General features: G+C 44.2%; 4 protein-coding genes and 1 pseudogene across 8 annotated transcripts; 2 read left to right on the top strand and 3 right to left on the bottom strand.

Annotated features, from left to right (window-relative positions):
• Positions 1-2,241: 2,241 nt before the first annotated feature.
• On the bottom strand, positions 2,242-14,566 carry LOC111159060 (zinc finger and BTB domain containing 47). Its single transcript, XM_022521439.1, has 6 exons — positions 14,518-14,566; positions 9,336-10,904; positions 7,598-7,745; positions 6,345-6,460; positions 5,580-5,724; positions 2,242-5,316 (listed from the first exon to the last, which is right to left on the bottom strand). Exons 1-6 carry the CDS (start codon positions 14,518-14,520, stop codon positions 4,955-4,957), a joined length of 2,343 nt encoding a protein of 780 aa, XP_022377147.1. The 5' UTR covers positions 14,521-14,566; the 3' UTR covers positions 2,242-4,954.
• Positions 14,567-21,016: 6,450 nt separating this feature from the next.
• Positions 21,017-79,058, bottom strand: LOC111158998 (natural killer cell triggering receptor). Of its 5 annotated transcripts, XM_022521353.1 has the most exons (14): positions 52,763-52,807; positions 52,428-52,455; positions 50,919-51,006; positions 41,697-41,726; positions 41,028-41,173; positions 39,599-39,821; positions 38,995-39,150; positions 33,188-33,275; positions 32,379-32,524; positions 28,217-31,099; positions 25,853-25,948; positions 25,174-25,230; positions 24,575-24,679; positions 21,017-22,866 (listed from the first exon to the last, which is right to left on the bottom strand). In XM_022521353.1, the coding sequence occupies exons 3-14, from the start codon at positions 50,960-50,962 to the stop codon at positions 22,779-22,781; spliced, it is 4,062 nt and encodes a 1,353-aa protein (XP_022377061.1). In that variant the 5' UTR covers positions 50,963-51,006; positions 52,428-52,455; positions 52,763-52,807; the 3' UTR covers positions 21,017-22,778. The 5 variants fall into 5 exon arrangements, with proteins under 5 accessions (XP_022377061.1, XP_022377062.1, XP_022377063.1 ...); XM_022521354.1 differs by lacking the exons at positions 52,428-52,455; positions 52,763-52,807 and adding an exon at positions 44,919-44,946 and having other exon boundaries at positions 50,919-50,964; XM_022521355.1 differs by lacking the exons at positions 50,919-51,006; positions 52,428-52,455 and having other exon boundaries at positions 52,763-52,778.
• Positions 79,059-84,865: 5,807 nt separating this feature from the next.
• LOC111159021 lies at positions 84,866-86,111 on the top strand (annotated as a pseudogene).
• A 6,342-nt stretch (positions 86,112-92,453) lies between these two features.
• Positions 92,454-96,014, bottom strand: LOC111159095 (SS18 like 2). The gene is made up of 3 exons (XM_022521494.1): positions 95,843-96,014; positions 95,496-95,572; positions 92,454-93,032 (listed from the first exon to the last, which is right to left on the bottom strand). Exons 1-3 carry the CDS (start codon positions 95,909-95,911, stop codon positions 92,945-92,947), a joined length of 234 nt encoding a protein of 77 aa, XP_022377202.1. The 5' UTR covers positions 95,912-96,014; the 3' UTR covers positions 92,454-92,944.
• Positions 96,015-99,893: 3,879 nt separating this feature from the next.
• On the top strand, positions 99,894-128,000 carry LOC111159139 (SEC22 homolog C, vesicle trafficking protein). The gene is made up of 7 exons (XM_022521565.1): positions 99,894-99,977; positions 112,354-112,562; positions 114,981-115,144; positions 117,028-117,207; positions 119,525-119,643; positions 121,230-121,295; positions 123,192-128,000. Exons 2-7 carry the CDS (start codon positions 112,381-112,383, stop codon positions 123,390-123,392), a joined length of 912 nt encoding a protein of 303 aa, XP_022377273.1. The 5' UTR covers positions 99,894-99,977; positions 112,354-112,380; the 3' UTR covers positions 123,393-128,000.
• The last annotated feature ends 9,446 nt before the right edge of the window (positions 128,001-137,446 follow it).

Here is a 137,446-nt window from a genome sequence, read left to right as displayed (position 1 = left end):
TGGGAATGTGTTGGGAGTGTTGAAGAAAGAAATCAATAAATGATACCTAACACTGAATCCATCAGGAAGTAGGAGTGAAGGCGTGATTTCATTGGCATGAAAGTCGACACGAAAAATACCAATTGAATTGGAACTAATTACCTACTTAGAGTGGGAAAAGAGGGTATACAGGCCACTGCAACTTCTATTTAAGAGAAAAAAGGCCTTCCAGAAATATTTGACTTTTTCAACTATGTCTAAGAAAAATTTTAATTGTAAAAAATCAGTATTTTCCCAGGGATTCTACACAACACAGTGCTGTGTGGCATTGGGCCACACATGGCTCACAGCATGTACTGGTCTTACCCTTCGCCCAGGAGCCACTGATGCTATGGAAGAGGGACATCACCTAGAGAAGAATCCGTTATGGAACCTGCCCAGCGACTTGGCCTTGCCAGGCTGGGAGCTTCCTATAGGAGGCAGTATACTCCAGACCTGTGTCCAGAGCGCTGGCATGTGCCGTGGTTTCTCTTAGAATGCCTGGAGCCAGAACCAGGATTCGGGGTGGGGGAGGGGCTCTTTGTGGCCACCCCATGACTTTGGACCACCTTTTCCTGATTGTGAGCACTACCTGCCCAAAGTAGAAGACATGCTCGCCTTCCCCACCTTTCCTGGGACTCAGGTGTAAATACAGGGCCCGTTCTCCAGGACATGAGGTTTTAACAAGCTGTTTGGTCCCAGAGAGCAAAACCGGGGGAGAACGAGTGTTCCAGGGACACCAGCCATGGTGCCCACCACCACCCTGTGGCCTTTTCCTCCCAGCCCAGTGAGACTCGTGCCTGAGCAGCATTGGAGTAGGAAGTTGGGAACGTTATTAGAATGATTGGGGTGGGATGGGGTGGGACTGAAGGAAGAGACTGTGCAGAGAAGCGTCGTGCAAGCAGATGGTGGCAAGACGGGTGGAAAGCAGAAACACAGAAGCAGAATCCCGAGACTCTGGGAGCAGCCAGGCCCTCAGGTTTACCCACAAGCCTTGTTTTCAGGGTGACTGAAACTTAGTGAGCCCATTCCTTTTGGCCAAAGAAGTAGGGCTGTGTGGAAAGGCTCCCAGATTCTGGGACCTGCTCTTTGGACCCCTCTCCTCGGAGGGGTGGTGTACAAGAACAGGAAACCTGTCCTGGGACAGGACCAGCTCCCCCACACCCATCTCCAGCCTCACGGGATGGGGGGCACCGGCATCTTGTCTCTGGCTCAGGAATCTACCCAGCCCCTCCTGCTCAGACACCACGTGCATCTTGTGCCAAGGGTCACAAAGCCAGGGGTCTCATTCAGCACACAGTCCTGGGGACCTAGAGTTCCACCTGGCACAGAGCCAGGATCCATGGATCACCTGCATAAGGAATTAATTCTTAGAGGTCCCCAGAGAGGACCGTCTGCTCCCTCCTTGGAGGCCACTAGCTGCCTTCCATCTGAGCTTTTGTCTCCCTGGTGCTCACGTCAGCATCTCTGATAGCAGGGGCTTCAAACTGCCCTTGCCGGCCAACTGCTGAGCTCAGGAGCAGGAGTGGCCTGGGCTGTCCTGGAGCTCCCTGTGGGCTCTGGCCTCCTGCGGGGCTGCCTTCAGGGACCTCAGCGTCAGCAACCCCAGAATCTCTCTCCTCCTAGAATCCCCTTCTGCATCCAGCTTAGGACCAAACATCGGCTTGGGGGCACATCTCTGTTCTTGCCTCAGCTCCTGACTCTCGGTGTTCCTAAAGCCCAGGCCTATGGCAAGCCTGCAGGTGCTCTAGGTCTTTCCAGCCAGAGGAGAGGGTAGGCAATATGTAAAGAAGAGGCCGGGCCAAGGGACAGTTGTACTGACTTTATTCCCCTTCACTCTCGTCCTCACCCTCCTGCTATCCCCCCATGCCCTTGGGGCCCAGACATCAAGCATCCACACACCTGGCACAGCCATTCTGCCACCACGGACCCCCCGCCGAGGGGTGCTGTGGCCGTACATGGCAAGGTCAGAGACTGCGCTCTAGCCCCAGTTTGAGGCCCCGCCTCATCTCTCTGCTCACCCCCAGCTGGCCCAAGACCAGGGAGCCCATGGGGAGCTGAGGAGGGAGCAGACCCAGGTTCCCGACCGGAGTTCTGGCCAAATGGGCTGGAAAGTCCATCTGGACTGAGGGGTTTCCCACCCCCCAGCATATCTCCAGCGGGAGGTGATGGTCCCGACCCCACTTCCCCGCCACCAGCCCCGGAAAGTGGGTATGCGGCCCCGGTCCCCTTAATCCCACATCTAGGTGCTCGTTTATTTGTTTTAAAAATAAAAAGGAAATGTAAAAGCTGGTAAAACGAGAACCCCTGCCCACACTGGCACTGATGAGGTTCCATTATTGCTTCAGACCCTTGTGATCTGGCTGGAAAGGAGCTCCCACCCACACTGGCCCAAGGGGAAAAGAGCATTTAGCACCAGGGACCAGGGCTCCTGTCACCGCTGGGACAGGGGCTCCCAGGAGAGGGTTTGGCTGTGCCCACCCACAGCTACAATGACCATTGTGACCAGAGCCCAGCCTGCCGCCTGGACCCCTGCCCTCAGAGGAGAGGTGTATTAGAACAGGGAAGCCAAGTCATGGGACAGGGTTTCCATACCAGGTCTCCTCCTCTGCCCCATACCCATCTCCAGCCTCTGCTTATCAAAGTGTGGCCTCATGGGGCCCCGGCCTGGCCAGAGCCCCTCAGGCTCCCTCACTAAGTCTGCAGTGGGGCTAGCTGGTGATAAGGCCACCAGTCCCCATGGGAGACCCTGGTGTCAGTGACTGGTGTTGGGGAACCCACAGGGGTCCTGACCTACAGCAAATCGGGGGAGATCAACTTTCTTGGGGCAAATGTGAGCCAGTTCTGAAGAGCTGCCAGGCCCTGGGACCAGAGGTTAGAAATAGCAAGGAAAGGGAGGAAACGGAGAGGGTGGGGGGACCCTGAGGACGTCATGGAAGCCCAGAGATCAAGGGGTGCAGAAGAGGGAGCTATAGTACAGCGGGAGTCTAGAACCCCCAGCCTTGGGGTAAGGGAGCTGCAGAACTGGGAGCCAGACAGGGAGGCACGCTTCCTCTCTCAGTGAGGGGCCCATCTTCTCTCTCCGAAGGACAGCAGGGCTGTTCTGAGGGTACATCTGGAGGCTCTGACTTGTAATACTCCTGCTGCAGCCCCAAATGCAACTAGGCCAGGGCACTGCCCCCCTGTGCATCCGGAGAACAATCTGGGGGTGTGTAGCTTGGATTATAAATCCTCAAATCACTTGGGCTTCTTGGACCTGCCCACATCTGTACAGAATAAAGTGCTTCGTTTATTGATGATTAAAATGTCCCCAGCCCCCACCCAGCGCCATGGGCCTCACAAGGAGGTCAGAGGGGTTCCGACCCCCTCAGCCCTTGGGCTGATGGGGCCCAGTCCCCCACCCCCAACCCCGCCCCCTGCCACTGTCCTCCTTGGGCTTAGGCCTCTTCCCACTCCAGCCATGCTTGGGAAGGTGGTGGTGTGAGGGTAGTCGTGGGGGTTTAAGGTGCAGAGTATAACAAACAAAACTGTATAAACACAAAAGGAAAGAGCTTAACTAGGAAACATGTAGCTTATGGAACCTTCCTCCCCATTTGTGAGGCAAGAATGAAGACATTAAATGACAACAAAAAAGGATGTCCTATTAGTGCTGGCCTCATGGGGGCAAGCATTGGGCACGGGCTGGGGCTCCCCCAAAACCCTGACCCCCCACCCTGGGGCCTGAATGTGTAGGTGCCTCTCATCACCAGGGCTACAGGCGCCCTGCCCATGGTGCAGAGGCCCTGCACAGGACAGGGAGGCCGCACACCGGCCTGGAGTGGGTTGTGGCCAGGCCCAGGAAGAAGATGAGGCCTCTGCCTTCAGAGCAGGGATGAGACAGACACAAACATCTCCTCTGGCGTGGGAGAGACAACCAGGGCAGCTCGTGAGGACCCGGGTGCGCTATGAACAGCTGCCCTGCCCCCTGCCCCACTGATAGCACCTTGAAACCTTCAAACATGGCCTCCTTCTCAGGGCCTGCCCTTGGGGTTCACCCAGTTGCAGGGACTCTTGGACTGCAGTCCCCGGCATCTGGAGCTGCGGGAGCCAGCCCGTCTGCCCACCTGGGGCCGAGCCCCCAGCCCCCCATGGCCCAGCAGCTTCTGGGGATATGTCCTCTCCTGGATTCAGTGACCTCGAGGCATCTGGTACAGCTCAGGGATCCCTGTGCCTGCCAGCAGGGTGGTGAGTGAGAGAGCAAACGCCTGGGGTCCAGCCCCTGCCTGCCCCACTGCACACGGTGCAAAGTTGGGTCTGCAGCCTTCACAGTTCGCCACTCCGCCCACAACACACTCGTGGGTATCCACACTCAAGCCCTGCCTCAGTGTCCACAGCCCTCAGACGGGATCCACTACTCCTTCCAGGGAGGCTGACACCCCAACTTTTCCCCACAGCCTCCAGGATGAGGGAGCAAGTTAGGGGGCACAAGGGAAGCTGAGATGAGCCACTGAAGCTGACCTGGGCTTGCCTGGCCAACGCCCTCCAGCTCAGGCCTCAGGTGAGTGACCTGTCACACCTGCTCCCAGGCTCTCCCTCCCTGCTGTACCTGCAGGCCTCCAGCAACCCCCTCACCTGGAGGGTGTGCTGCAAATAGGTTGCTCTTTTCTTTTTCCTTCACTTCCAAAAAAAAAAAAAAAAAAGAAAAAGAAAGAAAAGGCAAAGGCTTCAAGGAGTCACTGAAAGGGGGGGCACTTGGAGTGAGGATCCCCCCCACCCCGCACAGGGGGCCACCAGCCTGCACACCCCCATGGTCAGGGGCCTCAAGCGGCACAGGTCCAGCCACGTCTGGAGATGGGGGTGGCCGGTGTCGCTGTCCGATCCCAGGCAGGAGGGGCGGGCCGGGGTCCCTCCCAGAGGCGGCCCCGGGGCTCCAGACCCCGCGTGTGCGCTCCCGCAGTCAGTTGTTGGCGCTCATCCTCCCGCCGGGAGTGGCAGTGGTAGAGAAGAGTGGAGGTGGGGGCGGGAGGTGGGGCGGGGGAGGCAGGGTCTGGGGCAGCCCCGGGAGCAGGGGCAGCGTGTGCGCGGGAGGCTGGGTCGGGGCCAGGCCGGGGCCGGAAGGGGGGCCGTCGCCGGCCAGGGGGTGACTGACGCGGAAGCATTTCTCCTTGTGCGCCTTGAGCATGTTGGAGAATCGGAAGCGCTGGCCGCAGACGTCGCAGGGGTACGGCTTCTCGCCAGTGTGTGTGCGCCGGTGCCGCTTCATGTTGGGGCGGCTGGTGAAGCTCTTGCCACAGATCTCACAGATGTACGGCTTCTCCCCTGGACGTTGACACGGGCAGAGGGGCGTCACCGAGAAGTCGGCGCACCCCGGCACCCGCGGGGCCTCCCTGCCCAGGGAGAGGTGCAGAGGATGGCGCTGAGCCCCCGAGAAGGGTGAAGGGAGGACCGGAGTGGAGAAGGGGCGCGGCTGGGGCCATCGCAGGCAGGCATCCTGGGGCAGCGCGGGGGGGGGGGGGGGGGGGGGGGGCCCCCCCTGCAGCCTTGCACGCTGCCCCCACCCCGCCGTTGGGAGGTGCGCGTACCTGTGTGGGTCTTCATGTGCTCATCGAAGTACTGCTTCATGTTGAAGTCCTTGCCGCACCACTGGCACATGAACTGCTTGTGGCCGATGTGGATGCTCATGTGGGAGCGCAGCTGGTACTTGTACTGGAAGCGCTCGTTGCAGTTCTGCGGGTGGGGGGAGGGTGAGGCCCAGGCGCAAGGTTGAGAGCAGCAAGGTGGGGAGCAGCTGCGGGGACTTAGGGGCCCAGGGTGGACACACACCGAGAGGGGCTCCTGGGGCAGGGGCGCAGGGGCAGAGAAGGGGTTAAGGGCGGCCAGGGCCCAGGCCCGGAGGGAAGGCAGGAAGTGGGAAAAGGCCACAGAATGGAGGGAGTCGTCCTAGATAAGGCCAAGGCCCCCCATCCTTGCTCCTTGTCGGAACACCGTACCCCCCCCCCCCCCCCCCCCCCCCCCCCTACCCTGCAGCCTGCTGCTCTGCCTGAGATGTGCCTCTCTGGACCTCTCCAGACAGTCTGTCCCCTGCCTGGTGGCAGACCATGGGCAGGGCTCACCTTGACTGTGTGGGGGTTGGGTCAGGGAGGGGCGGCTGAGGGTGGGAGGGGGGCAAGTGGGCAGCGGTGGGGTCAGAACGCTGTGGGAGGTGGGGGCCACAGACACCCGGGGGCCACCCCTCTTTCTGAATCCTGGACTCCACTGCCCCCAACTCCCTGGTTGTGAAACAGCTGCTGCTCCTGACCCCTGCGGGTCCAGGGTAGCCCTTGGGGCAGGCAGAGAAAGGGACTCACCTCGCACCGGAAGGGTTTCTCCCCAGAGTGCTGCAGTGAGTGCACTTTGAGAGACATGCTTCGTTTGAAGGACTTCCCACAGGTCTCGCAGGTGAAGGGCATGTCCTTGGTGTGGGCTGTGGGGCAGGCCATTATGTCTCAGAGCGACCTCCACGGCCGCTCCTAGGGGATCCCTGCCTGGCCACCTCCCTTACTGGGCCTCCTGGGAGGCCCCTCTGCTTCATGGTCTGCCTCAGAGCCTTGGTCTAGCACCTGGGGCTGACTTTGGGGCAAGGACCCCAAGCAGTACTGGCTTCGGCTCAGACCCTGGCCCCGCCACTGGCTCTCTGCACTGCCTCTGTGCGCCTCAGAGTGTCCTTCTACGGAGAGAGGCCAGGAGTGGTACTGAACCTCAAAGGTGGGCTTTACAGGGGATGACACTGGGTAGTCCAGAGGGAATGGCTGTGTTCCCCCCCAAACCACGGACAGATGAAGACAAACAAACTCTTCAAGGAAGTGACTGGGTCCAGAGAGTTCCCCTTACAGCTCAGAGGCTGGGGAAGCTGAGCCCAGGAAGACCACCAGTCCTGGGCTATGCAACATGCTCCTGGCCTGGACCTCCACCCCAGGGTCCCAGCTCCCAGGAGGCTAGAGAAAGGGGTAAGACCTGGCCCGGGGCCACACCTCTCTTGAGCCCCAGACCCGAAGCTGGCAAAGAAAGGAGGGCCACTCGAACACCAGACTGCCAGTCAGGCCCTCCTAGAGGGGAGGGACAGCCATCCCAAGACAGAGGAGGAGCTCAGCACACATTTGTGGGGGCCTCCTCATTCAGAGGAGCCTGAAGGCCTATAAGGGCCATAAAGTGAGAAAAAAATGAGAGGTACAGTTGTCATCAAACTGAGACAGGGCCTGTGTCAGCCCATATGGCATTCAGTGTAATTTAGGAAAAGGTATTTCTTTCCCTGGTGGCCAAAACCCCATGCTAAGATGCATAGTCTGGTTAGCAGTGTGCCATCTGGATTCTGGGCACCCCCTTCCATCTTGTCCAGGAACGCTTGCTCAGTGTCCAACTTGCCCAACCGTACATGGTAGCCCCGACCTCTGAGCCTATCCAGGTCACACCTGCCACTGCAACAAATTTTCCCAGGCTTCCCAGTTGAGAGGGGCCTCCTCACACCTTCACGCTGCCCTGGGATGAGAAGTCCTTCCCAGCACAACCAGCAGCTGGCCCAGCTCTGACCCCAGACCCCATTCCCTCCTGGGGCCAGACTTACCAACCATGTGCTTGCGCACATGGGCCATGGTGTAGAACTTCTTCTCGCAGATCTCACATGAGAACTTCTTCTCTGCATAGCCATGCACGATCTTGTTGTGCTCGTGGAGAGACCAGAGCTTTTTAAAAGCTTTGCCACACGTCACACACTGCAAAGGGAGAGGATGTTAGGCCCTGGGTCCTTCGTCAGGACTGTGTGCCCGGGGACAATCTGCCCTTCTCTGGACCTCAGTTTCTGCACGTGGACTGTGCTGGAGGGAGAGCCCTCGATGTCCAGCAGCCCGCCAAATCTGACATTCTGGGAGTTGGGGATAGTAACTCCCTAAAAAGATGCCCACCTACCCTGAGCTGCGGCTTGGGGCCCTTCCTTACCCTTGAATTGGACTCGGGTCAGGGACCCCCTATACAGGAAGCCCTGACTCCGTGCTCATTTCAACAAGGCACCTGTCTACCGAGGGGAAACACATAACTGGCCGAAGGGCCACGGTGTGTGAGGAGGTTGGATACAGTGCATGGAGAAGCCCTTCTCAGATCACACGTCTGGCCTCTTCCCTGCCAGGACCTATGCCCCAACACCCTGGAGATCCCGAAGGAGAGAGGTGCCAAAGTGCTGGCTGGGGTGGGAAGCTGCAGGGGTCCCGGGTCCCATGAGGAAATGGGATGGTAGTGGGAACCCCAGGGGCCATGCTCCCCTCCTCCTCTTGTCCTCCCCATCCCCACAGGAGACACTTCCAGAGGGTTGGAGCAGGTCAGAACTGGGGCAGAACTGGACTCGGGTCAAGGTGCCCAGGTCAGAAGAGGTACATGCAGCTTTCCCCTCCGAAAGGAAGGTTCGGGTGTGTGCAGTGGAGAGACAAAGGGCAGCCCAGCGGGCAGGCAAGTGGGAACAGGTGCAGGAGGGTGGGGCAGGAGACCAGGTAACCCTCCAGGTAACACTTTCTCCACAGGGCACTGCAATTAGCAATTAGCTCAAGCAATTAGCACTCGCCTACCTGCTGCCCCCACAACCCCCTCGTGGCCAGAAGGGATAAAAAGCAGCCTGGCAGGCCCTGTGCTGCCTGCACCCTGGGAGGCAGAGCTGGCACACACTCAGGCCGACGAGGCCTGGCAGCCAGCCCAGCCCCCCTGCTTGGCCCCGGCAGCCCCTGCTTTTCCCAAATTTCTCATCCAATCCCTCTTCCCAAGCCCAGGCCAGCTGGCATCTCCAAAGAGCTGACAGCAGGGGCTTTCTCCTCGGGGCCACCCCCTTGCTCTATTCAGCCTCTGTGCAAGTGGAAATGGCGCCCCCTCCGGGCAAACCCTGCCCCTCCTTGTCTGGGCTTCTGTGCGGAGCCCTGCCTGAGAAACTATGCGTGGTGGCCCTGATGGCCTTCCAGCAGCCTTAGTATTTACTAAAACACAGGCTCACCCCTCCTCAGAGCTGGCTATCTATCAGCCTCAAGTACTCAGACAACTCCCTCCTCTCATCCTCCCCTCTGCCCCTCTGGCCAAGAGTACTGTTTGTTCCTGTCCCATCTGCACATGTCTCCATGTGCCAAAGCCCAGGTCTAGCTGCCTCCTCCAGGAAGCCCTCCTTGGTGTTCTCCTCTGAGTGCTCACCACCCTGGGCCCGGGTTGGCCCCATGGGCCAGGGGTAAGTGTGTCTGGGCACGGCAGGTAGCAGGACCCTGGGGGGCCAGCCTTCGGCCCTCCAGCCCAGCCCTGCCCCACCCGCCCTAGGAGGAGCCCCCCAGGCCCACCTGGATGTTGCGCTCACAGTCTGTCTGCCGGTGCAGTAGCAGCTCGCTCTCCAGCAGGAAGCGCTTGCCACACTGGTCACAGATCTGCATGCGGCTGTGGGTCACGTTCATGTGCTTCTCCAGGTACCAGCGGTTGTTGAAGACTCGAGGGCACTTCTGACACGGGTGGTGCTGCTTCTCTTCCAGCTTCACCTTGGCCCCCAGCCCGTCAGTGGCCTGTGGCCCTCGGGCCGCTGCAGGGGCTCCCCCTGGAGCAGGCTTGGGCCTCTTCCCACCCCGAGGCCTGGCCTCCTCAGGCTCAGGGGGGCCTCGGCGTCGGGCGTTCTCTCGAGACCTCGTGGCCATGCGGCTGTGGGGAGGGGGCTCTGCCCTGCTGCCCCGCCGCCCCGCTGGCCCCTGCCTGCTCCCCGCCTCCCCCCCTTCTTCCTCCTCTTCCTCCTCCTCTGAGCTCTCTTGATCCTGCTCACTGTGCCCTTCCTCTTCCTCCTCCTCTTCCTCCTCTGGCTCACTGTGCCCTTCCTCCTCCTCTTCTTCCTCCTCTCCCTGACTGCCACCCTCCTCTTCCTCCTCTTCCTCTTCCTCCCCTCCACTGCCGCCACCCTCCTCTTCCTCCTCCTCTTCCTCCTCCTCCTCCTCCTCTTCCTCCTCCTCGTCCTCTGAGTGTCTCTGCAGCCCGTCCTCCCGGCCCAGCACCATGGTGGCCGGGCCTGTGGTGGAGCCTGGCTTGCCCTCAGGCCCCGTAGACACGTGCAGAGTCTGGTTGTTGAGGTTCACCTCCACGATGATCTGGGACTGCTCCCGGCGGCTGTAGGTGCCGGAACCCCCAAGCTCTTCCTCCAGCCCCTCCCCACCCTCCAGCTTGCAGAGGCTGCCCGGGGGCCCACTGGCCTCCTCGGCACCACCCTCCTTCTCCTCCTTGAAGAAGGGCTGAGCAGGCCCGATGGCGGCCGGCACTGGGCCCCCCGCAGTCCCGGCCCCGTCCTCGACACGCACGGAGTAGGGGTCAGGGCCCTCACGGGCATAGATCTTGGGCAGGCCCGGGGCGTCTGCCTCCTGCTTGATGTCGCAGTAGTAGGGGGGTGCGGCCGGGGTGCAGCCCCCGGTGGCCGGCGGGGCCAGGGCCACGGCGCTGGGGCCCGGGGGGCCCAGGGAGCGGGCGTCCAGCAGCTCCTGGCAGGACGCGGCGATGTCGGCCATCTGCAGCAACGAGGCGGCGCTGAGCACCTCGTGCACGTTGGCCGCGTTGACCAGCAGCTTGGACGTGTAGATGAAGTTGAGGATCTGCTGTAGGCCACCGGGGGCCAGCGCCTCCAGGGACAGCTCCACGCGCTGCAGCTGCTTGTTCTGGGTGAAGAGCGAGTGGAAGAACTGGCTGTAGGCAGCCAGCACGCCCTTGTGTGCTGGGAAGACGCTGCGCTGGGGGACCAGCACCAGGTCCACGTCGCAGAGGTCAGGCTGGAAGAGGCGCTGCTCGTTCAGGCGGCCCATCAAGCAGGCAAAGTGCAGGGCCACGTCCTCCACCAGCGAGAACTCGGCCGCCGGTGAGTCTGTCGTCTTCTCAACCAGCAACTGCGAGGGGCGGAGGGGGGGAGCAGAGGGCACAGGTCAGGTCAAGGCCAGCAACCCGGGCAGCGCCCACTGTGCAGGAGGCAGCCTGCCTGACACTCCAGTCTCCGTGTTCTAGAAAAGGACCCGAAGCTCTGGCCAGGACGCGGGGAGCCAGGGCTCGGGCCCAAGCCAGCTGCCCCTCAGAACTCAGATTCCAATCACGACCGGCAGCTCCTGAGTGAGTTGGTTAACTTTTCTGGGCGTCCAGCTCTTCCCTGTGAGACAGGAAGTCCTCCTGGGCAGGGAAGGGAAAGAGAAGGGAAGAGGAAGGAACAGGGACGAGGGTCACTGGCATCCCAGAGTGCATGGGACTTAGGGGCTTTCCATGCTAACACTGGGCCAGTCCGGGCAAACTGGGGCAAGGGGTCCACCCCAGAAGCAAGCATTCCTTCAGCAGTTCCTGAGCTCTGCGGATTCTCTCCCTCGCACGCACAAATAAAGCCACGCCTGCCCGACCCCAGGTCCCTCCAGAATGAAAGGCTCACTGGCTCACTGCTTGGCCTCTGGCTGCTACTGTGCCCCAGGGATAGTACCTAGGAACCCCTCACCTCACCGGCAGTGGGCCTTAAGGCCTGGGCCTAAGTCTTTGCAGGGATAGAAATTCTTGGGAAGAAATCCAGGCCCAGACCTTGGTCTTCCTGCCCTGCTGGAGGAGGCCGGTGGGATCTAGGCAGCCCTTCCTTACTGGGCCAGGCTGCTGCCCAGGGCCTCAGGCCTGGCTGCCGGCATTTCCCCCTCACACAGGGGTTCTGTGGAGGTAGAAGGACACTGCTGTGTTTTCTGTCCACCAGGCTTAGAGACAGGAGGCCCCCAAGGCCTGCCCTAGACCCTCTTCCCTCTAGGACCCCAGAGCCCAGGTCAGGTGTGGTCCAGGCACAGAGGCTCAGAGATGGCCCCATCTTGGAAGCTGCGCTACCTGGGGACTTTGGAGCCCCAGAGAGGCCCTCAAAGTCTGATGGGTCAGATTATCAGGCTCCTGAGCCACAACCAGCCCCTGTGAATTGTCCAGAATAAGGGCTGGATTAATCATTCCTGGATACTCCACAGCAGCTTTCCCAAAAGATGGCCAGCACTGAGAAGCAGGCTGCCCACTCCCTTGCCCGGGTCCAGGGCAGTTTTTCAGTTACCATCTATGGATCACTTGCCTGGGTGGACTAAGCCTGCATGGTCCAGTTTCTGGCCATCCTTAGGCCCTGTCGAGCTGGGTCAGAGCCTCCTATATGTGAGGAGTACCTTGCCTCACTGCCACAGAGCCATCAGGTTTTCTCCCCCAAGCACCTTCCCTGCAAGCCCATCCATCCACAGCCCACCCCAACCCTCCATGCTAGTCCTTCCACTGGTGGGGCAGCAGTGGTGGGCCCAGACTGGGCTGGGAGGGGGGAGGTGATATCTGGGTTCACCTTCTCAGTCGCCTGAATGAGAATCAGCCTGGGGTCTCAGGATGAACCTCAAAGAACCTCAGGGGCAACCTGCTTCCAGATCTGTTCCTGGCCCCCCACCCCACCACTGCACACCCAGCCACGCCCAGCAGCACTCACCCGATGCTCTCCAATCCCCGTCTGGCCACTCTTGACCATGGACGCTACCTCCCTTGAGTTCTCCTACGCCTCCTTCCCCTCGGCCAAAAAGCCACCCATCTGCCCCCTCTGTCTCAGGACTGCCGGCCTGTCCAGGCCGGACCAATCTAATGGGGACATGGTGCCAAGTCCCTCCCACCTCCCTCCTCTGACTCATTATGATTCATCTTCTGGGACCAAACTCTATTGCACAGATGGGGAAACCGAGGCTCAGAACAGATGGGGAGGGTCGCACAGTGCGCAGTGGCAGAGCTCTTAGACTCCCAGCTCTGCTTAAGGCCAGCCCTTCCCTGCTGGGCAGGACTGGACACCCCTCCCCATGGATGGATTTCTTGGCATTTGATGCCTGAAAAAGCAGGAAGAGGCATCTGGGGAACCTCTGACTCAGAGGACCAGCTGTGCTTGCCGGGACCCCGCCATTACCCCCACCACCTGCAGGTCCATGAGAGGGCAGCGTGCAACCTGGGCTGTGACGGGGCCCCTAAGGGCCACCAGGGGCCAGACAGGGGCAGAAGTGGCTTGGATAAAGGCCCGTTCAAGCCAGGTCTGTTGAGGGGAGCACATCCTAGGCCACAGGGCCCCCAGCCCTCTCTGGTCTCCCATCAAAGAATGCCCCCCAGTGCCTACCTGGCACTGGGGAAAAAAAAAAAAGGCAGTGCCTGACATTTCTGTGCGCAGATCTGGTGCCAGGGCCCCCTGATCTCAGCAGGGAAGGAGGGGTTAGCTCAGATAATAATGGGTGCCCCAAAGACTCTGTTCCCATGCCAGAAAGCCCCAAGCCAGTGCCACTCTGCACCCTGGAGGGGCCCAAGAGTCTCCACCAGGCACCCTGACTGGACTTCCTTGATGGCACACCCATGCTGCTGGGAGTCCATAACCCATCAACTACCTCAGCAGGGCTCATCGTCCCCCCGCAACCCCGCCTGGCAGCTCCCATACAAGGCCCACCAGCTGCACTGCCCCCCCATCCCAGCCAGATGGGCCAGTTCCCTGAAACTGCACACATGCCTCCCTATCATGGGGGCCAGCTGCAGCCATACACCCCACCCTCAAGTCCAGCCCAGGAGGACCTGAGATGCTAGACCAGGGGAGTGGTTTGGGCTCCCACTGCCAGGGGGTGTCAAGCCCTCAAACTCTATTTGCAAGCGACATTGGGGGCGGGGGTGGGGTGGGGAGAGGCCAGGTGCCAGGGACTCCTGCCTTGACTGCTCCCCAGGGCCAGAGCCTTCTGCTTCGAAGGGGTACCCTGTCTCTGTGCCATGAAGCCCCACAGGCTCCCTAGCCTGCCCCAGTGCCTCCCTGGAGGCACTGGGATGAAACCTGGGCAGACATCTGCACCACCTCCCAAACGCCCACGCCAATCCTTACTGCCCGGCAGCCCGGTGTGGGGAGGGGGGCACCCACACTGAGCAAGGGGGCATAGGTTCATGACTCCCAGGCGCCTCCTTTTGGAGAGGGGGTGTCTGTGCCAGCCTCTTCTGCACTCATGGCCCCACTCCTTTCCCAGGACACAGGCCCAGAGAGGGCAGAGGACTGCCCCAAGGTCACACAGTAGTTTGGACAGGAGCTGAGGACGTCCCGCCCCAACACACCCCGCTTGGCCCAGTCGCCCCAAATCCCCAGGCAGGGCGGCTCCAGCGCCCACGTGGCCCAAGGCCCAGGCGGGAATCCGACCTCCCCCCTCCCCCCCCCATCACCCAGTCCGAGGGCGGCGCCGTCCTAGGCTCAGAGAAGCGCCCCCCTCCGCGGGTGCAGAGTAAGACCTCAGCCCCTCGCGCCCGGGCCCCCACCCCAGGAATTTAACCCCCTCCCCGCAGAGGGCCGCGCCACAGAGCCGCATTCCTGGCCCGCGGGGACCCGAGAGAAGGGGCCGGGGAGACGCGACGAGGGAGAAGATCCCTCCAACTCCTCCACCTGGAGCCGGCGGGCCGTGCGCTCGGGAGGGCAGAGCGGGCAGGTGGGCGGATAAGCGGGGGGACAGGCAGGGCCTTGCGTACCATGGTGCCGTGGCGCTGGGGGCTCACAGGGCCCCGCGGGATCGCGCTGCCCCCGGCGGCCAGGCCGGGGCCGCTCCATGAAGCGCCGCGCTGGGGGCCGCCCCCGCGCAGGGCCCCGCGACCATGGCCCCCGGGGGCGCGGCCGGGCGGGCGGAGGCGCAGGGCCGCGGCGAGTCCAGCAACCGAGCAGCTGCGGCCCCAGAGCCTCGGGCGCGGCGGGCGGGGGGCGCGGGGCGCCGATTGGAGCCCGCGCGTCAGCTGGGGCCGCCGTCTGGACGCTTAAAGGGCCAGGCCGCCCTGCGTGCCGGCGGGGGGCGCGGACACGCGTGGTGTGCGCGGTTCCACCGCAGCCTGCTCTGCCTCGGGCCGCCGGGGCCCCCAGCCAGGTCTTACTGCTCCCATCCCAACCGATGGGCCCCGGCTTCACTCTCCTGCGCCGAGCCCCCTTTCTGCCGGGAAGTTCGTCCCAGAGTCTAATCTCGATGCCTTCCAGCTGCACCACAGAGGCGGGGTCGGAGTAGGAGGCGGCCCTGAAATCGGGAAGCTGGGCGCGCCCACTCCCCAACTAGCTGCCGAAAGCCTTCCACCTGCTCCCTTGAGCGACCCCAAGCTGAGAGACCGAACCCCCGTACCCTAGCCTCGCTCACCACCCCCACCCTCTGGCCTGGGCCGCTTTGACCTGAGGGTGAGTCTGGGATCTCCAGCTAGCCCGGCCCCCCACCCCTAGCCCAGGACAGCCCAGGGCTCATTTTGCTCTCTGCTGGTTGACCTATACCTACCTGGTGGCCTCCTCTGGCTGCTCGCGCCCTCGCTAGGGCGGGAGATACAAGAACTCAGACTACAGCAGCAGCAAGCAAGCCCTGAAGGTGGCGGGCCCAGGCAAGATGAGCGGAGTGAAGGCCAGAGGCCGGGGCCCCACTGCACCCCTCCCCCATGTGACCCGACCACTGCTGAGTAGCCTCCCCGCTCAGCCTCTGCTGGGGAGATGCTGCCCGGCCGGCGGAATGCTGCTCTGGCATGGACACCAGTGGGGGCAGGGGGCAAGCTGTGCTGGCAGGAGGCTGCAAAGGAACGCTGCCAGCCTGAGCAGGCGGCAGGGTGGGGACCACAGGGCGCTGGCCTGGCAGGGCCTAGGTGGTAGCTGAGCCACCAGGGTGGAGAGGGAGCCTCTGTGGGCCTCTCGTGTGGCCCATGTTATCATTGCAATGCCCTCCTGTGCCCCCCACCCCGCCCCAAACTGGCAGCTGCCCTATCTCTGGTCACTCTGATAGTGCCTTCACCCCGATGGTCCCCGCACCCTTCTGGGCACATGGGCCCGTGTGCTTACACAGCAGCCCCTGCCTGGCTGGAGCAGGGGCCCCTGGGGATGCCATCTTCCTCCTGAGTGGGCAGGGACTCTAGGGCCTGCTCAGAGTCACTTGGTTCTGGGTGCCAGGGGAGGAAATGGAACAGAGGTGAAGATCCCAGGCAGGCGCCATCAGAAAGTCTGATGGTCTGCCCTGTAACATGGCAAGGGCCTCCTGACTCCAGGGCCAGGGAGAAGACATCTCAGGGGCACGGATGGGGGTGACCAAAAGAGTGCCAAGATGAAGGGGAAGAACACACAGAGCTAGATAGAGCATGGGGAGAGCCCCTGGGGGTAAGGGCGTGGGAGGAGAGTGGGGGCACAGCCGGGGACATGCCCCCACCAGGAGCCACTGCAGACATCCCTCACTTCTGTGGCCATGGTAAGTGCACAGACAGCCAGTCCAGCTCCCGGAGGCCTCAGGCTGAACCCAGGCCAGAGTGGCCTGCATGCCTGACCAAACTTGTCACCCCCAGTGCTGCTTTCTGCCTCGTCCTCTGTTCTAGCCGCAGTGAGCTGGGAGGTGACAGGGGAAGGATTGTGTACCCATTACTTGTACACAGTGAGGCCCAGAGCAGGACAAATCACGTAGCTGGGCACCAGTGTCAGGAGCTGGGGAAAGGAGAGTTTGGGAGAGAGTGGCCTACCCCGAGGGCTAGAAGGAGCCTGGCTGTGTGGACTGCTCTGGACACTCCTGGGCCCACTTCCAGCCAAGGCTTGGCAAGGGGGCGTGGCCAGCGTTACGTAACCAAGGTAGGGCTGCTGGCCTCTTTGGGATTGGCCTTGCTGCGGCAGTCAAGCCAAGGAGGGGCTGGAGGTTGGGGTGAGAAGAGCGGGAACAGGGGTCTATCTCCCTGAAGACCACAGCTGTTCCCCTCTTGCTTCTCTGGTCTCTAGCCCATCTACTAGGGGAGCCCCAAGGGCAGAGGCAGTTCTGGGAGAGGCTGCTGGCACTTGGGTCCCATGAACCAGGCAGGAAGGGGCTGTTTGAAAAGCCCAGTATGGTGGGCTCAAATGGGGCCACTCAGAGTTGAGGACTGACAGTTAACATTAACTAGAGCAGAGGGAGAAAAGGGGTACTCCAGGCAGAGAACGGCACCTGCAAAGGCCAGGAGAGCGGAGACAGGATACCATCTGCAGGCAGCTAGAGGCGATTTGATATGGTAGAGTCAAGGTTCTTGTCGGGTGGGAGTGAGTGGCTGGATAGGGATGGCAAAATTGCTCTTGGCTTTGGAGAGGGCCTTGCCCTGGGCACTTCACTTCAATGTTGGTCAAGGCAGGCTTTCTGGACTGGGTTATTGGGAAGGAGGATCCCAGGTCAGAATCGCAGGCCCCAAAGGTAATCCAGTTTGTGGAGACAGGTGCGGAGCTGGTGATCCTTTGGACACTTGGGGCTGGGTGCTGGCAAGGTCAGCAAAGCCATGCCCCTGCCTTGAGAGGTCAGCCCATGGGTGTCCTCATAACTTCCCGAAGCATCTAGCCTGGTTTCTGTCCCATGTCGAGGAGAAACAGACCCAAACTGTGCTAGGGCAGTTCCCAGGCTTGCCTGGGGACACCAGACTCTCCCCTACTGAGCCTAGAAAGAATAAACAGCCCAGGGTGGGATGGGTGGGTGAGTGTGTGTGTGTGTGTACACGCATGTGTGCCGAGGACTCATCCTCCTCAGGCGGGCAGGAGGCTGTATAGCTGCTGTAGCTGCGATAGGACAGTAGAGTGGACAGTGTCCGGGAACAGAAGGGGACAACACAGCATTAAGTCAGTGGGATGGTAGGGTTCGAGCTACCGGCTAGGGGCTTACTCAGGTCCCTTCAGGGTTGGAGAGCATGGAGCTCTGGGTGTGGAGCTGGGGGTGTTGCTCCTGTGTTCTGCCACCACTGAGCACCACACTAATAGGCTACAGCTGCTGGGGGGGTGGGGGCCTAATTCAAACCAGCAGGTTGCCCAGTTCCCTCCTGCTGTGTAAACATCATGCCTTGGCATTCACATTCGAGGCCTCCCCAGAAGCTTCTAGGATCCTCTCCCACCCTTTTGGTTCAAGGGACCCTAGGCGTTTCAGTAGTGATTGAGCCTGGCCCTCCACATGAAACCTGTGGGCTCCTACCCTCCTCCTAGAGGCAATCCCAGGGGCCAGCGTCCCTGGACCTTTGATGTATCCTTGGTTCTGAGCATTTAATTCTCACTACTTCTAAGGAGGAGGCTTGGTATCCCAGATTTTCATTTGAGGAGCTGAATTATAAAGGTCAAGCAAGTTATCTAGTTACTCAATTAGGAATTGAGAGTAGAACTTGAACCCAGGCAGTGTGGGCCTGGCTCAAATCCCTTAAGGACTGTACTGTAGAATAGTTGCCAGAGAGGTCTTAATTCAAAATAAAATCAAATTAGGCCAGAGGCACTGAGATTAGTGGGGTCCTTCTCAGCCCCCTTCTCTGGGAACCTGGCCTGCTGGTAGAGATGCTGGTTGCAGGAGGACCTGGGTAACCCCCTGTAGGCCAGCTCCTCACCAGACAAGCCTGGTAAGGGACGGGCACCACCGATTTCCACGTCCAGCTGCGCCAGTTGTGCACACGCTCCTTCAGGGCTTGTGGGCTTGTGAGCCAAGCAATGGGCAGTCCAAGTCCTCTTCGTACACAGAGCTGTCAGAGGCTCAGGGTCAGGACTCCAGAGGCGGAATGTAGGTGTCTCTGCTGTAGCCCCGGGGTCACTCCTTTTTTACTGATTTCCTTGGGGCTCTAGGCCAGTTGAGGAGACCCAACAGTGTTCAGGCTAGCCTGTAGAGCTATGAATGGTGGGCCCAGGGTCTCCACGAGGCAGAAGTACTTGGCCTCAAGACTGGCACAGCTCATGGTGGCCGGGTGATTTACAGGGGGAGGGGAAAGGGGCAAGGAAGCACTGCCTCTACCAAAACCTCTAAACAGACCAGTAGAGCCTTCTGCCTCCTTTGTGTCCTGGCAGTGTGCCCACCCCCCCCCACCCCCAACCCCTACCCCGCACCCAAAGACTTCTTCCGGCCCAGGATTCCTCTCAGCTTGCGTTCCAACTCATTCTCTCACAAGTCTCTCCTGGGACTTCTTTCTAGAAACCCTCTCTCTTGAGTCCTGGCTCTTATCGAGTGAGGTAGGCCTGTGAGGCGTGGCTTCCAAGCCTCACCTGGCCAGCTAATTTGCATCACTAGCTCAGCAAGTTTCTCTGCACCAACTACAGCTTCCCTTCCCTCCCCAACAGTGATGCCAAGCCAGTGTTCAGGGTCACTTGTGATAGGGGCATATTTCTTGAATTCTCTTACCTCTTATTTAATGCCCAGCTACTTCAGAACAGCCAGACCAAAGTCCTTGACACATTTCCCTCCAGCACCGCCCAGCTGATCAAAGCGATCATTATCAGAACGATAACATGAACAGAATCAGAGTGTGAACAGAATGCCGGAGCTCACTAAAAAGGAACCTCACTTGGGGACTCCCCTACAGCAAAAAAACTGAAATTTTCTTTAAATTTTAGTGCATCTAGATTTGACTATTGTCAGGGATTCTGACTTGGGCGTCTACCGTTAATTCTGAAAATTGAATCTCTGCAAGTCTGTGACAGGTTATGTTGTATTCACTAAGAAAATACATATTCCTCTGAGTTCTGAGGAGAAAAAAGTTAATTGTACTTGCCCTGCAAATTCTCCTGTGGACACTAAAAATATCACCATGAATGCTTTCTCAAGGAGTGAGTGCCGTGTGCCCAGCGAACCGCTGTCAGGGAGGGAAGGCGGAGGCTGTCCGGGGTGCGGACAGCTAAGTGTGCTATCCTGAGGCAGCAGCTCCCAGATGAGATGGGACCCGTCCCTCCTCAGCAAAGGCATCTGTAGGCAGGTCACCTCAGCTGAATGACCACAAAGCCGGGGGGAAATGTGGAGTTTGCAGGGGAAGCGAGACCAAGCACCATCAACGCTTCTCTGGGTACTGAACATCCCCATCTCTGCCTGAGGTTCTCTCCAGCTCCACCTCATGCCCCACCAAGAACACTCAGCCATAGGATGGAAATGAGCTGCAGAGATGAAGTCTCTCTACTGGCTGGGTCAGCAAAGAGACCCCACGGTTCCTTTTCCACTTAGAGAGATCTGAAGTCTGGATGAGTAAAAGAGAGATGAAAAAGGCACAGATTTAGACTAAGTATATATTTTAATTTCTACAAGGTCCCCCTGTCAAGTTTTAGGAACATTTAAATGAAGTGTATACAAATTAGACATTGCCGATATGTACAAAAGTGTTTTCTACAGGTTTTGAACAATACCAGCTATATCATGTTTCATTTGCAGTAAACAAGACATTACAAAAACAGTCCAATAATACATTTTCTATTAAGAAGCACAATACACAACATAATTAAATTTTATTAAAAAATAACTTAAAATACAGAACAATCCCCTCTAGGCAGAAAAGCTATTTTTGTAGTTCATTCAGTAAACACACAATTGAATGCGGCAGCTGAGGGCTGTTCTTTTCCATGAAGGAAACAATTGAGGCTTCTAGGGCCCACCTTTTTGGGATGAAACTTCCCCACAGTGGGCAGTTATTGTCTGGGTTAGGTGGGGTTCTAGAACAGCCTGCCCCCACCCGCACCCCCGCTTCCACCCCCATCTCAGGACCCTGCACCTATGCAGCCACTCCTGTGATTATGCTGTGTTCTATGGCAGAGCTGACATGAAAATAGGGAGACCTGATGAGTGGGTTTGATCTAATCACATGAACCTTAAAAAAGATGAGGAAGCCAGAGGAATGGGAAGTATAATGGGCCACTGAGGGTTTGAAGATGGAGGGGAACGGTCAAGAAGAGTGCGAGCAGCCTTCAGGAGATGAGGGAGAAGCCTCTGGCTGACAACCAACAAGAAACCAAATGAACTTGGGAGTAGATTCTTCCCAAGTCTCCATAAAGGAATGCTGCCCTGCTGACGCTTGATCTCAGCCTCGTGAGAGAGACCCTGAGCAGAGAATCCAGCCATACTGTGCCAGACTCACAAGCTACAGAACTGTGAGCTAAGAAATGGGTGTTGTTCTAAGCTGCTAAGCATGGGGTAATTTGTTACATGGCAAGAGAAAACCAGTATTGTCCAAGGGTAACTTTTCTTAACCTAGTTAGATTTGGCAATTTCTGTTTGAGTTCTGAATGTAGTTTTTTTTTTTTTTCCCCACGGAGTATTACAGGCAACTTTTGGAAAACCCTTCACATGAATCACGTATTGTTCTGCATTCACTAGGAAGTAGGTCTAGTTGACTTGGGTCCTTTTTTCCTAATGTATTCTTGTCTATCAACCTGGCGAACAGCTGACCATTTAACCCTGTTTATGAACCTTTTATGGGTGATGGTTTTAAAATATCCAAGGTCACCCCTCCACCCATCAAGGGCTGTCAGATCCCTCCAACTGAGGGCTCTTTCCCACTTCTCAAGTACCCCAAGCAAGGCCTGGGTAGGGTGTGCAGAATTCCACATCAAACATCCAGTATGAATTTCTTCTGCATAACTGGCTTAAACTGGCACTAAGGTGATTAAGTACACTTGGGGGAAAAACTCAAAAGATTAAACACACACACACACACACACACACACACACAACCAGTTTTTACAGGTCAAATCACTGTTGGAGGAACCACCCAAAGCTGAAAAGGTTGTCGTCTGTGCAGTCCTGTACCCCTCTTCCCCTGTTGTCCCGGACTTACTCATGTCTTGCGAGCATCACTGAGTCAGAGTGGGTCACAGTAGAAAGAGGAAAAACATGCTGGTGCTTAGAACAGTTCAGCTGCTGTTGGGGCAGATCCCTCTTACTTAAAAGACTTAAAAGCCCCCCAAAATGTCTCCAGGATGGTGGCAATGAGGTTCTGGTGGTACTTAGAAGTCTACTCGTCAATCTGCTCTTCCAGAGGCACGCGTGCCAGTTGTGTGCAACAGCCCCGAGGGGCCACACGACACCATGTGCCAATCCTGCCTGCTCCAGGGGACCCTAGGCCACACCGGAGCTTAAGAGAGACCCTCCAGATATTTAAAGTGAATACAGCTCAGAAGAAGGAACCATGCCTGGTTACCAGCGAATTAAAAAAAAAAAAAAAAAAAAAATCACTTCTCTCTCCTCTGAGATTCTAACGTGACGTATACTTGAAGAGGCACCAAAAGGTACCGAGCACCAAAACAGGAACTGGAACAGAATTGTTCTTTACAATCTAAACTTCTGAGAGTATGTATTACAAAGCACATAAAACGTTAGGGCCTTAGACACAGTCCAGGTATTTGTAGTTAAGGCTGATTTATTCTTCCTAACCTCACCCACCAGGCAGGAGTAGTACAGACAGACGGTGGGCTGTACGATGACCACGTTCCTGATCCTCTGAGAACAACCAAGGAAGAAAGGAAGGAATTAAGAACTCCAGAGCCACTGCCTCAGACTCCTGGCTACCATCAGTAACAATTCTGGGTGGTTTGTTTTTAAGAGCACATATGTATAAGACGGTGTAAGTGGTATATAAATATTTGGCCACCTTTAACAGTTCTTCACAGTTCTGTGCTTGGCAGCATATAGGCTAAAACCTGAAAAACGGGCAAAAAGAATCTGTATTCTAAGGAATACGTGAGATGGAAAGAAACAATCTAAAATAATATTGCAAATTATACTTAAATTTCATGACTTCTTGATTCAAGAAAATGAAATTCATTTCCATAGTTGGCTACTGTAAAATGTGGCATAAAAATATTTTTAGGAGACATATCTGTATTTTAAATTCTGTGCACATGTAAATGGACAATAGCAATTAAGAAGTGCCTATTTTTGAAACTTATCTCTAATATTGAAATAGAACAACAGACTGCCATTAAGTTTCTTAAACTTTTAAGTTACCAGATATTTACAAACAAGATGTAATTTGTATCAAAAAAGGGGACATTTTCAACTATATGTGCTGCTTTCACTGGGGCTCCGGTGATGAGAGTAACTTCGGTCACTTTCACTGTCAGAGCCATAAGATCTACAACTCCTGTATAACAAAAGAAATATACAGACACCTTTTAACTTCAACCCTTTGAATTCCTCTTGAAGCTTCTTTTTTGATACAAGTGGCTTGAAAGCAATACTGATGGGGCATAGCACAGCGGGTGGATGAGTGCGGTCCTGCCAGCAACAACAGTGCAGACTTTTCAAAAGACGTTTTAAATGAGAGATGGCAGTAATACCAAGGTTAAGATGAAACATCGCATCTTGGAAAATTACTTAAAATCCACTCGTGCAAATGAGAATAATTTTCCATGTTACCCAAAATGAGTATCGATATTTAATTAGAAAGAGGAAGCGAGGGATAAAAAAAGGTACAAGAAGAGATTCATTAAAAATATGGAAACCGGGACGCCTGGGTGGCTCAGTTGGTTGAGCAGCTGCCTTCGGCTCGGGTCATGATCCCAGCGTCCTGGGATCGAGTCCCACATCGGGCTCCTTGCTCAGCAGGGAGCCTGCTTCTTCCTCAGCCTCTGCCTGCCTCTGCCTGCCACTCTGTCTGCCTGTGCTCGCTCTCTATCCCTCTCTCTCTCTGACAAATAAATAAATAAAATCTTTAAAAAAAAAAAATATGGAAACCAAAATAAGGACCCCAATGAGGGTGAAGGTGGGGCAGGCATGGACAGGACCACTGGGACGGTGCATCTGGAGGACCTGGCAACTGTCACAGTTATTTTGAAAAATATTAAAGGAGGTCACTTTACTAGATGCTAGAGACATATACGGTAGACGAAACAAAGTATAGTTTCCTGGGGCTCAAGGACCGCACAGAATAGAGGACAAGACAAACAGGCCACACCGTGGGGAGGCGGGGGTGATATAACTCAGGGTTATCAGTCAGGACGGCCCCTGGGGCAGTGGGTTGCAGCTTAGACCTTTAGGGTAGGTAGGTGGGAAACTGGCCATCTCAAGAGGCGTGTGTATCTCCAGGCAGAAGGAGAGGTTCTAGCACATTAAAGGAGGGAAGACAGAAAAACCCCAGCTGGAGCTGGTAGGTAGAGAGGCCTTACATGTGATGCTGAAGAGCCTGAACCTGCCCCTCTGGGCAGTAGGGAGCCCTTCAAGAGTTTCAAAATGGGAGATGTCTACATCACACTGACATTAGACAAGGATCACTGACTATAGTTGCAATGGATGGGGGAAATGTAAGACCAAAAGTGACCAGGAAAGGGACATTACAAAAAGTCACCATAAAGACTATGGCAGTACCAGCCCAAATAGTTCTATAAAATGTAGTATCTATAAATATCTGTAATTTATATAAATACATTTTTACTAAAACTGATGCTATACACCTCAACCCTGCTGTTGAAGCCAATGATGACATTTTAGTATACTTTTTTTTTTAAGTTTAAAAAACTAATAAATTGGTTTAGCTCTTTTTAGCAACTGGCCCTATTTAAGGGAATGGGACATGGTCTATGCAGCCTTCTCTCTTTACTCCTTCCAAAAAAACTGTGTGTCCAAGGGAATATAAATATTACAAAATCCATTTTAGATTCAAATATTAACAATAACCAACAAACTTGACCAGCAACCCTTAATACAAAAGCCACTTTCTGTGGGTTGCTAAAATTCAAGAGAAAGAAAGATTTCTGACCTCAGACGATTATGCTCTCTTCTACGAGCTGTTCGTCACCTCCCACACCAAGTACCCACAGTACCGTGCAGCGCCCTGAAGGAGGAAGACCCACCTGGATCGCCTGTTGTAACTTCTGCCTCGGTGGTAACTGTCACTCCTCTGGCTCCGGCTCCGACTCCGACTCCTGCTATAGTAGCTATCGTAAGTGTAGGACCTGCTTCAACAGCAACAACACACACTTAAGTTCCCCATTCAAATACTCACAGGCTTCCATTTATTTTTATGATCTCCTCAGTGTTCTCTGAGAACATGGGCACATCTGCACAGCAAGTACTGGAGACATTTAACAAGTGCCCCAGTGAGGCTTACCACATGCAAAAGAAAAATGTTCATTTCTTTTCTGCATTGAAAAATATCATAAAGTTAACACACTGACTTAGTCTGACTGAATCTGGTGGATCTTCTTAGGCCATTATATTCAATCAATACCTGCCATTACAACTGGACATTGATTGTCACTTTGACACTAGAGTACAATGGGCCAACAGCCATCAAAAAAAGCCTCATGTAGATAGAGATGATTTCATGAGACAAATACTTGTGTTTCAATTTTTCAACAGACTACAACACTTTTTAAAAGGGAATGACAGGTTTTATGAAATTCGGCTTTTCAATTCTGCCCCCATAGGTGGTTCCCCACCCCGTCTGTACCTGGACCGACTGTGGGGGTCATACGAGCTGCTCCTGGATCTGCTCCTGCTGGATGTCCTGATAGGAATCACATGAGGGACCATCATTTTGGGGGTCAGGACATGTTACATCAAAAATCGAGACACTTATTTGCCATCAAGGAAAAAAACAATGAAATCCAGTAGCTGTATTTATTTCATTTATCAAAAGTATGTTGGATTTTTTAAAAGCATGTTGGATTTCATTCTGATTAACTTTGATTCTTCTATGAGATGCTCATAACCAAAGTCACTGGGGAGGCTCTAACTGGACGGGCAGGGGAAGTCTGCACAGGTTCTGTGGCCCCCTATTAGCAAATCAGTCCTCCTATCCCAATCCCTAACCCAAGCTAAGAGGTGACTACAGATGTGAACGGAGATCAAGGAAGATATACTGGAGTAGGGTGGGGGGAGAAAATGGGCAGGGCCTTTTTAAAAAAGATTTCTGCTGCTTCTCTTTCCTCACTCTGATAAGATCACATCCTGAGGACAGCCAGTGAGACTCTGACAGTTCCTAGAAAGAAACAACTAGATGAGACAATAGGCCTGTCTGGTATTTAGCAATGACAGGATCCTTCTCAACAGCTCTCCCACTTGGCCAGTGCAGGCCTTGAAAAGCAGACAGGATGCAGAACACGGTAGGGTGGGGTTCCCACACTCACCTGTGACTTTTGTAACTGCGGTAGGAACTGCTCCGGCTTCTTGTGCGGCCTCTGCTGTACCATCCTCTGCTGCGACTTCTGGAATAGCTTCTTGATCTACAGTTAAAAGTGAAAAAACAGAATTAACTCACCATGCTGTTCAAATGAATCCTAGTAGGACTAGAAGGGGAGAACACAACAAAAGGAAAGGTCATTCACAAACTCTTCTCAGAGGGTTTGAAAGTGACAACTAATGATGGTTTAAGTCAAAGAGAATCAAATAAACCAGAAAAGGCTAGTAAAGGTATATTCATTGGAGTCCTATTTGTTAAGACCAGAAGAAGAAATAATCCAAAGCTCCATTAAATATAGAATGGGGGAGGGGAGAAGCACAGATATGCAGTAAAATATTCTCAAATAGCAAAATGAATGAAGTACAGCTACATACATCAACAGAGACATCTCTTGGAACATAATGTTCAGTGAAAAATGCATAGTTAGAACATGTATGTAGGTATGTATATCTGTAAAGATTCTGTTGGAAGGCATGCAAAAACACTATACAAATAGAAATATTTGTGGCAAAACTAAACAAAACTACAACAAAAATTTACAATACTGTTTAATTCTAGGAGAGAAGAGAAAGTAGAGTGGCAATGGGTAGGGACATAATCAGGATGTTAAAGCTCTATTTTTTAAAATCTAGATGACATTTTAAATTATTTATACCTAATCATTTAATTTTTTTCAACCTATTTAATATTTAATAAAACAAGGAACTTAAGTTAAAGTACAATTCTGCCCTTCTGCATTCCCTTGGCTCCCCACCCTTCTCCGACTTTCCACCTGTTGTTTAGGACAGAACCAAATCCCTATGTCTAGGCTACTTATGAAACGTCTTCATAGGTTTTATTTTATTCACTATGTACTTATGTTTTAGAAGACATGATCTACTTCCAGTTTATCTATAAGAGAATGAACAAATTATGTTCTCAGAGTCTAGTCAGTTACTCGGTAGTTCTAGAGCAGATTCTGTGAGGTAACGAAAGATGAGTAGAAAATGGTCCCAGACTGAAGTGAATTCACAGCCTAGTAGGGGAGGCAAGGTTAGCTGCTGGTCTACTACCCATTCATGGCATAACTTAAAGCAAACTCCTCAGGCTTTCTAACCCTGTCTTCATTTATCAAGCAAAATGCCACCTACCCCAAAGGTAGCAGCAGGAAGCTAAATGAGAGTGGCCAGCAGTTCAGAACTGTCAAAAGCACGAACAGAAGGCAGATGTTAAGCAGACGGGGGGCTAGAGTCGCTCAACAGTGCCTGCATCTAGGAATATGAACCTAGAGAGAACAGGCCAGGATTCCCCAGTTCTCTGGGCCGGCTGGGAGTCAGGGTAGAAGGATGGAGAAGAGCCCGCAACATAAGCACAGAATGGTCTGAGAGGGACGAGGAGAGCTAGGAGCAGATTCCAGAAGGACCAAAAGGACTGAAAACAAGCCCTGGCACTCATATGAAGTACCTGCCCTTTTAGGAAGAGGCAGGGGAGGGAAGGTGCAGCAGACAGACTACAAGCAGCTAAAGAGTAAATGGGACACAGTTACTACAGATGGCAAGTGCTGGTTCCTATTTTTAAAGAAATCTGGGTGAGAAAGGGAAGATGAATAGGAAGGGGAAATTTCAAAGATACTTAACTGTACTTTAGGCTCAAGTGATGAAAAGCAAGCACAGTATACTAAGGGATATGAGCAATTAAGAGATAGGTAAAACCATGAAATATTCACAAGGAAAAAAAGATCACTTATTAACATATCACATCACTCATTTTTTTAGTTTGTAAAAATTCTCATTCTCTGCACAATCCAGTCTATGCTGATGACAAAAGTTAGACCCAACTTTGAACCAAAATAAATCAATATAAAGATGATGGTTTATACCATGCTCCTCCCCGCTAACCCCTGAATAAAGATTAAACAGATACAAGTCTTGGGCAGGTTAACTTGGCCTCTGTGGCCCCCAGCTTCCATTTGTGTAAAATGGAGGGTTATATTAATGATCTCTCAATCCTACATAATTCTGTAAATTCAGGATTTCCTTCTAAGGCATCACCGAAAGGGGGGAAAGCAGTGTCACACCATTAGAGAGACTTGCCACCTATCATGGAAATTCATGTCTATTGCCAGAGAGCTTTAATTAACAAGCAATAGTTTTTGACACTGAACCCAAATTTCTTCACCTAAAACCCCCACTTCCTATGTCCTCAATTGGCTCTCTCAGTCACACAGCACAAGACTTCCCCTTACTCCCTTCCAGAAATTTGTCTCTAATTCTGATGTTTTTCCAAGTTAAACAGTAACAGACTCTTGGGGGGAGGGGACTACATTGCTCACCGATAGGATGACGTGGAACTTCGCGATCGACTTCTTGAGTGACTATAGGAGACAGACCTTGTTCTGTGTCTTGATTTGGTTTCCGATTTACTTCGAGATCTGCTCGGACTCCTGGACTGGCTATCCCCATCCCGACTAGGTGTCTGCTCCTCACTTGAACTCTCCTGATTCCTTGGCCTCCGGTTTAAGCGTGCCGTCTTTCTTACCTCATCAAAGAGAGACCCAGGCCGAACTTTATTTTTGCTTTTAATTTCTATCCTCAAACCTTGCGGCTTCATCTCGGGGGCCGCAGTCAGCGCCTTCACCTCCACGGCGCTGGATGTGGGGGTCACCGGTGCCGGCAGGTTCCCCACCCCTTGCAGGGGCTTCCACTTGTTATCCAGGACACCAAGCTGGCTCTTCTCAGCCCCCTCTCTCTTCACAGTGCTTTCGACAGCACAGGCCAGGCTAGCAGGGCTGCTGTCCCGTTTCCCCACGTCCCCCATCGTTTTGCTTTCCGACGTGCTGCTTTCCTGTTTTACCTCCTCTGTCTCAGGAGGCTCCGTGTGCACATCCTGTTTTAGAACAATGTTTACGTCTGGGGCAGCCAGCCTTGAATGTCCCAGAGGGGATGCCTCCTTGGCTGGGGAGCTCCTGTCAGGAGTGCAGATGTCCATGTTGTCATCTGTCTGCAGGATATCCTCCAGAACGCCCGGGACATCTTCTGCAACATGCTGAATGCTGGAGGGAGAAGCAGCAAGCTCCTCAGGACTGAAAGCCGCAGGAGAAGCGCTAAGTTTACCATCCTCTTTAGGAGGCTGATCGGTATCTGACGAAGTCAAGACTGGATTACATTTACCTGAGAGGCTGCCCTCTTCACAGGACTTCTCAGGGTGTGGAGTATTTTCTTTCATGGTTTCACTATTTTCAGAAACTTGTTTTTTCTCTTTTGGCTCCTGAGTAACTTGTTTTTCACTCATCTCCTCCTCCTCCTCCTCACCAAATTCTAGTGGAGGCTGCCAGTGAAACGCCTGTTTTCGTTTTGGAGCCTTGTGCTTTTTGTCTTTTTTCCCTTTTAATTTCTCCTTTGCTTTTTTGGTCTGTTCCCTTTTAAGATTTTCTTTTGACCCGTGTTTCTGCTTCTGTGCCTTTCTTCTAGTGTTTTCTGAATTGGAATAGGACCCATCAGAATCAGAGGTTGAAGACCGCTGCTTACTTGACTTCCAAGCACCATTACCATCAGGCAGCGAAGTACCTGCTGAAGATTTCATCAGGGGTTTGGCTTTGCTGTGAATTTCACCAAACTCTGACTCAGAATCTGATGTAGCTTCACCTTCTTCCTTATCAGAAGATGGCCGGGAAATACTCTGACTGTTTTTAGTTACATCTCGTTCAGAGTTTGACTCAGAGTCCCATTTACTCCCAGCATAATTCTTCCTTTTGGGCTTACTGACATTTCTCAGGTGATCAGAAAGATTGTCCTTCGAGGCCCTTTTCTTTGAACGAGGGCATTCCTGTTCAGGCTTGGATTTCTCTTTATTTCTGTTTTTCTCTTGCTTACTGTGCATTTCCATTTGGACCCGCCTCTCTTTTTCCTGGGCTGACTGTTTAACCTGAACACTTGACCGTTCACTGTCTGAAGAATAATCTAAAGACGACCGGCTTTCGCTGTACTTTCTCTGACTCGAACACTTGTCCCTGCTTTTCACATATTTATTGCGAAGTCTCTTCTCAGAGCTGCTGCTGTGCCTCTTATTTGAAGTGTTCTTTTTTTTCCCACTGGATCTGAATTTTCTCTTGGCTCGTCTTCCTTCATCACTGCTAACAGAAGAGTATGACGAAGATCTACTACACTGTGAACGATCACTGTATTTATTTCGTGAATGAGATCTAGATGAGGCAGACCTAGATCTTGAACGTGAACTAGCTAGACTTCGTGACCTTGTGTATGATCTGGAATAAGATCTACTCCTAGAAGATCTGCTCCTTGACCTTGGTGAGCTTTCCGAACTTCTATCACTGTATTTTGAATAAGCACTCCGATCACTTTCTGAATTTTTTTCTCTTTTATGGTAGGATGATGAACTTCCAGTCTCTTTGATATTTGCTAAACTGTAAGTGCTCTGGAGGGGCAGCAAATGGGTTGTTTTAGCTTTCATTTCCTGAATTCGCTCATAAGAGGGCTTCCAGGGCTTCTGTCCAGGCTTCCACCTTGAAGGAGGGGGACTGTCACTCAATGGTATTACAGGAATATTTTCCGCCACCACTGGTTGTACTACAACGTTTTCATTTTGTGGCACTGTTGCTCGTAAAGGTTCCGTTTTAACTGGTTTATTTTCACTTATCTGAGAGGTTGTTCGTCTTGGTGATTTTGATGCTGTCCTTTGGTGCCCTGACTTGGAAGTAGATCTGGACTTTGATCTACTTCGAGAATGTGATGAGGATTTTGACGGAGTCCTTGATCTTGAGCTTCCTCTAGAATAAGACTGTGAGTGAGATTTAGATCTGTAGGAGTCTCTGCTGGAATGGGTTGAAGAGCTCTGGTCATCTTTATCAGATTTAGACCAGTCCCTTTTTGATGAGTGATGAGATGATAACGAGGAAGAACGAGATCTCCTTTCTCTATCACAAGAGGATTTCATTCGTCGGGTGGAAGACTTTGAGGATTCTATGTCTGACGGTACAATAATCCTTCTCTTCTTAGTCTGCTTGTGTCTTCTGCAATGTTTCTGCTTTTTAGCTTTCTTTTTATGTTTAACCTTTTTCTCTTTCCTGCGTTTTTTATGGTGACTGTCAGAGTGTCTTGCTGTACTAAGGTCTGAATAATATCCATTATAGGACCATGATCTGGATCTCTGGGACAAGCTTCTCTCATCCCATCGGCTTGAACAGGGGTCACTTAATCTATGGAAAAGGATACAATATGCATGCAATTATTTTAAGCATGTTTTCTATGCCTTAAGTTTAAAACACATTTGTTGTCAATACAAATGCTTGACAAAAGCCTAGTTAAGAACAAAGTACTGACTCCATCAACACTTTAAGCACATGTAGAAGGACATATCAAAGGGTGATAGGCCTCATCTGAACCTCTTAATTTCAGAGATACATACTTGCAACTACTGACAGATTCACTTATAAAAGGATTTTTTGATTAAGCAAAAGACTTCAAATTTGACAGAAAAACGGTTTTGAACCAAACCGAACCAATTCATCACGAGAGCACTACTGACATACTGAGTTCCTTGGCTAGGATGTTCATGACATCTGGACATCCCTGCCTCCTGGAACAATTTCTGAGGGAGGGTCAAATCAAGTTCCCAAACAATTTGTTGAGTCCCTGCAGATACAGGACAGCTGACTGAATTCTAAAGAGGAAGCCTCTTAAGAAGCTAGCATGGCTATTATTTTATTTCAGCCTCACAGAGGTAATCAAGACTTTCTCTTAAGGTTTTAGTGAAATTACTTCCTATAGAAATTGAGGGAATAGTTCATGAAAATAGATGCAGGCTTTACAATCTTAGTGGTAATGGGTTAATGTCAGGGCTCAAAATTAAGAGTTCTCTATACCACTGTGTCTAAACCACTCTCACAGAGCAGACACATTCCCTCTTCCGACATCTAACCATTCCCCTGGACACCCACAAAGAGAAGGCTACTACCAGGAACAATTACAGAGGGTCCTACTGGTGTATTTTTCACTAACTATTCTGGAGCCAGCCCCATTTCTACAACAGATATTCCGCTGAGGGGCGTTACTAAGTGTTAAGAGAAGGGTACACTTCTGAATAACCAACAGTCTGTGGGGTCAGAAGTTAATGCACATGCTAGGTACAATTTTCCTACCTGCCAATTCATTCATCAGTGTCTAAGAGACCTGGCTAGGAAAAGAATCTGCTATATGATTTTTAAGCCCTGATTATTTCTAAAATTGTACAAGATTATCTTTGAGAGATTCAGTGGTTTTATAGTTTTGTGAGGGAAGACCAAATTTTGATTTAAAAGCACCCTGAAGCCAATGAGCCCTCTTACTTAATAGCTCTTTTCCTGCCAAGTATTCCCAAATGGGAATTCTCTTTGGTCACAGTTGAACTTTTAATGAAAAGTCCAGAAGTCAGTCTCTGGCCTCTTAACACTTAAAATATAGCAGACACAGGATTGTGCTCATACTCAAAGCTCTTACTTATCTCCTTTACTCCATTTTTCTCCACTAGGTGGTCTGTATGCTCTTAATCTCTGCATTTCTTCTTTCCAGTGAGGAGGAGTTTCACTGCTATCATCATCGTCTGATTCAGAACATGATCTTGACCTTGGAGGAGTGTGATAGCGCTTCAAAAACAAAGACAGGAATAACTGTTTTTAAAATACTGCTCAATTATAGTCTGCTACAGGGGAGAGTTAGGTATAAGACCCAATCCCAGATGCCATTCAAAAGCAATAATGATTAAAGTACAAAAGGACGATATGAAGTTCTATCAAACATAAGACACTAAAAGACATGGGATTGGGGCGCCTGGGTGGCTCAGTTGGTTGAGCGTCTGCCTCTGGCTTAGGTCATGATCTCTAGGTCCTGGGATCGAGCTCCATGTCAGGCTCCCAGCTCAGCTGGAGTCTGTTTCTCCTTCTCCCTCTGCCCCTCTCCCTGATTGTGCTCTCTCTCTCAAATGAATAAATAAAATCTTAAAAAAAAGGGGGGTGCAAAAAAAAGAGAAAGAAATGGGATTTTTTTTCCTTTGAAGTCCTAAGGGTTACATTCATTAGCCTAGACTATTCAACATACTAAGATTTCTCAACACACTATTTCACATGTCATTTCATACTTAAAATGCACAATAAACTTTAATCTAATAGCAATACCCTCATATACCTATGGAGAATACAACTAGCTCCTTCAACAGATCTTGGACTATATCTAAAATTAAAGCTAGGATTCTGCCAATACTGCTTGCTTAGATACTAATTTGAAAAAAAGAAAAGTCTTAACACACATACAATTGTGCCCCTTCCTTTAATCTTCCGTCCAGATTTTGATACAGATGGTTTCTGATCACTAACAATGGGTGTAACATCAGGAATCTTCCTGGAAAAGAAGATTGAAAAGTAAAACTAAGCAAATGCTAAGCAGTTTTCTCAATATTTAAATGCAGAATTTATGCTCCTATAATATAGTCATTTCATTTAGATCCAACACTTCTGTAGAATGAGGCACTCTAAGTAACCTGATTTTCTAGGCACTCTTTAAATGCCAAACCTTAAAAAAAAAAAAAAAAAAGTAACCCAACTGGGTAGAAATGTAGGTACGAACTGTGCATCTTTTTAAGCATAGTACTACTTTTAAACAAAATCCCTTTTTATCAGTCTCTAAGTGATGTTCTAATGGAATCCTAAGGTATTTCTGACTCTGATACTTAATTGTTTTAAAAACTTTATTATTATTTTATTTTATTTTATATAAACATATATTTTTATCCCCAGGGGTACAGGTCTGTGAATCGCCAGGTTTACACACTTCACAGCACTCACCATAGCACATACCCTCCCCAATGTCCATAACCCCACCCCCCCTCTCCCAACCCCCCTCCCCCCATCAACCCTCAGTTTGTTTTGTGAGATTAAGAGTCACTTATGGTTTGTCTCCCTCCCAATCCCATCTTGTTTTTATTTTATGTTTTTAACAATTTATTTGTCTCCCCTAACTCTACAATAAGCTGCCCCTCCTTCAGGGCTCTGAATCTGCTGCCATACGGTAATTCTAAGACTATAGACTTGGTGGCAGGTACCGTTCCCCACAAGTGAGAAGTCTTCATACCTCAAGTTTTTCCCTGTTACTAGCATGATGGATAGCTCTTACTGAGTACTTACTACGTGGCAGACACTATGTTAGTAAGCATTTTAAATGTAATTGAGTCAAACATGTATAACATAATACTGGCCATTTTAGCTAATTTAAGTGTATAGTTCAGTGTATTAATTAATTACACTGATGTTGTGCAACCATACTACTATCTTTCTTAAACTTTTTCACTAACCCAGACCCAACCCCCCCCCCCCCTTAAAAATACCTCGCCATCCCCCCAAACTCCCTCAGCCTCTGGTAATCTCTCATTTATGGCCAAGTAACATTCCATTGTATGTACACAACACATTTTGTTTATCCAACCATCTGCTGGTGACTGGGATCACTTTCTTTTTGCTACTGTGAATATACTGCAATGAGCACTGACATACAAGTATCTGTTTGATTTTCTATTTTCAATTCTTTTGAATACATACCTAGCCATGGAATTGCTTGGTTACATGGTTAAATCTATGTTTAACTTTTTGAGGAACAACCAAACTATTTTCCACAACGTCTGAATAATTTTAGACTCCTGCCACCAATGTATAAGGATTCCAATTTCTCCATATCCTTGTTGACACTAGTTTTTTTGGGGTTTTGTTTTAAAACCCAAAAGTTATAGCCATCTTGCCAGGTGAGTATTATCTCACTGTGGGTTTGATTTGTATTTCCCTAATGACTAATGATGTTAAGCACCTTTTCATGTGTTTACTGGCCATTTGTATGAAACATCTATTCAAATGCTGTGCCTATTTTTAAACTGAGTTGTCTTTTTATTATTGTTGTCCATGCTTTTGGTGTCAAATATAAGAATTCATTGCCAAACCCAAGGTCATAAAAATTTACTTCTATGCTTTCTAAGAGTTTTATAGTTTTAGTTCTTATATTCAGGTCATGGACTCATTTTAATTTTTGTATATTATGTGAAGTAGGGATCCAGCATTACTCTGTTGCATGTGGAAATCCAATTGTTCCGGCACCATTTATTGAACAGACAGACTTCTTTCTCAACTGAATGGACTTTGCAGTCTTTTCTAAAATCAACTGGCCATACATACTGCTACACATTTATTTCTGGACTCTCAAATCTGTCCCATTGGTCTATATATCTATCTTTATGCCAGTACCATACTATTTTGATGACTGTAGCTATGTTAAGTTTTGACATCAAAAGGTATGAGTGCTCCAACTTTGTCCTTCTTTTTTCTTTTTCCAAGATTTTGTTTATTTATTTGAGAGAGAGCGAGCATAAGAGGGGAGGTCAGAGGGAGGAGAAGCAGATTCCCCATGGAGCCAGAAACCCAATGCAGGACTCGATCCCAGGACTGCAGGATCATGACCTGAGCTGAAGGCAGTTGCTTAACCAACTGAGCCACCCAGGCGCTCAACTTTGTCTTTCTTTCTCAAGATTGTTTTGGTGATTTGGGGCCCCCTACAATTCCATATGATCTGATATTGACTTTTCCATTTCTGCAAAAAGGCTGTTGAAATTTGACAGTGATTACATTGAATCCAAAGCTTGCTGTACTGACATATTAACAATACCAAGTCTTCCAAACCATGAACATGTGACATCTTTCCATTTATTTAGGTCTAAATATTTTATAATTTTCACTGTATAAGTCTTTTACCTCTTTAAATTTATTCCTAAGTATTTTATTCTTTTAGCTGTTGTTTTAAATAGAACTGCTTTCTTAATTTCCCTTTTAGACTCGTCATTGTTAACATTTAGTTAACAAGCACCTGAAAGATATTAACTCACTGAATTCTCGTAACACTGTGAGGTAGGTACTATTAGCATCTTCATTTGAAAGAGAGAATTTTAAGATTAAGAGGTTACAAATCTTGCCCTAAGTCACATAAAGAAATACAGCTTGACTCTTAAAGCCAACAGGGTTTTCTTTTCTTTTTTTTTGCCCTGATTCATTATTTAATGGCTGTGTAGGCCTTGGTCTCTTATTTCTGCTTCTCGCGGGCCCACTGCTCTGGGGTCAGAGTTTTCTGCTCAAAGGCATGAATGTGCAGAAGCTCTTCGGCTAGGCATGTGTTCACCAGCTGGTGTCTCTGAAGCAGTGACTTCCCCTTGAACTTGGCCGACAAGTTCAGAGGAGAAGCTGGACGCACAACTGTTGGGAGTCGTGTCTTTGACTTCAATATGCTTTGTCTCTGGGTCCCACTGCAGCTCTTCCCGGAGGCATTCGGCGCTGAGTTCCATTGTGGCAGCCCAGAAGAGGCGACAGCCCAGCTGGGATGGAACCCCAGCTCCGACCCAGCCACACTGCTTCAGCCCTTCCAATAGGGTTTTCTAAGACTCTAGGAATCAGGCTCCAGATAAACAAACAAACAAAAAAATACAATTCTTCTACAGAAGAATCTTAACTACAAAGTATACATATAGTTTTTTTCAGTCATTTCATGACATTACTTAATTCTCACAGTGAGATAAGTTGGTACTTTTGGTAGGAAACTGTTAACTCCATTTTCCTCATGAAGAAAAGGACTGAACTCACCTCTATGTGTTCAGCAAAAATAAACATTTACCTGGAAACCTTTTAGGTACTGATCCAATGCTATAACCCTCTACCTTCTCCCCAGAACATTCTAATTTTATTTGCTGTATGGCCCAGAAGTTGGTATTTTCAAAAGCCTGCAAATTATTCTAAAGTACCGCTAAGGTCAAGAACAAAGAAACTGCAGTCAAGTGTGGAACCCAAATTCCACTAAGCAAATTACAAATGATACGAGCTTAACTGCTGGTAAATCAGCAAGGTGACAAGTTCACTATGGCTGACGACCCCTGCTTCTTATCCTTACATATGCTGAGTTCTTGAAGCACACTTAATTACAGCTCCCAAACAACTGATCAAAATCTCAAAGATCCTAATAAAATACATCAATTGTGCTATCTTTGTATGAAACAACCAGCCAATTATAATTTTAAAAAATTCTGCACAAAATAACTTCCAAAAGAACATTATTATGTGACCAAAGAAGAGTAATGACCGAATAAAATTATCAGCACTTTTCAATCACAAATGCAATCACCTGTTTACCACTACCAGGTAAGAGAGGTCAGCCAACTTTTTCTGAAAAGGATCCAAGAGTACTAAGTATTTTAGGATTTGTAGGCCAAGAAGAAAATTAAGGCTATCAGATAGGTACTTAGATAACAAGAAAACAAATTTTCACTGATATTTTATCAGTAATATTTGAAACATGACACCTGAGTATCATTTCTTTGTACTAAAGATTCAATGAGAGGAATTGAGTTCTTTTGCAGGGGGCGAATAACATTTCACTTAAGTAGGATTCACAATGCTCCCTATCAAAAGAGATAATGCTGTTCATACAGTAATGCTAATCTGTAATGAGACTATATGTATTTTATCTTTAAAAATATCTTTTCAGGGGTGCCTGGGTGGCTCAATGGGTTAAGCCTCTGCCTTCGGCTCAGGTCATGATCCTGGGATTGAGCCCCACATCAGGCTCTCTGCTGAGCAGGGAGCCTGCTGCTTCTCTTCTCCGCCTGCTCTTCTGCCTACTTGTGATCTCTGTCAAATAAATAAATAAAATCTTTAAAAAAAAATCAAATCAAATCAAAATAAATAAAAATATCTTTTCACATACAGGGGTTATACATGTAGTACTTGAAATCCTGGAGAGTGGTAATGGCGTCGCTGTGAGGCCTAGTACACAGAGCAGCAGTATAAAGCAACGGGGCGCCACCTACAAACTCCGCTATAGCTCCACAAGTCTGCAGCTGCGGCACAGAAACAGCCCTTGTCTATTTTCTTACACGGAACAAATGGATGTTCCAGTAAAACTTTATTTATGCACACTGAAATCTGGGTTTCATTCAATTTCCACACTTCACAAAATATTACTCTCCTTTTTGTTTTTCCTCCAAACATTCAATCATGTAAAAACCATTTTTTTTAACCTCACAGGCTGTACAGGTAATAGACCAAATCCGGCCCATGGATAACACCCACCACCAGACAGAGAAACTGACCTATCAAGTTCCCTGACTTTTGAAAGCCAAACAGATTTGACCAATGAACTTGGTGTCTTGTATTTTGAGAAAGGAGAGTCCCACTAAAATTTATTAACAAGCCAGAATATGAAATGAAGACATCAGCATGTTAAGCTTTTAATTCAAAGACACATCTCATTTCATAACAGCTTTTTAAAATGAGACAATATTAGGATTTTAAAATGTTTAATGAACTAAATGATTACCTTATGTGGAAACCTGACTGTAAACGACGACATGTGCATCACTTCTAAGCCTCCAACGGAACTACTCATAGGGAACTTATCAATGATATGCCACATTATGGTATTTTTGTTCAAACAACTTTTTTTAATAATTCTAAACTTGAGGTAACACATAAAATATACTACATAGTATTTTTTGAGACCAAATCTACACATTTGGTCTCAAATGTGTAGATTTGTAGATCTGTAGACCAAATCTACAAAGCTACACATTATCTGTCCAATGCAGAGAAGTTACAACTTTGCAAGTCAGCAAGAGTCACATATTTATGATACTAAACTATATCCCCAAACACCATGCAATTAATTTAACACTATTCAAATTGGACCACGTTTTATCATTCAACTGAATCCAAACAGTTCAACTGACCCTCTGTTCTGACAACCTAATCTCACCTTTAATGAAAAGCCAAGGGAAAAAAAGTTAGTAATGAAATCTTTCCAGAGCTCCAGTAAAAACTTCTCCCCTGGCCAACTTGCCCACCCAACCTCCTTTCCCTACTAGTAGAATGAGAATTCTGCAAGATCAGATACATGTCATTCATTAACCTAGCACCTCCCACAGTACCATTCAAAGTGCTTTGATTATAGGTCATGCTCAATAAATGAGTATGGAACTGCAATGAGCTGACGGAATTATCATTCACAGAATGAAAACACTGTGGTTAATCACTCTACTTACGGTTCAGGTTCCACCGTGACAAGAGGCATGTCTCTTCTCAGTAAAAATCGGTTCTCAGGAACTGGAGGAATCTCCTCCGGGCGGACCACAGGCTTCTCCCTTTTAGCATTTGAATCAACTGACCTTTTTTCATTGGTATGACTCCTCTCAGAGTGACTTGGAGTGAACAAAGCATGTCACCAATTAAAATGTGCTATGTTTGCATTTCACAATATTAAATAATATTACGTAATATTAATAGCAATAAATTTGATAATTACATACCTCACTCAAAAGGTTTGTACAGTTTTCACAAAGAGAACATATAAAGCATGAACATAGTACTAAAATTCTGCTATCAAATTGTCAAACGATCCTAACTTTTTTCTTCTTAAAGCATAGCTTGTAGAGAACAAGGATTTTTTTTTCACCTGCAAACACATAGATCTTTGATATGGAATGTCTGTGCTACCCCTAGAATAGTCAAATTTCAAATAAAAGTCCAAAAAATGTTACCCTTTTTCAACAACAGGTTAAAAAGCTAAGTTTACACAACTGCACATGTTTTCCCCATCAGGGTGTGTGTGTGTTTTAGCTTAAGATTCCCCTGGTGTTTCACACTTACCCTTTTGGGCTCATAATGTGTTTAGTCCTTGGTTCTTCTGAACTGCTTGCTTCCTTTCGTCTCTTTTTAGAATGTTTAACTTTTGGCCGCCTCTTATGTTTCCTTCTTCTGCTTCTCTCATGTTCAATTTCACTTTCTGAAGAAGATTCTGAAGAGGAAGAGGAATTGGAAGAGGAATCCGAGTCTTCTGAATGAGTTGGTTTCTTCCTTTTTTTCTCAAAAACTTTTAAGAAATATTAACAAGACTATTAGTACTGCATTTCAGTGCCTACCTTTCAGAGTAAAACATGTGACTACCTAATATAGTAAAACATGCTTTATCAACAGAAAACTGAAGACAAAATTTAATAAACTTTTCTTCACGTTGATAATACAATGTGCTGTTGAGATTGTAAAGTAACAAAGCCCTTGCACTCGTGAGGCCTATATTCTAGCTGGATCAGGTAAGAAAATAAGTAACTGCATAATATGATAAATGGTAAGTGCTAGGACAGAAACACACAAAAAAAAGCAGGGTAAAGGGAATAGGTAGAGTCAGGGGGTAATTGAAAATTACATTCGGGGCCGGCTGGGTGGCTCAGTGGGTTAAGCCTCTGCATTTGGCTCAAATCATGATCTTTGGGTCCTGGGATCAAGCCCCGTATTGGGCTCTCCGCTCAGCAGGGAGCCTGCTTCTCCCCCCCCTCTCTGCCTGCCTCTCTGCCTACTTGTGATCTCTGTCAAATAAATAAATAAAATCTTTAAAAAAAAAAGAAAGAAAGAAAGAAAGAAAGAAAAAGAAAGAAAGAAAGAAAGAAAGAAAGAAAGAAAAGAAAATTACATTCCAACAGAGACCTGAAGGAAATGAGCTAAGGGGTCATGTAGATATCTGGATGGAGAGTGCTGCAGAAAGAGGGGACAGGCAACACAAAGTCCCTGTGTGTTTGGCAGTCTGTATAAAGGTCCACATGGCTGGGAAGACAATGAATGAGAGGGAAGAGGTGAAAGAAACTGCAGAGAGCAGACTGCCTTACAGACCAAGTAAAACCGTTAGCTTTGGCTGACTGAGAGGGCGCCCTTGGAGAAGATCACTCTGGTTGCTGTTAAGGACAGATTATAGAAGATCAAGAGTACAAGCAAGGAGACCAGCAGGAATTTACTACTGCTGAGAAAAGATTATAGAAAAGAACAGAGGTAAACGAGCAGGTATGAGGCTACTGCAATGGTCCAGGTCTGGAACAAGGCTGACAGCAGGGTGAAGTAAAAAGAAGGGAGATTTGATAAGATTTGTGCATGGCTGGGTAGAAGGTATGATACAGAACCATCAGGCTATTGCTATACAATTTGTATGGTTTCCTCCACTACCAAAATCCAAGAGGTATGTTTAAGTTATAGTCTTCAACACGTTTTACTGATATCCTAGCTCCCCCCACTACCCCAAAACCCTTACCATCTTTTGTTGATTTTGTGGCAAGCACCCCACAATCAATAACTCGCACATCTGCATAAGGTCTGCTTGCAGCATCTGTTTTCAGATTTTCAATCTGTTCAATTACTTCAAAACCAGAAATAACTAATCCAAAGACGACATGAACCCTGTCATAATACAAATTCGAGAAAGAACTGGTTTGCTGACAATTAAGCCATAAGCAGTATTCACAACTGTTATAAATGACTGGTCTACACACCTCAATATAAAATAAAGTGTTTGATGAATGAAACAACTGGAAGGTAAGTAGAACTTGAAATGTGCTTCATAAAAGGAACAAACAACAAAAATTACTCAAATTGGGACTCAGTTTTCTGCCTAAAACAGTATCCTTTAACTATTTTACGGTAGAGTCTGAGAAGAGACTGCCCTTGATACTCAGAACTATTGCTACAGGGTCACTAAAGATCATGACTAGGAGGTCTATCCATAGGCCCAGATAAAGACCCCACTCAGTGACACGACAGCTATGAGGTCTCAAGACTGACTAACCTAGGATCCTTAAGGAGGGGCTTGGCTTTGAGATTAACCCAGAGATCAAGAGCGCCCCCTTGAGGTTTATTCGTAATTCAACCTGTATGGCACTGGCCACCCAAACAACTCCCCAAGGTAGTGAAATGTCACTCTTACCCATCCAGGTGTGGAGCAGGTTTTGTGGTACTGTGTAATAAACATCAACACAAAGAAGATGGCAAAAACCAGGTGTTCAGGTGAACAGAGCAGAAGGGTTTAAAGCACAGCATGTAGAGAACAAAGAGGTAAAGATAAAAAGGGAAAAAGTTAAATGTGGTAAACATTCAAACTTAAAAAAACCTTTCAAACAGCAATAGTAGCCATTTTACTGGTTAAAAAAATCACTCAGATTATAACGAATTACAAAGTTGTATTTATTTCTCCAATATGAAGACTATTCTTATACATATGTATGAAACAACTTGGAAATAGATAGCATAAAAATACATTAAAATTAAAGTTATTCCCGAATCCAAAACAACAAAAGCAAAACAAACTCAAAATTTATCAAAATAATTAAAAAGAATAAAAAGCACTATTGTTTGCCCTAAGGAAAGAAAAGTGTGATCGATACCTGCACTCCACACTTAAATGAGTCCTCCTATTTGTTATTTCTCATACTGAGTCAGTCTGCATCTTTTAGGCAGGCAGATGGAGGTAGGCCGCAGGAGTCCTGTTTTCAGAACTTCCTGCCCCTCCCACCTAAGGTGAAGCTCTGCCACTCAGAGCGACCCTGAAAAGGCACTAAGGAGCGAACCTTCCCTTTGTCAACACTTCTAACAGCAAGTAAGTAATGAGGGATAACATTATAGACACTGCATTTCTCTGGCCCAAAAATGCCCAACCTGCTGCTTCTACAATCACGAACTGGCAGATAATCACTTTTGGGAAGCCTACAGAATACATTTGGTTAAAACATTTTGAACCAAAACTGGTTGTTTCCCATAGAATTTTCACAAATCTTCACACTATGTGAATTGCAGTGAAAAAATTCAAAAGCAGATAACTAGACTCAGAAGTATATACCACAAAAATCTTAGTTTAGAGAAATAGAAGAATTTGAGAAAGGACACTGGATTATCAGGCCATGTTTAAAGCAGTCAATTGTGCTAGGAGCTCCGATATCAATTTTTATATTCATTTTAAGGCAATTCTAAGACATGTAATTCAACAAAACACAATTTTAATCTTCACAACAATGTTAAAATCATTATTCTACAAGGAATGGTAGCATTTATACTTACGTTAAAAATATTCAGTTGTGTAAAAGCAGTACAGAAATTTTATTTTAAAAACCGTCAATTTAAGAAGTTCCAGAATTTTAAAAGCGATCATGAGTTTTAAAACCACAAAGTCTCAAATTCTCCTTAGAAGACTGAGAAGTTGTAATTCAAGCCAATAAAATAGTAAAAATGAGTAAAAAACAGGCAGAAGAAAAGAAAAAAGACAAAATCTGGCAAGCAGGTGAGGAAAGGAACTAATGCTTAAATAATTAAACTAGCTTCCAGAAACTACTTTGGATAATAACTTTAAGATGGAAATGTACTTCCCATATATAGAAAACTTTACCAAAGCATACTTATGATAGGAAGAAATTAGTACATATGCTAGACAGTGATTCCACTGTATGAAAGGTCTAAGAGGTAAAATCTGTAAAGGTAAACGTCCTATAATGTTAAGGGGCAGATTTCAAATACGTAGCAGTGAAAACAAGGAGTGGTTTATTGATTAGGCATATTCCTCCTCCTTCCCTGTTCCTTTCTCTCACAACTCTCAGATTTCTGGGGGAAAAGCCTACAGATTTTTCTAAAACACACAGAACCCAATTCAATTTGCCATAGTGGCTAACCGAGGAGTCCTGTAAAAACCAGAGTTTTTGGCAAAACTCTGGAGCAAATGGTGAGATGAAAACACTCTAGTTAATGCAGTGAGGTAGCAATGTACCACTTGAGACTCAGTCTGAGGATGGAATCGCTATCTTTATGACAGATTCCAGTTTTGTTTTGAATTCGAATGACAACTGAAGACAAAAAAACTTGGCTCTTTTACTGCAACAGTGGGGTAAACAAATGAAGACAACAATAATTTCAGGTACAAACTTCAGGGGGCCCGCTGTGCTTGGAGTGGTATGAATAATTAAATCCATCACTCGCATCCGCAATTCAGGAGGCAGACATACGAATGTGCACTTATATCGGGCTGGATTGCATATTAAGAATACTGAAAGTAGGGGCACCTGGGTGGCTCAGAGGGTTAAGCCTCTGTCTTCCGCTTGGGTCTTGATCTCAGAGTCCTGGGAATGAGCTCCGCATGGGGCTCTCTGCTCAGCAGGGAGCCTGCTTCTGCCTCCCTCTCTGCCTACTTGTGATCTCTCTTTTAAATAAATAAATAATCTTAAAAAAAAAAAAAAAAAAAAACACTGAAAGTACCTTAACAAAGAAGCCCCTCGGGGTTCTCAACCTACATTCCAGGAGAACTAACAGTGTAAAGCAGGCATACTGGCCCTAGGCTGACACCAGACATGGACAAACAGAGGACACTGCCAAATGGGCAGGGAGAAATGATATTCCTGGTCCAAGCTATTCAATCCTACTCAACCGGACAAAGAGATCCCATCCCACCAAATCTTAATTGCACTGATCTTTCAAAACTATGCAGTGTTAAAGACCCATGCAGGGCCAACACTCAAGTAAGTTCAGACCTTAAGGCCAGAGACTACCATAAATATGTAAGTTTATACATGCTTATGAAAACATGCCTAAAGGAAAAAGAACCGTAAAACATTTCAAAATCATAAAAGCTTTCAATATTTTCACATTTCCATTTTCTCCTGTCACTTAGACACTGATTTTCCAGTTTCCTCCACCCCCTGAACGTACTTTAAAAATACATGCATAAGGTGCTTGCTTCGGCAGCACATATACTAAAAAAAATATATGCATAAAGATTCATTTAAAGTTTGTAAATCCTAGAAATTGAAAAGTGTCACTGTTACTCCAAAAAACAATCTACATTATTATACCATTACCAAAGAAGCTTTTGGCCTTATACAGAAATTAACAGTTCTGTACTGAAATGAAATCTACACCATTATATACAATACACCCTCTTCCCTGCCCTCCCCCAGAAGAGGTGTGGAAACATGGTGGCAATAAGCCATGGAAATGAAAATATACTTCCCAGGATTAACTACGAACAATAAAACACACTTGTTTTACATGTACTGCTGCCATAAGTCAAACAAAGTTTTGCTTAAAATGGTTCAATGCACATAACAATAGGATTAAAGAGATAAAGGCAAAGAAAGAAAAAGAGAGCCTTAGAGTAATGAGACATTACCTTTGGAGCGCACGATGTAACACTCTTTCTGTAAATTTTACACAAAAATGGCAAGAAATAAATTGTAATACACTTTTAAGACAAGACTGAATCTATGTTTTAATATCAATATAACTTTGAAATTAAATATTTTCAAGTTTTATGCAAAGCAAGAAAGCTTTTTTAAAATGGAGGGCTCTAAATTTTCTTTCACATAGGATATGTACGTAGAGACGAACTATGCTTAAGAAAAACACTGTGGTAAAAATGGGAATCTGCTCAGAGCCTTAATGTTGTTAACACTAGAGTGTGAGGAACCAAAGAGTATATTTCGCTTTGCAAATCCTACAAACTAGCTAAGTCAACAAACATCTTTCTCAACAAGAGAGTAATGTATCCCAAGTACATACATGAATATAAAAATCTGAACGCCCAGGAGGAGTTACTACCAGTGGAAAGCAAAAATTTCAATGAAAAGGACTGAGTTAAGAGAATTCAAAACAACATTTCAGGGAACTTTCTCTTCTTTTTTTAGTAATTCACTTCAAATAGTTAAAAATCTTTCATGTTTCTACATTTCAAATCTTTTCATCACACACAACAGACCACTATCAGGAATAAGTGAGCAAAGTTTGGACTATAGTTTCTGTTCAACACTTCTGTAGTTGTTAAGTCCCCGAAAAGAATAATAATAATAATGCATAACTAGAATTTTAAGGATCTTCTCAAAGGATAAAAAGGCAAGAGAGATGAAAGTACAGAAGTATTCTGTCAAATTTTGGCTATGATACTTGCCTAATCTCTGATTTTCCCCATTGTAAAAAAATTAAAAAAAAAAAAACAAAACACAGTCTAACCAACTTTATTATACTTTAAATGTATCTGTTATACTCAGACCAAAATCCACGTCATATATGGTGGATAAAATTCTTTACAAAGGTTTCAGACTATTGCATCTTGAAATACTTATTAAAAACAAGCTTTAGGGGCGCCTGGGTGGCTCAGTGGGTTAGACCTCTGCCTTCGGCTCGGGCCATGATCCCAGGGTCCTGAGATCGAGCCCCACATCAGGCTCTCTGCTCAGCGGGGAGCCTGCTTCCCCCCCCCTCTGCCTGCCTCTCTGCCTACTTGTGATCTCTCCCTCTGTGTCAAATAAACAAATAAAATCTTTAAAAAAAAAAATAAATAAATAAAAAATAAAAACAAGCTTTAATTTCTTATAAAGGGTTGATACATGAATTACTGCCAAAAAGAATACAACATTTCAAATAATATGGTGTTTTCAAAGAATGTTGTTAAAAAAAAAAAAAAAATGACTCCAGGTGTAAAGTAGTATGAACGTAAAGATAACCTATTTCTGTCTAATGTAGCTTTGAACATGCAATTTTTTTCCTTCAACTCCTGACACTACACATCATCATGGAAGAGGCACCAAATGATATAGAGACACACAGCTTGTGTAAGGGCCATGGAAACTAACCAAGCCATGTTACAGAGTTCTCCCTGTGTGTTCCAAAAGTCACCAAAAATTCAGCACTAATGTTAACATAATATCTAATACACATCAAACACTACTAGATACAAAACTCCTTCTAGGTTGCTACTACATATGTCACATAAACACTAAGTGATTTTAAGACTGGATGTTACAGATGACACTTGAAACTCAGAGAATTTGGTTTATGGTTAAGTTTCACCAACATCTTGCTGATGAAAAATCTTGCAATGTACACATGTAGATACTACCCCGCCCCCCAGCCAAAAGAAGGAAGAACCAGAACCTCCCAGGTTACTGACACTTACTAGCATTTATTCTCATACAGATTCATGAGTATGTGGAGGGAAAAAGCATTTCTGCCCAAATTTACTTTCGCTACCCCAAATCGCAACATAGCTTTATAAACCCCTTAACCCAAAACCACTCTTCACCTCCCCTTGCTCTGCTCTGAAACAATCAGCACTTCTCTCCCACTCAGGAAAGCAGCCATTCCAAGTCTGGTTAGAACATATCCTGGAACTACTTTATATTTTCCTCCTATAATCCTATTTACACCTGTTAACACTTTTTGCTTGAAGTTTGACTTTTCTGCATTATCTTGTTTTCTTAAATTTTTATGATTATCATGACCACTGACAGTGGCCAACAACAGAGACTGTTCACCAAAGCTCTGCAGGTCTTTCTACTCCATGGCTGTACATAAGGTTGCACAGACCAAGTGAAGGAAGACAAATGTAACCACCACATCAATGTTCTGCTTGCAGCTGATGAAGACTGCTGCCTAATTTAGGCAAATGAGCCTGAAGCTTCTTTGCAGCACCTTTCAGACTGATGGAAAGTAGGCAATTACAACTATTTTCCTTTAGGCAAGATGATGTTTGTACACAAATCATTCCACATATTCAGAAACTGAAGATCAACCTACAAAACACCTTCTTCTTATGTCCACATCTTCATATCCAAATGTTTATCTTTAAGAATGGGATAGATACTTCATAAGCCAAAAAGGAAAGATAAAACTAACTCAAGGTAAATAGCCAACAGAACTAGAACCAAGGTCTCCTGATAGCCAGAACAGTGGCTCTAACCCAAGTGATAGTTATTTATACAAAGCTATAAACCACCTAGTCATTTTAATGACTCCTTCATGCAATACCTTCTTTATCTTTTCAATGAATGTATAGAAAAACAATGAAAATTACAGAATTAACACAATGTTATTACTAACAGCCAAAGGAAAAGAAAATGTTTTCAGGTGTGTCATTTTATCCTAGCATTATTTATATAAGGAAAAGGTTGGACAAGATGATCTTGAAATCCTTTTCCACTCTAAGACCTCATAATTCTATAGCTTTTATTATGGTTTCTTCCTAGTGTTTGGCTTCAACAAATAAATAATAAAAGGAACAAAATGACTAAATACCAAGTTAACTTGGTTACTACTTTGGTTCCAGGTCTTTGAATTCTTTCAGAAATACCTCAACATGAACAAACCATTATTTCCTCAGTTATATATGGGGACAGTGCCGTCTATCACTTCCTCCACGTTTCTTGAGCAGTACTATTTCAAAAAGAATAGTAGGCCCCCCCAAAGCAAAATCGTCATTAAAATAGCAGATAAAAGCAGTTACTGCAGAAATCACGAATAGCTTCATAGAAGCAAATCTGATTTTTATCATATACATAAATTGTTTCAACCAAAGAAAGCAATATATGCACAATTACATTTAATAAAAATGATGCATGCCTTAGGAAGGGGAGGTTTTAAATGTGTCAGTAATGAAGACATTACTTCATTAGTTACTGAACGAAGCACAAGAATCTTTGAGGAATATTTTGATATATACTATGACATCAAATTTCCTCCTTAGGAATTACAAAGTAGTTTATTTAGAATATGAACTACAAATACGATTTTGCCAAGGTTGTATTAAAAGTCCTTGTTAAGCCTATAAAACTAGAAATATAAAGGCAGTTCTTGGTGTTTTACCACCCATTCTCACACTACCCTTTCCTGTCTGGAATGCAGAAGAGATGTTTGAGGCGCCCCAGCAAGAGCTGTGGTGAGAGGGGCAAGTGCACCACCACCCTTGGGTGGCCCTTGCAGCCCCAGCTTTTAGAAGGCTTAGCTGGGATGAAAGACAAAACTTGGAGACAGTACATTATACTTTTTCACTACTTCAGCTCCAAAATGATCTGGGCTTGCAAGACAGATTTTCAAAGATTTTCTTTTTATGGGCCATCATCATCTCCATTTTCCCTTACTATAAAAGCAAGGAAGTATTTTGTTTAGAAAGGTGATTGTTAGTTTTATTTTATCCTTCAACCGTGGGGAACCGGTACTCTGAGCTAGCATTAAAAAAGGACATGCTACAAAATTCTCTTTAAAAAAATTAAAAAGAAAAAAAAAAAGGATTTTTTTTGTATGTACAAAAACACTACTACTTTTAAGATTGTTTTTAACTACAAACATATTTCTAGAAGTAAATTTCAAACTAAAAGTAGAAAATTTTATTTCAACACAAGTTCACAGTGATTTTAGTGCCATCTACAGTTAATTATGAAAACAAGCTTAAAACTTTTAATCCTAATTCACGGATGCTAAAATTTTCATTTGGCACTCTTTGCCAGAAACAGCAGTCCAATGTAAAATTAAACTATGTAGAAACAGGAATGGCCGCAATTTTGTTTGATACTAAGCATTTCTACAAAAGACTCAGGCAAGTACTAAATAACACAGAAACAAAATAAATTTTCTGAAGAGAGAATTTCATCATACACTGGATATTAATTAATGTATGTACTGCACTGGTTTTTACTCTTAACGTTTGATTAAACAAGCTAACTGGTATGTAACAATGGAAAGAAGCTGCTGCTACCTGATAAATTCAATGTACTCATATTAAAAATAAGGAAATCTAAAAGAAACTTTAGAGCCCTCAGATGGTAGCTTCTTGACCAATGAATTTCATTAGTTTATCATGTTCACAGTTCAGATAAGCTTAAAAATGGAAATGGGAAACCTCAAAGAGTAAATAGCTTTATATTAAATTACTATAAAAGAAGGTTTTCAAAACATCTTCCACTACCTTTTTTTTTTTTTTTTTTTGGCCTTTAAGAAGGTTAAGGAAAGAAAAATACTCTAGTAGAGAAGTATTAATAACTACTGCTCTATGGAATCAAAACATGATCTAGGAACAGATGTTTTTGGTCTTCCTTTTTTCCTGCACAGCTCCAGGCACTGTGATCCTCCATCAGCTTTCCATTTTTAGGACATTCTTATGAACAGAATGCCCCTTATCTGAACTTTATCAGATCATGTTGGAAATCTATTTTGCAGACAAATTTAAAATGTGAGATTTATTTTACATGAATAATTTACTCTATTAACGACAGGGAAGCGCCATTCATATTCGTCCATTCAGAAAGATGACAAGAACTTTTTCTGGAAAACCATGAATAAAATATTTCTCCAACATATATAGTACAACTATGGAGATTTACTTCCAATCAAAAGCATTAAACTTCATGCTAGCCAATTATCTTTCCTATTTTAAATCCTGGGATTATAATAAAAATTGGTTTTACGGTAGCTTTAGATAAGAATGTAACTAAAAGGGGGCTGGGTGGCTCAGAGGGTTATTAAGCCTCTGCCTTCAGCTCAGGTCATGGTCTCAGGGTCCTGGGATCAAGGATCCCTGCTCAGCAGGGAGCCTGCTTCCCCCTGCCTCTCTGCCTGCCTCTGTGCCTACCTGTGATCTCTCTCTCTGTGTCAAATAGATAAATAAAATCTTTAAAAAAAAAAAAAAAATGTAACTAAAAGTAAGCCAAGTAAGGTTTTGGTTGTGCCTGTATATACATGTAAAGGTGCTTGTTTTTTTAAAAAGCAAATATAGCATTCTGAAGTTTCCTGAGTGCTAATCTCATAAATTTTGGTGAAAATGATAGCAATATTGGGTTAATTCAATTATCCATAGAGATCACAAAAGATTTAAGTTTTTTTTACAATGCTGATGCAACAGCAAAGTTACTTATCTCTGTACAGTATCAGAAAATAATGGTACCTCTCTCAAATTAGCTCAAAGAACAATAATAAGAGAAAAAGCAACCACACCATGGTTTACTCAAAACAAGTGTTCTCTAGGCCAAGGGCACATCTAGTCCTAGTCTATGAACAATTTTTAAATGCTGATCAATAGTTAATGTTCCAATCTAGTTTTGGTAAACTGACCCTCCAAACTTGTTAATTCAAAGCCAATTTCTTTTCTTAAGATGACAACATACTTTGAAGATAAGGTTCATCTTCAAGTTACATCTCTTAAGTACCATCCTTCAAACAGGGGATATATGCTGAATGCTGAGGCGGCTGTTAGAGCTTACCAGTTCCTGCAGTGTCAGAAATTAGTAACAAAGTCCAATTTGACAGAATTCTAGCATTTAAACTTGGTTTAACTATACCATCTTTCTCATGAACAGCGCTTCTCTGTTTAAGAAAAGCTCATCTCTGAATTATGCCTACTCACATGAAAAACTGGGAACCATTGGTATGTTTCCCTCGATTTGCCATTGACAAAAGGAACGCTCTGTCATGTTTGAGAATAAAGTTTTCATCTGTTTGAAGAAAACACAAATTTGTCAGTCTCCAATTATAAGACACTCTTAAAGTGTAATTAATGTTCACAGTAATAAATAGAAAGCAAAGGATGAAATTCCTCTTCTGGTCAGTATAGATATTTGTCTGAATATTTAGAAAAAAAATTTTTTTAACTAATCAAATACAAAAGCATAAAAAGATCAAAAATACTACTTAAAGCCTTGAGGAAAAGAATATACATTTAATGTTTTATACAAACAGCCTTAGAACAGTCACTTTTAATAGTAACATACTTTTGCTAAATGGTAATGTAAACTATTAACTTTCAGAGAAAACCAGTAAAGAGATTTTAGAAAAATCTCTACAGTAAAGCTCATTTTCTTCAACTTTCCAATTATCTTGCTTAACACACTATATATGGGAGAAGTTTAAAAATCTTATGTGCCTAATTTCTATATGGTAAACTTATTATTCAACTGTATTGAAGCTAGACTATGAGAGCAAAAAATTAAAAGTTACATAAATTAAGTTGTAAGGTTGTACGTAAATTAAATCAAGTATACAGACTCCTAACAGATAGGATCAAAAATTATCTAAGGAGGAAAGTCCCATAAAAACAACAACTTAAAGGGCAAAATATAATTATAAGATACACAAGTATCTGCCACAGGGAACAACCACATTAAAGTGGCCTACAACATTAGCTTCCAATTGCTATAAGTGGATAGAACCAGTTAATGAACCTACTTCTTACTGGTTCAAAGGAAAAACTGTTACAAAGATCACTCAAAGATGATTTTAATTCCAGCAGAAATATCTTCAAAACTAATTTAAATTTCCTTGTAACATACATACAAACAAATTTTTCTTTAGAACAAACAGAAACATAGAAAACTTTAAAAAATGATTACCTTGGGAACAGGCTTCTGAAAAAGAGTAGTAATCCATTTTCCCCCAGAAGAAATATAAAAGACTATTATAACACTGAAGCTATCATGGCATTAAAATCTAGTAAGATTGGATCCCATTATAAATCTCTGCAACTGACTTTTCTAAGGCTTTTTGGGGCAAGTGCAATAGTTAGACTTAATGCAAATATTACTACTGTAGGAATAAAACAATCATATAGTTCTAGTATACAAAAGAAAACATACAAACCTTTGAGAAAGTAGGAAATGCCAACTTTTATTAAAAGAAATTGTTTGGTTTAAGGGGGGAAAAATACAACTAGAATTTTTTTCCCTGATGTAGAACTAATAACCCATTGCGAAAAGAAAAAAGATACAGATGCATGTATGAAACAGTATACAGAATTTTCCAAGTCTTCAAGCAATATAAGAAATCCAGCCACAACCTAACCCAGGCTGTCCACAAATTTATTAGGAAGGGTGCAAGGGAACAGAATTGGAGTTTGTGTTACTGAGCTTTGTTCTCTTACCTTTTCATTTTGCAAAAGACCACATTCTCTATAAACAAAAGAATATGTTGACAGTTTTAGGCAGGAAGATAGGAGTTTTCATGTATATAGTTGCCTAACCTCCATGCTGAAAGTCATGTTTAACCACAAAGTTAGCCTTAATTAATCTTGTCAATTACAAGTTACATATTACAATATAATTTATCCCCAAGTTCATGCAAATAAAGTATTTTCATGCAGCATTAGTTCCATGCAAAAAGTGAACTATAAGTAAACCTCTCCTCATTAAAAGTACATGATCAAATTTGCTTTAATATCAGAACTGAAACAAAGGACCATAAAATATTAAGCCTTACCTTTAAAATATCCACCATAAATTGATTCTCCGCCTTTTCCATTACCTGCAAATAATGAGCTACATTAAATTATAATGAAAATTAAAAATATATTAATACATTTAAATTATTTTTATGCTTTTAATTTGCTAAAGAAGCTAACACCTTGTGACTGCTATAATAAATTCTACAAATCTTCAGTTAACCTCATCTTGAAAATAAAAGTCCAAAAAAGAGTCCACTCCTATTATAATAAACACTATTATCTCCATAACCCATTTATTTCAAAAAGTAATCACACCAGCAAAATTCAGGAAGAATAAAAATAATCCAAAAGTACTTGGCATTCACTGTAAGGGAATTCACCAACTGTTTACAATATTATTATTAAAAGTACATAAAAATAAAATGGCTTAGTATTTTGCTTTTCATACATTCTTACTCTACACATCTACTCAGTGACCACTTAATATTTACATCACACTGTGACACAACACTTATAATAGTATAATAGCTTAAGAAACTGATGGATGGTTATTAAAAGCATAACTTTAGCTCTACCTTCGCTGAAGTCCCCACCCTGAATCATGAAGTTTTTAACCACACGATGGAATGTAGAACCTTTGTAACATAACTTCTTCCCAGTTGTTTTTCCAAGGCCTTTCTCTCCTGGGTGGGGGGGGAAAAAGTGAAATTTAGCTACAAACATCTTTCCATGGAAAGAACCATCCAATTAGTCCTTTGTGAAGTCCCTCCCATATATGTTGGCACTGTAAGAGATACAAAGTATGAGGCAACGAGAAAATAACACACAAAATAAAATAAATATCAAGCAGCATATAAATGTTAAATTGTGTGACAGAGACTCTACATGCCAACAGGAGAAAAGAGGGATTAGAAAGAGTTATCACTCCAGTAAAAGAGGGCAATCAAGGAATTGGTGCAAAGCATATATGTATTTAAGTGTATCCAAGCATGGATTTAAAAATTTAATGCTATTTTAAAATAACATTATACATGTTTTTATTTTTTTCTATTTTAAAAAATATAAATCCAATTAAATATAATGAAGAACAGCCATATGATGTTTTGTCTATCTTCTAATACTAGAAGTCTTGTGAATCTGGAATGGTAAATTTGTTCAAAACACTGAAATTTAGAATTTATGAACTACAACGTTTACAGATGACTTTGTTACACACAGTAGTACTTTCTTTTTTTACTTTTGAGACCACTTCTTTGTCATCTCTATCCTTTAAGAATGCTTCCCTGATTTCTTATCAGTGAAAATAGCATTTTTAATGTGCTAAAAATTCATTTTACGGCCACTTTTTACAGAAAATATCTACTCTGAGAAGCAAGATAAAACTATTAAGCCACAACTTCTCATTAGAAATAATTTAATAATTCATTTACCTGAGCATAGGCAGAGGAAGTTTTTGCATGTTTTTGGACATATGTCTGAAAAGAGCTGAAACATAATGCGACCAACTGAAACAAAACACATTAAAGAAAGGTAAGCAAGATGATTAAATACGCCACATTTTATATGGGAGAAATAGACAGAATTAACAAACTGAAAGGCTCATTTTGTAATTTAATTTTTCAAAAGACTTAACTGGAAAAAATTTAACTGAGCAATGCCAACTAACAAGAATTCCACGCAATTTGTTAGTGTCAGAATTCACAGGCAGCCTCAGTGGTTTCAGCCCTAAAACTGCAGGATTTCAAGTGTCTTGTAAAGGGGCTTTAAATGATTAGATCCCTTTTAGTACAGTTACCTACCAGAACACTATTAATTTGCTTTAAAATAGTCTCAATAGTTGTCTAATCTATTCCTGAGCCCCTCCAGTGATGACAGCATATCATATCACAAGACAGTCATTGTGGCTCATACTGTTAGAAGAAAGTTCTTCTGTCCTCTGTATCTAGCTTTCTACCTTTATGCAAGAACTATTTAGAGCCAACCTCCCTGAATTGTGACCCACAACTAAAACTCACATTCTATTCCATGAGAGAGCATAAAGAGAAGAGCTTATGGTTCCTAAAAAATACCCAAAACACACTAAACAGACAAAAAACATACAATACACAGGAAATGATAAGGAGCAAGCCTACAAATTTATGCCACAGAAAAGTGCTTCACAAACGTTTTGTTCTCAGGACTCCTTCCAACTATTAAAAATGATTGCACTTTTACAATGTGGGTTATGTCTATTGCTATTTACTATATTATAAATTAAAACTCAGAAATTTTTAAAACACAAGAATATAAAGCACATGTTCTATCAGCTGTCAGAGTGGTGACATCATTACTCATTGTGTAATCTCTGGAAAACTCGACTTGTGAATGAGAGCGCAACAGGCAAATTGTATTATTATAAAAGTAGTTTTGACTTTGCAGGCCTCACGAAAGGTTCTCAACAAAGTAAAAGATAGTATTCTGATTTACAATCACTTTCCTGTGTCCCCTTTCCCTTTAATCTAAAGAACCTTTTCCATTAGGAATAAACATTTTTATTTATTCAAAGGGACTTATAAATAAATCAAAATTAACTGTGGACCAAATATAAGTCACTTTCAGCACAGACACAAACTGATTTGATTTATTCTCTGTCACTAAGAACTGAATTTATTCTTGGCCATGTCAGTCAGTGCCTCTGAGGCGAAAACAAAGCTACAAAGCTACTACATAAAAGACATCTTTTAAGAGATAAAAAGTGGAATAATGGCATCATACAAGACTTTCTTATGTCATTCTGTCTATAGCTTCAATGGAGCCAAAATTTCAAAATGTTCTAGCTGATCTTTATATCTAAAAGAATGAAGAAAAAGGAAATCAGAATTTTAAAGACTGTCTTTATTTTGGGAGAGAGCACTCATGGAGGCACATGCATGGGCGGGGAGGGGCAGAAGGCGAGGGAGTGAATCTCAAGCAGACGCCCCCACTGAGCAGAGAGCCCAACTCTGGCCAGTCCCACAACCCATGAGAGCCTGAGCCCAAATCAAAAGTCGGACATCCAATTGACTGAGCCACTGAGTCACCCCAAGAAATTGGAATTTTAAAAAATGCATATAATAGCAGTAATATAATCCTCTGTATTTAGATGGAAATATTTTACCAGCATGAAAAAAGTATTTTCATCAATCTTCATAATAAACCCCTGGGAAATGGCTGGCTAGGTTGGCATCAAGTTCAAAATCATCTAACTTTGCAAACGTATTTAGATATTTGGGATCCCTGTAAAATGGTTACTTTTCTAGATAAAAGGTATTATAAAACAATCAAAAACTCAGCCTTTTAAAACCACAGTGATTTCAACATCAAGTTTTCTTTTTTTCAAAACCTTTAATGCCTCCAAAAGAAAGCTGATGAAAGTTTCAAATGTTTCTAGTTTCTCCTTTACAGATGATGAGAAGTTTTGAACCCTCTAGTGCTTTAATACATTTGAAAACAGTTAAATGTGATTACATTTCCAGGCCTAATATTCAAAGAGGGATATCAAACAATGATGTTTTTTGTTTTTTTAATTTAATTTTTAAAATATTTTATTTCTCTATTTGACAGAGAGAGCAAGAGAGCACAAGCAGGAGGGTGGCACAGGGAGAGGTAGAAGCAAACTCTCCGCTGAGCAGGGAGCCTGATATAGGGCTTGATCCCAGCACCCTGGGATTATGACCTGAGCCAGCAGACGCTTAATCCACTGAGACACCGGGCACCCGAGACAATGATATTTTTTAAAACACACTCACATCTAATATCTTACCCTCTAACTAGGTAAGAAAAGAAGATTCTATTGACTGATTCTCAGTCTCATAGGACAGGGCTTAGAGCAGAGGTTTTGTGTCCTTTACAGCATTATGTTCTTAAGAGTAAAGAAAAAAATAGAACAAAACCACATTGTTTTGGTCTCAATACCATGATGCAAGGCTGGAAACACTGCCAAAACCAGAAAAATAACTTAAAAATCTACAGAAAGAACAGATTAAACCAACTGGGCTTGCAAGACATGAGAAAGGCTATGGACATTCAGACATTGGTTGAGACTGTCTTCTTAATTTAAAATGCCTACAAATGTTCAATCTGAAGAGTCTAGAAACAAAAGGCAAGGTCAAAGTTTTCTATCGGGAAAACACAAAAAGATCTCTACCTACAAAGCAGTACACTAGTATTAATTCCCTCCAAATTGAATAAAAAAAGTTTTAAAGTGAACACTATAGGATACATTCCAGCAAATACTAGCTTGAACTAATTAAGGTCATTAGCAAGATAAACAAGTTTTCAACATATGTTTTTCAATTAAATTGCAATAGCCATTTTATAGAAGACAGATACTTTTTTGAAAATCAAAACAGAAAATATTCTGATGTATAGTCTTTAAGATAAAAAACAGGGTGCCCGGGTGGCTCAGTTGGTTAAGCAACTGCCTTCAGCTCAGGTCATGATCCTGGAGTCCTGGGATCAGGTCCTGCATTAGGCTTCCTGCTCAGCTGAGAGTCTGCTTCTCCCTCTGACCTTCCCCTTCTCATGCTCTCTCTCTTACTCTTTTCTCTCTCTAAGATAGGAAGAAAGAAAGAAAGCAAGCAAGCAAGCAAGCAAGCAAGCAAGCAAGGAAGCAGTGTGGTTCAGTAGTTATTTTCAAAGGATAGCAGGCATTAACTGTGATTATAAAACATACTGAAAAGAAAAATGTAAACTAGTTACTTAAGGAAAAGACTGAAAGAGAAGATTCTCTGACTCCCCAACTGATTAAAAAAAAAGGATTATGATAGCAACCCCATTTCCCAATAGTATATGCCTGAGGTTTACTGTCTCCTGTAATAAATTAACATGCTCTGCAGATGCCTTTTCAGAAAATGATGCTGCCTTTGAATGAATGAGTAAGATCTCGGGATACTGTTAACACTACTTATACTTTAGTGGGATTTAGTAATCTTTGTTAATCAGTCATTACTTTCAATAATATTATCTTTTATATGTACTAAGATTTCTTCTTAAGGAACTACCACTGTGCCAATGAATACACACTCCTCTATAACTCTCAAACTAAAATCTGAAACCGGTTTATATTAAGCATTAGTTTGTGTAAGCATCAGTATGGTGTTTTTAGGGCAAAAAATACATGATTAAGGACAAAAATTACAGAACAGGAATGGCTTCTGATTTTAATCCCAATATACCAACATGCAGATCCTTTAAAAGAGCCATGACAGGGGAACAATACTGAGATTACTCAGGTAATATAAACACATTTTTTTAAAAAGATTTTATTTATTTGGCAGAGAGAGAGAGAAAGAGAGAGAGAGAGAGAAAGAGAGAGAGAGACAGAGAATACAAGCAGGGGGAGTGGAAGAGGGAGAAGCTGACTCCTGGGTAAGCAGGGAGCCTGATGCGGGGTTCAATCCCCTGACCCTGGGATCATGACCTGAGCCGAAGGCAGACGCTTAATGACTGAGCCACTCAGGTGCCCAGATAAACACATTTTTAATCACTGGCTACAGACAGGAAAAGCCAAGAAACACCTAAGTCATGTTGTAATCCTGATTTGGCCACTAGGTGGCAGGAATAAAATCAGCAAGTACCCATAATCTACATAAAATAAAATATCATCTTTCAATAATATTATTGTTTCTTGTTCTTAGAAACACCTGCACTGGAATTAGAGGTGCAGTAGTGAAAAAGGAGACACATATCATAGACATAAAAGATACAGTAGCCGGAAAAATGAGCACTGGTTGGAAAAAAAAATTTAAGAAATGGTATATTACCCAGGACAAAGAATACCATACATACAAGTAAGGGATGAGGATTAAGAACAAAGGTATGAACAGATCATAGTGGGTAGGCAGACAGCAAAACCTAAGAGGAAATTAAGGAATGGGTACACCATTTCAACAAAATCAGGCCAGGTATTTACCCATTTAACTGAGCTTTCCCCATGTGTCAAGTTTGTTTAACAGTATATAAGACACTGTGCTTGTTTTGGGGAGCTCACAGCTTAGCTGGGAATGACAGCTACAAATCTTAGTGTAATAAGCCATGAGTGGTATGAACAAAATGCACTTATAACTACCTTAAGCCTGACTGATGTGTGTGAGGGCAGAGGGATAGGGGCCATATCTGTTTTACTCATCATTCTATCCCCACTGATTTGTACAGTGGCTGGCACAGAACAAGTACACAACAAATAACTGAACAAAAATAAGAACACTTGAAACCACATTATTCAAAGATAGAGATTAACAAAATATAAACAAAGGAATACCTAGATACACAGATAAAAAGTATTCATTAGGGATGTCTGGGTGGCTCAGTTGGTTAAGCATCTGCCTTCGGCTCAGGTCCTGATCCCAGGGTTCTGGGATCGAGTCCCACATCAGGCTCCCTGCTCTGCAGGGAGCCTGCTTCTCCCTCTGCCTGCTCTGCCTGCTGCTCCCCCTGCTTGTGCTCTCTGACAAATATATAAATCTTTTTTTTTTAAGTATTCATTATATACCAGGAAAAGTTATTACAAGTGGCATGACATCAAGACATAACTTAATAAAATCTATTTTCAGATGTATAAAGGAAAAGAATCCTTCTAGCATCCAGGCAATAAAATCATGTCACCTACAGGGAAAAAGAAATTAGGCTGACTTCTGATACTTTACATTAGAAACTGGAGACAACAGAACACTGTCTACCATCTTAAAGGGACTAATAGACTGTGAAAAAAAAATTCTATATATAGCAAAGGAAATACATTAATGAGATTTTATCCTGAAAAATCTATCTGAGGGGTGCCTGAGTGGCTCAGCTAGTTAAATGTCTGCCTTCAGCTCATGATCCCGGTGCCCAGGAATGGAGCCCTGCTCTCAGTGGGGAGCCTCCTCCTCTCCCCCCTCCACCCTCCCCACCCCACTTGTACGCTCTCTCTCTCTTTCTCTCTCATTCTGCTCTCAAATAAATAAATAAAACCTTTAAAAAAATCTATTTGAAATATAAGCCTGAGACAGGACTCAAAGAACTAATGAGAAAAGAATGAGAAAAAAAATGGCACTGAGCACTAAATCCATTACAACACAGAATTAAACCTAAATAACCATAGTAATTATGGTTACAAAATATAAATGTTACAATTACTGGGAAACAAAGTATGTATTAGTAAATTTTTTTCGTTATTTTTAAGAACCTTCTAAAAATGTTCTTTTTCTTTTGAACAGGCAACGTTTTCATGATCCAAAAATCCAACAGCAGAAAAAAGTAAAGAGTGAGAAGTCTTATTCGCACTTTTGTCAACAGGTAATCACTTTCATCAATTTCATGTGTATGCTTCCAGTCTTTTTGTACACATAGGCAAATACTGATATATTCTTATTTTAAAACGACAGCATAAGTTTGCTAAGAGAGTAGATCTTAAAAGTTCTTATTACAAGAAAAAAATGTAAGGGAAGTTATCACAAGGAAAAAAAAATTTTTTTAAAGATTTTATTTATTTATCTGACAGAGAGAAAGATCATAAGTAGGCAGAGAGGCAGGCAGAGAGAGAGGGGAAGCAGGCTCCCTGCTAAGCAGAGAGCCCGATGCAGAGCTCGATCCCGGGACCCTGAGATCATGACCTGAGCCGAAGGCAGAGGCTTAACCCACTGAGCCACCCAGGCGCCCCAAGGAAAAAAATTTTTAACTGTGTGGCGATGGATATTAACAAGACTTCCTGTGGTGATCATTTTGCAATATAAACACATATACTGAATCATTATGCTGTATACTTGAAACTAAGATGTTATATGTCAATTATATCTCAAGTTTAAGATAAATAAAACAAGTAGCTCCTTGGTTTAAAAAAATAGGTGGCACATTATGCACATTGTAATATACTCTGCTTTATATACTTAATGAATATATCATGAAGATATATATCACAGTACATTAAAACCAATAAGAGAGGGTGGAGTTGGTTAGAAAAAGTCCATTTCCTCATATTTCATAGTGGGAGTCAACAGGTAAAGGAAATATGGTTAAGAATACTTAAACATATAATTCACTTGCAGAGCTAAAAATACATTAAAAATCTTTCGAATTACTGTGGCAGAATAATCCATAGTAAAAAGATATGAAACAAAGCAAAGCAAATAGCAAGAGAATACAAATAAGATTTAAGACCAAAAAGTTCTATAATTTTTTTTGGCACACAGAGCTTTTTTCATGACAGGTCAATCAACACCCAGGTAAGGTATCCGGCAGATAGTACCAGCAAAAACTCAAGAGAATTTATTGGCTCATGTAGTTAGTTGACAAGGATATGGGCTGAGATCAGAGAATCAAAGAACTCTAGGAACCAGGATGTCAAGGAGTGAGGCCAGATCTTAGAACTGCCAGGTCTCAAAAGGCAAAAGGTTCTGAATAACACTTCTTTGTCCCAATGAATGCATACAACTCTAAATATTTTCATTAATGATTAGATAAATTAATCACTCAAATGAAGATAAAAGCAGTAAACAAACGTAAGAAAAATATAAAAAAGCTTTTAATGAAAGTACAAGCAGAAATTAATAAATTAGAAAACAAAAATATTGGACTTGACAAATAAATTCCAAAGCTGGCTCTTTTGGAGGAAAAATAAAAAGGAATACCAAAATATAGAAAAAAGAATTAAAAGAATGTATGGATTACAACTCCATGCCGACAGAGACTAAAAAACAGAGCCAAGAAAGAAACTAAAATGCTATTAAGTATCTATCCAAAAGAGCATTGTTAAGTAACTCTTCATATTAAAGTGTAATGTCATCTCAACTGTTTCATAGCACAGCAAAAGATGAAAAGCTTAACATATTTTATGAAACAAACTGATACCAAAGCCTAAGAAAGATGATACAAAACAAACCTTAAAATCCTATATATTGGGCCACCTGGATGGCTTAGTCTGTTCAGCGTCTGCCTTTAGCTCAGGTCATGATCCCAGGATCCTGGGATGGAGCCCTGTGTTGGGCTCTGCTCAGCAGGGAGTCTGCTCCTCCTTCCCCCGCCCTGCCCACTTGTGCTCTCTCTCTCAGGTATATAAATAAAATCTTAAAAAAAAAAATATGTGTATATATATATACACACACGTATATATACACGTATATATATATATGTATATATATATCCCAATCTCATTTTTTAAAATATACTATTAAATATTAAATATTATAATATTAAAATATTAAATACTAGGAAGTCTGGGGCACCTGGGTGGCTCAGTTAAGTATCCAACTCTTGGGCTCCTTCCCTGTAAGCGGGTATATGCACGTTCTCTATTAAAATAAATAAAATCTTAAAAAAAAATTTAGGAATAAAGAAGGATAAAGAAGATGTGGTATATATACACAATGGAATACTATGCAGCCATCAAAAGAAATGAAATCTTGCCATTTGTGACGACGTGGATGGAACTAGAGGGTATCATGCTTAGCGAAATAAGTCAATCAGAGAAAGACAACTATCATATGATCTCCCTGATATGAGGAAGTGGAGATGCAACATGGGGGGTTAAGGGGGTAGGAGAAGAATAAATGAAACAAGATGGGATTGGGAGGGAGACAAACCATAAGTGACTCTTAATCTCACAAAACAAACTGAGGGTTGCTGGGGGGAGGGGGGTTGGGAGAAGGGGGGTGGGGTTATGAACATTGGGGAGGGTATGTGCTATGGTGAGTGCTGTGAAGTGTGTAAACCTGGCGATTCACAGACCTGTACCCCTAGGGATAAAAATATATGTTTATAAAAAATTAAAAAATAAATAAATTTTTTAAAAAATAAAAAAAAAATTTAGGAAATCTATTATTTTACTGAAGTGAAGGAAGAACTCTATAAATATCCTAAGACAGAAACCAATAGACCATTTGATGAAATTAACATTCATCCCTTAACAAAAACACAAAAATTATCAGATATCCTTCCAATCAATAGCCAGCATTATGTTTAATGGTGGAGCATTAGTACAGCACTAATGTCATTAAAGAAAGAACAAGTTAAAAGTGCTTGTTAGCATCACTACTGTTTAATGCCATTCTAGAAATTCTAAGCAATGCAACAGACAAGAGAACCATATGAGAAGTATACATAACAAAGAGTAAATTTATCATTATTTGAAAGATTTAACTGTACATCTAAATAACCTACAAAATCAAATTGAAATATTAATGGAAACATTAAAACTGTTGATATTTATCTTACGATCAACAAGAACTAGTAAAAAGTAACAGTTAAAATCACATTCACAACACCAATAAAAACCTTCTAACCACTTAGCCGTAACAGTGCAGGACTCAAAAAAATTACAAACCTCTGACAGACATAAAGGCAACTTGAATAAAAAGAGGGGCATACTTTGTTCTTAGACAGGAAGACTCAAAATTGTAAATGTGTCCAATTTTCCCTAAAGTAATCTACAGTCATTTAATTGCAACCCCCCAAAGTACTGAGACTTCTAGAAGAATTTAACAAAATGACCCTGAAGGTTATCTGAACAAACATGCGATGCCCCTCGCCCCCCTTTCAAACTTAAAATTAAAGACATTGTTATGCTTCACCCTCGTTACTTCTGTATATACTCCTAAAGAACAAAGACATTCCCCTACCTAGCCCCAATACCATCACCGCACCATGTTAATAGTGATTATCACTATAGTCCAATACAGTCCATATTCAAATTTACCCGACTGACTCCACATGCCCTTTATATTATACTTTTTTATTTTTTAAAGATTATTTGAGAGAGAGAGAGAGAGAGAGAGAGAGACGAGAGACACCACACATGGGGAGACAGGCGAAGGGAGAAGGACAGAGAGAATCCCAGAGATCCCTGCCGAGCGTTGAGCGTAACACAGCTCCTCAATTCCACCACCCTGAGATCATGACCTGAGCTGAAACCAAGAGTCAGAGGCATAACAAACGATGCCACCAAGGCTCCCCTATACCTCTTTGTAAAATCCAAGACTCTAACTGCAGATTATGCACTGATTTGGTTGTCATGCCTTGGTCCCTTTTCATCTAGAACAGTCCCCATCTCTACTCCTTATTTTTTTTCTTTTTGCATCCCATCAGGAAGCACAGGTCAGTTTGACACATTACTGGCAATGCTGAAATATTAACCAGATCTCTGTTATAAAAGAACCTCCCCCCACTTTTACACTAGTAAGTGGAATGACATTTTGAAACTTAAGAGCATACCATGTTCTATAACAACTTTTCACCCAATGGTTTGGCCACTGATGATCCTTTCCCAAACCAATCATACTGAGCAAAATGTTTCCTCTAATTCCATCATTTCATCTGTATTTATCCAACTTGAGTTTTTCAGGTAAGAGCTTCATCCAGCCATCCACCCTAACACAGAGTTATTAAACAAGACAAAAAAGCCTAGATCCCTGATACCATCAGGCTGGATCTGCTGGGAGCCATGCAAGAGAAAAATTTCTGTCTTAAATTTAAGCCCCCATTATTCAGCCTTTATGTTTAGCAACCATCACTTTCATACAGTCTAACAAATACAGATATTTTCATATGATGGCAAACAATATAACCACTAAAAGTGATCACATAAAGCTCAATTTATTAAAACGGAAAAAAGTTGAGAACACGCTTTTTAACAGAAAGAGGCAGGACCAGAACAGTATGTAGCATATACTATTTTTAAAAATTGTGTATGAACCAGTAAATACAATGGAATGTTACACCTCCATTAGAAAAGATGAACACCCAACTTTTGTATCAATATGGAGGGGACTAGAGGAGATTATGCTGAGTGAAATAAATCAAGCAGAGAGAGTCAATTATCATATGGTTTCACTTGTGGCGCATAAGGAATAACACGGAAGACACTGGGTGAAGGAAAGAAGGGCACTGGGGGAAATTGGAGGGGGAGACAAACCATGAGAGACTGTGGACTCTGAGAAACAAACTGAGGGTTTTAGAGGGGCAGGGGTGGAGGGATGGGTGAGCCTGGTGGTGGGTATTAAGGAGGGCACATATTGCATGGAGCACTGGGTGTGATGCATAAACAATGAATCTTGGAACACTGAAAAAATAAATTGAAAAAAAGTTCAGAAAAGGTTGTGATTACCTCTCCATGGCAGGATTTTAAGGCAGGTTTAACTTTTTAAATATTACCGGAATTTTTATAATGAGCATGTACTATTTTTACTAACAGAAAAAAACAATGAAGCCCTTTTCAGCTTAAAATGTGCCAAACAGATGCAGCAAGAGTTCAGGTCACATTGTTTAGAACTTGCAAATTAGCTTTAATGACTGTAATATTCCTTTCTTTTCCTAATGTGTCATTCATAAACACTGGCAATCTCCATTTTAAATCTTACATGTTTAAAAAACCCTCTTTAAATTGGCGGTTTGGAATATGGAAAACATTTTCTAACAAACAGTGTTGTAAGTGGTGATTAAGTTCGGAGGACAGCCAAGAAAGCCTACCTGTTCCATAATTTTGATGTAATTAAGCAAATAACTAAGAGTATTAGCTAAAATTCTAGGAAGGGAGGAAGAAGTAAAAGGAGTTTTTCATCCCTTCCTGTATACAATGATAATGGAAGATACATTTCAGAAATACTTTTTTGTTTAGGAATTCCCTACTGCCATATCCAACCTTCCCATCTCAGGTGCTCCACTCCCTGGCCAACAAATATCCTAATGTACCCTAGGACTCAGCACTCCCCTCCAATCTGCTCTTCAAGGAATGTCATGGCACTGGGGTGCCCAGGTGGCTCAGTCGATTAAGCGTCTGCCTCCAGCTCAGGCCCCGATCCCAGGGTCCTGGGATCGAACCCCGCATCCAGCTCCCTGTTCTGCAGGAAGCCTGCTTCTCCCTCTCCCACTCCCCCTGCTTGTGTTCCCTCTCTCGCTGTGTCTCTCTCTGTCAAATAAATAAATAAAATCTTTAAAAAAAAAAAATGTCACCACACTAATTCCTAGGTTTTGCACAGCAGCCATGGTATAATAGATAAGAAAGAAAACCTAGGCTAGAGACCTGGCTATCAATTTCTAGCTATATGATCTTGGATCAAATAGTCTCTCTGAGTTTCCTCATTTGTAAAATGGGTATAAATCTTACATCATAATATTGTGCGGACTAAGGCAACCTAAAAATACATGGTTTTGGGGCACCTGGTGGCCCAGTCGGTTAAGCATCCAACTCTCAATCTCAGCTCTGGTGTTGATCTCAGGGTTGAGTTCAAGCCCTGAGTTGGGCTCTACACTGGGCATGGAGCCTACTTTAAAAAATTTTTTTACGCACACACACACACACATACTAGTATTATCACAGCTATTAATAATGTGACTTATCAAAGGCCACCTATATAGAAATGAGCAGAGCGAGAGCCTGGTCTTCTGAGTCCTCAACCAGTGCTCTTTCCAATATACTCAGCTGTCTTCCTAGGTTCTAACATCATAACTCTCCCTTGTCCCACACACACTCCTGGACTGGCTCTCTCATTGAGCAATTAAAGAAAGGAGTCTTGCTGCATGAAGTTCAGGTCATGTATAAAAACAAACCTTCTTAGAAATGATAGCATTCTTTAAAAGGAGATGCTTATTTGCCCAAACTGATCTCATTTATTTCAGTGTTTAACAGAACTGCAGTATGCATTTAACAGTTAAGTGGAAAAATTCAGGCTCTCTGGGAAAGATGATTGTCTTGGGGCAGAAGCTAGGTACCCTTGGTTTATTTCTGCTCTTCACAGTCTCCTTCTTCTACTCCCAGAATTAGACTTCTAGAAAAAAACACCAAGTTTTTCAGGTGATGACAACAGCTAGGTAAGAGCAGGGAGACAGACAGAGAGCAGTAGTTGTAGTAGTTCACACCGTCTGGGCTGTCTGTTTGGGTAACTTCCAAACTGCTAATGTCACTGCAGTTTCTGATGAAAACATCAGGGTCTTCGCATTAATTACATTACCTATGCGGATCCCTTCTTGGAGTTTAATTTAGGGACATAACTCTTCCCTTTTCCCCATCATATGAGGTACCCAACCTGAATACAGAGATCTACCCTTTTTAGGCCTTCTACTTACACAAATTATCTAATTAAGAATAATGCTTCAGTGATTTGTGCAAGTCTGTACGGACTGGAAACAGGAATTTGGGATTTCACCAAATAGCAATCTACTTAAGACACAGTCTCTTGGAACACAAACTAAAATAGGGAACTACCTGTAGCAAGGCGTACAGTCAGGCATTCATAGCTAGTGGTTCTGAATGCAATTTCTGAGATAATTCTGAAAGCATTACCTCAGTTCTAGATAACTCTGTCAGTCACCCAAGTCTTCCCCTTTTTAGCCTGAGCTTTTTTCTGCCTATTTAAAGAAATCTCTTTAGTTTCCATCTGCTTTTATTCCCCGTAAGCTAAGTGTTTAATGAACACCTGACCATCTGTGTAAGCGCTAAATTCTCCCAAGGATTCAGGCTGAAAGATATATTCTGGGAAGACTCCATACATGCTGTGCAAAAGAGAACTGTAAGGAATGGTAGTGGACAGCTAGTTCATACCACTAATGCCAGTCACAATTCCCTGGCAACAACACTGACAAATATCAACAAAGGTAGAAAAGTAACAGAAAAGCACAGGGATTCAAGGTGGGGGGGCGGGAGGTGGTAGGAGGTACGAGTTAGACAAGGAACAGCCATCTTATGTTAAAGGCAGAAAAGGGGAAAAAAAAGTTTGTATATTTCACTTGGGGTTGAGGAAGAGAAAGGGGAGGGAAAGGCGGGTGCTATGAAGTCAACTTTCTCCTCTCAAAGTCCCCATAAAAATCCATGTTTCTGCCTTCAAAACCATGCAATCAGGCCTGGTGTTATTACTGCATTCTTCAGGCCCAATTTCTGAATGAATGAACGAACAAACCAAAAAAAGGGCAAGAAACCACACCAAACCCTTTTGCTTACAGAAACCTGAAACAAGTCTTTTTCCTAAAATGTGAACAAAAAGGCTTAATCTTTACAAAGGTCTGTCTAAATACCTTAATATGAGAGCCATGTACTTGACTCAGGGTACAGGCTCATGTTCAGGCACACACAATAATTAAAGCAACTTAAAAAAAAATCATGTCAGATACCGTGCCAGATTCTTTACAAGTAACAGTCTGCTCTGCAACTAACACGATAGCATTTAAAGAAACACTGCATTATCAAAAATCACATATAAAAACAATGGTTTCTATGGGAAAATGGGAGGTGGGAGAAAAGGGAATTTAAGATTGCAGTTAAGAATGATTTTTTCGGGGGCACCTGGGTGGCTCAGTGGGTTAAAGCCTCTGCCTTCAGCTCAGGTCATGATCCCAGGGTTCTGGAATCGAGCCCCGCATTGGGCTCTCTGCTTAGTGGGGAGCCTGCTTCTTCCTCTCTCTCTGCCTGCCTCTCTGCCTACTTGTAATCTCTATCAAATAAATAAATAAATAAATCTTTAAAAAAAAAGAAGAAGAATGATTTTTTCGTTAGGAGTTATCACTAATAAAGGCATGTTTTTAGCTATAAGCGTACACTGTCGTACACTGTAAAACTTCAACATCACTGTGGAAATCCTACAACTGATCGCACCTCACTCTGTCCCCTTTTCCCAGCACTCTCACTAGCATAATCCTTCCAGTGGTTTTTCAGATTAGTTAGGACAGACTCGAATAACTTAGAAGAGCAGTGCTGTTCAACTGCCTTTGTTTCCTATACTAGCTCCCTACCTTGTTATCTGATTGTTGTAACACAAACGGCAGTCTGCCTAATTAAAACCATGTTCCTTAATTAATCCATGCCATCACAATAAATTCATTTTATAAAAATACTATCTGTAAGGTAGCTGGTTGCATTATTTTATTATTCTTCCCAACAACTTTACTACTACCACTACACTGGAGTCCTATTTAATTTCTGAGTATACAAAAAGGGAAGAAATTATCTAAATAGTGGAGACCAATGCATCCAGTCACTCTATTCACAAGCTCAGGACCAGGGTGAGGATGAGATAGCAAATGCCTTTCTCCTGTTCCCTTAGTACATACCAGATCCCCACATGCCTCACTCTCAAAGCAGAAACTATCTTAAATATGATGACTCTGATGTTTAAAGGGAAATTCTGAATATAAGCAAATTTTGCTGTGCTACCTTTAAAGCCACATTAAGACAAAACTGACAGTTATTTCCATTCTATAAAGAGGTCAGGTGGCTTGCCCAAAGTCACAAGTAGTACTCCATTTTCAACTGTTTCTTGGATCCTTGTGAATTTTAATCAATGAAGTAGAAACACCAATTTCAGATATATATTTTTATCTATTATATATTTTATCTTTATCTATTTTTATCTATTTTGATAAATTACCAGGTTTTTATAATATTGCTCTGAGGCCTACATTAAAAAAAAAAAATTTCCAAAGCCAATCATTCCTCTAAAAAAATACCCTGGTTATCACTTTTGAAAACAAACTTCGGGGAACCTGGGTGGCTCAGTCTGTTAAATGACTGCCTTCGGCTCAGGTCACGATCTTGGGTCCTGGGATTGAGCCCTGCCATCGGGCTCCTTGCTCATTGGGAAGTCTGCTTCTCCCTCTCCCTCTGCTTGTGTTCTGTCAAATAAATATATAAAATCTTTAAAAAAAAAAAAAAAAAAAAAGAGGAATGGCACTGTATTCCTCTAAAATGTCAATGTCATAAAAGAAAAAAAAAATAGAAAAAAGGTATAAAAATGGAGAATAAAGTGACATGGCAGCTGAATGCAGTATCTGATGCTAAACTAGATTTTGTATTGGAAGAGAAAGAATACTATAATTGACTTTTTGGGCCAATCACAAAAATGGAAGGAACAGAGATGGTAGATTAAAGTATCACATCAATGCAAATTTATAAAGTTGATAATTACATTGCACTTATGCAACATCTCCATTCTAAACAAATATGCTAAATAAAATACACTGAAGTATTTATGAGTAAAGAGCCATGATGTAGGTAACTTACCCTCAGATGATTCAGAAAAAATTGCATGTGCAGAAAAAAGTAAGCAAATGGAATAAAATGTAAAGAGGTGATTCTGTATAAAGGACAGATGGGTGATTTTTATTTTATTTTTCAGCTTCTTATAAATGTGAAATAATAGCCAAAAGAAAAGTTCAAAACATCTGTAAATAAAGCCCAATGCTTGCATTCTGTGAAAGCATGTGTCTAGAACAGTAGTTCTCAAACTTTTTGCTTTTGGAACCCCCCCCCCATATATAGTTTTTTAGATTTTATTTATTTGAGTGAGAATGTGAGAGAGCACAAGCAGAGGGAGATGGAGAAGCAGACTTCCCAATGAGCAGGGAACCTGATCTGGGGACTTGATCTCAGGACCCTGAGATCTTGACCTAAGCCAAGGGCAGCCACTTAACCAACTGAACCACCCAAGTGCCCCACCCCTCTATATTCTTAACAATTACTGAGGACCTTAAAGATTTTTTGTATGGGTTGTATCTATTGATATTTACCATAATAGAAATTAAAATGGAGAAACGTTAATCAGTTTTTAATAAACTCATTATATGTTAACACAAACTTTTTTTTAAGATTTTATTTATTTATCTATTTGACAGACAGAGATCACAAGTAGGCAGAGAGGCAGGCAGAGAGAGAGGAGGAAGCAGGCTCCCTGCCAAGCAGAGAGCCCAATTCGGGGCTCGATCCCAGGACTCTGGAATCACGACCTGAGCAGAAGGCAGAGGATTTAACCCAGTGAGCCACCCAGGTGTCCCAACACAAATATTTTTAATAATTTATATTTTCAAAAATGAACAAGAGGTTTTAATGTGTCATCATTTTACATTTTTGCAAATCTCAGTTATGTCTGGTGTAGAAGACAGGTTTTCTTGACTGCTTGTGAATTATATCTGTTGCGTCATCAGAGTGAACAAATGGGTGTCTGACACCCTAGGCCCTAATGAAAGCCATCTTGCAATTTGAAAACAAAAGGTCTATATCATTTTACTATTATAATGTAGTATAACTGTAATTTACTTTGAAATACCTTACATAAATGTTGATGGAATCATGAAAAAAAAAATAATAAATGATGAGTTTTTAAACTTTAACCAGAAAGAAATACCCTCTAAAAGTGAGAATCAAAAGCCACACCTCAGAGATGGCTACTAAAAATACTTTTGCTATTCTATCTCTGATCAACCTGGGGCTTTATTACTAGCAACATGCACGTTAGAAATGGGTTTTTACTGGTAAATCAGTGATGTTCGGAACTAGTGATATACAGACAGAACAAAAATATCTGGAGCTATCTGGTGCTATTCCATACCCTTACATTAACACGACAAATGAATCTGGAGGGTCACCAACTGGAGTAGAACCTGAGGTTGGGTCTACCAAAAAATCCCGAGGCTAGCCACATGTTTACAGTATTCTGGTACCTGACAAACATTTGCAGGACAATATTCAAGAGCAGGAATCTATGACATAAGAAGTGCCGGGAGCACTGAAAGAAAACAGAACTGGGACACCATCAAACTTACAGAACTTTTTTTTCTTATGTGTGGGCATACTTGTTTGCTAATGTCTATGTATGGTAAAATGTGACTTTTGGTGTACCCTCGTAGCAAGGTTGTGATAAAGGCAACCTATGACCCTCACTTAACTTACTGATAACTCCCTCATATGTACTTAAAAAACCCATAATGGCCATTCTTGACTAACCTGGATTAAATCAGTTTATTGGCAGATATCTAAGACCTGGTTCCTTGGACTCCAAGGATCTGAATGATAAGGCAAGGAAAATGCAAGCTTCTGAGGCACCAAAAAGGGAAAAACAAGATGACTATTTCATGCTCACCCTGGGAGGCTCTCACTAACCCTAGAGAACATTTAACCAGAGAAGGTTAAGGTTAAGTCTGTCAGAAAAATGAAGTTGTCAATGTGAAATCAATGAGGATTTCATATATATACACACACACTTCCAAACTGGGTACCACATTTCACACAAAAAGTAATGCCTTCAGGAAACAAGAGCTTATTTGTAAAGACAATGAAAAATGACTGGCTAATTTCTGTCGGTTAACATTTTTAGACATTTATAAGGAATTCCAGGTTTAATAAAAATGGAATAAATACACTCCACCCTACCTTTCTCACTGAAAGCAACTAAGAAACCTTGGACAGAAAGCATGGAACAATTATCTAAGCACTGAAAAAAAAAAATGAAGCAGGCAGACTGGGGAAGTAACACAAAAAAAGTCCACCGAATTAGTAATGAATTTTGTTTTCCTACCTTATCTTGTGGCTGGGAATCAAAAGCAATCTGAAACCTGGAACTGCACTCTGGGTACAGAAGAGCTCTGAGGAAAGAGACCCCTACAGGTGACAGTGAATGGGGGAAATCTCGTTTTCTTTCAGTTCTTTCCATTCTCTAGTTCTAGCTCCTAGGCAATTCCACAGGGATGGTGGCAAGAACAGTGGTGACCGGACAAGCACATAAAACTTCAAGGGAGGCAAAGAATCCTTCTGACTAGAGGAACTGTGCTCCTAAGAGCACAGAAGAATCCCCGCTGCTCTTTAACTCTCAATTCTCTTGCCACTTAGCCTCAGAGACAGACATATTTATAAGAAGCACATGGTAGAGTAAGGAAACTAAAACCCTGGCTTTCTGGCTGGATGACCAAAAAAGGGAGTCCCTAAGGGCCAGAATATATTAGGGAAATCTCAAAGAAGAGGGAGCTCCCTCAAGAAAACAGTCCCATGGTGTTATGAACTCCAGGGCTCAACCATAACATTATACATGTGTGGGTATGACTCTGAACAGCAGAAGGTGGTTGCCGGCTAAACCTAACCAGGCTTACTGCCTGCTACAGAATCATCATCATCACCAACAGTGAGGGCTCTCCACAGGATTTAAACTAGACCCAGGGTCATGTAACATAATACACAAAATGTCCGAGATACAATTCAACATTTATTGTCATTTAAAGAACCATGAAAATCTCATATTCCATAAGGAAAGGGCAAAAACAGCAACTCTATTATAATACCAATGCTAGAAATGGTTAGACAAAGACTTTAAAGATTTTATTTATTTATTTGAGAGAGACAGCGTGAGAGAGAGCACAAGAGCGGGATGAGGGGCAGAGGAAGAAGCAGACTCCCCGATGAGCAGGGAGCCCAATGTAGGACTCAATCCTGGGACTCCAGGATCATGACCTTAGCTGAAGGCAGATGCTTAACTGACTGAGCCACCCAACCACCCCTAGACAAAGACTTTAAAGCAGCTATTTCAACCACACTATGTTAAGTACAAATATTCTTAAAATGAATGGAAAAACAAAATCTCAAGCAAAACCACAACAAAATTAAAAAAATAAATAAAATGGTCAAAATTAAAAATTCACGAGATGGGCTCAACAATACAATGAAGATGACAGAGGAAAAAGTGAACTTAAAACCAATTAATAGAAATTATTCAATGTGCAAAACAGAGAGGAAAAAAAATTAAAAACTGAACAAAGCCTCAGACTTCAAAAAATACATCAAAAGATTTATTTGTGTCATCAAAGTCCTGGAAAGATAGGAAAAAGAGTGTTGGACAGAAAACTATCTGGAGAAGCAGTAGCTGAAAATGTCTTATATTTCGCAAAAGACAAAGATTCAAGAAGATCAGAAACCCTAAAGAGAATAAACCAAAGAAATTCACACCCACACACATCACAATAAAACTGCTGAAATCTAGAGACAAAATAAAAATCTCAAAAGCAATCACACCAGAACAACACATTACATATGGGGCAACAAAAATTTGCATGACTACAGATTTCTTATCAGAAACCAAACTGACCAGAAGGAACATTTTTCAAGTGCTAAAAAAAAGTAATCATCAACCCAAAATTCCTTAACTACTGAAAATATCTTTCAAGAATAAAGGAGGGACGCCTAGGTGGCTCAGTTGGTTGGACGACTGCCTTCGGCTCAGGTCATGATCCTGGAGTCCCAGGAGCGAGTCCCGCATCGGGCTCCCGGCTCTGCGGGGAGTCTGCTTCTCTCTCTGACCTTCTCCTCGCTCATGCTCTCTCTCACTGTCTCTCTCTCAAATAAATAAATAAAATCTTTAAAAAAAAAAAAAAAAAAAGATTTCCCCTTGGAAATCAAACAAAAAAAAAAAAAAGGAGAAGAGGGGCGCCTGGGTGGCTCAGTGGGTTAAAGCATCTGCCTTTGGGGCGCCTGGGTGGCTCAGTGGATTGGGCCGCTGCCTTCGGCTCAGGTCATGATCTCAGTGTCCTGGGATCCAGCCCCGCATTGGGCTCTTTGCTCAGCGGGGAGCCTGCTTCTCTCTCTCTGCCTGACTCTCTGGCTACTTGTGATCTCTCTCTCTGTCAAATTAAAAAAAAAAAAAAAAAGCCTCTGCCTTCAGCTCAGGTCATGATCCCAGGGTCCTGGGATCGAGCCCTGCATTGGGCCCTCTGCTCAGAATGGAGCCTGCTTCCTCCTCTCTCTTTCTCTGCCTGCCTCTCTGCCTACTTGTGATCTCTGTCTGTCAAATAAATAAAATCTTAAAAAAAAAAAAAAAAAAAAAGGAGAAGGCAAAGTAAAATTCTCAGGTGAAAAACCAAAACCAGAAAACCAATAAAGAGAACTTATTGCCAAAGTTCTGCTCTGAAAGAAATGCTTTAAACAAATTCTTCAGGTGAAAGGGAAATGATACCAGAGGGAACATAAGACTTCAAAAATGAACAAAAAAGAATCAGAAATGTAAACACGTGAGTTAATAATGAGAGTATTTTTTCCTCCTCTTAAGCTATTATGTGTGACATTTGAAGGCAAAGGCTTTCAATGTTTGTAGATGTAATACATATAACCAATACAACAAAAGGTTGTAAAGGGTTATTACATAGTGGGATGGTTTCAACATTTCACCTGAAGTGGTAAAATATTAATTCTAAGTACACCGTGAAAAGCCAAGGATATATATTATAATCTCTAAAGCAACCACTAAAAAAACCCTATAAAGATCATCAAAAAGTCAACAGAAAAATTTAAAAGAAATACTAAAAAATATTCAAATAACCCAGAATGCAAGAAAACAGAGGAAGCAAAAACAGTTAAGACAAATCCAAACAAATAATAATTGCACTAAGTGTAAAAGCCTAAGTATACTGATTAAAAGATTATGAGAATGGGTTAAAAAAAAAAAAGACCCATCTATTTACCATCTGTAAGAAACCCACTTTATTTTTTCAAGGTTTTTTTTTTGGGGGGGGGGTGACGGGGAGCAGAGGGAGAGGGAATCCCAAGCAGGCTCCACACCCAATGCAGGGCCCCACTAGCTCATGACCTGAGCTGAATTCAAGAGCTGGAGACTCAACCGACTGAGCCACACAGGTGCACCAGATTTTATTTTCAAGTATCTCTACATCCAACATGGAGCTTGAGCTCACAATCCCGAGATCAAGAGCCTCATGCTCCACCAAATGAGCCAGCAAGGTACCCCAAGAAACACACTTTAAATATAAGTTAAAAGTAGGATAGAAAATGACATACCAGATAAACACTAACAAAAAAATGAAGTAGCAGTATTCATAACAGACAAAGCAGGTTTCCAAGCAAGAAAAATTACCAGGAATAACAAGGGTCATTACATAACGATAAAAGGGTCAATTCGTTAGGAAGACATAACAATCCTAAATGAATATGCATCCAACTAATAAGAAAGCCTCAAACAAAATAAAGCAAAAACTAACAGAACTCAAAGAAGAAATTAAATCCACAATTATCGACGGAGACTTCGATATTCCTCTCTTGGTAAACAATAGAACAAGAAGACAAAAAAATCTGCCAGGATATGGAAGAACTGAACAACACCATTAGCCAACTGACTCAAGTTGACATTTATAGGACACTCCATGGAAAAACAGCAGAATATATATTCTTTTAAAGTGCACATGGGAAATTCACTAAAATAGAACATATCAAACCTTAATAAATTTAGAAGAACTGAGATCATATAAAGTATGTTCTCCAACCATAATGGAATTAAAGTAAAAATCATTAACACAAAAACTGCAAAATAGCCAAGTACTCTGAAATTAAAACACTTCTCAATAATTCTTGAGCCAAAGACTAAACCTCAAGGGAAAAGAGAAAATATTCTGAGCTGAAAGAAAATGAACAATATGTCAAAATTTGTGGGGTCATGCATATAAAGGAAATTTATAGCATTAAATCCTTATACTGGAAAAGGGTCTCGAGTCAACAATACAAATCTGCACTTACAGAAACTAGAAAAAGAGCAAAGTAACCCAAAGCAAGCAACAGAAAAGATATGAAGAGCAGAAATCATTAAAACTGGAAGAAAATAGGGGGAAAAGATCAACAAAACCAAAATTTAGTTTTCTGAAATGGTAAGTATGACAGTGATAAACCTCTAGCCAGAGACCAAGGAAAAAAGACAAAGGGCACAGATTATCAATATTAGGAATGAAAGAAGAGCTATCACTACAAATCCCACAGATAAACTCACTCAAGAAGAAATAAGATGAAGAGTTCTGCAACTTTTGAAGAAATTAAAATCTTAATTAAAAACCTTCTGAAAAAAAAAATCCTAAAGTATAGTCCTGGAATTATTTCAAATAGGAACCAACTTAAACTCATTTTGTAATTCAAAAGCCTTGATAAATTACTATAAAACATACAAATTTCCATGGATAGTAATAGAAAACAATACATACTGTGCTGCATTCAACTCAATTTCTATCAGAACTTTTTAAGATTTTACTTATTTGAGGGGCGCCTAGGTGGCTCAGTCGTTAAGCATCTGCCTTCAGCTCAGGTCATCCTGGATGAGCCCCGCATCGGGCTCCCTACTCAGCAGGAAGTCTACTTCTCTCTTCCACTCCCTCTGCTTATGTTCCCTCTCTCGATGTCATTCTCTGTCAAATTAATAAATAAATAAAATCTTAAAAAAAAAAAAGATTTTATTTACTTGAGAGAGAAAATGAGAAAGCACAAGAAGGGGAGGATCAGAGGGAGAAGCGGACTTCCTGCTGAGCAGGGACCTCCCCATGGGGCACTCCCAGGACTCCGGGATCATGACCTGAGCTGAAGGCAGTTGCTTCACCAACTGAGCCACCCAGGTGCCCCTTATCAGTACTTCTTGATCTCTCATTAATGTGGTCATTATGGTCACTCCTAAAGGATCTTTGATACTACTTTCTATTTACAGTAAGTAAAGTATTAACAATACAAGAAATCAAGAATATCACTTGGCTAAGTACTCAATGACATACTTACTAATGGTTAAATCTTACAAAGCAGGGTACCTCACTTGAACAGCTGAAGTGATCCTTAAAAGTTGTGTAAAAATCAAGTACCTACTATTTAGGTAATATACTGAAAAGTGCTTGAAGTATTATATAGGAGATTGAACCATATGAAATTGCCAATTATCAACTGGTTTAATGCAGAACAGTATAAGCATGAAATTCGTTCTACATTTAACAAACACATTCTGGAGCTTTTTCATAACAAAGGTTATTTGCAAATCTAGGATATGAATACTTTTCATGAGTCTATTTTTAATTTTTTTGACAGTGGGAAATAGCTTTTTTATTTAATATGTTCAATTTGCTATTTTTAATTCTTAAAAAAAAGTAAGCCCTGTTATCTGAAGCACAGACTCACTACAGGATAAGGATTAAGATCAAGGCTCAAAATATTAAACACAGAGAATGCAACCAAATTTCTAAGATCACAACATTCCTTTGCTCAAAATCCTTCCATATCTTATCTCACAGGGTCAAAAGTCCTTACTGTGGTCTATAGCCATTTCCTGCTACTCTCATCCCTCCTCTACTCCACCCTGGGCTTCTGGCAGTTCTTCAAACACCAAAGCACACTCCCTCCTCAGTGCCTTTGTACTAACTTCCTTGGCCAGAAATGCTCCTCAGAGACATCCAGGAAGGCTTACCCCCTCCTCTGCTTCAGATGTTTGCCTGTCATCTCAAAATAGCCTTTTCTGACCAACATATTAAAACAGTACCCCTACTACAAGCCACTGTATTTTTTTCCCCTTGTTTATGGTCTGTCTTCTCCCAGCAGAATACAAACTACAAGGAAGAGTCCTTTGTTTTATTCATTGCTATATCCCCAGAGTCTTGGACAGCAGCAGGCTCTCAAGAATCTGCTGGACAAGATGCTGCACAAAGACTGCATATTTATTTCCAACTAAAACTTATGTCACAGATACCAAAAAAAAAAAAAAAAAAAAAAAAAAAAAGGTTAAGAAAACAGTTCGGAACCCGGCAGGCTCTGCTATTTAAAATGAAACAACTACCATTTAGAAAAAAATACTTTATTTTCAGTAATATATATTAAGGAATGGCTGGATTCCTTGAAGGACGAAGCATTAATGCTAAATGCATGCGTGCTGCAAGTCTCTGTTGGTACAGAACACTTCGCTTTATCACATAAGACTTTCAAGAAGTCATTTCCCCATGAACCAAGAAATTCTGGCTAAAGATACTTAAAGAAAAATAGAGATGGGAGTTAACCTACTGATATACAAGAATTAGGAAATACAGAATATACGAATCCAAACCTCAGAGCAGAGAAAAATACCAGAAATAGGAATTGGAGTGATTGTCCCCTTAGAGACCCTGAGACAGAAAAAGTCCGAGACAGATTGCACCCTTTCCCTTTGGCGCCAGGGATGGTACGAACACTCAGTCCGGGGGTGCAAGGCGTTACTGTCCCGGCAAGGGGCTTCGGAAGGCGAGACCCGGACCCTGAGTGGGATGGGAGTGGCAGATTCCGGCCGCTCTCCTCTCCCAATGATTTTCGCTCAGGAGCAAAGGTAGTGCTGATTGCGCCTACCCGCTCCCAAAAAGGGTTGGGGGAGGGTTGATGAGAGTAGACCCCTCCCCTTCCCCAAGGATGGTCCAGGCCCCCGCAGGAGCCCAGCCTCCCGCTCACCCGGCTCCCGGTTGATCTCGATGTCGAAGTGGCACTGCGGCCGGTCCTGCGCCCCCATCGCGACCGAGGCGGCGGCAAGAGCTACGAGAAAGGGGGAGGAAAGCAATCAGGGCGGGAGCTAGGGCGGGGGCTGGGGCGGAGCCCGCGCCTCGATCGCCTCGCGCCGGCCTGTCGCGATACCACGGGAGGCCGAGCAGGGGTTCCCTCCAGCCCCGGGCCTCCCGACTCCCAAAGAGCGCGCACACATGCGGGCGAGCTCTTCACCTGGTTGGCCTCCAGCCTGAGCAGCTCTCCGTGAGCTGAGGGGAAAGCGCTGCCACCGCAGCGGCCGGAGCCCAACGCCACTAACCGACCACCACCCCCTCCCCTAGGCCGGCCTCCCAGTGCCACGCTAAACCCCGCGAGAGTCGGGACAAATACCGCGAGAGCACAGCCTCGAAGGGGGTGTTTAACCGAAGAGTGCGCGCGCAGGTGGGCGGGTCTGGGAGCTCCCGAGGAGCTTCTGGCCCGGCGCTCCTCTACCTGAGCTAGTCTTCTTTTGCCCCACCCCTTTCCTCGCGGTAGAGTCAGTCGCCCAATCTGGGCGCTCTGATCACGCCTGCGCTCTCTGATTCCTTTAGTCCTCCCTCAAGATCCGTGAGTGTGCGTGCATTTTCCGGTATCGCGATGCTTCCGTGTTGTCTACACCTGCGAGCAAGCCGTGAGAAATGAAATCGAGGTTCAGTGAACGGACGGATCGTTTGGCCTGTTTTCGTTTTCTCAAGGCGTAGTTATGACACTCTTTTCCTCTTAGACTGTTTCACTTCAAAGGCCTTAGGTGTGCGTCCGTCTTCTCTCTGGCGTCAGCATAGCAGGGACAGTCTTTGTTCAAGCCCATTCATCTTGTGAAGTCAGTTCAAGACCTTTGCCCATGTTGTATTCGTGTTCGTCTTACCATTGAATGCGGGAGTTCAGAGTACAAATGCTCTGTTAAACAGGTGATATGTGTATGTTCTAAATACAAATCTTCTGTTATATATAATTCCGAGTATTTTCTCCTGAGCTGGGTCGTTTCATTATTTTGATGGTGGTTTGTGCAAAGCAGTTAATTTTAGTGAAGTTGATCGATCAGTTTTTCGTGTGGTTTGCTTTTTCTGTGCTAAGAAATCTCTGCTTACTCCAAACTCCTGGAAAATTTTCTCCTGTGTTTTCCTCTAGAACTTTTACGTGTAAGTCTAGAATCTATTGGAATTTTTCATTGGGGTGTCAGGTAGAGGTTGCGATTCGTTTTTTTGTTTGTTTTTGTTCTCAGTTTGAAAACAGAGGAGTTCCGCCACCATTTGTTTAAAAAAAAAAAAAAACAAAAAAAGCAAAAAAAAAAAAAAAAAAAAAAAAAAAAAAAAAAAAAAAAAAAAAAAAAAAAAAAAAAAAAAAAGAAAAAAGAAAAGAAAAAAGAAAGAAAGAAAGAAAGAGAAAAAGAACCCTGCCTTTTGTTTGTTGAATTACCTTGGCTTTGTGTGTTGCTGTTTCTGGACTCTATTTTGTTAACTGTTCTATGTATCTTTATGTTAGGGCCAAACTGTTGTTTTTTTTGTTTGTTTGTTTTTAAGTTATTTTCTTAAAACTGTAAAATACAGGGCGCCTGGGTGGCTCAGTGGGTTAAAGCCTCTGCCTTCGGCTCAGGTCATGATCCCAGAGTCCTGGGATCGAGCCCGCATCGGGCTCTCTGCTCAGCAGGGAGCCTGCTTCCTTCTCTCTCTCTGCCTGCCTCTCTGCCTACTTGTGATCTCCGTTTGTCAAATAAATAAATAAAATCTTTTAAAAAAAACTGTAAAATACACACTAACAAAATTATCATTTAACTCTTTAAGTGTAGGGTTCAGAGTCAGTACATTGACATTGTTGTGCAATTAACACCACCATCTAGCCACAGAACTTTTTTCACTTTGGAAAACTGAAACTCTGTATCCATTAAACAATAACTGCATTCTCTCTACCCAGCCTCAGACAACCACTCTCCTTTTTTTTTTTTAATTTATTATGGTAAGAACACTTTATATGAGATCTACCCTCTTAACAGATTTTAAGATTTTATTTATTTATTTGAGAGTGCTTGAGTGAGTAGCAGGAAGAGCAGAGGGAAAGGGACAAGCAGACTCCTCACTGAGTAGGGAGCCTGGCACTGGGCTCACAGCTGGATCCCAACCCACAGAGCCACCCAGCTCCCCCCACCTTAACAGATTTTCAGGTGTACAATATGGTATTTTTATCAATAGCCCAATGTTGTAAAGCAGATTTCTAGAATTCATTTTGCATGGGAGAAATTTTATAACCGTTGATAGGAACTACTTTCCCTCTCTTCCCATCCCCTGGCAACCACTCTTTTACTCTTTGCTTCTAACTAACAGTTTGACTGTTTTAGTTACCACATATTAAATGGAATTGTACAATATGTGTCCTTTGGTGTCTAACTTGTTTCACTTAGCATAATATTCCCAAGTTTCATCGGATGTTCTCACATATTGGAGGATTTCCTTTTTTTAAGGCTACACAATACTCCGTTGTATGAATATACCATAATTTCTTTATCCATTCATCAGCAGATGTACACTTGGGTTGCTTCCATCATTTGGCTATTGTGAACAATGCTGCTGTGAAGATGAGTGTGTAAATATCTCTTTGAGATCCTGCTTTCAATTCCTTTGGGCATATACCCAGAAGTAGAATTGGTGGGTCATAAGCTGTTTTAAATTTTTTTTTTTTTTTTTTTTTTAGGGCACCCGGGTGGCTCAGTTGGTTAAGCATCTGCCTTCAGCTCAGGTCATGATCCCAGGATCCTGAGATTGAGCCCAGCATCAGGCTCCCTGCTCAGTGGAGAGCCTGCTTCTCCCTCTCCCTCTGCCTACTTGTGCTCTCTATCTCTCTGTCAAATAGATAAAATCTTAAAAAAAAAATTTTTTTTAAGATTTTATTTATTTATTTGAGAGAGTGAGAGGGAGAGACAGCAGAGGGGCAGAAGGAGAGAGAGTTGGAGAAGTGGACTCCCCTGCTGAGCCAAAGGCAGACACTTAAGGACTGAGCCACCCAGGCATCCCAAGCTAATTCTGTTTTTTATGGGGAACTGCCATTCTGTTTTCCATAGTGACTGAACTATTTTACATTTCTATCTGCATTGCACAAGGATTTCAATTTCTCAACATCTTCACCAACACTTGTTATTTTGTTTTTTTTTTAATAATTGCCATCCTAATGAGTGAAATGGCACACTGTTTTGATTACTGTAGCTTTATAGTAAATTTAAAAATCAAGGTCACTTAGGTAGTTTCTAATCTGTTTTTGCATCTGTGCCATCTTGTAAAGTGCAGAGACTTTCTGCACCTTCATGAAAGTGCTATCCTTATCGGAGGTTGCCAGTTCTACCTCTCTGTCTACAATATCTACCAGAGCAACAGTCTCCTTGGTTTCACCTTTGTAACCTAGGCTGAATTGAGAAGCTAGTGGTCCTGGGTCTGATTTTGCTTACACTGTACAGCTAACCATAGGTTTGGAAAAGATGAAATGTACATACCTACTCATAGATGAAATGGGTTGGTAAAGCTAACTTTCATACAAAGACTTGTGAAAGGAAAAGAACGGGAGCATTGCCCAGGGAAGTGATTACTGTGCTTTGGGCAGCTGGCTTCAATGTAAATTGGCTTTAGAGCTCTGGAATGAAATGCTTAATTTGGGGAGTATTTAAAATATTTTAAATCTCCTGAAAATCACTTTTATCTTGACACTCCACTGAAGTTTCTTTCCTGCCACTGATTATATGATGTAGGGCAAATCACTTTGATCCTGGAGTTCAATTTCTTCAACTGTAAAATAAGCAGGATGAAATACTTTCTAAGTTCCCTCCTTGCTCAAAATTCTTTTATCCTGTCCTGTGAGTTGAAATTATATTTCAGATGATTTGAGGATAAGGTATGCTATTTGGTCTGTGGTTAAGGTGTGAAGAAACTACTGGGACAAGGCAGGCCTAGGGCTAGCATCCACCAAAAGGACTCAATACCTCCTCCCTCATCATCAAGAGTAGTAGAAAAATAATATCCAAGCAGTTTACAAACTCAGGCTTAATTTGGAGAACCCTTTGTAGGAGGAATTTTCAGGTAATGATTCTGGGTGTTAAGCCTTTTAAAGTGGGATACCAGCAATTGGCACTTCAATGGATAGAGCTCTAGCAAAAATAATCAGGAGTGCTAGTGGGGAAATTTGGATGAAACATAATTTTCTAGAAAATAGAAATTACCAAAATTGACGCAAAGAAATGGAAGGCCTAAATAAACTAGCAACCTTTGAAGAAATTGAATTAGTAATCCCTAATCTCCTTCCAAACAACTGTGAAGGACATTTTGATATAACCAAATGGGAAATTTGATAATGATCTAGATATTAGGTGAAATCCAAGAAATATACTTAATTTTGTTAGGTACCTAATAATGAAGATAAAGATAATGAAATTTTGGTTATGCAGGAAAATGTTCTTAGTTTTTTTTATATAATGAGTGAAACAAATGTGGCAAAATCTTGACAATTATTGTGTCTAGGTGAGAGGTATATGGGGATTTTTGAGATATGTTCTCTACTCTTATATTTCTTTGGAATTACTCATAATAAAATCAGTAAGAAAAAAAAATCAGTAAGAATAAACAGTCTTCCTTTCCAAAAACACAGATTCCACATTGTTTCATGGGCCCATTTTACCAGACCCATAAGTATCAATAATCTTTTCTCATTTAAAATATTTTAGAAAACGGAAAAAGACAGCTTCCTAACTTACCTTGTGATATGGATACCAAACAAAGATAGGGCAAGAAAGTTATAGACCAATCTCATTATATACATGGATTTAAAAATCCAAACAAAATATTAGGAAATGGAGTTTAACAGCATTTAAACCCCCAAATGTTCATGACCTAGGTTGGCTTTAACTCAGGAATACAAAGATGGTTCAACATCAGAGAATCTATTCCTATAATTCACCATATTAACAGATTAAAGAAAAGACATACGATTATCTCAATTGTCCCACAGTTTAGCCTCAAGCAGGGATCTCTACCAAATTGACTTTTACGTTGTATGTTCTTAGGGTTAGAAAAAAAAAAAAAAACAAAAGGAGAGAAAAGGAATCCAATGAGAAGATACATATGTAATTTTGTCTTATTTGCTTACACCATTATAAAAGGATATCCTGTATCTTAAATGGTAAATTGTGCAGAAAAGAATAGGTCCAAGACTGCTATCTTTGGAAAAACCTGCTTAAAAGGTTGCTCTCTGGATGGAATCTGGGAATCTGTATGATAGTCATTTTCCTACACTTATAGAAAACTTGAGGTAAGTGATTTGAGTGCTTCGCTCTGCCTAAACTATTTGAGCAAACAATATGGTTTATGGTGAACACCTGCTTTCCTTCTGGGAATCTGGAAATTTTGTATGTACTAGGTAGAGGATGTGTACATATGTGACCATCCTCCAGTGAAAACTTTGGGCACTGAGTCTCTAATGAACTTCCCTGGTAGACATTTCTCATGTGTTGTTATGATTCATCCCTGGAGGAATTAAGCTCATCCTGTGTGACTCCATTGGGAAAGGGAAGCTTGAACCTGTTTTCCTCTGGGCTTTACCCCATATGCCTTTTCTCTTTGGTAGTTTGCTTTGTGTTCTTTTGGTATAATAAATCATAGCTGTGAGTACAGTTACATTCTGAATCCTATGAGTCCTCCTAGCCAATCATCAAACCTGGGGTTATCTTAGGACCTATAACACAACAACAAATATTACCAGAATTTGATAAAAATCTGTATTGAAAATTTGACAACATTTTTCTTAAATCCTAGATTTTTTTGTGGAAAACAAGGAGTAGACCATTTCATTTTGCAGAAAATGTGTTTTGACAGAGTAAGTCTCATGCTATTAGTCAAGAGCAGATGGGCTTTCTCCATGAGGGTCGGGAGACAAGGCCACAGCGGCTCCAAGCACACATCCTTATACCTGGGGAAGTCTGAGGGGAAAGCACATTTCCTGCTAGCACCAGTGAGAAAAATCCCAGCAAGAGATTTGATTGACATGAGGGGGTTCATATGCCTATTCGTCTTGACAGCCACAATAGTGGGCAGATACCAAAGCTGATCAGCTTGGGGTGGGGCTAGTAACCAGGAGAAGCATGGGAGTATGGCAGCACAGAGATGGCCCTTTGGGCAGTGACTGCCAACTACTAAGTCTAAGAAGTCGAGTTGGATCGGGAGCGGAGAGCGGACCCCCCCCAGAGCTCTAAGTAACCCTACTGCCACCACCGGCCTAGTTACCATCACACCCTGGGGGAGAGCTGCAGCCGGCCACAGCCACCATCCCCACCGCCATGAGCAGCAGGGTGGAGAAAGAGCCGCGGCCGCCGCCCCCCACCCCAGCGCTGCCTGCACCAAGCCCCGCAACACGGGTGGCCTCCCATCCGCGGCACCTGCTGTCGGGGACAGGAAGGTCGTTGCAGCGAAAGTTTGGGGAACAGTAAAATGATTCAGTCTAAGAAACGGATATGGTTTCGTCAACAGGAATGTCACCCAGGAAGACGTATTTGTACACCAGATTGCCATAAAGAAGAATAACTCTGGGAAGCACCTATGCGAGGAAGATGAAGAGAGTGTGGAGTTTGATGTTGTTGAAGGAGAAAAGGGTGTGGAGGCAGCAGCTGTGACAAGCCCTGGTGGAGTTCCTGCGCAAGGCAGTAAACACGCAGCAGACCTGAACCATTACAGACGGTATCCATGTCCCAGGGGTCCTCCACGCAATTCCCGGCAATTCCCAGAATAGTGAGAATTCGGAAAAGAGGGAGGATCAGAAAGTGCTCCCAAAGGCCAGGCCCAACAGCGCTGGCTCTACAGGCGACAGCACCTTCTACGTGGGGAGACCCTATGGGCTTCGACTGCTGCATTCCAGCAGTCCTGTGCAGGGAGAAGTGGTGGAAGGTGCTGACAACCAGCGTGGAGGAGAACAAGGTAGACCAGCCAGACAATATGTATCGGGGTTATAGACCACAATTCCGCAGGGGGCCTCCTCACTAAAGACAGCCTAGAAAGGATGGCAATGAGGAAGATAAGGAAAACCAAGGAGATGAGACCCAAGGTCCCCAGCCACCTCCACGCTCCCATCACCACAACTTCAATTACGGAGGCAGACGTCCACATAACCCTAAACCACAAGATGGCAAAGAGACAGGAACAGCCAATCCGCCAGCTGAGAATTCGTCCGCTCCCAAGGCTGAGTAAACGCCAGCTTACCATTTCTACCGTCATTTTTCAGTTTAGTCACCCAGCACGAAGAAATGAAGATGAAATTCCAACAATAAGAAATGAACAGAAGATTGGAGCTGAAGACCTTAAATGCTTGCTTTTTGCCTATTGACCAGATAAGAAGAACTATATGTGGCATGGGGTTTTTATTATTTTAGCCTAAATATGTTTCTTTTTGGTAATGACAGAGGTGTTTTGTTTTGTTTTTTGTTTTGTTTTTTTTAAAAGCCTGATTTTTCTCAATACAGCTTTGAAGGTTTTTATATTTTTTCATATCTGGTCAAGTTGAGATTTTTAAGAACCTCATTTTTAATTTGCAATCGAAGTTTACAACTTGATTTAAAAAAAAAAAAAAAAGTCAACAAACAGCAAGCACCCATTAATAAAGGTCTTAAATAATTAAAAAAAAAAGAAAAGAAAAAAGGAGTTACCTTAAATGTGGATAATGCACCCATCTTTTGGCATTTTAGGCAAGTGGCTTTCCCCCCCCCCCCCCGCCACTAACTTGCTTTAAAGCATGACTGTGGGGTGCCTAGGTGGCTCAGTGGGTTGAGCCTCTGCCTTTGGCTCAGGTCATGATCTCAGGGTCCTGGCATCGACCTCTCTGCTTGGTGGGGAGCCTGCTTCCTCCTCTCTCTCTCTGCCTGCCTCTCTGCCTACTTGTGATCTCTGTCAAATAAATAAATAAAAATCTTAAAAAAAAAAAAAAGCATGACTGTGTTTTCACAAATGTCTAAGGCTTCATCCTTGTTAGTGGGGAGCTTGGATGCCATCAAATTCATATGAAAAACTCACTACAATAAGCATTTCTTGTCAGACAGATTCCTTACTCTGTGTTGATCAACTTGTTCTCTCATTTCAAACTCTAAATTGTCCTTGGCTCTGATGCCTTTTCTAGACACCCGTTTTTGCAAGTAGATTGGGTTTTGGTAAAAATTTTTCATCTGCTGTGGGGTTACATTTGCTCAGCCAGTCCATCCCACCAAGGATATGGCATTAAACAACTGGTATCTTGGTTGTTTTTCTCAGAAGAAGACTCTCAGACAATGGTTTGAGTGCAGGTTGCTTATTTGAGACACGGCCCTAAGAAACTCGCATCTGGAGGGTGGAGAATTGAACAAGGAAGATAGGCAGTAAAATGTGTGCTATTAAGCCAGCTACCATAGTGATGATTAGACCTTAACCCTGATGGGGGAACTCTGGCAACCAGTACAGAAGAAGAAACATCTTGGAATTGTCTCTATGGATGGGTGAGGGAGCTGGGATGTTAATACTCCCATCTACTGAGTCATTAGTTGAGAGCTGTTCCCAGCACTGTAATCCCCAGGTTCTTCTGATCTGCTATGCCTGGGCAAGGCAGACTTCCAGTTTTAGAAAAAAGTCCTCAGCATAGAGATATGGATATGAACTTTTGGGAGTCAGATGCAGCACAATTAAAGGAATAAACTTTAAGGAATGAGTGTGGAATGCTGAAAACTGCAGCAACTGGCAATTTTTTGTTAGCAGACAAGAGTGCTCAGTCTATGCTTTTCAGCATAGACTTTTCCAACTATATATAAGAAGCACTTGAGAGGGGCACCTGGGTGGCTCAGTGGGTTAAAGCCTCTGCCTTCAGCTCGGGTCATGATCCCAGGGTCCTGGGATTGAGCCCTGCATCAGGCGCTCTGCTCAGCGGGGAGCCTGCTCCCCGCCCCCACCCTACCTGCCTCTCTGCCTACTTGTGATCTCTGTCAAATAAATAAATGAAATCTTTTTTTAAAAATGCAACTTTCACATTAAAAAAAAAAAAGCACTTGATAACTTACACTTGGAATCCCTGCAGCTTCAATATCTGGACTGTTTCTCAGCATCTTGGGTCATACATAGTGCCCTGGTTTGTGGCTGGGTGTGGGTCTCTTTTGACTTGCCAGGTTTATTAGGAGCTCCCTAAAAGCAAGTCCCAGTGCCCTTCTCTATTTTCCTCACTGTAGAGCCCAGCACAAGGCCCGGTCAAATGAGAACTCATGTTATAATTGAGTTGATGATCACATAGGCAAATACTGCTCTATAAATGGATGGGAGAGAGAGAGAGAGAGAACGCTTTGGAATGAAAAGTCTTTGCATAGTTCTTGTTTCTGCCTGCACTGCTAGTTCCCTTGACCGTCACATATCAGGTTCCTTGTTATTCAACTCTCAGCTGCCATTTTACCTCCTCAGGTCATTCTTGATTCCGTAATTTGAAAGTAGCCACCCAGACACTCCCCAGCACGTGATCCTGTTGTAATTCTCCGTACAGCACTTATTAGCATGTGAAGCTTTCCTTGATTGTTTCTATTTTATTGCTTGACTCCCCCATAAATACAGGTTATTTATACTGTGTTGTCTTCTTTATATAAGAATAAAGTTACCATGAGAGCAGTGGCATTGTCTGACTTCCTCACTGTAGTACCTTCAGCACATACTAGTGGATCAGTAAGTATTTTTTGAATGAATGAGTTTATCATAAACAGAAATGAAAACAACCTCCCTTTGGACCCTAGACTCTTACTAAAAAGATTTAGGAAGGAAAGAAAGATCCCAGTGAAGGAACAGAACATCGAGATTCCGTAGGAATCTGTAGGATTTTCATTGGGAAAAGAGGTAACAGATTAATTAACTTCCTAAAATTGCTTATATATTTTTTAAAGACTTTATTTATTTATTTGAGAGAGAGAGAGAGCATGATAGGGAGGAGGGTCAAATGGAGAAGCAGATTCCCTGCTGAGCAGGGAGCCCGATGCAGGACTCGATCCTGTGACTCCTGGATCATAACCTGAGCCAGAGGAAGTTGCTTAACCAACTGAGCCCCCAAGCTCCCCAAATTCCTTTAATTAGTATGGAATCAAAACCATATTACGTGTGAGGTAGAGTAACAACAAAATGAAGATACTATGTACCCAGCTTAAGAAATATACTCAGGATCACCTTTAGTAATGGAAATTTATTACAGAGGTTCAAGAGCATATGAAATAGCCCTGAACATTCTTTCCTCCCTAGCCATATTGTTACATGGGGTCCCCAAAAGTCAGACTCGCTGTCAAAAAGCCTTACGAGGAAGTGGAAAAACAGCTTCACATCTTGTGGAATAAACCTGACCTCAAATTATCTGCTCTCTGTTTTAGCTGCCATATCCTCATCTCAGGAGAATGTGATAATGACAGAAGTAAGTCACCACAGCTGCAAATTCTGGGAAGCAGGCTTGGAAATGCCAGAGAAAGACTTGGGCCCCGTGTAGACTGGTGGGAGATCAGCTTGACCTGAGAGTTGGAAAAGCGCAGACAGGCTGAGTAGAGGCTTAATCTTGAAGTAGGAGGTCCTCTGAGAAGAGAGAGTGGATAATACATTGTGGTCAGGTTTGGTCTTTACCTTTTTAAATCACCTTTCATAACTGTATTGATTTCTGGGTGCCTTAAGAGGGATGGCAGATACTTACGCTCCAGGTTGTCTCTGAAGCAGATAGGTAGAGGTAAGCTGCGGCATGTATGAGGACAGCTAACTGGCCTGCCCCAGCTTCTCCAGTGTATCTCCCCAGAAAAAGGCCCTCTGGAGAGTAGGGTAAACTGTGGCTTCAATCACCTCGGCCATTTCCAGAGGCCTCTGATTGGCCCTGCTTCAGTCCTCTACAAGTGGACTGAAATACCTTCCAAGAGACAAAGGGAGGGAAACACGCAGGTCACAAAACTCCTTCCCTCTGAGGGAGAACTGAACTTTGTCTTCAAGGCCATTGCCCCTGCTACACTTACCTCCTATAGGCCCTACTGGCTTGCTCAGAGCCCATAGTGGAACCTCTGATGCTCTGTCACAGACCCTCACCTACCTTGCTGGTAGTGGACAGTTTCTACAAGGTCAGACTCACCTTGTGCTGGCAGAAGCCCACCTCAGGAGCTGCCATGTGGCTTTTTATTTTCTCCTCTGACATCTAAGGCCGACTTGGCTACAAAGGCTGCTTGTTAATTCAGGGGAACTAACTCCCCTGTAGGCAACCCCAATTCAGGCAGATACTTCTGGGACATTTATATGCTTTTGAGATCATCGCCCCCCACCTCTTGCCCCCTGGCGACTGAGTCCTTATTGCCTGTAGCAGTGACCTTGGTAACACATACATTTAGTGGCTTTTCCTCCTTCTCTGTCTCACTCTTCTTGCAGCCTTATTCCTGCTTCCTGGGATCATCTCGCAAATAAACTATCTGCACCCAAGGTCTTGTTTCGGGCTTGTTTTAGGCGAGACCCAAATTGAAACATCAGCTGGTGCTCTCATTCCAGCTAGAGCCAAGCCATATGTAAACAAGTCAAGCTGCCCAGTAAAGGGAGACAGCTGCCATCCAACTCCAGCTGATGGTTGCCATGGGGACCTGCAGGCCCAGCATTGCTAGAAATGGGAAATCCATAATGGGAAATCCTCTCTAAATGTTAGCAACTAATTCAAAACTAAAAACGTTGCGTAGTGCCCACAGTATCTGCTGATCAGGTTAGGCCTGTGAGCAGCCCATTTGGCATAGAGTATGGGCACCAACCCCATGAACAGTTGGGATGGGGGAAGAGTCCACTAATTGGCTAGAACCCTAAGGATGGAAGAATGGGTGAGGGAGCAAAGAACAGCCTTTTTCCCAGACTTGAGAAGAGCCCAAAAGGCCAGAGCCCCGAGATCATATATGAACACACACTGAGTGTTTACTTCGTGCCCAGCTCTCAATCACAGTATCTCAATCTTATAACCTCAGAAGGCAGATACTACTTTCATTATCCTCATTTTATAGGTGAGGAAATGAGAGCTCTCAGAGGTTGTGATTTGAACTGGGATTCAAAATGAGGTCTGTCTTCACTATTTACACATTATAGTCTCTCTGCGTTGCAACCTTGATTCCTACAAAAGGAGCCAGGCTCCGGAGGTTCTAATTTTGTGTTCATTTAGGAAAATCTCCTTGCCTCATTTTACAGGTAAGTCTCAAAGACAGAAAGTTCTTTTATAGATCAAAGCTAATTCAGGCAGAAGGGATGATAAAATAGGAAATCACCAGGATGCAATCCCTAATGAAGTAATAGATCAAAACTAGATAGATCATAATTTAGGTGAAAGGCTATTGGGCACCTGATTAATAAATCGGGTCATTCCTGATGTGATGCAAAACCAAGTATCTCTTACCTCCCATGATGTATACTTGCCAAAAATATTAGAGTTGGAGTCCAAATGAGCCTCTACCTCTACCAGTTTATAGGAAAAGTGGGCAATAGTGGGATATATTTAATGACACCATAGGGATCCAACTAGGTGACTCTAGAATGAGAAATTTTAGGGCAAATGACCTAGTTTTCCCAACAAATGGCAAAGAAGGGGAACTACTAAGTATTTTTATTGAGACTTAAGGGACATCAACATAATGTAGTGTATGAATCTTGTTTGGCTCCTGAGTTAGAGAAATCAACAAAAAGACATTCTATGGGGAAGCCTGGGTGGCTCAGTTGGTTAAGCGTCTGCCTTCGGCTCAGGTTGTGATCCCAGGGTGCTGGGATTGAGTCCCACATGGGGCTCCCTGCCTGGTGGGAAGCCTGCTTCTTCCACTGTGTGCTGCTCTCCCTGCTTGTGCTCTGTCTCTCTGACAAGTAAGTAAACAAAATCTTAAAAAAAAAAAAGACATTCTATAACTGATGGGGCTCAGGACATGCTCCTCCAAACTATGGCACCTTGGCTTACTGGATATTTTAAGCTGAAGATCGAGAAATGGCAGATGTTGGAAGCACTCTCTGACCTCCCATGAAGCAGGTCATGAGACCCTCCTGTGAGAGGTGCCCTCCTTATGCCGAGAAGAAAGGAGCATCCTTATCTCTTAAAATGGAGGGATACTGAGAATTTGAATGAAAAGGCCATGCTAAGTTCCCGCAATTTACTACACTTAGCTCATATCCTTCTGTCCTCTCAATTTTCCACAGCTTTCCACTTTTCATTTAATCACATATAAAAATAATCAAGTTTAACTGTTTCTTCGGGTCTTCATTTCTTTATAAAGGGCTCCTATGTCACATAAAACTTAATTTTATGTGCTTTTGTTAATCTTTTGGTATAGAGCCCCAGCCAAGGGGCTCCAAGCTTTATTTTTTTTTTAAAGATTTTATTTATTTATTTGACAGAGAAAGACATCACAAGTACGCAGAGAGGCAGGCAGAGAGAGGGGGAAGCAGGCTCACTGCTGAGCAGAGAGCCCGATGTGGGGCTCGATCCCAGGACCCTGAGATCATGACCTGAGCCGAAGGCAGAGGCTTAACCCACTGAGCCACCCAGGCGCCCCCCCCCAGCCAAGAACTTTAAAAAGATAAGAGGAAGAAGATATTTTTAAAAAGTATTTTAAAAGATATTATTAGATGATATTAAGAATTACTATTGATTTTGTTAGCAATGATAATGGTGTTATTACATATATATTTTTTAAGTCTCCACAGTTTTTCCAGAAGACCAAATGGAACACTTATCATACACAAATCTCTGTACTTGAAATGAGTGTTTTGTGGAAAGACAGGCTTTATTTCAAAGCAACCCGAAAATGGCCAGGTCCACAACTACAAACTGGAGGAGGGGGAGCACACAATTACACATCCATTAGGCAGGGCATCAGTCAGGAGTCTCACCAGTTCCTCTTGATTCCCCACCACCTAATCAGTTTCCTCTTCAGGCTGAAACTGAAAAGTAGAATTGAAGATGCCCATGATATCTCTGTTATCCAAATACACTTATTTCAGGAAAGAGGACGTCTGGAGCTTAATTATTAAAATATTTACACTGAGAATACAGTTCATTTAGTAGCTTTCTTCACATTTTCACATTTTTAAAAGAGCCACAGAGGGTTCATTCAAGTTTTAAGCAGTTCAGTTGGTAAAGATCCTGTCTTTACTTCGTAGAACATGGATTATACTCAGTAAAGTCCTCAGGACAGCCAACTGAAAGATTATTCCATTGCTTTTGAAGCACTGGTCGGGTTGGCATCTGCAATGGTAGCCAAATAAATGAGATTTCTGTGTAACACATGCTGGTACCTATGGGTGAAAAGAGGCAAAAATTAGAGGCTTTGTTTTGCTGAACATGAAAAAAAGATTGGAAAGGAATTTACCCACTCAATTGGAATGGCTCATCTCTTGATTGGATGATTCATTATCGTCAACCTCCTTGTTTAACACCAACAAAAATACATCCAGAATCTACCTGTTCTCACATATCACTTTCATAGCTACCTCTCTGGGTCAAGCCACTATCCTTGCTGTATTGGACCAGTCTCCTAGCTGGTCTCCCTGCTTTGCCTCTGCACTCCTACTCTACCCCCCCCATAGCAACCTAAGTGATTATTGTGCAGTTTAAGTCAAGACTTGCCATACCTCTAATTAAACCCTCCAAAGGCTCCTATTTCACTCTGAGTAAAGCTGAGCCCTTCTAGCCCTTCTGGTGGCCTACAAAGCTCTACACGATTGGGGCCTCTGGTCATCTCTCTGACCTCAGCTCCTACCACTTTCCCTTCACCCACTGAGTTCTGGCTGAGGTCTGGCTGCAGTGTCCTCTTTGCTGTGACCTGAAGCCAACTAGTGTGCTCCAGTCAAGGGGGCTTTTCCACCTAATGCTGTCTCTGCTTTATATATCTAGCTAGCTCAGCACTCCTTCCTGCCAATTAGCCTGCTTTATTCTTACTTAAAGCACTTATTAGTATGTGCCTAATTGTATGACTTCCTCCCTCTAGATTCTAGGCTCTAGAATGTAAAGTCCATAAAAGCAGAGCTGGCACCTGATTGATAAAAAGCAGAGCTGGTTTTGATACTGATTCCCCAGTAGCTGATACAGTGTCTGGTATTCAGTAGTAGTTATGAAGTATTTGTGGAACAAAATTAAAGAAGGAACAAGGCACTCTTATGGTATCATCTGAGCTTACTATAGTAGTTGTGGGAGGCCGCAATAAGGCTTGAGACAAGGACCAAACCAGGCCCTGACTTGTGCCTCCTTTAAAGTCCGAATAACCTAACAAAAGGTTTAGGACGGGAAAAGTTGAGTAGCACTGAGAAAGGGTCTGTGCTATGTGTTGTGCGCTCGCCTACGTGACTTCCACATGCTTGCTAAACAAATGAGAACAATTCAGTTGGGGTCAAAAGTTCGTTGCTGGTCCTTGCTGCCCTAGTACAGCCCATAAATTACTTTCAGGTTTGCTGTATTTGTACTGGCATCAGCCATTTGGCGTCACGAGGAACTCGTGGTTGTTTAACTAGACACAGATGTAATATCACTATATATATGGCCTTAATGCTTTGAATAAACTTAGCGCTGTTGGACATCCTCCTCAGTGCTCCTCCTGCCCCCATCTCTTTGTCTCTTAATTTCTTTTCACCATCCTCTTACCCGCACGTTCCTGGTTGATTTGTCGCGCCGGCCGCAACAAGTAGTGATTCTCAATCAGGGGGTACAATTTTCTACCCAGGAAGACAAATCAGACTGGGAACTTGGGCAGGAAGCATGGCCCATGCAAAGTGAAAAAGCCCACCAGGAAATTTGGTAACTTTCTTACCCACAGGTTGAGAATCACTACACCAAAAGGAATATTTTGCAACTATTTTCCATATAGAAAAATGAGAGTTTACTATAAACTGCAAAAAAGTAAACTACCAGATGCCAGAACCGAATGTAAAGACTTATACAAAGATGGCTATCTCTACTATTCCACTGAGCTGTTCAGTGAGGAACTATAGGTGATTTTTTAATTTTTATTTATTTATTTTTTTTTAGGGGATGGAAAAAAGCATGGTTTTCTTAAAGATGTCTTCGGTAAGAATGAAATAATGTACTTTTCTATAATAAATGGAGCATAATTCCTACAAGAGACTATTTTCTCTGATTTTGGTATATAGCTAGATCGCACATTCAATTACTGTGCAGAATTTGACTTTGGCCTAAGGTGGAAGTCTTTTATTGGTCCCTGTGTGCATTACAGACCAACTGCAAGTTAGAAAATGAAGGGGGTGGGGCACCTGGGTAGCTCTGTCGGTTAAGCCTCTGACTCTTCATCTCAGCTCAGATCTAGATCTCAGAGTGGTGAGTGCAAGACCGGTGTTGGGCTCCACACTGGGCGTGGAGCCTACTTTAAAAAAAAAAAAAAAAAAAAGGTCAAATGGTCTGACCCTCTCAGGAAAAGGATAAGCTGGGGATCCAGGAGGAGAAACGGGCCAGAGCTCGCATCTCCTGAGACTAGTTTCCCATGTGTTCCCTTCCCCATCCCTGTTGTCATCAACTGACCCGTTTACGTGAAGGAGGTTTGCAATGAGCATAAGCCAAATTTTGAAGAGGGTGCCACGTCTAACTCCGGGCTTCACAATGTGCTGTCTGTGTAGTCTTGGGCAGGTAAGTAACCTCTCTGAGCCTCATCGGCGATCAATCACGCAAGACTCCTAGTTCAGGGCAGCTGCTGTATCACAACACTGGTTTCACCCTGCACTCAAAAGTCGGGGTTTGGGGCGGGTACTTACTGGACGCACTCATTCGCCCGGCCTTTGTTTTGATACTCCACTATACAGCGGATGAGCTGGTCATTCTCCTCCAAGAGCTGAAAGACCAGAGAAGGGGTCAGTGCAGCGCGTAATCAGGACGGCAGAGAACACTGCCCTCCCCCAACTCTCTCCAATGCCGGGCTGTCCTGCCCCGGTGCCTTTGCCAACTTCGTTCCCATCTCACTCCAAACCCCTGCAAAGTCATCCCCCTACGCACACCACAAGCCTCAGCTGGGATTCCGCTCACTCCAGGAAGCTTCCCGCACCCACCCGCAGCCCTTGGGATCTCAACTAAGGAACATCTCTCCGCCCGAGTTAGCGCTCACCCGCTGGATCGTCTCCTGATTGACTTCTGCTTTGCCTTTCAGCCAGTCCGGTACGAAGGCCACCGACATCCCGGGAAGCCAGGTTGGACCTGGGCCTCAGGCCCTGCGGACCCCGGCGCATCCAGATGGGACCCAACCAGCTAAACGCACTACGGCCACAGCAGGGACCTACGATAGGTGGGGCCCACGCTCTCGGCGTTGATTGGGTCCTCCCGTTGACTGTGAACAGGCGGAACGTCATTTGTGATTGGGCGCACAAGAGCAATGCTTAGAGCGTCAGTCTCGGCCCCGCCCCCGTCCCCGGGGCTAGGAGCTGTTTGCCCCTCCTTTGCATTTGCGCAGTCCGGAGGGCTAGCCTCGGGGGCGGGGTCTGGCAGAGGCGGCTCGCCGCTTAGGCACGGTGTCCCGTCTGTCTGCGGGAGTACCTTGCCCAGGGTCACGCAGGAATCGTCGCCCGTCCAAATCCAGGAGAGGCGGGGCAGTCATATAAGAAATCAGAGTGACTGAGAAAGCAAGACAGAAGCAATTACAAAGGCTGTTGAAAGGTCAATCAAGGTAGAGACTAGAACTTTGATGTCCTTAATGAAGGAAATTTCAGTGATGTGTCGAGGCAGCAGTGAGAATTGCCAGGGACAGTGAAATTCAGGAAAGGTGAAGCAAATGGGACCTTTAGAGTAGGCCCCTTTCCCCAGGAATTTTGGATGGAAAAGGGAATGAAGGTGGTAGTTGGAGGGACAGAAGTTAGTGGGAGCTGAGGACTCTCACTTTAATGGTTGCTCTTTCCTCAGTGAAGGAGGCATCTGGAAGAGGGAGGGGGATGTTGAAGAGTGAAAGATCTGGGGAGCATGTGGGAGATTTCGAGGTTGGTTGTGGGAAAAATTGGAGATAGGCAAACATAGGATGCTAGACCATGTTAAGGACTTGGTGGAGGTGGGCAATGTACGTACATAGCACTAATCTGTGTGGCTTTGAGATTTTTTTCCAGCAGCACCTATAGCTCAGGAACAGATATAGAGAAGCCAGAAGGTTGGATTTTTTTCCCCAGAGTTGGAGTGCTGCCAGGCAGGTCTGACAGAAGAATTACTGCACAATGGAGCATATTGGGAAGAAGGTGATGGAAGTGATAGACCTTGGACTTTCAGCTGATGGGAAAGAGTGGAGAGATGTGATTGGAAATAAACTTTGGAGAGAGGTGATACACAGAACAAAGTAGAAGGCCAAGTGGACTAGAGGCTTCTGCAGGCCAGAGAACAGTGGGCAGACTTCTGGGAACAGCCTAGGGACAGTCAGAGATCAGGTGTCTGCATTTACAACTTTGGACATGGAGCTCTTCTGCAGTGATAACAGCAGTCTAGGGTGTGATCTAGGAAGTGGAGGGATGAAGAAGCCCAGAAGAGAAACCCTCTGGAGTCAGAATGGCCAGTGATTGGAGAGGAGGGCTAGTACTTCAGATGCCACATCACCTCTGTAGCCCAGTCCACTGAGATACCTGGGCCGCACTAGCTGCACCAGTCAGAAGGCACAAAGCCCTATTATAAAGCACTCACATTGCAGGTTCTGATAGCCTGAGCTTCAGAACCTCTGGGTTTTTGTGGGTCTGGTGCCAATTTTTCCTTCCCCATCCAAGCCAGAGCCTTGTTTTCATGACTTGAGGTGAGAAGAACCTGTCTTCATTCACTTGTGAATGCACTTTGAGAGGGAATCCTAGCTTATTCCCAGGCCCATACAGTGAAAGGGTTTTCAATCTCCTTTTCAGTCTCCTTTGTCAGTCCCAAAAAATCCCATTGACTTTATCCTTTGTGCCTTTTATGACCTACGCTCATGATCATTCGTCACACAGGCCAACACTGACTCAATGTGGGAGGGGACTACACAAGAATGTGAATACCAGGTGGCAGGGATCCCTGGAGTTTGTCTTGGACTCTGTCATAACTCTCTTCTGTTTTCATTTTGTAATTTTTCTCTGTCTATGTAATTGCCCTGCTTCAATTTCCACCCATGTGGTGGTGACTTTCAAAAAGTCTATGTCTAGCCCGGACTGGTACATGGAATATATACTCATGCATACATTATATATTCAACTGCCTACATTGACATCCCAACTAGAAATCTCAAAGGCACCTCAATTTCAGTTTGTCTAAGATGGAACTAGTGGTCATTCTTCTTTCCAAAATCAGGTCCTCTTCCAGTGTTCTTTATGTCCTATGAATCCTTCCACTATCTACCCATTCACCCAAGGCTGAAGAGTGGCATTACCCTTGAAGATACTTTGTCGCTCTTCCACATCCAAATCACCACCACGTCTTGTTGATTTTGCTGCTATGAGTGTCTGTAGACTGGCTACTTCTCTTCCTCCTCATTGTGGCTCCAGTCCAAGCCCAAGCTCTAGCATCATCCTCTCATGCCCAGATGGCTGCACTGGCTTCCCAGCTGGACCTGTCAGAGCTTCCATGAGCCTTCTTCATTTTGGTCTTAACTACAGCAGCCAAAGTGATTTTACAAACGCAAGTTTGATCAGTTTCCCACTGTCCTAAACTTTCTGCCAGGGCCTATAAGATCCTACAGACTTAGCTCTTCTCTCTAGTGGTTCTCACCCTATTCCTTACTCTCTAAACTCTGAGTTTTTTCCTTCCATGTGTGTGTGTGTGTGTGTGTGTGTGTGTGTGTGTGTGTGTGGCAAAATATACATAACATAAAATTTACCAGTTTAACCATTTTTTTTTATTTTTTTTTAAGATTTTATTTATTTATTTGAGAGAGTGTGAGCAAGAGAGAGCACGAATGGGAGGGAGGGGCAGAAGGAGAAGCAGACTCTCTGCTGGGTAAGGAGCCTGACATTGGGCTCACTTCCAGGACCCTGGGATCATGACCTGAGCTGAAAGCAGATACCTAACCAAGCCACCCATGAGCCCCCACTTTAACCATTTTTAAATATACATTTCTGTGACATTTAAAATTTTATGTTGTTGTGCAGCCATCCCTACCATCCATTTTTCAGAACTTTTTCATCTTCCCCAGCTGAAATTCTGTGCCTGTTAAACACTAGTTTCTCACGTTCTATCCTGTTTCTTTTCATCCCTCCAAGAAGCCTCCCTGTTCTTTATACATACTCTACCCTCTGTCTGAAACACTCTTCTTTCCCCCTTTGCTTAGTTAGCCTCTAGTCAGCAGGTGTCACATTCTCAAGGAAGCCTCCTCTTACTCCGAAGTTCAGACCAGAACCTCCTGTAACTTCTCTGAAAAACCTTGTTCTTCTCTGAAGAACACATACCTCAGTTTGTATTTGAACATATGTGTAATTGTTTGTTTGATGGGTGCTCTCACTCTGCCCTCTCTTAACATAGGTTTTAGTGTCAGGAGTTCCTCGTTGTGTCCCCAATGCCTGGTAGACTGTCTGGCGCAAAGCAGGTGCTCAAAATTTGTTGCACGAAAAGTAAATGGATGAATTCTGCTCCTCTGCATTGGACCATCCATCTGTGATATGAATGCCCCCATCCCCAGACTGGGATGTGTCCCTCCGGGGTCGGACTTTAGCACCTCATCCAGTGTGGCAGGAGGCGGTGCTCTTTGGTTTGCCTATCTTGCCTATCTTGCTCCCCGCCCCGGGGCGCAGACAGCGGAACACACAGCTGGGGCGTGTCGCGCAGTTACGCGGAACCTCCCTGCCTCCGCACGTCAGTTGTGGACTCTACCCCGGCAGGAATCGTGCTTAGACCGAGAAGTCTCCTGGCACCTCCGGACGTGGGAATTACAGGCTTGGACATCAAACCCACGAGGGTGAGAGCCAGGAGATGGGAATTGAGTTGGGAGGCGCGCGCGCCCCTGCCACACCCCCTCTACATTTGGGTTGCAGCCCTTTAAGAACCCGCTCATTCAAGATTCCTCCGGGACCGGCAGGGAAAGCGCTCCGGGATTGGTCTGTTCGGGTGAGGGTGTCGCTTAGCAGCAGCGAATGGAGAATTCAAGACTTGCGCATGCGTACCACCGCCTACCTGCGCCTGGATCCGCAAGTGACCTGGGCCGGGTCCGCCCGGTGGGCAGAGGTTGCAGAGGAGGCGGTGGGTGGTACCGCGGCGAGGCGGCGAGGGGGCGCGACGGGCGGGCGCCGACTCCCGGAGGCCGCCGTCGGGGCGAGGTGAGGGCTCGCGGGTGGAGGCGGGCGCCGCGGCCCGTTAGCCGAAAGCGGGCGGTGTCGGGTGTGGCGCAGGGCGGGCCTGGAGATGGAGGCGGCCCCGGGCCCGCCCCGCCCTCAGGCCGGGCTTAGCCCCACCCGGCTTCTTGGGGCTTCCAGGAGTCGTCTGCCCCCTCGCTTCCCCCGGCTGCTCTCCGGACTCGGGGAGAACCGAGGCGCGCGCCTTCAGGAACCCTAAGCTGACAGATGCGCGTCGAGCGCTGCTCCCAATGGGATGAGAAGGGGTGTGTCCAAATGAGAGAGGGGGCAATCGTTCCCTTGATTATCCACGAAGCCCCTGTCAGAGTACTGTTTAATTTTAATAGCAAAGTTTCCTTAGCATGCCGAAATTATACGATTTGGGTTACCAAATACTGGGTGCGTTGGACCAGCTTTTCCGAACTATCAGGTGTAGGAGGTGATGTACATCTGTTTCTTTCTTTCTTTTTTCTTTTTTTTTTTTTTTGTACATCTGTTTCTATTATAGACTTACATCTAGACCTCAGGAGCCAGAAGGATAAAAAGCACTCTGGGGAAAAAAGGTTTTTAGAAATCAGAGCCACAAAAGAATATTCACAGTGGCCAAAAGTAATTGGTGAAATTTGTTACAGGGTCAGAACAAAAAAAATAAGGTTCATACCAATGGATAAACGTAATTTTAATTAAGGTTTACAAAGGAATTCATCCTGATAAAGGTAATTTTAGTAAAATTAGAATGTAAAATAATTGAAAGTGGTTTAATATTGGTAAATCTAATTAAGTTGATATAATGGAGTTTGCTCTGGAAAATACATTTTAGACGATGGTTATTATAGATCTGTATGTGTTGACAACACAAAAGACATCTGGAGTTGGAAAGTTTTATTCTTAGAAGGAGCTTCAGAAACCAGCTGCATCCAAAAGGTGATTGATGGTCAGAGAGGAAAACTGACTTATTCAAAGAAACACAATGAGTAAGGAACAATTGTAACAAGTGTAACCCTAGGCCTCTGTTCCTTCTATTAACAGGTCTCTGATTAGTTGAGTAGTAAGTAATGCTCTAGCAGAAAGTAGGTGTAATCCCAAAGACTGGATTTAGAGAGGCAGAATAAAGTGAAAAGGTTACACAGGCTTTTGAATATTTTGAGTAAGGGAAGTTTGGTTTTGAATCCTGGCTCTATCACTTATGCCTTTGAAACTACAGTTTTCCCACCTGTTCAGTATAGATTATGATTATTAGATTATCTACCTCATAGATAGTTATTAGCATTAAATAACATTATCAGTTTAAAAGTTCCTAGCATAATGCCTCACATTTAATATTAGTGGCTATCAAGTTCAGTCCCCTACTCTTCTTAGCTCCTATCAAAGAATTGACCTTAACCACCCGCCCTCCACACTGTCCCCAACCAACATGGTACAAAGGAGCCTGAGTGATCTTAATTGGGAAACCATTTCTCAAGTCTTGTGGCTGAAGATGAATTCAGTAAGGATGACATGACTCAGTATTGTTTTCTGCATTGTATATTGGAGGAGTGGGTAATATGCCTTATGGTCAAGACTTGTTTGAATATTTGAGTGCCGAATAAAACTTTTTTTGTTTGCTTATGTTAATCTTTTGCAAGGTCTGGTCATGACCTGGTCATTTAATGTTTTTCTTTCACGTTTTCTTTCTCTCTCTCTTTTGGAGGGAGGAGGAGGAGGAGTATATGTGGTAGGGATTTGGGAGAGGGCTAAGTGTAAGTGGGGAGGAGAAAAGCCAGTGAGAACAAGGGTGGCTTCCAGCCAGGTACAAAGTCTTTGCTGGTAGAAGAGGGATAATCTATGACATGAGCAGTTTATAAATAGATGCTGAGAAGAGGATTTAGGGAAAGGGGGATGCAGATTACGATATAATTTTCATAAAGCCTAATAGTAACTTGGGTGCTGTATATTTGCTTACTAATTCAGTTTCTACTTTAAAAAAATCTATTTATATAAATTTTTTTCCTCTCTAAGTAAAAATTTATTGTGGAACAGTGCTCAAAATATGGATCAGAATATGGCAAGATCTGCAAACCCACATTTCTTTTCCCAGTGCGCAAAAATAAAGCAGCTTTTAGGTCATTCATTCATTTGCTTAGCAGTTTTTACTGAGACCTTCCTCATGTGTGCCAGGCATGGTGTCAGGTTATGAGGCGTACTGACCTGTAGAAGGAGCTGGGAAGATCTGGAAGACAAACTAGTGTCTGTGTGAGTACTCCGAGGTTACTTTTGTCCTTATATAAAATGGATAATATTTTTTTTTCTATAATTGTGGCATGATTTTCCAGATTTATACCACTACTTCTTGTTTTTTAAACTGAATACAAGTTATTGGTAAACAGCTTTTATTGTAATTAATTCTGAGATTAGAGTACCTTCCAGTTTGGAAATGTCATGTAGTTATGGAGCTGCTCGCTATAAAACATGTTTTTCGTTTTGTTTTTTTTTTAAGATTTTATTTATTTATTTGACAGAGACACAGCAAGAGACGGAACACAAACAGGGGGAGTGGGAGAGGGAGAAGCAGGCTTCCCGCTGAGCGGGGAGCCTGATGCTGGGCACGATCCTAGGACCCCAGGATCATGACCTGAGCCAAAGGCAGATGCCTAACAACTAAGCCACCCAGGCACCCCATAAACATGTTTTTCAACATTTGCACATAAATCATTGAAACTATAGTTAAGTAGCAGAAAAGATTATTGCCTACTTATAGAGCTATTTGAAAATGACACTTAAACATAAAAAGCCTCATTTAAGTAAGTGATATAAAGACTTTAAGTTAATACTTTTTTCTTCAAATTTTATTTAAAAGTAATTATAAGAAGTTGCCAAGATAGTATAGAGAGGCCCCATATACCTTTTACCTAGTTTCCCCCATTGGTTACATCTTACATAATAAGGATAGTACAATATCAAATCTAGGAAATTAACATTGATATAAAGTGTATATAGTTCCATGCCACTTTACCCCATGTGTAGTTTCCTATAACCACCATCACAGTCAAGATACAGAATTGTTGCTTCACCACAAAGATCTTCCTCTTGTTCTCCTTTCTAGTCACACTCATTCCCCTCCTCCCCACCAACCCTAACCCTTGGCAACCACTAATCATTTCTCCATCTCTGTAATTTTGTCATTTTGAGAATGTTACATAAAAGGATTCCTATGATACGTGACCTTTTGAGATAGGGTTTTTTTGTTGTTGTTGTTCAACACCGTGCTTTTGAGATCCATCCAAGTTGTTTTGAGTTTCAATAGTTCCTTTCTTTTTACTGCTGAGTAGTATTCCGTTATATGAATGTATTGTTGTTTTTTTAACCATTCACTATTTTTAGGATATTTAGTTGTTTCCTGTTCTTGACTGTTATAAATAAAGCTGTTAGGAACAATTGTACACAGGTGTTTGTGGGGACATAAATTTTCATTTCTCTGAGATAAATGCCCAGGAGTGTGATTGATAGATCATTTGTTAATTGCATGTTTAGTTTTAAAAGACACTGCCAAACTACTTTCCCCAAGTGGCTGTTCTGTTTTATAGTAACATATGAGAGATTCAGTTCCTATGCATGCCTTCCCAGCATTTGATATTTTCACTTTAAAAAATTTTAGCTGGGGACGCCTGGGTGGCTCAGTTGGTTAAGCGGCTGCCTTCGGCTCAGGTCGTGATCCCAGTGTCCTGGGATCAAGTCCCATATCGGGTTCCTTGCTCGGCAGGGAACCTGCTTCTCCCTCTGTCTCTGTCTGCCTCTCTGCCTACTTGTGATCTCTTTCTCTCTCTCTCTGACAAATAAATAAATAAAATCTTAAAAAAAAAATTTTAGCTGTTCTCATAGGTATGTAGTATTATCTCATTATGATTTTAAGTTACTTTTCCCTTAATTGCTAGTGATGCTGAACATCTTTTCATGTGCTTATTTGCCACCTGTGTATTCTTTTTGGTGAAATGTCTGTTCATGTACTTCACCCATTTTCTAATTATATTGTTTTTTTTTACTGTTGAATTTTGAGAGTTCTTTATAGATTCCAGTTATATAGATATCTATATATCAGATATGTGGTTTAAAAAATATTTTCTACCAGTCTCTGGATTGCCTTTTCATCCTTTTCGCAGGAGGTTTTGCAGATTGAATATTTTTAATTTTGATGAAATCCAATTTACTGTTTTTTCTTTTGTGGATTATGCTTTTGGTATCATGTCTAAGAACTCTTCTCCAAGTCCTGAAGATTGCCTCTATATTTTCTTCCATTTTTATAGTTTTATTTTTTAAGATTTACATTTATGACACATTTTGAATTGATTTTTATGTAAGGTGTGAGGTTTAGGTCAAGAATTTTTTTCCTTATAGATATCCGTTGCTGCATCACCAACTATAGAAAAAACTATCCTCACTCCACTGAATTGCTTTTGCACCATTGTCAAAAATCATTTGGCTGTACTTCTGTAGGTCTATTTCTGTATTGTCTATTGATCTTTGTTTCTGTTCCTCTGCCAGTAGCACTCAATCTTGACTAGTGTAGCTATATAATAAGTCTTGAAGTAGGATAGCATGGTTCCTTCCACTTTATTCTTTTTCAGAATTGTTTTAGCTACTTTAGTTTCTTTGCCTTCCCACATAAATTTTAGAATAGGTTTATCTATCTCTACAAACTATCATTCTGTTGTTTTTATAGGAAGTGCATTTAACCAGTGTATCAGTTTGGGTGAGAATTAACATCTTTACTACGTTGAGTCATCCGATCCATGATCATGGTATATTTCCTCATTTATTTAAGACTTCTTTGATTTCTTTCAGCAGTGTTTTGTAGTTTTCAGCATAGAAGCCTTATAGATATTGAGTTAAATTTATACCTAAGTATTTTATTTTAAAAATTATAGCTTCATTGAGATTTTTTGGCGTAATTGTAATTTGGCATAATTGTTTTTAATTTTGTTTTCTATGTGTTCTTGCTAGTTTATAGAAATACAGTTGATTTTTTAAAAAATATTTATTTATTTATTTGTTTGACACACAGAGAAAGATCACAAGTAGGCAGAGAGGCAGGCAGAGAGAGAGAGAGAGAGAGGAGGAAACTGGCTCCCCGCCGAGCAGAGAGCCCAATTCGGGACCCCATCTCAGGACCCTGAGATCATGACCAGAGCCAGAGGCAGAGGCCTTAACCTACTGAGCCACCCAGGTGCCCTACAGTTGATTTTTGTATGTTGATCTTACATCTTGCAACCTTTTTGAATTCATAGTTCTAGGAGGTGTTTTGGTAGGCTCCTCAGGATTTTTCATGTATAGATTGTTATGTCACTGGCAAATAAGAGTAGTTTTGTTTCTTCCTTTTGTATCTGTATGCCTTTTATTTCTGTTTCTTGCCTTACTGCACTGGGTAGAACTTCTAGTAATACGTTTAATAGTAACTGTGAGTACAGACATCATTGTTTGATATCTGATTTTAGAGAGAAAGCATTCAGTCTTTAACCATTAAGTATGATGTTAGCTGTAGGCTTTTTGTAGATGTTTTTCACCTTGTTGAGAAAGTTCGCTTCTCTTTGTATTTTGCTGAAGATTTTATCATGAGGAAGTGTTGAATTTTGTTAGATGTCCTTTCTATATTAATTGATATCATTGTGTTATTTTTTTTAGCCTGCTAATATAATGGATTATGGTGACTGATTTTACTATGTTTAGCCAGCCTTGCATCCTTGCAATAAATCTCACTTGGTTATGGTGTCTAATTCATTTTATTATATTGCTGAATTCTGGTTGGTAATATTTTGTTAAGGATTTTCACATATAAGTTCATGACGATTATTAGCCTATAGTTTTCTGGGTTTAACATCAGGGTCATATTATCTTCATAAAAAGAATTTAGAATTCTTTCCTCTTTTATTTTTTGAAAGAGATTGTGCAGAATTGGTGTTAATTCTTCGTTACATTTTTTACACGTTCAGTAGAATCCAGTGAAACCATCTCGGCTTGGAGATTGCAGAAGTTCTAAAATTACAAATGAAAATGTCTTAATAGGAAACTTGGTTATAAGATTGTTTAAATTACCTATTTCATATTGGGTGAATTGTGGTAGTGCTTTTTGAGGAACTGACTATTTCATCTACATTGTCAGATTTATGGATATAGAGTTGTTTATAGTATTCCCTTGTTATTTTTTCTAATATTAGGATTTGGTGCTATAAATTTCCCTCTTAACACTACTTTAGCTGTGTCCCACAAATTTTGATAATTTTTCCTTTTTATTCAGTGTATTTTAAGTTTCCTTTGAGACTTCCTTTTTGACTCATGGGTTATTTAAAAATGTGTTGTGTAATTTTTAAGTGTTTGGAGGTTTTTAGTACCTCTCTGTTACTACTTTTTAGATTGATTATATTGTGGTCCCAGATCACACTCTGTATGCATTTTAAAACATTTGTTGAGGTTTGTTTTATGGCCCACATCTATTTTGCTGTATGTTCTGTGGGTCCTTGAAAGGAACTCTCTTGTTGGATGCAGTGTTCTTTAAGTGTTGATTACATACTTTGGTTGATAGTGTTGTTGAGATCTTCTGTATCTTTGCTGGTTTTCTATCGATTGTTAGAGAGCAATGTTGAAGTTTTCAACTGTAGTTGTGGATTCGTCTATTTCTCCTTTAACTTTATCAATTTTGCTTCACCTATTTTGTTTGGTGCATATATGTTTAGTTTTATGTCTTCTTGGTAGATTTATTCTTTTATTATTATGTAATGTTCTCCATCTTTGGAATTTTCTTTGAAGTGTACTTTATCTGATTTTAATGTAACTCATTCTTTTTTTTTTTTTTTGAGAGTGTGAGAGAGAGAGAGAACATGGGCAGGGGCAGAGGGAGAGGGAGAGAGAATCCTCAAGCAGACTCCCTGCTGAGCACAGAATCCAATGCAGGCCTGGATCCCAAAACCCTGAGATCATGACCTGAGCTGAAATTAAGAGTTGGATGCTTAACTGACTGAGCCACCCAGGTGCCCCACTCTTTCTTTTGATTAATGTTTGCATGGTATATATTTTTCTATTTATTTACTTTCAATCTACCTATATTGTTATATTTGAAGTGAATTTCTTAGAGAAAGTAAATAATTGGGTCATGTCTTTTATCAACTCTGTCAATCTCTGTCTTTAATGTATATTTAGACCATTTAGATTTGATGTAATCATTGATATATTAGAACTTAAGTATGCTCTTTTATTTTTTGTTTTCTGTTTATTGTTTTTTGATCCTGTGATCCTGCATCCCTGTGAATAATTCAAATGTCTTTTAGAATTCCATTTGTATTTATATATGGTGTTTTTGAGGGTATCTCTTTTTATAGCCTTTTCAGTGGCTGCTCCAGTATACAGCTACAGTGTACATATGTATGTAATTATATGTATATGCATGCTTATATACATATACATACTTATACATGCATATACATATGTCTACGTTTGTGCATATTTATGACTCATCATAGTCTTCTGAAGTTAGCATTTTACCATTTCAAGTGAAGCATAGAAACTTTACCTCCCTTTGTATCTCTGTACCCCCTAAATATTTCCTCTTAAATATTTCCTCTAAATACATTGAGAACACCAGAAATGTTCTAGTTATTTCTTTAATCATCAAACATAATATACAAAACTTATAAGAAGGATAGTATTTTGTATTTTCCCATGTTTTTATTTTCTCTGTGGAGTTTTCTTTTTTCCTAAGATTCTTTCTTTTATTATTTCCTTTCTGTTTAGAGAACTTCCTTTAGCCATTCTCTTAGAGCAGGTGTGTTGGTAACAGATTCTTTCAGTGTTCTTCATCTAAATATGGTTTAGTTTTCCTTTCATTCTTGAAGGATATTTTTGCTGAAAATACAGGATTCTAGGTTGGCAGTTCTTTTAGCACTTGAGAAATATGTTTTCTTTGGACCTCCATGGTTTCTATGAGAAATTTGCTGTCATTTGAATTGGCCCCCAACCTCCCCCCCGATATTATTTCTGCTGCCTTCAACATTTTTTCTGTCTCTAGTTTTATCAAGAGTGACTGTTGTATTTGTTGGCATGGATTTCTTTGGGTTTATCCTTTCTGGGATTTATTCTGCTTTTTGAATCTGTTGGCTTATATCTTTTGTCAAATTTAGGAAATTTTCTGATCTCTTTGAATACTTTTTCAGTCCTGCTCTCTTTCTCTTGTGCTCCAGTGACATGTGTGTTAGATAATTTGTTATAGCCCTATAGTCCCTGAGGCTCTGTATAATTTTCAATCTAATTTCTCTCAGATTGTTCAAATTAAGTATTTTTTTTGTTCTGTCTTCATGTCTACTGATTTGAATCATTCTTCTGTCCCCTCCATTTTGCTGTTGAGCTCATCTATTGAATTTTTTTACTTCTAGAATTTTTTAAATTCTAAAACTTCCATCTGGTTCTTTATATCTTCTATTTCTTTGCTGCAACTTTTAATTTTTCATTTGTTTCAAGTGTATTTATAATTGCTCATCGAAGCTTTTTTATGATAGTTACTTTAAAGTCTATCATCTTGGTGTTAGCATCAGCTGATGGTCTCTTCTTACTCAAGCTGAGATTTTCCTGGTTCTTAGTATGGCCAGTAAATTTTGATTGAAACCCAGACATCTTGGATGTTATGTTACAAGACTCTGGATCTTAACTTGGATCTGTTTTAGTTGGCCTTTATGTTAGCAGGGAAGTGGGAACACTATCTCATTACTGCCAAGTGGGAATAAAAGTTCAGGTTTCCCCACTGGGCCTCTTTTTGGCTCCCTGGAGGAAAGGGGCTGCTCATTATTGCTGGGCAGAGATAGGAGTTCTGTCTCCTTAATGATACAGTGGGAGAGGTTGGCTCCTTGCTGCCTGTAGCTCCCTGCCTGGTCTTCTCTGACATGCCAGTAGCATGGAGAGTTGTGGGGGGCACCTTATTAGTGCCAGGTAAGAGTAGAAGTCTGGGCTCTTAATTCAGCCTTTATTGTAGATAAATGATGGCTACAGTTTTTCTTTGGTGTTTGACTGGAGTGGAATGTTTTTGTCTAAAACTTTTCTGTTTTGCTGGGCTGCATGCACCTTTCCTGCTTCTTTGGATAGAGAGAGAAGACTTTTTTTTTTTTTTTTTTTTTAATTGTTGGGTCTTTTTTTTCTCCTCCTTCTTCTTGTTTTGTCTACATTCATTGGCATTTTTGAGTTGCCAGCTTCTCCAGCACCAAGACCGGGATATATGAGGCAAAAAGAAAACTGAGCAAGCTTACACAACTCTGTCATTTCCCAGTTCCCAAAGTCCCTCGCTAGTCTGCCACCTTCTCTCCACCTTTCAGATGTTTATGTTTATCTCATAAATAATGTCCATGGTTTTTAGTACTATTAGTGGGAGTAGGAAAAAGTACTTAAACTCCACCTTTTCAGAAGCAGAAGTCCTCAGTTCATTCTTTTTGAGCAGTGATCAGATCTCTTATTCAAGTATAGACCATCTCATCATAGCTCATAACTTGAATTTGCAAACACCAGATCCCTACAGTATACAAAGCTCTTACCAGGCCCTCCGAAGACACAAAGATAAGCCTTTCCCTGTTTGTATTAAGGTTTTTTCATCTTTTGGAATACAAAGTACATGTCACAGAGGAATAAAATGCTGTTGTCTCTGTTCTTAGACCGTGTTTTCTCTGTTCTTAGACCGTGTTGTCTCTGTTCTTAGGCCGTGTGTAAAATCCCTCCACGCCTCAGGCGGCTGCCGTCCTATATACTTACACACTCATACATGTACACAAACACAGGTGACCCTTAATATCAGTGTCCCCTTCATGTAAGCATCATAAAAATTTTAAAATAAATGGATGTGGGTTTCATTAGTTTACAGTACTACTAACTTGATAGAACTGACCAATGGTTTTACTATCTTGAATGCTACTTTGAGGAGAGGCAGGTTTTATCACCAAAAGGATCAAGAGGGTGAAGTAGAGAGCCTGGAGGGGATGTTTGGGTCCTTTAGAGAGTGGTAGAACTGGTTCTTCGATTACTATCACTTGGAAAGTTCATTGTTTTCCTTTTTACTGGTTTAAACCAATACCTGGCACACAGTAGACGTTCTATAAAAATAGCACTAGAGAGGATATTGGGGGTTGACAGTTGGAATACATGCATACTGTTTTCCCTTAAAGAGCTCAGAATTTACTCAGCCCCCTAGAAGGTACCTTTCTTATTTTGCCTTGGGGTGTTTCTGTCCTGTCTCTGACTCTCTTGGTATTTCATGGATTCATATTCTCGCTCTCTCTCTCTCTCTCTCTCTCTCTCTTTCTCTCTCTCCTTTTTTAGGTTGGTGGTGGGGAAGTGGGGAGGGTGGGAGGAGTACTCAGCGTCTTTAAATCTTGGCCTAGCATTCTTGTTGAAGTTGTTGTTCTTCCTTATCAAGTAGTGTGCTCAGAAACATCTTCATTACAGGGATTCTTAAACACTTGTCTACATGCATTGCAGAATGGCTGTACCTTGCATTCACCAAAATAACACTGTTGTCAAGGTAACAAGCAAGTTTTGGTTCTTGTTTCGCCACTAAGTCCTAGTCTCACATTGATCTTTTAGTCTTCCCCTGTCTCTATCAGGGATTTGTGCCCATAAATCTTTAAAAATTTATTTCTGAATTTAATATTTCAAACATTCATGAAAGTATAAGAAGGTAATGAGATTAGCCTCCATACATCCAAGCCCTGGTGACCTCTTCGGTGCTTGAGGTCTTAGTATTGGCCAAACAGCTGTGGTACAGCCCACAGGGCCTTCTGGCCGTTGGCCAGGCCCTGCTAGCCGTGCTGGGAACTTAGCACTTTTGTGTGTGGATGCATTTTTCCTGGGGCTTTTCATATTTTTATTCCTCAATGGAATATGTGGGGAGATGGGACAATGGACTTGGTAGGATCTGTTGGCTTATAGACTAAGTTTTCTTTTTGCCTTCTCTTGTTTTTATAGCACTGCAGTCTCTTCATGGGTAAAATGGGAATAATTATTCGTTTATCCATTCTAGATATGGTCTTTATTCTTAAAACTTACACTTAGGTAATGGAAATGCAAATTAGTAAAATAGAGAACAAAGAGATAAGTAGATGTACTTCTGGCTGGACAAGTCTGGGAAAGGTTTCACGGAAAGGGTGGATTGGAGACAGTCCTTGACCTGGATTTGGATATGGGGAGATCAGAGGAGTAGCAGACACAGGCAGAGAATACATCGAGCCACAGAGGTGAAGAGAAGAGTGTGCATCAGAGGGGTACCCCTTTCTTCCTGCTTATAGGAAATGAGAGGTCAAATGAGGTTACATCTTTGGAGTTCTTGGAAAGGAAAGTCTACCAGGATCTGTACCTATTAACAGCCCATCAGGTAGAGGACCTCACAAACCCAGTCTTGGAAACAGGATGTGTAGGTGCATGGAAAGAGCCATTAAAGCTGCAGTGGCTGCCTCACTGATCTCTGGTGGTGGGGCTACCATAGCTTACGTGTGTAGGTTATGCCCTGTGCCAGCACCTGCAGAGTTAACGGCTGGGGCTAAAACCTAGCCAGGCTCTGCTAGCAGAACTGGTCCAGGCTGTTTCTACCCTGAGAAGCACCTTGTTCTGATTTGCCAAGAGTACCATGAGGGCTCAGAGTCTATTTCCTTTTGTCTCTTACTAGTGCCCACATATCGTGACCAAGTATTTAGGATCTCATTGTAATATAATTTGCTAAATTACTTCCTTTAGCCGTCTGTAGGGACTCAGTCATCATTTTGAAGACTGGCTTGGTATCAGATGTTTGCAGAAATATAGGAGGACATACTCTGGCTTTCAGTTCCATTTTTGCCTTCTGTTCTCCCCACCACCAACTCAGGTTGATGATCAGAATCCCTCTACTGCAGGTGAGGATAAGACAACTGAACTGTTCAACACCTGCCTCCCCGGGTGACCTGAAATGCACAGGGCACTGGACCCCACCCCTACTGCTTCCAGGTCAGGTGCCTCCAGTCCCTTTGGGGCCATCTCGCTACCTGTGTCCCAGCTACCCACCTGTCATTGCTGTTGCTCCTGAGCCTTTCTGGTGCAGCTTCCTTGCTTCTCTAATCCTTTCTCCCTCATCCTAGTTGGTTTCATTCTGGAAGGGGAGAGATTCATTAGAAGGAAAAGCAGAGTTACAGGTGAGGGAGAGACAGGAAGGAAAACGAAGGAGGAAGATAGGGAGCAACATAGCAGTAGAGGCCAGGAAGGTAGTAATACAGGCAACATCTGCAATTCCAGTGGGGGTGAGGGTGAAACCACCAGAATGACGTTTCAGACACAGGGATGTTTCTGTCACTATCATCTGCCTTCAGTAACAAGATGACCTTGCTTTCCTCAGGTGTCCTCATGACTTCCCCTGCAGACCATGTCTATGATCCTTTTTGCCTGTGTGGTGAGGGTGAGGGATGGACTGCCTCTCTCTGCCTCCACTGACTTTTACCACACCCAAGATTTTCTGGAATGCCGAAGACGGCTCAAGACTTTAGCCTTGCGACTGGCCCAGTACCCAGGTCGAGGTTCTGCGGAAGGATGTGACTTCAATATACAGTAAGCAAGCATGCTCACTTTTTCAGAACATCTGCAAACTTCGGTTTACTGTGAAGCATGTGTGGGGATAACATTAGGTGATCACATGCTGTGTCACTAGTGGGTCTGCTGTCAGATAGTGGTCTGAGGTGGTGTGGATTTACAGCCAGAGAATTAAGGGAGTGTGATTGCCACCCGCCTCGCCCCCCACGGAGCCTGCTGCTCCTACTCTTGCCCTTCTGTTAGTGTGTGGACTCTGGGGGCTCAGGAGCAAAAACTGAGCTATACCTGAAACCACCTTCCTCTGTGTCCCTTCCTCATTATGCTCTGATTATCTAACATCCTATGGGAATTTGGTGCTGGACTGCAAATAGGAAAACTTTTCTCTGATAAGAAAAGAAAAAAAGGTCTGTGACTTCAAAGGACTTTCTGGGTGTTTCAGCAGTCTTTTGTGAAAACTGGAATGTAAAATGTTCTGCTCATTTGTATTTTGGATTAAATATTCACCATTATTTTTCACAGATGAAACAGGCTTTTTTTTTCCCATACGGGTAAGCAGTATTATAGCTTATTTTATAGTTAAGGGGTTGAAATATTTTCCCACAGTTACTATTAATAAATTACAACATCAGGAATTTATTCTCTCACAGTTCTGGAGGCCAGAAGTCCAAAGTAAAGGTGTCCGTAGGGACATGGGCTCTTGGAGGTTCTAAGGAAGGCCTTTGCATGCCTCTCTACCACCTTCTAGTGGTTGCTGGCAGTCCTTGTCATTCCATGTCCCGTGGAAGAGTTACTCCAGTATCTGCCTTCTTGGTTACATGGCCTTCTTCCCTCTGTCTCTGTAACGAAATTTCACACCAGTCATTGGATGGAGGCTACCCCAATCCGTTATAACCTAATTTTATCTTGATTGCATCTGCAAAGACTGTTTCCAAATAAGGTCATAGTCACAGGCACTGGGAGTTAGGACTTCAGCATATCTTTTTTGGGAGACACAGTCAGCCCACAAATAGGGATTCTCTTTCAAATAGAAAATACCTACCCTAGACAGACTTAAGCCCTCTGGAAAGTTCCTTGTATAAGGAGGAGGTTATCCTTTTTTTTTTTAATTGACAAAGTTTTTATGTAGAAAAGATGATAGAACAGTATAACCTAAAAACTCTTTGCCAGAAACATCCTGAAATGTGGGTAAATGTATATGAGAAATTGTTCTCAATGTGTAGCTGAGCTCGTAAGAAAGAATTGCCAAGGTCCCAGAAGTGACGAGGAACAGGATATCAAGGTGCTAAGGGTGTGAGCTGACGCTGAGGCTCCTGGGGAACAGTCAGGATCAACTCAGGCCCTGAGTTTCAGCACGCACAAATAAAGGGAGAGGCCTGTGGGCGTCCACTGGGTGAGGCATAGGAACAAGACCCGGGCATGAGGAAGGCCTTCTGGTGAGGCGACAGCCCTGGTGGAACCGTGACAGGTGGGAAATAGCCGCCCACCAGTACAGGAGTTGCTCATCTTTACTTGGCTTTGAATGGGAAGGAAAAACAAAATCTCATCTAAGACATTGGAACCCTGCTTCTGTGCCTCATGTGGGACTGGAGTTTAAGTCTAAACCAAGGTTCAGTGATTGGTATTGGTTCCAGACTGATGACACTCCTGGAGTAGCTGATCAGAGCAAATGAAAAGCTTCTCCAGAAGGTGTGTGCTTCAACTCAGTCCTTGAGAGATTCTTACAGGAAAAAAAAAAAAAAAAAAAGCTCCACACTGGTCCCTCTCACCAAAAATTACAGAACACCAAAAGAGCTATTTTTCAATGAGTGGGAGTCAGTAGACACCACAGAGAGAACTTGAGTCCCCAGAACCTGAAATGGTAGCATGATAGTCTGAAAAGTAGTGGAAGAAGGAGAAGAGCCTGCATCAGTTTTATGAGACCAGAATAACCCCAATACCACAACCAGACGGAGACAGTGCAAGAAAGGAAATTACATAGACACAGAAGTCCTAAAGAAAACATTAGCAAACTAAATCTAGCAGTTGTGTGTACGTGAATATATATGAATTGCCCCCAAGAAGGCTTCGTTTCAGTATGCCAGGATGATTAAACATTAGAAAGCTATCAGTGTCGATTAAAGAAGAAGATTTTGCTCTATAAGCATAGAGAAGCCTGAGGCTACCTCTCCCTAGTGGAACGTGCATCCCTCATTCAGGAATCAAAAAGAGCGATCACACAGTGTCAGTGGCAAATAGCTGCTCCCTAGTTTAGCGGAAGGATGAGAAAGGCAAAGTGCCAGGTAGGCCCAGCCGAAGAGAGAGTAGACACGCAGCAAACAGCTACAGGGCTGCTCAAGGCCAGGCAGGTGCCGGGCGCGGGCATGGCTGTGTCTGAGTATGGGACAGGAATACAGGGGTCGGCCCTCCGCTAATGCAGGTGTTGCCCCTTTGTTTCAGTTTCTCTTCTTTGCGGGATGTGGCTTGCATGGCTATCTGCTCCCGCCAGTGTCCAGCGGCCATGGCCTTCTGCTTCCTGGAGACCGTGTGGTGGGAATTCACAGCTTCCTACGATACCACCTGTATTGGCCTGGCCTCCAGGCCGTACGCCTTTCTTGAGTTCGGTTTGTAACCCTCTCTCTTATATATTGCTCTCTCTTACGGCATTGTGTGTGTCAAACTGATGGTTTAGATTTGGCTTTTGGCCATCAAGGAAAACCTCTGGAGGTGCTGTAGCATGTCACTGGAGGTCAGCCTGGTTCCCTGAGATTTCACCGTGATTGACGCGGCCCGGAAAGCTTCAGGGCTTAGTGCTGGCTTCCCATCTCCTCAGAGCCTGAGGCAGGGTTGGGGAATGGTGAAACCCATCTCGGTTTTTCCCCATTAGTCCTCTAAGCAGGGGTCAGCAAACTGTGGTCCGAGGGCCAGGTGCCTGGTTTGTCTTTTTTTAATAAAGTGGAAGTCAGCTATGCTCATTATTTTACGGGTCGCCTGTGGCTGCTTTGTCCCTCACCAGCAGAATTGAATAGTTGTGACAGAGACCATACAGGCCCTAGAAGCTGAGAATATTGACTATGTAGCCCTTTAAGAAGACTTGCCAACCTCTCCCTGCTCTAGAGTTACTACTCAAAGGGTGGTTCCCTTATCGTGAGGTTGGTACAGAAAGTGAGAATAACAAATGTTTAGAAATTCATACAGTAATTTGACATTCCTGCAGTCTTTTTATTGCCTTTTATCAGAGTATCGGTCTGCATCCATTTGGAAATAAGAAAAACTAGGCCTTTGCTCAGGGGTCAGAAATACTACTCTGAAAGAGGGTAGTTTTTTCCTAGGCGTTGCCACAGAGGCCTTGTAGAGGCTTGATAATTAATTACAGCGTATGCTCTGTTTTTCTCAGGTGAGTCAAGTCATCCTGAGCTCTCGGGAGAACAGGAGTTGAGGTGGGAGGTGGGGGGCCTTCTGTGGCCTCTGTGTAGACAGCTGCTGTCTCCGTGATGCTCTCGAATAAGGGACTGGCAGCAGCTGGTGGGTGCAGAGAAGTGTCGCTTTCTGGAACTATTGCCAGAGCCCTCAGACCCCCTCATGTGGCCCACCAGCTGGCATTTCTTTGTCACCTAAGAGGTGCTGGGGAATTCCCTGGGATACAGGCCTCTTGCCTGGCAGACCTGTGACACAGACAGAAGGTTCTCCCCAAGTCTCCCTGTGAGACCTTGTTCACTGCTGCTCTCAGCCCCGCTTTTTCCTGCAAAGAGGGCAACTAGCCCCGGACAGACCACAGCTGTGGAGTCCCTTGGCTGTCAGTCCCTTAGTAGCTGTGGACTCTGTTCTTCTCCCCGCCTCGGTGCTGCATGTGCTTTCCTGCTAAAGCGCTGTGTGCACTCTGACAGCAGACCCTTCCCCAGCATCATGCCTGCCCCCTGCTGAGTGGAAGGAGAATATCATAGTAGCTATTCTGTGTATGCCTTATGCATCAGTTTGCTTTGCCAGTCTGTTTGAAACTACTTCAGATACTTACTAAAACTTGGTAATGGATTAATACTAAGGTAAATACAATAATTAAAACCAATACCTTTCAAATATAGAATCTTAGTTTATAGAATCACATTTATTTGTAATTTTTTTCTCACATGCCTTTTTTTGGGGTAATTAGTTCAAGAATAACTGTCTTCCCTTGTTAAGCTTTGAAACGTTTCAGTGAATTGCCCTGGACTGTGCTATCAGAAGTGGCTGAGCTAAGACTCAAGCCCCTATCCTTTGACTCCCTCATCGCTGAGATGCTGGAGAGCATCATTGCCTTCTTAGTAGACATGCATATTTTAAGTATTATGCACTGAAGAGATTGATGAGACCGGTAATGACATGTAGTAGTTGTTCGACTGTTAGGTATGTCTCAACACACTGGCTGACTTAGTAGCTTGCTTAGAAATGTGAATTTCATTTTGTACGTATTGTTCTGTGAGATCCATTCCCGTGCAGCTGCTTAACTTGGGTTGCTCTCTTTTTGCAGACAGTATCCTTCAGAAAGTGAAGTGGCATTTTAACCACGTAAGTTGCGTTCAGATGGGGAGCAGCTTGGAAAAAATTCAGGAGGAGCTGGAGTTCCAGCCTCCAGTGGTCCTCACTCTGGAGGACACCGATGTGGCAAATGGAATAATGAACGGTCACACACAAATACACTTGGAGCCTGGTAAGTGGTTAGCTGTGCTCTGGTGTTGATGAAGATGGCATGACGTTAGGCGTTTCAAATGGACACTGACCTTTTTTTTTTTTTTTCTTTTTTCTTTAAATCGGAGGCTTTTTGGGGGGTGGGTGATGAAATATGTGGGGAAATATATGGACTGATCCTGTTTGCAGGTGACTGTTAGAAAACACTTGACTCTTACGATAGCGAATTGATTGTGGGAGTGGGCAACTCGTGATGACGTTCAGAAGAGTGACTTGGCAGATTGTTTCCTTAACTGGGGTGAAGTCTACAAGTTTCAACATGAAGGAAGTTACTTACTAAACTGTAGATTTATACATGCTCTTTCTCTTTCTCTTTTCTATTTTTCCCTTTTACAGGGAATCCTTATTTTTTTTTTTTAAGATTTTATTATTTATTTGACAGAGATCACAAGTAGGCAGAGAGGGAGGCAGAGAGAGAGAAGCAGGCTCCCTGCTGAGCAGAGAGCCCCATGTGGAGCTCAATCCCAGGACTCTGGGATCATGACCTGAGCTGAAGGCAGAGGCTTAACCCACTGAGCCACCCAGGTGCCCCAGGGAATCCTTATCTTATCACTTAGTGCAACATTGCAAATCTCCACTAAGAAACCCTTGTCCGGTTTAACAGAGGGAGGGAAGGGCATGGGGATAATAGCAGGCAGGGCCAGAGCTGCAGCTTCTAACTTTCTCACTGTCTGGTTCTCCGTGAGCCCTGGGGACATCCATCTGTCCCTGTGGTTTACCGAGCTGAGTGCCCTGGCATTCCGTGACGTGATCTGGCATTAACCCCTTTAGCCACTAAATACCTACCATGTAACAAAGCATGATTTTTTTGTTTTGTTTTGTTTTCCTTGTTACACACAAACCAATTTTTAATTAAAGTGGATATTTATGTCCTACGCCTTCTGTAGTGGTGTAAGAACTGAATCCTTCTTTGAAAGATAGAGTTGTCTCCACTATAACAGTCTAATTATCTTAACAGTTTTTATACTGAGCTCATTGGTTGAAATTTAAAAGTGGTGTATTAAAAATGTTCACATTTTTGGCTTACTTTTGTGTTTTGATTTAATCTATTTCAACCAATACTTTCCTGGATTGGCTCTCATGCCAGTCAGTAAGTGGTCATTTATATTGGGAATGGACTTAACGTTCTTAGCATGGGGCATTTGAGCCCCAAGCTGCTTTTTTTGCCTTATGTAAAGACGGGATAACTTTGTAATATGTGTTTTGTTTTTTAACCACTTAGACAAGAGAAGCAAATCCAGAAAATGTCAACTTGCTTATCTTTCTAGGACATTTTACAGTGGTTTGACTCACCCTATTGTCCCGAGGCTAGAATCTTTACAGGTAGCATGTTCTGTTCTAATAGGAACTTTGATAGCTCGGTGGAAACTCTAACACACTAACAACAGGCATCAGTAGGGTTGTGGCTAGATATTTGTACGTGTATGTGTGTGTGAAATGTAGGACAAGAAGGGATGATTTTAAAAGATCACAGTAAGAGAATGGGGGTGGGAGGGAGTCACCATTTAATTGTGTGACCTGGAATCAGTCTTAGCAGATGTCTTTGAAGAGAGAATGATCATTTGTTCTAGAGTTCCAGAAACAGCTTATAGCTCAAATAATCAATGTTTCCCTCCTCTTCCCAGTTATTTTAGAATTTAAGAAACTGCATTTGCTGTGAATTACTTTAGAAGCACAGGAGCCACTGAATACTGTCCTTGTTTAAAATTTGAGAGTTGAAGTATATGATAGAAATGCTGTCAGAATTTGACAACCAGTTTACAGATAAAGCCATACATTGCTTTAAATCAGGAGTTCTCAATCTAAGCCGTACTGACATTTTGTACCAGATGATCCCTCGTTGTGAGTGGCGTCCTGGGCATTGTAGGATGTTCAGAAGCCTTCATGGCCTCTACCCACTGGATACCACTGACACTCTGTTTGCAGTGTTGACAACCCAAAATGTCTCTAGCATTGCCACATATCCACTGAGGGGTTAGTCACCGCTGGCTGAAAACCACAGCTTTAAATAGAGAGAAAATCAGGCCCTGAAAAACCTGTGCTTCTTTGGAGAAGGACCTCTTTCTGGAAGAACTCACTTCGGATTCCCAGATCCATTCTGTCCTTCATTTCTTGCCTTTTTTGCTCTCTAACAGCAGCTGCTTTTAGCTAATACGTTTGTAATACTGTGTTTAACATACTGAGCCTGCCATTAGTGGAGGTCTAGTTAATGTCTCTGTTTATTTTTCTTTCATGTAGAAATTATGTTCACTAGACACTTATTTTTTTTAATTATGAAGCTCCTAATTTCCGAATGGAACCAGTGACAGCCCTGGGTGTCCTCTCGCTTATTCTCAATATCATGTGTGCTGCTCTGAATCTCATCCGTGGGATTCACCTCGCAGAACATTCTTTACAGGTAACCTTTCTTTATTGTACTTTACATTGAAGGACCTATAGTGGAAGAAACTGGTGGAGATCCACTTCACTTATAAGGTTGTTATGCACCAAGTTTTCAAATTTTTTTTTAAAAAGATTATTTATTTATTTGACAGAGAGATAGACACACACACACACCAAGAGAGGGAACACAAGCAGGGCAAGTGGGAGAGGGAGAAACAGGCTTACCCCTGAGCAGGGAGCTCTTGGGGCTCGATCCCAGGACCCTGGGATCATGACCCGAGCCGAAGGCAGACACTTCACAACTGAGCCACCGAGGCGCTCCTAAGATTTCAAAATTTTTTAATTAAAATATGATTTTTATGTTAAAGTCCATTCTTTATAGTTGGCTGAACAAATATGAGACTTGCTCTTTTGTATCTGTTGTTCTCAGAAGCCCGAGGGGTATCTGGTGAGAACTAGTGTGCTACGGAGACATCCGTGGGGCCCCAGGAGTCACGCCAGGGGCCCGATGGCTCAAGAGCAAATTTGATTCTACAACTTTGAGGTTCAGGCTGTGTACCCCTGGGAAAAGTTCCTCCTACTCTGATTTATATCATGCAGATGCTACCCTCCCTGTGTCTTTGTCAGAGAGCTGTAGCACCAGGAAGCTGATTTGCCAGCCTGCTCCAATCAAAGCAACCTTCTATTTCAGTGCTTTTAAAACATTTTTTCCCTAAATTTCAAGTATTTAAAAACACTTTTTTAAAAAAAGATTTTATTTATTTGACAGAGAGAGAGAGACAGTGAGAGAGGAAACACAAGCAGAGGGAGTGGGAGAAGGAGAAGCAGGCTTCCCATGGAGCAGAGAGCCCAATGCGGGACTCAATCCCAGAACACCGGGATCATGACCTGAGTTGAAGGCAGACGCTTAACGACTGAGCCACCCAGGCGCCCTTTAAAACACTTTTTAAGAAGTACAGAATCACTGTAGGCGTAAGCAGATAGATACTACTGTTAAAAATAGAGCTGTAATGCTCACAGCCATGATGATGGTAGCCAAAGTCCGAAGCACAGCTGAGGCTGGGTCTCAGGAGACCGATGTAGGCTCACCTGTGTGGAGAGGGGCAGCAGTGACCTCCTGTCACCATATCCTGTCTTTAGCCAATGTGTGCCATGGTTCCCACTCTTGTTCATGGTTATTCACACCCCGATACTTACCAAGCGTCTGTACACACTAGAACAGGTTCCTGGCCAGCAAGGTGGTAGAGTGTGGTGACATCACTCAGGAGGTAGCGGTACCCGGGGGTGGGTGGAGTTAGGGAAAGCTGAGTGCTGATAGAAGCGTAGGATTTTGAGAAGTGGTGGCGTTGGGAGGCAATCCAGCTTGGGTGCTTAGCACAGAAGCACAGGGACATGAGGGCACGTGGTGCGCCCAGGCTGCTGAAAACAGTTGCATGCCAACCCTTGCTCTGGTAAATAAACCGGGACTTATGTCTCCCCCAGCCAGGGATTTTGTATTATCCACCATACCAGAGCAAACGAGGTGTGAAGGGCTTCATGTCCTAGTGTTGCCATTCATCTGAAAATTCCTTTTCTTGTATTTGTTTCTTATATTTGTTTTAGGTTGCCCACGAGGAGATTGGAAATATTCTGGCTTTTCTTATTCCTTTTATAGCCTGTATTTTCCAGGTAGGTGAAACATTGATATTTTGATGAATGGGTTGAACTCCATGGACTTAATTTGTCCTTCTATTGGAATCATCAACAAGTTTCTAGATGTGATTTTGTTCCACCAAGGCATGTCATGGACTAGGTCCTTACTGGAGGGACCCTAGGCCCATCCTGCCCAGTTGTTTCATTTTACAGAGGAAGAATATTGGGCTTAGAAAGGGAAAGCCACTTGCCCTAGGCCACAGAGCCTTTGACAATGGCTGAACAGAAGCCAGAAATTTGGACTCAACCCCCAAGAAGGGAGGGATGAGACTGCTGTGGGGATTAGGTTGGGCCTGACTAATGTGGGGCAGGGTCTTACTTATAGTCAGGGCACTCCAAGTATAGATTTGTCCTTCTGCAGAAGTAACCACTACTTATATGTGTTTTTTTTTTAAACCCAGGACTATTAAAAAAAAAATTTTTTTTTTTAAGATTTTATTTATTTGAGAGAGGGAGAGAGAGAGACAGGACATGAGTGGGAGGAGGGGCAGAGGTAGACGCAGACTCCCCGTGAGCAGGGAGCCCCATGCGGGACTCAGTCCCAGAATCCTGAGATCACGACCTGAGCCAAAGGCAGACACTTAACCAACTGAGCCACCCAGGTGCCCCTCCCCAAAATTGTTTTTAATAGTAATGCCATCTGATTCAAATCTGTCCTTAGGAAATGAGATAAACATTGCAACATTAATAGTGGGCTTTGATTATTATTTAGTTATTTTCAAGTAAGTGTCATACTTAAGGGGTGGAGTAAAATGGAGCTCTTGAATCCCCTATAGGCAGAGTTCATTCTAGTAAAAAACCTGACTGTAATTTTCTTTCCTCATTCTCCACAAAAGGCGAGGACTTTAGTATTTTCTCTACATTCTTAAGCTTTTTTGTTTGTTTGTTTTCCTTTCAATTAAAGTTTCTGTTCTCATGATACTTCCTCTCTTTTCTCTTTTCCGCATCCGTCCTAGAATGGTCTATTTTTTAAGAAGGACATGATTGTCCCAAAAGAAATTTTCAAGCTAGGACTGAAAATGCACTCATTTTTGAGAAATCAAGTCTCCGGAGCCTTGGGTGTTGCCATTTGAGGTGCTCAGAGCCTGCGTTTCAGGGCTGGGGGATGGGGGTCTTATCCCTTGGCCTTTGTTATCTCAGCTGTATTCCTACTTGGATAGCTCTTTCAATGGGGAGCTCTCCCCCACCCAGTGGAGCTTAAGCCTTTGTTGAATTGCTCTGGGTTTTGAGAATGTGCTTCTTGTTTTTTTCAACTTTGAACCAAAAAGCTACTTTTTACCTTTCGCAGAACAAGAATGGCCTCTTTTCTCTGTGATAGCCCTATACAAAATACCGGTTGCTCTCCCGGCTGTGAGACTCTCCCTGTTTCAGAAATGTTTTTGAAGACATGATAAGGGGGATGTCTAGGGAACGTTGGTCCCTGATGTAGTTGTAACTCAGGAAAAAACAAATGATAAAAGATGGCTCCTTTCACGGGCTGTCCTGCCTGTCATGACTCCCCTGAAGGAAGAATTTAGTTAGAGGCCAGTCAGCCTCGTTGGGGTGTCTTGGCCTGGCTCTCTTCCCCTTACCTGCATCTCTTCTTTATCCACAACCCACAGCCGGGGCATTGCTCTGTGTTTCTTAAACGTGTTAAAGAGTGCCGTGTTTTCATTCCTCCTGTGATATCTATGTCACTTCTCTTCTGTCTTCTGAATCTCCACTTTCATCCAGTGATTACCAGCAACTCACCCAGTGCGTCCAGGTCGTACTTAGTGAATTCGGTTTAATAAGCCAGTGCGCATGCGTGCAAGTGCAAGACATGCTTCTTGCGTCCGACTCGTGGCTATTTCCTCGTCTCTGATTGGACTGCCTCTTCTGGTGTCATTTCAGTGTTATTTGTACCTGTTCTACAGTCCAGCCAGGACAAGGAAGGTGGTGCTGTTGCTGCTCTTTATCTGCCTGGGCAACGTGTACCTGCATGGGCTGCGGAATGTCTGGCAAATCCTCTTTCACATCGGGGTGGCTTCTCTGTCTTCGCATCAGATACTGACCAGGCAGCTTCAGGAGAAGCAGTGGGACTGTGGAGTGTGAAGGCGACTCTGTGTGACGAATGGATCCTTTGGCTTTCTTAGGAGGGTTGTCTCTGTTTCCCTCTGGCTTCTCCACTTCATCTCAGATTTTCACCCTCAAAGTTCCCTTCGACCAAGCCAGGCGGAGAGCGACAGTGGGGGATTTTGAGCAGGTGCAGCGCAAGGCAGGAGGTGGCTTGAGACCCAGGCCTGGCTTTGTGCTGAGCGTTACAGCGAATCTCCAGGTCAGCACCTCTCCTTGGGACAGCAGAATTTGGGGGCTCACCCCCCAAGGAGCATTACTGGAAGATCAGAACGGAATTGTTTTGGTCTTTTCAATCGAATGACGCAATAAACCACGAAATCCAATAACACTAGTTTTAGTAACTGGCAGTTGTCTCTGAGGAACCACTTTGAAACCCGAATCAGCTTTTCAGTCTAAATGTGACTTGGTTAGTTTCTTGTAGAGGGTCAATACAGGGTGAATTAAAAATTTTAAAATACAGCTCAGAAATATAAGCTAGATAAATTTTGTTTACATTTTTTGATAACTTGGGTCTGGTATGGTACCTTTAGAATATTTAAATATATTTTGGATATAAATTGAACTTATCTTCATTTAGGGAAAGGGTAAACTTAAGCTGAGAAAATGGTTAAGAAAGCTGAATTTATTTAATTTATCTACAACTTTTTATGGTGGTGGAGCTGCGTGGGTATGGAAATGTTTTTTTTATTTATTTGCTGGGCATATCTGAGTATTTTAGAAATTGAGTAACCAGTGCTACTCGATCATAGATCGTGAGCATGACCATGAGCTTATAAGCCTGAGAATTTCAGGACTCTCTGCAGTGGGCCACAGACTGGATTCACATAGTGGCACGTTATAGATGCAGGGGGCATTACAAACAAACAAAAATGCTCTTGTCATTAGCCTTGTACATGGCAGCTGGGCACCTGTCATTTTAATGATGAGCAATGCCTGACCTTGTGTCCCTGTTCCCAGAAGCCCTCCCAAATTAATTACTCCTTTACACCTTTCCCAGTCATCTTAATTAGATCGAGAACCTCATTCTTTATGAACAGGAGTTAAGTAGGTGTTAATTTTTTTAAAGCTTCATCAAGGTATAACTAACCCTGTGCTCTGCAAAGTTACTTTTTTGGTCTCATTTTCAAAATAGTTGATTGATCACAGCTTTCCAAAATGGGGCTCTGAATAAGGTCCCTTAGGTCTCCAGAAATTTCAGCCTGAGTTGTCCAGTGCCATTCAGGAGACCGTTTTGGGAGCCTGCCCTTTGGATTCTTCTTGGTAGGAATCTGAATAGCTCAACGGCAATTGCATGGGATTTAAGGTTGAATTATGTGGTCTTAATAAATTAAGAAATCCTACTTTGATAGTTTTTAAAAAGTTGGAAACCATTTCAAGAGTTATTGAGTACATGGGGGAAAGCAAGAATATTATTTTAGGGAATTCAGTTGTAGTTGGTTTTTACTGTTAGTGTATTGCTACTGAGCTACCTTGATGTCATTTTAAGAAAAACAAGTTTATGTGACTGGAAATTGTTGGGAAAATGTTGCCGCAGTCATTTTATTTTCTTATAATACAATTTTCTATTTTTAATCAAACAGTATCTGGCTGTGAGAGGTATATTGGCACTATCCTCAGATGTCAAGTTCATTGTTGTCTCTCCTTCGATTCTACATCTGCATGATTTTCTGCATACCCAGCAGGTGCATCTAAAGGTTTTCTGGGACATAATTTTGAAGAGGTGGTAAAATAGAATGGGAAGCCAAGGAGGGGAGACAAATCCTTGTAAATTAGAAGCACCAAAAAAAAGGGGGTGGGGCTTTAAAATTTGATAAGAACAGCTTACAAGTGAATTGTAGGTTTATTTAGTTGTTACTGGTGTTGCCGTGTAGCCCTGTACCCCAGATGCTCTTGCTCTTGGGGTCTGAGCCTGTGATCCACATTCAGCGGACAGTAGAGAACCATCCCTGAAGAGAAGTCCCTCCTGGTGAATGCTTCTGCAGCAGCAGGGATGTTATCTACCCCTGGTTGAAAGTGGTTGTCCTCAATTAGCATCTACATGGGGTTTGAGATTGGTTTTTGCAAACAAAAGGGAAAAGATGCCCTAGCCAAACAGTACGTAAGCATTGTTTAACTAGAATCCAGCTGAAAGACGCTTCAGCTTATTGGAGGAAGAGGTAAGTGATAGGAAAGAAGTTCTGGGGATATTGTCCAAGGGAAATCGCAGGCTGGTACAGGCCTGAAGTTTTGTGCCTCCCCCTCCCCCCCCCAACCCCGCTGTGCCATCCTTGATGCTAGAAAGCTGCTCCCTGCCACTTTGCAGGAGTTCTCCTCACTCCCCCACAGACTCATTGCTGTTCTAGCACTTTGTTTTCCCAGGGGTAAAATACCACCTGCCCAACCGACCTCCCAGGGGTAGATCTAGGAATAGATGAAATAATGTTGAAAACAAACCTTCAAAGTGCCTTCTGGGATCAGATGCTGCAAGATCTTAAATATCGGAGTACGTTGTTCCCATCTATTGTATTGGGCTGGCAGTGTGGCTCAGCACTCTTGACCAGGGTTTCCCAACCAAGGGGCCAAGGCCCGAAGGGTTTTCCCTTCCCCAAGTATGCTGGTCAAAGAAACGCACAGACTCTGGTTTTCATTTCCCTAGGCTAGCCTTACTGTGATGTGGATCATTCCTGAGTTTCCTTTTCCTGGCTGGAGACAGTTGGGGGGCGTATTTGGGTTGGCACTTCCTCTCAGTACAGGAAGCCCCACCACCGGCAGCAGAAGGAATGTGACTAGAGGCTCCTGGTTTTGCTTCTCAGGCTTGCCCCCTGTTACATGTGAACTCTTGTTGCAGGCATGGTGAGGCAAGGCCCACCATTTTAAAGTTCCTTAAGGAGCAGGCCAAAGGGTGTCAAGAAGAGTGCTGAAATTCAAACATTTGCCTCCTCTGGAGCTCCCTGTTCCTTTCTTAGGTGCCCCCATTCTCTAGGACTCCTCTGCCTCTTTCCATGTCTGTCCCATGCATTCCAGCCCTGAACACACAGGCTGAACCTGGAATCTCTGGAGGGATGAGAAAGCCATCTTCGATTGTAGTTGCTGGGCTGCCCTGAGGCCCAGCTCTCTGCCTCTGTGCTGCTAGAAGCTTCAGCACACATGTGGGAGTCCACGCTCAGTGGGGAGGAGCACTTGGGTGTTCAGCACTGCTCACAGTCAAAAATGATACCCAGCAGGGCCAGCCGTTGGGGGCATGGGAAGCAGGCCACAGGTGGGGAGCAGAGTGGGGGGCCCTCAAGCAGCTGTCTCTGGGCAGGTTGGGGCTGCATCCAGGGCTGATGTTTGCTGTTCCTGGAAGGAATCAACCCCTCACTGTAATATGGGGGATTGGTGACCCTTAGGAGCCCGCTGCCGTGCATGCCCAGAGCAGCACAGGTGAGAACCAGGAGGCACAGGAGTATTTGTGGAGATAGATGTGCACCCCTGCTGCGGTACGGTTCACGTTCCAGATGTTTCCACACAGAATCCTGCCTAGGTACAGAGAAGTTCCACTGCGCACTGTGTCCATGGTGGAGGAAGAGAGAGGAGATGTGCCCGTGAGAGATGGGGGAGGCCTGGGGATCGGCTTGACTCTTCTACTCAGCCCTGCACTGGCAGGGGCAAGTCATGCCCACAGGCCTCGGTGTCCTCAGCTGAGGAGTGGCGGGAACAGCCTGCTCCCCCTGCATGCTAGCAGGAGGATAAAAGCCTAGTAGAGGAAGAGTGCTGGGTGAATCCCTTGGTTGCGTGCAGGAGGAGAAAAGCCTTCACCTTATACAAGGAGGTCCAAGCTTCAGGCAGCATGGTGTGGCTGTGTATTCTTACAGAAATGGGCATTTTATGAGACTGCAATGTAAATGGACTCATTTTTTCACTCTAGAAAGGTAGTGGCTTCTCTTTCTCCTCCTTGAACCTGCCTCCTGCCCTCCAATCACAGAGCTCTTGGTACCATTGGCGTTGAGGCCTCCAGGACCCAGGGAGGCTGGTTCTGCGGGTTGAACCAAACCCAGGGTCTGTCCCCCACCCAAATGAGGAGAGCTCTGATTCTCCCACCTTCTCCCGTTGGGGAAGCAGTGATGTCAGACCTGTTTCTGGGAAACCGTCTTGGCAGGAAACCTGTGGAAAAGGCCTCGTCAGTGTGATCTGGGAATGGCCGGATATGGAAACATCTGGCCATGTGTACTGACGACAGAGCTGCTGGCCACAAGCGCCTTTTATTTAGGGTAAAATGATCAGATCCATTGTTCTAACCTGTGCTTGGTACATATGACCTTCTTTAACCCTCGTGTGATTCTGGGGTTACATCAGAAGTATTATTTTATGAATTATTCATACGACTTGACCTCCCCCCCACCCGAATTCTATTCTATTTAATAGGCTTTCTACTAAGTGCATAAAAGATTGAAGCTGATTTAGCCAGGGCAAAACCATTGACTTCACATCTTCGTTTTGAATGCTTGCTGTCCATGTTGTATAAGCTTCTTACTGTTTTCATGTAATAACAAAGATCTATTTTGAATAAATGATGGCTATGTTTTAACAAACTCTCACACAGTAGTAAAGCCTAAACATGTTAACGTATGTAAAGAATATTGTTTAGCCATTTATATACTATGTATATATAAATCAAATAAGGTGGCTTCAGAAGTGAGAGCAGAATAAACCCAAGGTGCTTATTAATGTGCGTGTATTCGTGTAAAAAAAAATTCTGAGCAACAGGTCTGTTTTCCGAGAGGGTGTGACGTGGGCCTGGCATAATGGAGGGGGGATGTTGAGAGAAGTGGAATTCAGGTCCTCCTGTCCAGTGTCTGGACAGGGGCGCTGCCTCAGTCCTTAACACTAATACCTAGACTCTGGAATGCCATCATGGGTCCAGGAGAGACCTTGGAAAAGCCAACATAGCAGTCACGGGGAGCAGCCCTGGGTGTGGGCAGGCAGGGAGGCCTGCCTTATCTGCAGGCTTGGCTTCTGCTAATCTGTGCCTGTAGCCGGCATTTACCCTGCTGTAGGCTCTGAGCTCCTGTCTGCGCTCTGAGGCCCATTTGGTTTCCGTCTCCCAGGACCAGCCCTGCCACAAAATGGCCAGCAGGAGGCGCAGCCGCCAGCGGGTCGTCAGGCTCCAGGCCCAGGGGATGGCACCCTTTTGCAGAGGTCCTTCCTGAAGCAGCTGACAGAATTCCCAGAAAGGAAATGCACCAGCCTCTCCTGCCTGTATCCCAAACACATCGGGGGAATTCGAGCTCCATGGTTCTCTCCACCATCTGTCCCGAGTAAAAAACTTTTGGGGGAGGGCAAAATATTCCAAAATAAACACGAAGGTATTGGGTTCAAGATTTGGGAGTCAGCAGAGCCTTGGGACATCACCCAGTTCAAGCCCCTTGTTGCTCAGGTGGGGAAGTTGAGGCATGTCCTAGGGAGCCAGTGACAGTGCAGCCTAGAGCTCCGTCCCCAGGGCTGGGAATAAGGTTCCCTATGCCATTGGCGGCACTGCAGAGAGTAAACGGGGAATCTTGGCCCATGAAAGCTGCCCTTTCTGCACCAGGAGGGCTGGGTGCCAGTTCAGGCTGATGAACTGCCTTCCTTCTTCTTGGGCTCTACCCACTAATGGGGCCCGGGAGCAGAAGTGCTGCGTGACAACTGTCACACATCGTTGAGCAGTGCCCGTAAGGAGTGAGGCTTGGAGAGGAAGGGGTCCCCCTCAGTGCCCCTGGCCAGGGAGGGCTGCCTGGCTGTGCAGTCAGCTCTCCAATGTTGCTGGGTCGGATGTGCAAGGTAAACACTAGAAAGTTCATTGAAGAACAGGAAGGAAAGTTCCTTTGTGACCTAGGATAGAAAAGTGCTCCTAAAGTAAAAAGTTACAGGTACAACCTTTGAGGTAAAATGCTTGATGAATTTGATTAAATGCAAGTAAGGATGTCACAGGCAGAGTGAAACGAATGCGAGATCTTTACAATGTCTGAAACCGATAGGGATCACTACATAAGCAATTCCTATAGGTCAGCAAGAAAGACAGCAACCTCGTAGAAAAACAAGTTGCAGAAGAGAAAACCCAAAAGGCTAAGAAACATAGGAAGATGTTTAAAATCATCAGGAATACAGAGAAATGGATATTAAAACAACAGTAAAATATCACCTTATGCTACTAGTTGGGTGAGACTTAGAAAGCTGGATGGCAGCAAGTGTTGGAGGCTGTGGGGGGATATAGGACTCCACGCACAGGCCACCGGAAGGGCAAGGCCACTGCCATGGGCTGAACTGTGCCCTCCCCAAATGCATATGTTGAAGTCCTGACCCCCCACCCCAGTAACAGAACGTCTGTGTTTGGAGGAAGGGAGAAGGCAGCCATCTGCAAACCATGCAAACCAAAGAAAGAAGCCTCAGAAGAAACCAACCCTGCCGACACCTCGACCTCAAACTTCCAACCTCCCAACCATGAGAAAATAAATTTCCGTCATTTGGTGGCGCCTGGGCGGCGCAGTCGGTTAAACACCAGACTCTTGGTGTCAGCTCTGGTCATGATCTCAGGGTCGTGAGATCGAAACCCACATGGACCTCCACACTCAGCATGGAGTCTGCTTGAGATTTTTCTTTCTCTCTCTGCTCCTCCTGCTTGTGCTCTAAATAAATAAATAAATAAATATTTAAAAAATTTTTCTGTTGTTTAACCACCCGGTTTGTGGTACTTGGTCATAGCGGCCCTCGCAAAGGAAGATGGCTACCTACCCAAATTTCATGTGCCCACACCTCACGTTGTGGATCCTGCACTCACCACACAGCGGACAGAAGTACCCAAAATGCAGCAGCATGGATGGATCTCTAAAATGTGGAAACAAGTAGAAAAATAACATGCACCTGATTAGAAATACATGCACATGAGATGATAAAATACTTAGTAAGACTATATTTTAACACATGCGTGTTAAATACATTTGAATGGTTGCCTACAAGGGGCCAGGAGCCAGTGAGTTAGGGATAATAGGAATTTGAAGAAAAGAGAGAACGCTTGCTAGAGTCAGCAGTCAAGTCTGAGAGCCCTAGGTGAACCCGGGGGGGCTGCACTGCCACTGGCAATCTCGCCTTGGGGGTGCCCAGCCTTCACCGGACTTGAGGCCCAGAAAACCCGCTTCCGTGGAGGCTCTCCTAGCCCCGAATGCTGCCAGTGTTAGAGCCTCCTGGCTTCTCCCATGGGCGAGTTGGGGGAACCGGAGCCGAGGCCAAGGGCTGTTGTGGTCAGGGAGGGCTTCGGGAACCGTGGGCGAAGGGGAAGGGCAGAAAGCAGAGAGGAGGGGACTCAAGACGGGGGAGTAGATGGGTGAGCCAGCTCTGGCTGCCGGGGACTCCCTCCCTCCCAGATTCTCGCGTCTGACCAGTAGTTTCCTGGTGAAGACTCTTTCCCACATGAGGCACTCAGCTGAGGGACTCTCACAGGGGATTCTCAGGGAAAAAGGAACGCAGCTGCAGGAGGGACGGAGGTGCCCCCAAGGCAAGGTCTCCCTCCCACCCCAGAAACAGTCTGTTCTGGTCACAGAGCCCACGGCCTGAGCCTGGGGAAGGGAAGCCGGAGGGGACTGGGTCTGGGACGGTGAAGCTAACCAGGATCACCATTGCCTTGAGGGGTTACTCTAGGCACATTTTCTGAGGCCCCAGGGGTAAGAGCAGGGGCCAGAAGTAAGGAACACAGGGCTACCAGAAGGATGAACTTTCTCACAGGGCTGGCCAGCAGGGCTCAGGGAGATAGTGAGCGCTCCACTGTGAAGGTGTGCAAACCAAGATCCGATGTGTCCCCTAGGACCTTGGAACATGCTGTCCCCATCTCAGAGACCTTGTGCTAGAGTCCGCAGGGACATCTGCCTATCTCCCATAGTGCCTCCTGTCGCATCCATCCCATGGGGTGAGCCAGACGCCAGTCGTAGGAAACAGCCTGTGCCAGCTCCCGTTTGAAAGAGTAAATATTAGTCTTTTCAAGAGCTGCCTGTTCTCTGTCACTGGTCACCACCGGGGACACTGAACTGGGATTTGCAAGCGTGGGAGGCGGGGACTCTTGGTGCCCAAACCCAGACAGAGTCTGTGGGCCTGACTGGTCACTGTTGTAATGGAGGGCAGCAAGAAACAAGCCTCCCCATCCCCTCCCGGTCACTTGGGAAGCAGTGAGCCCCCGAGCCCCCAGGAGGTGCTCTCCTCCTGTATGGCTTGGGCTGCTGCTACAGAGGTGTGAGGGGGCCTGCCATGTTTTGACCTGGACCTTAAGGTCCTGGACCCTGACTCTGGTGTCCCTGGTTTACAATCCCCTGATCTTGCGGCATTATCGGGAAGGGGGAATGACTTGCTTCTGCTCCACTGTCGTCCCTTGGGGAGACCTCCTCTGACCCCTCCAGCTAACAGAGCACCACCCCCTTACTCTAGCCCCTCATCTTGCCTTCTTCCTTGTGTAATTTTCCTCATTTATTTTTTGTGAGCATTTAGAGTTTTTTAATTTATTTTTTATTACAGGAGTGTCGTTGATGTCCAGGTGTTCAACATAGTGATTCCACAGTTCCGTACATTCCTCGGGACTCATGGCAGTAAGTGTCCCCATCTGTCACCATATGTTATCACGATATTATTGACTACATTATCTGTGCTATACTGTTTATCCTCAAGTGATTTTCCTCACTGATGATCTGACTCCTCTGTTAGGAGGCTCAGCGCCGGGAGGGCAGAGCCTTGATCACCTGGTCTTGCTGCCCTGCGCACGCCATCCGTGCTTGGTAACTATTTGCTGAATGAATGTTATGGCCTCCACACCTTGAAAATAGTAAAACCAATATAATTATCATCTCCTCACCCCTGAAATTGTATTCCTCTGGATCCCCTCCACCATTACGACCTGAGGGTTTGGACAGGGTGGGCAATGAATGCCATCTCAGAGAGCAGGAAGCGAGGGTGGGAGTGGGGAGGAAGGAAAACCCATCTTCAGCTGGCGAGTGGCAGGATGGAGAAGGGGAGGAATCTCTCAGACATGTCCTGTTCTCATCCTCTGGGATGAAATCTTGACGGCACGGGGACAAACCCTAAACTGTGAAAATAGAGGGGGCGTGTGTCCCACTCTGCACTTGGAATCAGCCAGCCACGCCGTCTGTGTCCCTTAGGTGGCCTTACCGGGCAAAAACGGGAGAGCCTTGGATTTGATGGCAAGAAAGTCACAGTGAGTGCCACCCAGCCTCTCTCAGCTCCCAGAGGCCTGGAAGGAATCCAGAAGCTCTTGCCATGGGGCACGAGGAAGATGGCTGACTTAGGGCTGCTGGGCCTGGCATGGTGGTACCGCCATGGCCAGTGGTGAGGTGAGGGGGTCTTGCGCCCTGGGCTAGATAGGGGCTTGGCTGAGGGGCCAGAGTGGGCCAAAGTGGGGCTGGATCTGCTGGGGCAGGCCCTGGGGTCGCAGCCAGGAGAGCAGGCTGAGTGTCCCTCGGCCATGGTGAGCATCCATGAAGAGACCCTAGTACACAGCGTAGCACCAGGACCTTTGGGCTAGGCTCCTTTTCTCTGCCAGGGGAAGCCACCCAAACTGGACTTGTTGCCTCGTATCCTATTGACTTCCTTTTTCCAGCTCCTGCAGGAATAACCCATTTCCCACCTCAGCTATCACTTTCTGTCCGGAGTTCCTCTGAAGCCACATTGAGAACCCACTTGACAACTCACGCATGGAAGACTCGGGGTGCTGCTGTAGGCGGACCTTGAGCCCTAGATGGTGGGAACCAGCAGGTCACGCTCTCCTGACCCTCAGGAGGACACTTCTGAGGGACTCCGCCTGATGGGTGAATAACCCACCTTCCCTTTGTCCCTCCCCATTTCCCTGCTTCCCACTTCCCTGTCCCCCATTCCTTTGTCTTGGTCACAGACTTTTGTCTCAGGCTGTCTTTCTGGAGACTCAGGCTACAAAGACACCTGAACCCCTGTGCTAGAAATCATCCATTGCTAGTCGGCACCCCTCTCTGCCCCTTCCATAGTCCCATGCATTGCAGGGAGGCTGGAAGCTACCTTTTCCAGCCCCACCTTGCTGCTGGGGATCTGGACGCTGCCTAGGCTCTGCCAGAGGGATGCACTGCAGGAGAGAGTTGGGAGGCAGAAAGGAGGTGGCGGCCATTCTCCTTATAGCGCGGCAGCTGCTGGGTGGGAACTGACAGACATGAGTTTCTGCAGCAACTGGACATGGTGTTCCTTCTACTTTCTTGCCCTTAGCTTCATGGATGTGCAACTAGGAGGTCAGCCATAATTTCCTGCAAGGTGGGAGCTGGGGTGGCGTGACCTACCATAGGGCAGAAGTATGCCCCAACTTCTATTCCTCCAAACCTTCCTACATATAGTTCCCTACATTAAATATCTTTCTGCACAAAATACCTAGAGTGTCTTCTGTTCCCCTCCCCAACCTCCTGCGCTTAACCTTGACTGATTGGGCTTCCTCACCCCTACCATATGCTGTACCACCAGGCTCAGGTGGAGGGAAGCCGAAAGGCCACATACTGACCCAAAGAGACATCCAGAAAGAAACTGAGAGTCAGCAGTCACTCCCTCCTTCCTTATTAGATCAACTTTCCTTTTGGAAGTTGTAGCCAGAGCTTGGGTATGTGAGCTGGTCTGGGGCCAGGACCCTGAGGAAAGTGTGCAGAAGTTGGGTTCTGGGATAGCTCATCTTTCTGATAAAAAGAGTCACACAGGAAACAGTCTCTCTGCCACTGCATGGCGTTCTGTGAGAACATGATGCTTGGGGTACTGGCAGCCATCTTGGAAGCATGAGGGGATACGTCTATGGATGAAAGTCAAAATACTGAGGATGGCAGAGGAGACAGACAAACTACTGGGTCGAGCTGCTGCATTAACCCAGGAGCTGCCTACGTTTAGTAGGCATCATCCAGGCAGGACCCTTGCCCTCTGAGCCACGTAGAGGCTGGTTCAGAATGCTTCAGTTTTTTCCACACGGACACGCTCCAACCAAGTGATGCTGGGACCTCTGGGAGCTGGGCTGGGACCAGGCTGAAGCAAGTGAGGCATTTGCCTTAGATGCAAAATTTAAGGAGGTGGCAAAAAGAAAATTCAATAAGCTGGATAAATAACATTCTAATGCAATATTTTAAAAAAAGCTAATGCAAAAGATACACAAGGAACAAGATACCAAGATTTTTATAAAGAGACTAAAGATTGGTGTCCTCTGCTGGGTCCGCTCTGCTTGTGTTTCCACACAGGGCACTCTGTGTGAATCTCATCTGTGGCAATCCATATGACGAAGTAGGGCTCTGGGATTTGGGGACTTGGGTTCAAGTACGGGTGTTGCCAATGACTTGTTGGGGGAGAAGTCCCTTCTCTTCTCTGGACTCTGGTTACCCCAGCCATCCTGTGTGGAGACTAGGGCATTGCCAGGATGGCCTTTGGTCTTCCTCATCCCCATGGCCTGCCGAGGTTACTGTCCCTCTCCCTGGGATGCTGTGTCTCCTGGGCCATTGACTCCTAGCTATTAATATCTCCGCCATCCCTGGCCCGATCAGGGTGTTTAATGACTGCCAGCTGTGGCTCCAGCCCCCCTCCCTCGGGAGAGATAAGAGCAGTTCCTGTTCCCACATGGGGGGAGCAGGGGGGAGGCAGGGTCATTGCTCAGGAAATGGGCCCTGGGCAAGTGGTGGGAATGGAGGGGCTGACACTGACTCCTCACTGCACTGAGCCCAGCACTGCCGGATGGGGATGTCTGCAGATATGGACTCCCAGTGGCCCCTTCCCCACGGGAGCTGTCCTGGTCTCCCCACCTCTGCCTGTGCCTTATTGCTTTAGATCCTGATCTCAGCAGCCTGAGGGCTCTCCCCAGAAATCCCACAGACCTTACAGAAAGCCTCTCCCAAACCAGGTCATCAACTCCCCAAACCCCCTCCTCCTCCTCCCTCACCTGGATGGTGGATAGGAGTCTTTTCCTCAGCTTACCCCTGGGGCCCTTCTCGGCAGCCAGAGCAGCCTGCCCCTTGACTCATCCCCTTGGCCTCATTTAAGGAGCCTTCACTGGGTTCCTGTTGCTCATTTGGATTTGGGTGTCCCTGTGTCTATCATGGCCCCCTTGGGACTTAGAGATGCCTACTTAGTCCTGAGACAACCCGATGTCTCTTCACCTGGGAAGCTGCTCCCTATCCATCCAGCTGGTTCACTGGCCCACCCTCGTTGTTCAGCCTGTGCCCTAGAATGGAAGGTGCTGTGCACATGGTGGCTTCTGCCATTGATTGATGGTGGCCCTCTGCACCGGGATGGTGGGGGGCTCCCCGCGCCTCTTTCCAGGAGGCACCCACCCACCTGAGTTAACTGGACTTTGCCCTCAGGAACTGCCCTCAGGGCTCAGTCAAGGGCCAGGGCCTAATTTGTCCCCAAGGGGCCCAGCTCTGCAGTTGGGACTAGGACAGGGATCACTGTGTGCCACAAAATTCAGGGGCCTGGGTCTGAGGGCCGGGATGTGGGTCTCTCTAATCCCAGACTGTCTGTGGGCTCACCAGGCCTGTGGCCTCGCTCCCACTTCCCTCTTGTATTTCAGTCTGAAATGGAGCTGAGGAGAGAGGCCTGCCCTCTGTGTCACCTGGCCTCCTGGGGAGTGGCCTGAACCCTGGTGTTTGTGGCCCGAAGGCCAACCTTGGTGAAGTCCCTGAGGGACCCACTAGGTGGCGACAGAGATGAGCTGGACTGGCCTGATGAATGCCCTTGGAGGCCTGAGAGAGATGGGGGGGGGGTTGCTGGCTGGAGGGAAGGGGGAGCACAGGAAAAATTCTGTTCCTGGTCACCCCCACTCCACAGACAGCTTGGGATGTCTGCCCATGGTCTCTGCTGGCCTGAGACATTCTTTCAGCTTCTCTCTGTTCCCGAATGCCCAACACTGGGCTTTTCACCTATTGCCACCTCTCAGGGCAGGACCCCACCGAGAGTCCTCCCTTTTGCTGCCCATGTCTTGGGTCTCTCCATGGTTGTTTCACTTGCTGCCTTTCTGACTGAAATATCTGGTCTCCCCTGGGCTCTCTCCTTACCCTAATGCTATGACACTAATGGTTGATTTCAGGCGCTGTGGTGGATAGGCAGGGTCCAGCTTGGTTTGGTGCCTTCCCATAGGCAGGGAGCCTGTAGGGTCCTTAATTTGGAAGCTGGGGTCTGCCCTTTCCTCTGAAAATGCTCTACTTCTAGAATCTGTTAACTCTTTCCATTTGTTTCCCCTCCTCCCCTCCCCCTCTCCCACCAGCCTGAACTCATCCCTCAGTTCCAGATAACTGTTCCTTGTTCTCTCATAGCCTCTGTCCTCTGTGTATACCTTGTTCCTAGTCTGTTTAGGGATCTCCCTCCAGTTGCTGTCGTCCCCGAGTCCAGAGGATGGAGCGGGTGACAGAGGGCTCTGGGCAGCCCCTTCCTCATTAACTGCTCATGCCTTAGCAGGAGCTAAGTCTAGCCATCCACCAGGTGGAAACACTGAGGCCCAGAGAGGGATGGGGAACTGCTCAAGATCTATGAGAATGTCTGGATCAGAACTGGGACTAAAAGATTAGGGCTGGGTCTTCTGAATCTTACTGGTAGACAATGTCTCTGGAACCAGTTCAGAGAGGAACCGAGTTGAAAAGGGGAGGAGGGAAATCAGAGTGAGTGACATGGCCCAGCTGGGTGAGAGGAGCATGGCCATCCTGCCTGTTCCCTCTCTCTTGTCCCCTGTGCCTTGGAGTAGTAGGGATGGGAACTCTCAGGGAAGAATGGAGCAAGTTCAAGGAGACCCAAACGTACCCTTACCTCCACTCTCCACCACCAGCACCCCATCAGTGGTCACCACTGTTTGTCTGGGCAGGGGAAAAGATGGTTAGTGCCAAGAATATTCTCTCCAGCAAGCCAGAGAGTGCCTGAAACCAAAGCTAGGAACATTGCCTCCTCTGTCATACAGCTGACCATGCACAAGGCAGGCATGGCATGTGAATCTAGATGGAGTTTTCTCTTGCCAGACCTCCTGGGCCATTGATCCAAGGGTATGTGCCTGGGGCTGTCCGTGC

The sequence above is a fragment of the Enhydra lutris genome, unplaced genomic scaffold (genome assembly GCF_002288905.1).
Source record: "Enhydra lutris kenyoni isolate GAN:26980312 unplaced genomic scaffold, ASM228890v2 scaffoldscaffold66, whole genome shotgun sequence".
NCBI classification, from domain to species: domain Eukaryota; kingdom Metazoa; phylum Chordata; class Mammalia; order Carnivora; family Mustelidae; genus Enhydra; species Enhydra lutris.
This window is presented reverse-complemented; position numbering and strand designations above follow the sequence as displayed.

Excerpts from the sequence above, each read along its gene's own strand:
- LOC111159060 (XM_022521439.1), bottom strand. Across the intron at positions 7,746-9,335 it reads ACTGTGAGCGCAACATCCAG|TGTGTGACGTGTGGCAAAGC; the intron begins GTGGGCCTGGGG and ends CTCCCTTTGCAG. Across the intron at positions 5,317-5,579 it reads GCACATGAAGACCCACACAG|GGGAGAAGCCGTACATCTGT; the intron begins GTACGCGCACCT and ends GTCAACGTCCAG.
- LOC111158998 (XM_022521353.1), bottom strand. The coding sequence starts at position 50,962 with ATGGCAAATCGAGGGAAACATACCAATGGTTCCCAGTTTTTCAT. Across the intron at positions 31,100-32,378 it reads AAATGGAGTAAAGGAGATAA|ATTAAGTGACCCCTGTTCAA; the intron begins GTAAGAGCTTTG and ends CCTTTTCCATAG. Across the intron at positions 25,949-28,216 it reads AGTTCCACGTCATCCTATCG|ATCAAGAAGCTATTCCAGAA; the intron begins GTGAGCAATGTA and ends TTTTAACTGTAG.
- LOC111159095 (XM_022521494.1), bottom strand. The coding sequence starts at position 95,911 with ATGTCGGTGGCCTTCGTACCGGACTGGCTGAAAGGCAAAGCAGAAGTC. Across the intron at positions 95,573-95,842 it reads ATCAGGAGACGATCCAGCGG|CTCTTGGAGGAGAATGACCA; the intron begins GTGAGCGCTAAC and ends CTGGTCTTTCAG. Across the intron at positions 93,033-95,495 it reads CGGGCGAATGAGTGCGTCCA|GTACCAGCATGTGTTACACA; the intron begins GTAAGTACCCGC and ends TTTCACCCATAG.
- LOC111159139 (XM_022521565.1), top strand. The coding sequence starts at position 112,381 with ATGTCTATGATCCTTTTTGCCTGTGTGGTGAGGGTGAGGGATGGACTG. Across the intron at positions 117,208-119,524 it reads ACAAATACACTTGGAGCCTG|CTCCTAATTTCCGAATGGAA; the intron begins GTAAGTGGTTAG and ends TTAATTATGAAG. Across the intron at positions 119,644-121,229 it reads TCGCAGAACATTCTTTACAG|GTTGCCCACGAGGAGATTGG; the intron begins GTAACCTTTCTT and ends TATTTGTTTTAG.